The following is a 118,668-nucleotide window of genomic DNA, read 5'->3' as shown; positions in this document are numbered from 1 at the left end:
TAAGGAAGCTTTACAGTGTCTTCCCAGCTGTGGTGTTCTCTGTGTTCATCAGCCCCTGTCTGTTCCACGAGGTGAAGCTCAGCCCTCTCAGGGAGGCACAGCGCAATTATGCTGCCTCCAGCACCAGCAGGACAGCTGCTCCGTGCAGGGCTTGGTCTGATATTCATCACCGGTGGCTTTTGAATGAACACCTACAGGTTCCTTTTAGTAAGTGTAATAAATGAATGTTATAAATAAAATCGACCAAATTTAAAGTATCAAAATTTAGAATTTTATTGTGAGACAAAATATCAGTCTCGGAAAGCCACAATTTAAAAGGACAGCACTGAGCCCGGGATCGGTGCTGGGTGAACACGGATATCAAGCTCTGCCAGCCTGGTATCCCCCCCCAGTTCACAATTTTTGGTCTCCAGCCACCCTTTTTTATACACAAGATCGTGGAGTGAAGTCCGAAATTCTGACGTTATCCTCTCCGAGGCGTCTTCATTAATTATTCAAGTCCCGGTATCGGGAGTCTGAATAGACCGGTAGGGTGGAGCAATGCAGCTGATGGCCGAGCCCGGGTGTGTCGTGGATATGTTAATTTCGGCGGAGACGAGTAGAGATATCCATCTGAAGTGATTATCTTGGTCTCCGGACTTGTATCTTCTTTTTCCGTTGTCTTTTGTATCCTTTCAGGGATTCCCGGCAGCGATAGTTTCTAGGCCCCCTCTCTGGTAATTCAAACAAGCTCTTTCTGTGTCCCTCCCACACCTTTTCAGGCTAGGGATATTTTGTATTTTGTTGAATCCCCCGTCTTCCCAAATTAACCCACAAAATGCTAAAACAAAACCTAACTTCTAACATGCTACTTTATACAGGACTTATAATCATACATTCAGTATTACAATTTATATTCTATTAACATGAAGTAACTTCAGAGCAGATGTTACATTCCTTTTTGACGACCTGTAGCCAAAGCATGTTTGTGTCTCTCTCCTGGTAGTTAATGCATGTTTGTGTCTCCCTCCTGGTAATTCTTAATCATGTTATGTCTCGTGCTTCCCCCTCCCTTGTCCTTTCAAGCGAGAGGAATTCCTGCACTCTCTTCTGAGTTGCTTAACTCTGAGTTAACTCAGAGTTTGTTGGATTAAAATAAAACCTTACATTTATTTAGATGATATTAAATTTTATCTATCAACACGAATTAACTTTAGGACATATATCACAATGAACAAGCCAAAGTCCATAAATTAAAATTTAGCATTTTATTTCGAGACTTAAATTCAGTCTCTAACAGCCACAATTAAAAGGAACAGCGTCGAATCCCGCGGTCGGGGCGCTGGGTGAACGCAGAAATGGACTCTATCGCTCCGTAACCCCCTCTGTTCACCCCGTGTGCCCAGAGCCGCTGGTTTTTATGCAGCCTTTCACTGAGAGTGGACAGCGACTGTAGTGCTCTTGCTTCGTGGTAGCTTCATTAGGTATTCATGTTCAGGTCCCGGGTCGGTTGAATAGGTTCTCGGAGTAGAACAATGCCGTGATTGCCGTGTCCAGAGAAGGTTTGGAAATGTTAAATCGGGCCAGAACAGATAAGATATCAATCTTCTCTAAATCGTTAGCACACCCATCTCTGGGGAAGGCAGGGCCAATCTCCCTATTTTCCCATTCTTTTAGTTATGTTGGTTGTCCTGAGGCTTTTCCCGGCAGAGATTCTTTCCTTCCCCCAACCCCCGTGTCCCCCTCTTGCAGTTTTTAGCCTTTGTTAACCCTAAACACACTTTAGGTTCTACAGATCTTAAATCTGACCGAACGCAGATCAACTTTATATTACATACCACCACATTTCAACTCGAATTAATTACATATCACATTACCTAACATGAATTAACTTTAGGTCACAGATCACAGTAAGGAAAAAAAAAATGGAAAGCATGGAAAAAAATGAAACATCAAAAGAATTTGTATTACAGAATCTGCTTTGCTAGGAGGAAAAAAAAAATTTTTTTCTATGCATTATTCTGTTTTTACTAAAATATGGCCATTCAGCTATTTTTATTCTTATTTTAGTGGTGATGCTTTTTAATCTACGTATATGTATTTTTTAAAGAGAAACACTGGGCTTTTTTGGTTGGGTTTTTTTGTGCCTAGAAATAGTACAGACTGTCAAAACTATCAGAGCTATTTGTTATTGCGATTTGCTAATAAAATACTGGAAAGCGGGACGGGTGCGTGTCTGTGTTTCCCCAGGCCGGGAGCGGGGCCTGAAGCGAGGCCCCTCAGCCGCAGCTGTGCAGGCCCCAGGATGGGAAGCGGCAGCGCCTCAGGGCGGCGGGAGGAAGCGGCGGGGCCGGCGGCGTCGAGCCGGGTTTGTGCTGGCCCTGCCCCGCAGTGCCGGCCTCTGGGGCTCAGCGGGGCGCAGGAGGGCCGCTCCGGGGCTGCGCAGGAGCCGCCGCCGTGGTCCGAGAGGGCTTGATGGGCCCGATGGACCGTGCTTCCTCCTCAGGACTGTTAGGAAAATTAATCCATGAACACCGGAGGTTTATGTCCAAAAAGGAGACAGAGGAGTCCTTTTACTTTATTTGAATAAAGGGAGAGGCCATGGGGCATTTCCCCTGGGGTCCCTCAGATTTTCGGAGGACTCAGCCTCCTTTTTATCCTAATTTCCAGGCCACATTTCCCTCTCTCTTTCCCCATTGGCTGAGGTACTTGAGAGGTACAGACTTCCCGAAATGCGTAAGACCTAAGATTCCACTTTTAATGTATAATCCCCCTAATTTTTAATTCTTATGGGATTTATGGGTTTTCCCCATTGTTACTTTCATCTTTCAATATTCAGTTTCATTTACAAACAAATCTATGATTTGTTTGTAAAGGCAATTATCTTTTTTTCCATTCATCAATCAATATAATTCTTCCCATTGTTTCTCTTATCTCTCAGTGCTAGTTTTATCTACCAGCAGACCCAGGGCTTGTTTGTAAAGACAAATCTTGTCATAAATGAACATAAACCTCCCTCGTTTGTGGATTAATATTCCTAACACCCAAAAGTGTTCATGAACCTGATGAAGTGATACTACAGCAAACCTCATCCAGCTGGGGGACAAAGGGTAGGAGGCCTGTGGGGGATGGCCAGGCCTGTACCCCAGTTGGAGTGACCAGGAGTGTTGCTGAGGCTCGGGGGCAGAAGTCTGGCCCTGAGACTGAGCTCCTGATGGATGGAGAATGTGAAGGTTTCAAACGGACATGAAGTGATGGTGCTTGTCATGGTGAGTAACTTTGCTGAGGGAAGGAGAGATTGAGGAGAAGTCTTGGGGAGCCCTGATGGAGTGGAGAATGGGCTTTGGTTGTGTGAGAAGATGGGAAGGAATGGCTGACCTGGCTGTGGGTCTGGGGCTGATGTGTGTACAGGGGTGCATGACCATGCCCTGTGCACACTGTACCCCAGATCAGAATCATGGGTGATCCAGGAGCCTAAGCATGGACATAGGGCTCAACCTGGAACTCCTTGTGCCAGAGCCTGCTCAAGTGTCTCCTCACAGTGTCATTGCTGGTGTAGTTTGCTGTTATTTTTGAGGGGTAAGTGCAGAGACTGTCACTGAACTTTTTATAGCAGTTTGCTACAACTTTTGTCTATCCATCTCAGAGGTGTAACATTTTCCTGTTCTACTACTCGGAACTGTGCTCAGTCACGGCCTTTTTAGGGTGGGATGTATCTGCGTAACAGCAAACCTAAGAAAAATAGTGTCACATCAGTATTTCCTAAAACATATTTCTCCCAAGGATGAACCTTGTGAGCTGAATAAAATGCTTTGTTAAAAATAATTGTTTGAAGTGTCTTGTGTGCATGTGAATTGCCTTAATATAACAATAATTTGGTAAAAAGAAAACCCAACAAATTTCTTAGGTAATTCAGTTATCTTTTAAATCTTTTTACTCTATATACATAAAATATGCTGTAATGTATTTGTATGAAATTTGAATTTAATTAGACTTGCTGTTTTGAAGTGTGGAAAAGCCTTTCTAATTTTTAGCTTAAAGCCTCTCATTCAGTTAGCAAAGGGTGGGAAATGCTAAATTTGGTTTAGTCCTAGTAATGCAATTCAAGAGAAAACAACATAAGGATGGAGTTTTGATCTTGGTGCTGCATCTTTAATCTTGTTTAGTTCATGCTGGGCATTTAAAAGCTGCAGCATATAAAGTTAACTGCTCAGAAGTCTGCAATGAGTGAAGTCTGATTTTGAAATGTGGATTACTCAAAGCCCATCATGAAAAGTTTGGGAATATGTAATGCTACTCTGTCGTCTGGAGTGCTCCATTTCCCTGGATCTGCACCTGGATCAAAGCAGGAAGAAAGGCTTTTCTGAGTCTGGCACAGAAACACTTTGCAAGCCAGTGGTAGTGGAAGTCAGTACTTAAAATTGCAGTGTGCCCTGCACAGTGTGTGTTGGTGCCTGGGTTTGTACTCCTATGAGCAAATCAACTGGCTCATGATTTTAAAGAGTTAAGATTTTAGCTAAGAGTGACAAGCAATTTATATTGATCAAGATGTAAGTTAGATTAGTAAATGGTAGGTTAATGATTATTAGATGCCTAAGCTAGAGCTAACTATTATATTATGAGCTTGTTTATAGAAAAAGTGGAGTAAGTGAACTGTCATAAGAACAGATTGAAACCAGCACCTGGACTTTGTATCAATCAATCACGAAGCAGGGGACCTTGGATTGTGCCAGAGGGTCACAGAGACCTGATGAAGACTTGCCTGACTTCATGCTTTGAGACCACCAGCCCAATTTGAGAGAAGAACTGTGCACGTGTGAAGGACTAATAGCCTCATTTTAGTACAGGGATGGGAGGTGCTGGGGTTATGCATATGTATTGTATGTAAGATCTTGGAAAATAAATAGAGAGCAAAGAGCCTTGTTTGGGGCGGCCACGCCTTTCAGAGATGACTCCCGTGAATAAACATACCACTCTCTAACTTTAATTAGTTAGAGGGTCTTTGTCCGTGACTATATCGGTTTTCAATGACTCAGTTATCGAGCCAGGCAGAAGAAGGTTCTGCTGGGCTGTGAGACCAGCTCAGGGGAAGGACCCCTTCAGGGTGCCCCGAGATATTCCTGGAGGAGTGGTCTCCACTGCCTGACCTGTTCATCCAGCAGCAGACAAGAACTTCTGACTATTAAAACTCCGGACAAAAGGGTATGTTTAGAAAAAATTGGAGCAGTTGGAACAGTGACCTGTAAGGTGTAGACATGGCCAGGAAAGGCTGTTGGTAAGTTGTGGGAGATGTCCCATGCACAACTTGTGCCTCTGTAGTGTGCTTGCAAGCTTGATTGGTATCTAGTTAGTTGTACTTGGTTGCCAGCAGAGAAAGCTGTTAAGCTGTTGGACTGGGCCATGGAGGGCTGGGGCTGTGGTTGCTAGCAGAAGGGGATTTTGCCATTTATTTTGCCACAGAGGGCTCAGCTGCTAGCAATCCAGGGCTAGCAATTGTAAGGGAAATCCTGGTTTGTGTTTGTTAATGGGGATTTTGCCATTTTTTGTGCTGCAGAGGGCTCAGTTTGCTAGCAATCAGGGGCTAACAATATTAAGGGTTTGCAGTTGTTACACTGTGTGAATGTGTCCTGACTGTGAGAACGATTGAGAGAGAGTTTGTTGAGACGTGCTACCAGCATGAAGTGACTGAGGAGTTTGGACCCGTGGTTCCGTTTTCAGGCGACTGAAACAGCTGGGGAAAAATGAAGTGAGTGGGGTGTATGAAAACCCTTAAAGCCCCCTCCCCACTGTGACTGTGGTGTGTGTGTTTTGGTTATTCACTGTAACTGTATTTTTGAGGCAACATCCACCTTGTGTTAAAAGTTTTAAGTGCAGCATATGCTGAGTGAAAGAGTTGATTAGCCTCTGAGATCTGAAGCATGAATGATTTTAAAGTAGATTGAGGACAGCAAAGGACGGGACCAGTTTGGCAAGGAGGAATAGAAGCCCTTGACAAGAGTTTAGTTGTGATTTTAGGTACGGAGGTTGTGCTTGTAGATTGTTGGAATTAAAATAAGGGTAACTTCAGTCTGAGAACTCGATCTGACCAGATGAATAAAAGGATTCCTTTACCCTAGTGGTTTGGGCTTGACTCGTGGGAGTTTGTGAATTCAGCCAGCTGGTGGATAGACAGAGAAAATAAGAGAATGTATTTAGAAGGTTTATATCAGATATCTGTTGGGAGACTAGTGGCTCTGGATTGGGAGCAATGGGCTGTAGAGATTTTAGAAAGTCAAGAAGGAGTGAATGGATTAGCTTGTATTTTGGGGAATTTTCCTGCAGCTTTTGGTGCACCTAGAGGTTGTCACTGTGCCTGGGTGCTTTTGCAGTGTAAAATTTGTGCAGGACGTTACTACCGTTCTTCTGCTAACCGGTACAGAGAATCTGCCCAGTGTAAACAACAGCTCCTTGATCGAGCTGATTTAGAGCCAAGGATTTTAACACATTTAGTAAAGCAATTTCTATTTCAACTTCAGCTCCACCTTTAACTCCAACTCCAGCTTTAACCAAAGCAATTTCTATTTCAACTCCATCTCCAGCTCTAAGCACAGCTGAAGTTCAGCTTCACCTTCTATTTTATCCCCTACTCTGACTACTCCACTTACTCCTAAATCTCTCCCACTGCCCAGCAGTGATAGTGGGGAAGAGGAGCCCTCTCCAAAGGTTCCTGCAGCATCCTGGACTCAGAAACAAACCACAGAAGAGGACATCAAAAAGGGGAGGCAGTGGTTGCTCATGTTAAGAAAAACTGAGATAGACCAGAGGATCTTACCCTAGGAGACCCTCTGGTTATAGTGAAACTAGGGAACAAAGAAAAAGAAATTAAGTTTTTGATAAACACAGGGGCAACATATTCGGTGTTAAATAAAGCTTTAATACCAATAACAGATGATTATGTTATGGTAAAAGGGGTAACTAGCTGTCCTGGTTTAGGGACAAATTTGGGAGAAAACCCCTGAATGGGATCCCTCTGGGAAGCAAACCCAAGTGGCCCCTCCCTCCAACCGGTCCGGTAAAAAACTTCTTTGGAGAAAAGTGGAAAAACACTATTTTACTTAACAAACAAAGTGCATACAAGTATAAAGAATGAATGATATGAAATAATAAAACCGCTCGTTCTGGAGTGAGATGGCAAATTGAGAAAGTCCTTGCCGTGGATGTAGCTCGGCTCTCTCTCAGTGCCTCTCTTCAGTCCCAGTCCCTCTGGCGCTGCTGGAAAATGCCGAGGTCCAGGCCCCGGTGGGCCACAGGTGCAGCCCCCAGTGCTCCCCTGGGTTTTTTCAGTCCAGAGCAGGTTTAAAGAGTTTCAAGAAAAAGGAAAAAAAACAGTCCAGGGAACTTCTCTGCCCTAACTAGCCGAAACTAACTAAAAGCAAAAGAAATCTCTGTCCTGCAGTCTCTCCAAGCCTCCACCGAACACCCCGTCCGCAGAAGAATGTGGAGGAGTCGGGCAGTTCTCTCAAAACAAACTCTGTGCATCTCCTTGCTCTTAGATCCACCCCTCGGTCTCGTGCCCACTTATAGGTGGCATCTCTGCCCGGATGGCCTGAGGCATCATGGGCCTATCGAGCTAGGAACAACTCTCCCTTGTTTTGCCAATCTAAGTCTATCTTTGACACCTCTATCTTTGCAGCCTGATCTACCTGCTCGTTGTTTCAGTGCTCCTCGTTAGCCCAACTCTTGGGGACATGGGCATCTACATGACGGACTTTGACAGGTAGCTTCTCTACCCGAGTGGCAATGTCCTTCCACTCATCTGCAGCCCAGATTGGCTTTCCCCTATGCTGCCAGCTGGCCTTTTTCCACTTCTCCAGCCATCCCCACAGAGCATTGGCTACCATCCATGAATCAGTGTAGAGGTAGAGCTTTGGCCACTTCTCTCTTTCAGCAATGTCCAGGGCCAGTTGGACAGCTTTGAGCTCAGCGAGTTGGCTTGACCCACCTTCTCCTTCAGTGGCTTGTGCAACCTGTCCTGTGGGGCTCCATACAGCTGCTTTCCACTTTCGTTTCATCCCAATGATGCGGCAGGAACCATCAGTGAAAAGCGCATAGCGTGTTTCTTCTGCTGGCAATTGGTTGTATGGTGGAGCTTCTTCAGCACGTGTCACTTGTTCCTGCTCCTCTTCATCTGTGAGACCAAAGTTTTCACCTTCAGGCCAGTTTGTAATTATTTCCAAAATCCTGAGGCGATTTGGGTTTCCAATGTGGGCACGCTGTGTAATGAGGGCAATCCATTTGCTCCATGTGGCATTGGTGGCGTGGTGGGTGGAGGGAACTTCTGCTTTGAACATCCATCCCAGCACTGGTAGTCGAGGTGCCAGCAGGAATTGTATGTTCAGTGCCTACTACTTCTGAGGCAGCTTGAAGTCCTTCATAGGCGGCCAAGATTTCCTTCTCTGTTGGAGTGTAGTTGGCTTCAGACCCTCTGTAACTTCAGCTCCAGAATCCCAGTGGTCGGCCCCGAGTCTCCCCAGGCACTTTCTGCCAAAGGCTCCAGGACAGGCCATTGTTCCCGGCTGCTGAGTAGAGCACGTTCTTCACCTCTTGTCCTGTCCTGACTGGGCCAAGGGCTACTGCATGAGCGATCTCCTGCTTGATCTGGGCAAAGGCTTGTTGCTGTTCAGGGCCCCAATGAAAATCATTCTTCTTGCGGGTGACCAGGTAGAGAGGGCTCACAATCTGGCTGTACTCAGGAATGTGCATCCTCCAGAAACCTATGGTGCCTAGGAAAGCTTGTGTTTCCTTTTTGTTAGTTGGTGGGCACATTGCTGTAATCTTGTTGATGACTTCAGTGGGAATCTGACACCTTCCATCTTGCCACTTTACTCCCAGAAACTGGATCTCTCGAGCAGGTCTCTTAACTTTGCTCTTCTTGATAGTGAAGCCAGCCTTCATGAGAATCTGGATGATCTTCTCTCCTTTCTCAAACACTTCCATTGCCGTGTTCCCCCACATAATGATGTCATCGATGTACTGTAGATGTTCCAGAGCCTCACCCTTTTCCAGTGCAGCCTGGATCAGTCCATGGCAGATGGTGGGGCTGTGTTTCCACCCCTGGGGCAGTCGGTTCCAGGTGTACTGCACTCCTCTCCATGTGAAGGCGAACTGAGGCCTGCATTCTGCTGACAGAGGAATGGAGAAAAATGCGTTAGCGATGTCAATTGTGGCGTACCACTTTGCTGCCTTGGACTCCAGCTCGTACTGGAGTTCCAGCATGTCCGGCACAGCAGCGCTCAATGGTGGAGTCACTTCGTTCAAGGCACGGTAGTCCACAGTCAATCTCCATTCTCCGTCAGGCTTGCGCACAGGCCAGATGGGGCTGTTGAAGGGTGAGTGGGCTTTGCTGACCACCCCTTGGGTCTCCTGCTCACAGATAATCTTGTGGATGGGAATCAGAGCATCTCGAGTTGTTCTGTACTGTCGGCGATGCACTATTGAAGTGGCAATTGGCACTTGTTGCTCTTCCACCTTCAGAAGACCTACAGCAGATGGGTTCTCTGATAGTCCAGGCAAAGTATTCAACTGCTTAACACCCCCTGTCTCTACAGCTGCTATCCCGAATGCCCACCTAAATCCCTTTGGGTCTTTGAAATACCCATTTCGGACGAAGTCTATGCCCAAAATGCATGGAGCTTCTGGGCCAGTCACAATAGGGTGTCTCTTCCACTCATTTCCAGTCAGGCTCACATCAGCCTCCACCAAAGTAAAATCTTGTGAACCCCCTGTAACCCCAGCAATGGAAACAGATTCTTCCCCCACATGTCTTGATGGCATTAATGTGCACTGTGCACCAGTGTCAACTAAGGCCTCATATTTTTGTGGTTCTGATGTGCCAGGCCAACGAATCCACACAGTCCAAAAAACACGGTTTTCCCTAGCCTCTACCTGGCTAGAGGCAGGGCCCCTCTAAGCCTGATTATCCTTATTTCCCTGGGTAACCGGAGCTGCTTCCTTCTTGCTAGAATTTCCTCTCACAGTCTTGCCGTCCAACAATTCATGCAGCCGTTGCGTCATAGCATCAGTAGATTCTCCATCCCATCTTTTCATGTTTTCTCCACATTCACGCAGGAGGACCCACAGCTTAGCCCGTGGGATGCCTTTTCCCTCTCTATCTGGGGAACGTTTGCGTGTGGTGCCAGAGCCTCTAACCTGTACTGCAGAGATTTGGAGAATGTCCTCCCTGAGTTTTTTGTGATTCTCCTCTATCTTGTCTGCTAATTTCCTCATATGCGTTTCCAGAACTGCAATTCTCGCATGTGTTGGACCATGCACGACATCTGCATATGCTCGGAGCTTCTTTGCCCTATCAAGCACAGTCTCCTCTCTGTCATCCCGCTTCACTATTGCTAAAGCAGAAGAGTATTCTTGTGGCCCAAGTTGTACAAGTTTTCACCTCATCACAGGTGTACATGGTACCAAGTCGGGGTTCCTAGTGTTTAGGTCATCTGAGGAGACAATCTCCGCCACTGCCATTTCTCTCAAGTGCTGAATCCCTTGTTCAATGGTTTTCCACTGGGTTTGCGGCATATAGAGATCGTCGGCACAGAGATATCTTTGTGCCACACTTCCCAGGACCCGTTCCCAGAGACTGCAAGAGTGAGCCTCCCTCATAATTTCTTGGTCGATGACTGGATCATGTGACAGGGATCCCAGATGTCTCGCTTCAGTGCCATCCAAGATTGTAGCCTCGCCTGCAGCATCCCAAAGACAGACTAACCAACTAATTATAGATTCATCAGGTCGTCGAGTATAATCCTTTCTTAGGCCCCGAAGGTCCTTCAGGGAAAAGGACTCAATAGTTTCTCCTGATCTTGTAGCAGTTGGTTGGGCTCCTGATCTTGTAGCAGTTGGTTGGGCTTCTGATCGTGTGCTAGTTGGTTGGACTCCCGATCTTGTGCCAGTTGATTTGGCTTCTGATTTTGTATCAGTTGGTTCGGCTTCTGACTTTGTATCATCAGTTGCTTCAGCTTCTGATTGTGTGTCAGGTGGTTTGACTCCTGACTGGGTGTCAGGAGGCATTGAGGATCCTTCACCTGAGTCATCGTCTACTGGTCGATCGGTTTTGTCCGTGTGCTTCTTTCCCTTCTTTACTGCAGCAGCTGCTGGTGTCTTAGCCTCACTGTCTGGTTTAGCTGCAGCCTGAATAGCTGTGGGGTTGGCTGCAGCCTGAGTGACTGATTTATCTCCCTGCTCCCTTGCCTCTATCTGCTGTCCTACAGTGTTCAGCAGTGTGTGACTCATTCTAGAAAAGCTGCAAACTATATAGAGGAAGGTCACCAGGTGAAATACCAGGGAGGTGGGGTCTTTATCATTCAGGAGACTCTGAATGTTCTCCAAAAGTGATGTAACTGACTCAAAAGAGAAGAAGAAAAGGAGAGGTTGAAGAGCCTCATCCCCTACTCCTCCTCTAACAGACTGGGTGCAATTATTGATAAATCCCCAAAACATGCTGCTGGAACTAGGACGCAGGGTAGGACAAAAAACCATAAACCGAACATACCTGGAACAAACTCCAGTATCTTTATAAGCTTCCTGTAAACCATAATCACCAAGCCCAGCAAAATAGCTATTCTAATTTGTGCATCCCTAGTGTAAAAGCTGTATGTTAGGGACAATATTGGAGCTATTTCGGGGTAAGAAAACAAACCTAGGGACCAGAAAGGTATTAGAACTTCAAAAAAGCCTAGGGAACAGAAATGCAGAAAAGACTCCATTCTAAGAGACATTAGGACTTCAAGAAGCAACATGGCCACTGACTGTTTAATCCCCACACAAAGGACAACCAAAAATGCAGTTAATAATCAACAGAAGTTTTTTCCACTCTCTCGGGCCCTGCAGTGGGTGCCAATAAAAAGTAGGTCCTGGTTTAGGGACAAATTTGGGAGAAAACCCCTGAATGGGATCCCTCTGGGAAGCAAACCCAAGTGGCCCCTCCCTCCAACCGGTCCGGTAAAAAACTTCTTTGGAGAAAAGTGGAAAAACACTATTTTACTTAACAAACAAAGTGCATACAAGTATAAAGAATGAATGATATGAAACAATAAAACCTCTCGTTCTGGAGTGAGATGGCAAATTGAGGAAGTTCTTGCCATGGGTGGAGCTCAGCTCTCTCTCTCAGTCTCTCATCAGTCCCAGTCCCTCTGGCGCTGCTGGAAAATGCCGAGGTCCAGGCCCCGGTGGGCCGCAGGTGCAGCCCCCAGTGCTCCCGTGGGTTTTTTCAGTCCAGAGCAGGTTTAAACAGCTCCAAGAAAAAGGGAAAAAACAGTCCAGGGAACTTCTCTGCCCTAGCTAGCTGAAACTAACTAAAAGCAAAAAAAAGATCTCTGTCCTGCAGTCTCTCCAAGCCTCCGCCGAACACCCCGTCCAGAGAAGAATGTGGAGGAGTCAGACATTTTTCTCAAAACAAACTCCGCGCTTCTCCTTGCTCTTAGAACCATTCTTCAAGGCACAGAACTCAATATAAAGCACAAACAGAACAGACGATTGGGTATACAAGCATTATAAAGTCACCCTAGGACACTGGCCAATCTGAAAAAGCCTATTTTTGTAGGCCATTGAAATATAAACATGGGAAACAATAGGGAATTCACAGGTTTTTATATATGCCCAATGCTCCATCAGCACTTTTGGGTAGGGATCTACTGGAACTATTAGAGGCAAAAAAAAAAAAAATTTAAAAATGGAGAGATTACTTTGGAGGTTAAGGACCCACAATACGTGGAATTATTAAGCTTGATGTAGATAACTAGTGAAGCTAATGTTGAAGATCAAGGTGAGATTTACGGGAAAATAATGGATCAGGTATTTCCTGGGGTTTGGACTTCTAACATACCAGATGTCCTGGGGTGACTGTGTATCCCCCAATCGTCTGTTGGGTGCAGGGAGGAGGGAAGCGCTGTTTGTTTTCCCCAGGAAAACTCTGCTCATCGGAGTGACCTTGAAGTGGGGGAGTTGGAACACGGCAAGACGAAAGAAGCTCTGTTGTTTTTTTTTTTTTCCCCGGAAGTTAGTTAGTTTAGTGCTAGCGTAGTTAGACGCTGTAGAATAGCTGAAGCTTTTTGCCTTTTTTTTTCTTTTTTTTCCTTTTTTTTCTTTATCTTTTTTTTTTCCTTCCTTTTTTCTTTTTTGCCCTCTCCTCGGAACTGTTCCATCCTCTCCGGACTAAGGACCTGGGGAAGCACCGGGGGCCTCCACAGGGGACCCACCCCACCAAGACCAGCCCTACACATCTCCTTTTCTCCCAGCGCCAGCGGAGACGGAGCTGTGGAGCACAGTGACGACCCTCAAGAGGAGACTTTCTTTAAGTTTGTTATCCCTCCGTAAGCGGCACAAAGCTCTTGTCATTGGGTATTGTGCTGGGAGTGCTTTGCCTGTTTAATAAACAGGTTTTTTCCACTTCTCTCTGAGGAAGTCTTTTCTCGAACCGGTTGGAGCAGGGGAGGGGGAGCCCCGTGGGAGGGTTTCTCCCAAAATCTGCCTGAAACCACCACACCAGGAGAGCAAAGAATGCACCCCAGTGCAAGTTAAGTTTAAAGAAAGAAAACAATTAGTTAGAGTTAAGCAATACCCCCTGAAAAAAGAAAAGTTAAGGGATTAGCCCAGTGATTGAAAATGTTTTACCTGTTAAAAAGCCTGATGGATTGTATCAAATAGTATAAGATTTAAGAGCTGTTAATAGGATAACTGAGGATTTATACGCAGTGGTTGCCAATCCTTGCACTTTGTTAACTTGTTTAACACCTGAACTAACATGGTTTATTGTTTTAGATTTAAAGGTTGCTTTCTTTTGCCTTCCTCTCCATGAAGCCAGCCAGAAAATTTTTGCATTTGAATAAAAATCTCAGCTCACATGGACAGTGCTTCTGCAGGAGTTAAAAAAAAAATTTCCCACCTTGTTTGGAGAACAACTAGCAAAAGATCTGGAATCCTGGGAAGCTCCATCAGGAGAAGCACAGCTGTTACAGTATGTGGATGACCTCCTGATAGCTACCAAAACTCAAGAGGCATGTCTGTAGTGGATGGTAAGCCTCCTAAACTTTTTGGGCCTACAGGGGTATTGAGTATCCCAGAAGAAAGCCCAGATGGTGAAGCAGTTATTTATTTAGGCTACAAGGTTAGTACTGGACAAAGAAACCTAGGACAGGATCGCAAGGAAGCAATATGCCAGACCCCAAAACTCCAGACAGTAAAAGAACTGAGAACTTTTCTAGGCATGACAGGCTGGTGCAGACTGTGGATTTCTAACTATGGGTTGCTTGTTAAACCTCTGTATGCCCTGATCACGGGAGGGAGCAGGGATCTCCAAAAGAAGCAACTCGAGCCTTTGACCAGCTAAAGAAGGCCCTCATGTCAGCTCCAGCCCTGGGACTTCCAGACGTGTGTAAACCATTCTTTTTGTTTTCACATGAGAAGCAGGGGATTGCCTTGGGAATACCAGCACAAAACCTGGGCCCGTGTCACAGGGCAGTCGCCTAAGCAGCTGCATGCAACAGCTAAGGAACGGCCAGGGTGCCTCAGAGCCATTGCAGCAGTGGCATTGAACGCCCAAGAAGCACCCAAGTTCACCCTAGGCCAGAAGATGACTGTGCTAGTATTCCACACAGTGTCTACAGTCCTAGAAGTGAAAGGGAGACATTGGCTCTCCCCACAGAGATTCCTGAAGTACCAAGCTGTAATGGTAGAACAAGATGATGTTGAGATTGTGGTAACTAACATTGTGAATCCAGCTTTCTTCCTCAGTGGAAGTATGGGAGAACTAGTGCCATGACTGCCTGGGGGCCATCAAAGCCTCCTACTCCAGTTGCCCAGATCTGAAGGACACCCTGCTTGAGAATACTGAGACCTGGTCCACCGATGGAAGCAGCTGTGTCATCAGTGGAAGGCATGCTGGGTATGTGGTTACCACGAGCAGAGAGGTCATAGAGTCTGGACCATTACCAACCAACACCTCGGCACAGAAGGTTGAAATAACTGCCTTAACTTGGGCTTTAGAGCTGGCAAAAGGAAAGAAAGTTAATATCTACTCGGACTTAAGGTATGCATTTAGGGTAGTTCATGCATATGGAGCCGTCTGGAAAGAAGGAGGACTGTTGAATTGACAAGGAAAAAGTATTAAACATGCACAAGAGATAATAAAACTGTTGGAGGCAGTCCAGCTACCTGAAAATGTAGCCATCATGCATGTGAAGGCACACCAAAAAGTGAGCTCTAAACTGGAGGAAGGAAACGAGCTGGTGGACAGAAAGGCAAAAGAAGCAGCTAAAGGTGAGGTAACTGTTGAAACTGTTGAGGCAGCCTTAATTCCAGATGAGCAAATTTCCACTGAAGGTAAAGCACCGTAAAAAGTACAAGAGGGGTGGGCTATTACAGATAAAAAGAAAGGAAGGCTTATGATCCCTTTTTACATGCTATGGTCATTAGTGAAAGAGGAACATGAGAAAACACACTGGGGAATAGATGACCTGTGTAATTATTTGAAAGATAGAATCATAGCTAGAAATTTGTAAAGTATAGTAATTCAGGTGACTCACGAATGTAGCCTTTGTCTCCAAACTAATCCCAAAAATATTTCTAAACCAAAGCTTGGGCAAACTGGGAAAGGATACGGACCTAGGCAGCAATGACAAATTGATTTTTCAGAATTACCCAAGAAAGGAGGGTACCAATACCTATTGGTGTTAACAGACACCTTTTCAGGGTGGCCAGAAGCTTTCCCTACCAGAACTGCCAAAGTGCAAAAGGTAAAAAAAGCATTGTTACAAGAAATAATACCATGCTTTGGAGTCCCAGACACAATGTTTTTAGATAGGGGTCCATATTTTATTTCAAAAATTGTGCAGCAAATTAAGCAGCAAATGATAAGATTGGGACAAGAAGCAGAGTTACCTTGACCTCTGGGTTTTCCATTAGCATTATTATGAATTTGGACTAAACTAAGTGTAAAAGAAAAACTAAGCCCCTTTGAAATATTGTGTAGAAGGCCATATGGAATTTAGGAAGGGACAACACCCACTCAAGTAGAGGAAGAAATTTTATACAGATATATGAAGGCCCTAAATAAACAACTTAGAGAAATAAAGTAACGTGTGGCTGGGGCTCAAGCCAGAGAACTAGATGAACCAGTACTTGATGTACAGCCTGGGGGTTATGTATACATTAAGTCTTTTGCAGAAAAACATTGGAACGGTGGGAGGGACCATTCCAAGTGCTCCTCATTACCTTTAATGCAATCAAGATCAAGGAACAAAACACCTGGATCCATCACTCACAAGTGAAGAAAGCTCCTGAGAAACTCTGGAAAGTTATACTGGGTGATAACGAACTAAAATTAAAACTTTCTCAGGAAAATAAATAATAAGTATAGTATAACAACTTTCTGAAAAATAGGAAAGCTTGTAATTGTAATGGATAATCAAGTAGGTATAGCCTGGAAAGTTGTGGCATTTATGACCATCGCTATAGCCACAGCTAATGCAGCACCACTGCATTATAATGTGACTGGTAAATATAAGTGCCAAGGGAAAGCTTATGATTTTGTCTCCCGTAAGTCCCTGATCCAGATGTTAAAGGTTACAAATGCAACTGTGTAAGAAGGCTGGGGAAACTTAACTTGTGCATTTGTAACTTTGTCAAAATTGAAGAATGTGATTTTTCCTATCAGGCACATGTTGTATCCCACCAACATATAAAGGCAATCTTGACTACTGTTCAAGAAATATTGCCTGTGCCTATGGAGATGAACTTAACTCTGGTTGCACAATTATTGAAACCCCATGGATTAAAGAAAAGAAGAAAAAAAATTAGAAAGAGAGAGAACTTTGATTACAATGCCTCATGACACAGAGACTACACAGAGTATTTAAGAGTTAGTAGAAGGCCCATCCCATCATTGGTGGGATGTGCTTTCTGGGTAGTCACCAGCTGCAACTTGTTTGCTCAATACCTTGGTTTATTTGATTATTGTTTTTTTTTTATTTTAATTGGTATAAGTTTGATTTGGTCTGTTATAATACTTTTTTGGAACTGGAGAATGCTAAAGCAACCAGCAGATTTCACTTTAATATTAAGAGCATATAGTACAGCTTTAAAGGACCCCTACCACACCATTTCGCTGGATGAAGAAGAATTTACATATTAGTAAAAGAATTTCCTAACTTTGAAGAAGGAGTGGGGAATGAATCATGATTTTAAAGAGTTAAGATTTTAGCTAAGGGTTAGAAGCAATTTATATTGATCAAGATGTAAGTTAGATTAGTAAATGGTAGGTTAATGATTATTAGAAGCCTAAGGCAGAGCTAACTGTTATATTATGAGCTTGTTTATAGAAAAAGTGGAGTAAATGAACTGTCATAAGAACAGATTGAAACCAGTAAGAACAATGGCCAGCACCTGGACTTGGTATCAATCAATCACGAAGCAGGGGACCTTGGATTGTGCCAGAGGGTCGCAGAGACCTGATGAAGACTCTCCTGACTTCATCCTTTGAGACCACTGACCCAATTCGAGACCACCGACCCAATTCAAGAGAAGAACTGCGCACGCGTGAAGGACTAATAGCCTCATTTTTATACAGAGTGGGGATGGGAGGTGCTGGGGTTATGCATATGTATTGTATGTAAGATCTTGGAAAATAAAGAGAGCAAAGAGCCTTGTTCGGGGCGGCCATGCCTTTCAGAGATGACTCCCGTGATGCCCACCAGTGAATAAACATACCACTGTCTAACTTTAATTAGTTAGAGGGTCTTTGTCCGTGATTATATTGCTTTTCAATGACTCACAACAAATTAGAGATTCCAAATCCTTTCCTGGAGTTTGTTTATTCTGCCAGGAGGAAATTCTACACGAGCGTGTAGACATCTGGAGCGACATAAAGCAGGCAGCTGTGTAACTGAAGTAGATCCAAAGCCAGTTGGTGGGGGCAGATCTGTTGGCAAACGTAGTGTGTCATTGCCAGGAGTCAGGAGTTGAGCCTGCTGGTTAAGAGACTTGTGACCTGTGGCCCAAGGTTGTGTTGTTATGCAAATACTATATATATATATATATATTTTATTTATTTTAATCCTAAAGACTGAATTCATAGAGCTATTCCATTTGACATGTACAATGTTGGAAAAAATATAATGTACAGAAGAATATACAATCTCCCAAAGTTATTAATGCAGAGTCACTATAATGTCTTTGTAAATGGAACCACAGTAAATTAAATGACTGATCGGTTAGCAGAGCAAACTCTATAAAATTAATTAGATCTCTAGTTCTGGGCTTTCTAGAGCATGTAAGGCAATTTATGATTTTCTTGAGGAGTGTATCCTGGTGTTTCTGATGGAGAGGTAAAAATAGTCATGTATGTGAAGCTGCAAAGACCTCAGCTTTTGCTGTCGTTGGTAAATACAGATTTTTTCAGACTGCAGTTAGAGGAACCTGAGTAGTGCTGCTTACAGGAAGGACAGCTGTGTTTTTTGCACACAGATATGCCTCAGAGTTGCACACAGTGAGGTTGAACCAGTTCTGTCCTTCAGAAGCCTCCACTCTGGTGCAAAAGCTGCTTGTTTTCTTCCTGTAGTTTCTTTATGTAGTTAGCTGTAGCAGCTCCATTCTGGAAGTGATTTCCTGGGTCTCAGTGTCTCCATGTCAATGGGTGTCATCTTGTTTTGCTTTGAAAGTTGAGGCCGTTTAGTCTGCAATCGTGTGTGCTTAAGGCATTTGAGCTAAATTACAGAAATGGTCCTTGTGGCTACTAGAGGTCTCACCATAGTGGGCTCTCTCAGCTGAGAGCCCTCAATACCAGGGTAGTGACAAATGCTCATTCCTTGTGCTCTGAGCAACCTCCAAGTGCTGAGAGCGAGCGAGAGAGAAGCTGCAGCACCTCTAGTAGCTGTGTTTAATGAAGGGCTTGGCTATCTCCACAGGAGGAGCTTGGTGCCCGGTTCCAGGTGACAGTTCAGGGCTGCCTCCAGAGGTAGATGCTCTCCCATGGTCCAGTACGGCACAGAAGGGAAGAAACCTTGAAGAGGAATTAGGCTTCAGGTATGCATTTTTTATTCTGTGAGTTATCTAGGGCCCATTAGTAATTATGGAAATGATTTTCTATCATGTGTAGAATGATTTGAGGGCTATGATGAGCTGCTGAAAAGCACTTGACAAGCTTTTAAAATTCTTTTTTAATGGGGAAAAAGCACCTGCAGCTGTTTAGTTTAACCTGGTGTAGTAGGGCCCTGCTCTTCAGTGTCTTTTTTGTAGGGATTGAATGCACTTCAGAGGGCAGTCAGTTTGTTGGATATGCTAATTACTAATTGTAGAGTCGCACCAAGAGTTTTGAACATTAGCACATATCAAAGTTGCTGTTTTTAGTGGAAAAGTTCTTAGAGCCTGTCAAACATGGGTAGGATGCACTTGAGGTGGCACAGACTGTGTACCAGAGCACAGACCAAGTGCTTGAGATAGCCTTATCAGCGAGATCCATATGTTCATAAGGAAAGTGCCAGCTTTCGCTTTTCATCAAATATGTGGGAAAAAAAAATGATGCAGTTTTCAGGAAAATGAAAAGTTTGCTTTTCGCTTTCTAAGTGCCAAGGAGGCAGAAAATGTAAGTTCAATGCATATATTCTACCTAGGAAAGTATGGTTTGGGGCAGATAGGATGGGGAGGTGGGGTTTCAATCACTTCAGAAACAGCAGTGATCTTCTGTAAGAATACCTGGAAGGGAAAGACCTCTGAACAAAATCTCTAGGAAGCAGAATGAAGATAAATGTGCTAGTACACCTCTCCAGACTGTCAAACTAGGGGGGTATGTTTGCAAGAGTCTGTGGGTTCCTTTCTTACTGTCTTCTGATGCAGATTTCTTGCTTTGTTCTCTTCACCTCAAACTGTACTTCCACTCAGATTTTTCATTTCAAGGAGCACTGACTGTTTATTTCTTTAAAAGTCACTGTAAGAATTCCAGATGTTCGTTCTGTTTATTCTGAAAATCAACAGGCTACAGACTGTTGGACTGAGAATTTTTTTTTTTTCCCCATTGATAATGATGAACATTTATTCCATTTAATGGCTTTCACTCCACTGAATAAAGTAAAACTTAATGGATGGGTTTCATTTTTGGTAAGTTCAGGTAACGGTTACATGGGCCAAAAAGTCCTGTGGGGATATAGAGGCTGGAATGTCTTGCCAAGCCCGTGTGTCTTTAGAACTATCTGTGCAAGTAATTTATGTCTAGTGTTAAAGGTAGACCAAGCAGGATCTCACACCACTGAACCTACCTGCTGCTAGAAAATTCTTATTAACAGAAGAGGGCAATAAAAACCTCTTCTGTCAATTTAAACCAAAATAAAAGCACAGCATTACTTGAACGTGACAAAAATGGCAATACTGCCTGGAAGTTTGGGACATGACTTTCAGTGCCTTTTGGGACAGGCTCTTCATGACAAAACCTGCACTAGTAGTCTGCATGCCTCAGCTTCAAGCAATTTTTGTAATTGAAATTAATGAAAATATTTACGACCTGCTGTGATCTGAAGTGTCTGTCTCTGCCTTTGTTGCTGTTGTTAGTGTTCATATAAAAGAGGATGCCTGATCTCTAATAAGCTTCATGATCTGCAGGAAATTTGAAAGATTCTGGCAAAGCAATGTTAATTTGGGAGAAACAGATCAGCAGTCCAGCAGGTGAATTTTAGCAAGGAAAAGGAACTGACCTGTCCTTGTCTATGTTTTTGTGAACATTGGAGCTTCTTCAAAAACATGCTGTGAAAAATTACAGGGCTGAATTTTGGGGGTTGCTGCTAGCTGTTCAGAAGCTGCTCTGTGTAATCTTAAGTGATCCATTGCACATAGCTGAAGCAGCCTGGTGGGGTTTTTTGAGTGGTGATTATTGGGGAGACATCTTCTTTGCCCCCTTAACAGATATCCAGTGTAGAGTATGCTTAAGGGGAGGCTGCTGACAGGGTACTACTTATCTGCAAGATGCTATTTATCTGCAAGTGGCAGATAAATACTCTTCTGAGACTGTGATGGATGTAATATTTCCTTCTCCTTCTGTCGGCAGTTCTGCAGACCATAGCCTGGAAGCAACACCCTGAGTGATAAAACTCTTATCACTCCATACAGCACTGACAGGAATGCAGGATTCCCAGTGCCACCAGGTAACAGGGCTGACGGAGGGAATCCTTTGGGCTCCAGAAGGGTGACTAAAGGCCTGAAGGAGACTTGTTGAGCAGTCCCCACATGGTTTGGCCTAAGTTCCTGACTCTGCACCCAGAGTACATCTGCGAAAAGAATTAGATTATTTTCCAATCCCTAGTGGAGAATCAGTGAAAATCCCCCTTCTGAGACTGCAGCAAACAAATTTTTCCCCCGAAAGTCATGTTTTGGGGGACCTTTCAAAAGGCACCTTTCAACACAGGTATTCTAGTATCTGTTCATGTCTCCTACTTGAGCATCAAATGAGCCTCAGTGGGGCTTTCCTGGCAAACTGATAGAACACATTCTCCTAAATAACTAAATCAGTCTGATTCCATTTCTCGCCACTGCTTGTGAGCAACACAGATGGTTCTGATTCAAGTAAACACACCTCACCTGGCAGTGCTTACTGTGCTATGTGTTACACCTGTGCTGGGACTTAAGCATGGGTCCTGAAAGGTGTTTTCCCTATTAAATCTCTGCACCTGAATTTAAGGCTGAGAAAGCAGTTGACAAAATAAAAAAGAAAACCAAATTTGTTAGGGAGCTCAAATAAACCATTGTATACTAAGTATTATTAAGAGGTTGCAGAAATGTTATTTCTCTTGGCTTTGGTTAGTACCAGTGTCTATCTCAGTCTGCTTTGAAACTAATTAAGCTTAAATCTGCAAGGTAACATGCAGTAATTAGGAAAAATAAGAATTAGTTAATAAATTAACTAATAAAATCAAGGAAAATCTGCTTGAAAGCCAAAATGTGTGACTTGCTTAGTTTAAGGCTGTGACAACTCCAGCAAGTCTGAAGCTGCACAGATAAAATTTGGCTGCAACCAAACCCGATTTGACTAGCCCAGCTCGTTAAAGAGTAGAGGTAAACAAGTCCCGGGGTGTGATAATGATAGACTGGATTCCAACCCAAACAGGGGACCCCAGCCAATCCCATTCAAGCCTGAATGCAGACATTTCATTGGCCAGGGAACTGGGCGGGGCTGAGACCCTGACCAATCAGGTGTGAAAGCACGGGAATTTCGAACTCCCTATAAAAGGGGGCACCTGTCAATGAATCTTGGCTGTTGTCACATGACCTTCAGTGTGTTCTGTTGTGTACCTGTCCCCAAAACTGCGACCTTAACATAACATAAGGCAAAAAAGCTACAGCTAGCTGTAGTTCTTCAGAATATATTTCCTCTTCTCAGAAGAAATGGAAACTCTGTATGGAAATTGAGCAAAATGAACTTCCAACATTGTCACAGGAATCTAAGAATCAGTTGAAAAGCCAGTCTTCTGTATTGTATCAACACTAGTGTTGATTCGTTAGCAAGTTAAGATATTTTATTTGGTAACAAAGGAAAGCTAAGCATGTTTAAATGCTCCTTCACACAGGTTTCCTCTTACCCCATCCAGCCTGTTATGCTTTTTTTGTACTTGTAGCAGCTTTGTTTAACAATTCCCCAGAGAAGTAGAGAACAAAAGATTACACAGAAGTTTTGTAAAAAAGAGAAAAATATCTAAGACCACCAAATAAAAAAAATTGAAAAATATAAAATGCTATGTACTGTTCAAATAAATTTTTTATGCAGTTGCTTTTAATCAAGCTTTCATAATGTTCATGTACAGTAAACTTTTCCTGTAATTAATAGCTATGTACAGCAATTGCCATCCAAAAGAAAGGCCATGTTAATGTCCTAGTATCACTCTAATTGCATGAAGTAAAGATTTTCTCTCCTTACCAATTTTTCTTTCTAATGACTACTGCAGCTTTCTTATGCTCTGTTGAAATAGCATATTACTGAAATTGTTCTCAGGCAGTACAGTTCATGCCAGACATGTGGTTCGCACCCAAGCACATGTTAAGTCTTAAGTACTTTGGAAGTGACACACTGTTTACTTTTGAATTTTATTCAGTAAAAATGTAAATAGGATGGTGATTTTGAGGGCAGTGACCTCAGAGAAAGTTATGTGTAGAGGTATAAAATGTTAGTCAAGATCTCTTCTGATCCAAATGGTAAAGATCAGCAGAATTGAGACATAGCATAATAAAATTGTATCTGGTCTTCAAATGGCTTAGCTAATTAACACATAATAGAAACTAGCAAATTTGTTACAGTATTCTATTTAAAATCCCTTATCATGTTTGTACCTGGTGTCTGAGCACCATCTAGTCGTAGGCAGCTTTCAGAACGGTGTGAAATATCCTCTAAGGCTTAGAAAGACATTGATCAACTTGACTTATTTTGTACGGTGGGTTTTTGCGCACAAAAATCGAGCATGTTCATGAAAAGACTAGGTTCATGCTTATTTTTAAATATAGGCTTAAAACTTTCTTAACTTCTCACTGAACTGTGACTTAAGGGGTGTTAAGCATCTGATCACTTCATAAGCAAGAAATTACGACTCAATACTGTGAGAAGTTGCTGGGCATTTGCTAGGTGGTATTTTTTTGTTGTCTGAACTAGTATCCCAAAATATGAAGTGACATTGTGTGTTTGGAGGTGCCCCATGGTTGGCACCATGTCAAGCTGCAGTGCAGATGCCCTGTAGCTGTTGTGCAGGGACGGCTGCTGGCCGGGGCAGGCTGGCCCGTTTCCCATGGCATTAATTGCTTTCAGCATGCCTGGGCTGTGCCCTGCTGCTCCACTGGGATCCAATAGCTATCCTTTGTTTCCTGTCCTATATTGTCCTGCAGTCCTTCTCCCATGTCACATTCGTATATCAAACTATTGTGCAGCACAGCCTGATTTCTCATGCTGTAAAAACCATTATTTTCAGATAGAGGAGAACATCTAGAATTGAATTAAAAGTCTGACCCTGAGCTCTATGAAGGACAGGGTTGTGCATCTCTACCAGATGTTCTTCTGAAGGGGCTTTGACTTATGCTGTGCTGTCTCTCTCTTTAGATCTAAGCATTCCTGTCTTTGCAAAACCTGAAAATCCTTCTCAGTGGCCTGCTTCAAAGGAAGAGGCCGTGTCTGTGCTCTCTTAATTGCTGTAGATTTTCTGTTTGTCCTGCCTCAGCTTAGGCATCGCTGTGGATCCTGGGGCATGTTAGAGCAGCCAGGAATGGAATGAACTTTGGTTTGAAAATTCAAATGTCCCACATCAGTGCCTGGAAAGACTGACAGGCAGATACCTGCCCTCCCTGTTATTTCACTATTGTTTTGTCTAATTGTCTTCCCTGCTCCATATACTTGACAGCCTAATCTCTTCTCCAGTGCCCAGCTCTGGCAGTTTCATCCCCATTAATCCCTGGCAGGGCATGGGATCATAAGATAAACCCTAAGGGCTGGCTGTGTGGAGGGATCATGGCAGAGGGGTGCTGGAGAGCATCACTACAGGTCTTCATAGGGTTTCTGCCCAAGAGTTACCAGCCATGGATAACCAGCAGGCAGAGTACTCTGGTGTGATGGGTATTGTGTCAGGGAGCTTCCTTTTTGCCCAGGCCACTAGAACTACAGTTCTGCTTTTGGAAAGGCCTGGTGTAAGCGACCCCTCTCTCTTTCACTAATCGTACCAGTGTATTTATAAAAATTTTCAGCTTTATACCTTATTCTTTGAAATCTGGAGGCAAGACCCAGCAAGGTTTCTTCACGCTACCTTCTCTTTCAAACCCTGAGCAGGGCTTTCCTCTCAACATTCTCAATCCATATGTCCCAAATTATTTTTCTGCAAAACTGCTACTGTTGCAAACAATACATCTGCATTACCTTCCTGTAGTGTTGATTCCTTGTTTTCACAGTAGCTTGTTTTCACATTTCAGCTTTTGATTCCAGGACACCCTTACATGAAGCGTGTGACTATAATAGAAAGTGTTATCCATGTTGCTTTAACTGCTTTGCTGCTTTTGGTTTAGCAGGGCCATGACGGTTGCAGCGCTTCTAAACTGTGGCCAAAGTAAAGGACTGGGTTTTTTTGTTTTGTCTTCAGTCATGAACTTTAAAAATCGTTCTTCCAGCAGCACATGAACAATAATATTAATTTGTATTGTTTTATTCAGCTGCTACATGAAAGGATGACATCACTTTTGGCTTTAATTCCTTTGGCGTATTTTTCTTAGGACACCTGTTACATGGAAGAAGAGCTAAAGACATTTCTTAGAGTGGCATCTCCAAGAATTAAAAGAGTTTGTTTTCTGTTGTGTGTGGCCATACATCCTACAGAAAGCTTGTGAATGATGGTGGGCCAGTCAGAATCCAGGCATTGAAAATATTGCAGACAAAATAAAATATTAAACTGTCTCACTCCTGTGCTTCCTCTGCTTCCCCCAACTTCTATTGTACCTAGCCAATGTTGGAGCCTCTCCTCTGCCTGATGCTCATGTGAACAAGCACTGAAGTGGGACATGTTGCCTTTCCAAGCACCAGGTTAGTGTTCCACTGAAGCTCCTCTGCACCAGGCTAAAGGACACAGGCCCCTGGCAGCGTGAGGGAGTGGCTGCTGCGCCAGTCATGTTGTGTGCACTGAGCAGAGGCCAGCTAGAATAAAGTGTATTTGCAGGCTGGCTGCCCTTGCAGTGCAGGGGGCTGGGTCACATGTTCACATGTTCAGGAGAGAGATAAACTGGAAAATGACCTTAAAAAGGGGAGAAAGGTTAGTGGATGAGGGCAGCAGGGGAATGACACGGAGGAGAAGCTGGGAGAGGTGGGAAAGGGTCACTGTATTGGAGAGTGCAGGCAGCAAACATTAAGGGGAGGTGTAGGAGATGGCAGTGGGTGTAGGGCCATCGACTGTCCTTAGGCATTGTCCATGTACCGTGTCCTGGTACCTGCCAATGTAATAGGAGTTTTTATTTCTGTGACACCCCACAGCAACAGAAGAGAGATGCCTATTGTCATTCCCACGTCACCATGCTGAAATGAGCCATTCTGGCACCCGTCTTATCAGTATGTTTAATTCCATAGCTTGGACTTTGTTCTTAGCACCAATATTCAGCACTGGATAACCTCACTGAAATACAAAGGTGAGAGCAGGACCGAAAAGGATCCCAAAGCCTCTCCTTGCTCAAAGGCTGGCATAGCAGGTATCTAATTGAACGTTTATATGGTAAACTCTATGTGTGATAGCAGAGAGTAGGAACTTAGTGAGTGCTTCAGCTGAAAGCAGAAAACTGACATACTGAATTTCTAAGCTAATTCAAAAAATGATCCATAAAGTTCAAATAGGGGTAACTTACATCCCATCCTAAATGTGCAAATTACTCAGAGGATGTATTGATAAGCTGTTCTTTAGGACACCAGCTTGGTTAAACAGGATGCTCTTTGCAGCCCTTTTCATGCAAAAGGCAGAGCTTTCTATTCATCTAGCCAAACATTTCTATATAATGGAACTGCTTTCCATTTCAAAGCAAAACTCAGGGTTATTTTATATTCTTTTTTTTCTGTTAGGAGAATTCCAGGTTTTTTTTAAACAAACAAACAAACAAACAAACAAACAACCTATGGTGTATTGGGTGGTAGCTTGATTTCACTCTTGGGAAGAGGAATGAAAGGTTTTTCATGTTATTTTTCCATGTGATTCTGTAAGTAAATTGATTTAACACTATCTATGTGGAGCTTGATATAGTCCATTTGGAGAAAATTCAAAAGTAGGTGTAGGATGGGGTTTTAAATGAATTGTCTGTTGTGTATTTGCCTTGCCTTTTTTTTTTTTTTTCCCCCTTTTCTTTTAATCAGTTTTATCAGCTCCTGCTTGTTTTCATAATTCTCATTGTAGAATTGGGTGAAATGTTTATTAGTGTTTCATGACATAAATGGTTTAACTTGTTCCTTTTCTGGGTGATTTAGGGCTGAATTAGCTATGTCAAAGAGGAAATGTCTGTTAGTTGCTCTGTGATTCTGTCTGTCGAGTCCAGGACTTCACGGCACATACAGATCCAGACACGCGTGGAAGGAACTCTGGGCTTTTGGGTTAACCCCTGGTATTGGAAAAGTTGCTCCATCTGTTTAGGCTTAGTTTTTACCTCTCTGAAATGAAGATGATGATAACACTCCAAGTGAAAGATTTCTTTCCAGTATTCATTTGGAAAGTGACCTTTACACTTCTGAGTCTCCCCTGTGAATGGGTGCATTCCTTGTCCAGCAGCAGCCAGGTATTGTGGTGGAAGCAGCCCAAGGAGCTGTGTGGGACAGACGAACAGTTTGGAACTTTACCAGTCCCTTCTACACAGAACACTATGAACAGGGGTTTTCTTGAAAAAGGAGAATATTAGGTAACATGCTGAACAGAAATACAGCCTGTGCTAGACATATTGGGATGAGATAACTGTATCCTATTTGTACCTTTCCCTGTCCCCCATTTAAGGGAAGGAGGATTCTTTTTAAAACACTTTTAAAACGTATTGTGAGATCTCAAAATGAAAGGTGTGGGAGGACATTATTTGTCTTGTGGTGTTTGCTGGAAAAAAAAATTGAATGCAAGAACAAACGGAATGAAAGGAAACGTGAAAACAGTGGGAAGAGAAAAACTGCTTTTAGCCTTACAGAGTAGTCATTGATTCATTGAAAACACAAGGATAATTCCTCATTGTGCAGCTTTCAGACAACAGCTAGAATATTCACTTTGAGTTAAAGACTAGAAAAATGTTAATGAACTGGCAGAAGCCAAAGAAAAGCCGGTATAAAAAAAAGAGGTTAGAGGACTAGACAAATAGCTGTTAGGAAAAGAGAGGGAAAAGTAGTGAAAAGGTGCATGAGCAAGGAAGAAACATAGCTGTCAGAATTGAAAAGGAAGATAGACTCAGAGAAAAATCAAAATTGCTTTTGTACCTCAAGTTCAGAAAGAGGAATTCTGGGACAAAAATAGAGTTGCACGTTTGGGTTTTTTCCAAAAAGATTTTTCTCAAAATCTGTTTTTTTAAATTTTGTCTGGTTTATTCTGAGGAATGATCTAGATAACGTGGAAAAAGAAATTCTTTCTAAAAATGCATTTGAATATGCTGTACAGACAAAAGGTTTTACAGTATTTCTCAGGCCTTCAGGCTTCAATTACCTGAGTACTCTGTGTAATCATGGTCTTGGAATGTTGCTAATTTTGAGGAGAGCTCTTATCTTTTTTATGCATTTGTATTCCGCAAAGAAAACTAAATCACAATTATTAAAAAAAAAAATTAGAAAATTCTTTTCCTAGGTTTAATATTTGTTAATGCCTTTTATAAAATTATTGTATATTCTGACTTACAAAATAAAATTCTTGATGAAAGAAAAGATGCATAGGATCTTGCATGAAACAGTTGTGGTAAAGGATGATAATATTTTGCATTTGTGCAAAAAGATTAGAGTAATTTGAAAGCAGTAGTTAGATGTATAACTCTGCCAGTAGTTAGATGTATAACTCATTTCAGGGAGAAATAACAAGGAAAGGGACTTACTCAAGGTCAGATGGTCTCAATAAAAAAACCAGAAGCTTTTTGCTTAACTGAAGCCCTCTAAATAAAGGCTTTTTTTTCTTGTGATGAAGATGGGAACTGGATCAGTGCTGTGCTTATGAATGACATAAACTTTAGTCTTCCTTTCCTAAATTTTTCACCTGTCCTGGATTCCATTGAAGAAACCAGAAAAGTGCTTGCTTGAAACAGCTCGAGCGTTCCTTTGCTGCTGAGCCCAGTTTGATATTATGCAACTCTCTGTGAATATTAACTGGTGTGACCCTGCTGGCTGCTCCCTTTTGGGAGGGCTCTGAGCGTGCTGGGGATGGGCACACAGCTCTTGAGTGCTATATTTGGCAGAGTTTGGGTCCATCCCCCTGTGTCCTGCCAAGACCAACTGCTCTATTTGCTCCTGTTGCTCCAAGGCCATGGAAGCTGGATAACCTCTCCACGCAAAATGCAAAGGGACAGGAAGTCTCCAGTAGTAAGCACAAAGGGATTGTTAGAGCTCTGTGCTGCCTTTTTTCCATGTTTCCACTCAAAGGAAGTCTTACTCACCGAGTAGGAAAGACGGCAGGGCATGGCAGGGGAAAGCAATTGTGACAGGCACTTTTCCTGACAGTACTGCTAAAAGCATGGGAAGTGGGGACACACTACAAGGTAGCACAAGAGGGGTTTTTAAAGGACAGCATAGCACCAACATTTACTCATGAAACCCTGAAGGAATGGTGAACAACCCATAAGAATGCAGCTGGGAATGGCAATCCTATGAATGGTACTTTGACCACTGGTCATTCTCTTTTGTTGTTTAGTTCTCTCCAGTATCTCTATGCATATAGGTATTATTGTGACACAATATTTAAGCTGCACTGTGGCTGTGTACTGGGTGTTACCATATTGAGGTAATGAGAATTACTAATCCTCCTGAAGTCCTAGTAACGTGCTTGCCACTTATTCTCAAAATGTTTCATGGATTAGTTTGGAATTAGTTTTGTGTATGAATTCAGTTGTTACTTAGTTGTTCACATATATTCCTTTTAATTTTGCCAGCATATTGTCATTCATTGTCTTCCAGTGCAAACCCCTCATTTCTCATGTGTTTTTCCCCGTTGTTCTCTGTAATGTTTTTTGTCTTGGCTTGGCCAAGGGCATTTTTGAGGTGTGGAACCTTGATACAAAGCTAGGCTGAGCAAAACAGTTTGAAAAAGTTACCAGCTAGCTAAAGAAAGGGAGAGAAGGCCATGGATTGAACTAGATCTTAAATTTGAGGTTACTTCGGACTGGTTCCTACTCTGCATTTCACAGCTGAGTCTAACAGTAGAAGAAGTGACATGACTACCTGCAATCCTGAGCTCTGAAACTGCTGATTTTGTGGCACTGATGATTTGTACTGGGGTACACGTGGATGTGGCTTTAGATTGCTTTCTAATAAAACTTAGTATGGATCAGCTTGGTATGAACAGGAAGTGCCAGGCAGAGGAACTATCACTCCAGAACATGAGTCAAAAGATGAAATTAAGGACTGACACAGATGCATATATTTTAGTGCCTTCACATTTGGCATCCCTGCACAGGCAAATGATCTAATAACAGCTTCCCTCATGTACCTTGGATCCACAGGAAAAGAGCCAGTGTTGTCATGAGTAACATACAGAAGACTTAGGTGATTGGTATTTTAAGCCTAGCTATAAATATTTTTTCCATGCACTTCATAGATTGATGTGGGTTAGCTTTAATGCTTACAACTGCTCTGTCCACACCTCTTCAGTGACTGCCACAAGCTCCTTTCCTCATCTTTTAATTGGCAAACTCGCCTCTCTTTTGCCTAATATAAGTTGTGAGCCGTTGTGAGAAGAGTCTTGCCTTTGAAGGAGCCCTCACAGAGATGATGGCCTTGAGACTGTTTTTATTGGGATAATTCCACAATACAAGACTCGTCATATTTCTAAACACAAGGAACATAGCTTCTTTGGGCAAATCTGACTTCTAGTCTGGTTAAGTAATTGCCCAGGCAGATCACTGTGATTTTAATTACTCTTGGGGGTGATAAAGCTGTACCCACACAGAGACCTAAATGCAAGAGAGGGTCTAGAAGATAGAAGATTAAATTACTTCTTGATAGATTAAATGACTTCTAGATAGAAGCCATTTAATGTCTTCTATCCAGTCAAGTTTTATTCACTATCATTTGTTCTGATTTGAGATCTTTTTTTTCCATTGACCATTTATTAACTGGTGGCACAGAAACATTCAATGTCCTTTGTTCTAATTGTTGGCCCATTTCTGTATAAAATTTTTTCTGAGTCACATCCCAAACCATACAGACTCCTTTCATTGCCATGACAACAGCAAGGCATGCCAATGTTAGCAAAGTCTGCTGGAAAAAGAGAACTCAGTAAAATCAAAACACAGTTAATTGAGGTATTTCATATATAAATTCCCATTTTCTGAAATGATCCAAAATTATCCTGAATTGTGGAAAAGTAGTTAAGAATAAGCCCTAGATAAATAGCCTAGCCTCATGTTGGATGTTGGGTCTTGTTGTAGGCACTGCATTATAAAAATAGATCTTAGAAAAATAATGAGAGCGAAATTGGTCATAGCCCTGGTGAAATGTTTGGATCAGAAGAGGATGAAGAGTTAAATGTGGTTACTAAAAAAGAAAAGGATTATTACTAAGAGTTTCAGAAAAACATTTGATGTTAAATTGTGCATTGTTCTGTCATTATCATGCCTTTCTCTTCATTGCTTAAGATTAAAAGTACATTTGATGGGATTATATAACAGTACATTTTAAACTAATAAATAATGCAGTAACTCATGCAAAGTAATAGGGAAACATTGATGTAAAACAGGTCTTGTAGAGCAAAATGCTAGAAGAAACCTGCCTTAGTCCAGGTGAAGCTGGGAAGGAGGAAAGGGACTTGAGAGGTCTGCAGTCATCATGAAGGATTATTTCTGTTTTAAAGGAGAGGTGAGAGCACAGAGATAACAGAAGTACTATCTACAGCCTCCTTTCCCTTGAAAGCTCCGTGATCATATGGGCTTTCTCTTGGCCTCCCTCATGCTTTGAAGCTAAGATGGAAGCTATTTTGTAAATAGAAATGGAGGATGAATGTCCTGCAGTCAGGGACATTATGGGCTGAACTCTTGAGATTTGTAGTTTTGAATACTTCTGCTTATGCTTGCTGTGGAGGAGGGTGAGAGGCTGAATGATGTTGCCCACTGAAAGGCTGAGATTCAGGTATTCCTGGCCTATGTCTACGGTTGTCCCATAAAACTCTTCTCAACTCTTTTTTGGTTATTTTCGCTCTGTTAATATGTAGATGCAGGTGGCTGGAGGGCTCATCTTTCCTCTGGTTTGTCCTCAGGATACCCAAATGAATTTCAGGAGCCTCTGCAATTTCCAAACTACGCAAGTCCTATGTTTTCATTTGATGATAGCTGACTCTCAGATGAGGTGGCTGAATTGTGGTGACAGCCATTGGTAGTGTCAGAGCAAATATAGACTTGTTCCCCTTATTTATATCCTTATTTTCAGACCTACTAGAGGTACTAGTAGGCTAGAATGCTGTTTGCATTGTCTGGGTTCTCAGTAATTCTGATGATGCTTGCTTGCTTAGTACAGGGTGATGGAATAGACCTTCTCATCCTGCATCACTTGCCACACTGGGTTTTATTCCAGTTCAGAAGCTCCTGAGTCCAGCTGGCTGTAGATGCAGACAGTAGTTCAGGCATTGGGGGTCCAGCTCTGAAGGAGAAACTGTGGAAGTCACTTAACTTATCAAGGATTATAGTTAATATCAAATATTAACAGTTGCTATCTAATAAACAAGCTTCATATGAGAATTCTCAACGATGAATAGCAATGGTCCTTCACGCTAACTTACATTCTGACATCAGTGAGCCTCTGGAAACAGCCCCTGCACTGCCTCCAGCCCTGCACCTGCATCCAGGCAAATGGCAAGGGGAGAGCCCCTGAATCTCAGTACTGCAGAGTGATCGATGGGCTGGGTCAAGAAATGACAAACAAAACAGAAAACCTTGCAGTTTTGTGAACTTAATATGTAAGTGTGCAGAACTTAACAACATCAGACATTTGCAAACCTAAGAAATTCCTTCAGACTTGTAGAATGCTTGGCTGCAGGTGGAGCCTGCAAACCATAAAAGCTGCAGTTAATGATAAGGTTTTGTCTTCATGTGACTAATATGTGTGGGCATGGGTCATGTGAGCATGGAGAAGAGCACACACTGCTGAGCGTGTCTATTTATTCTTTCTCTTCTATGGAATGGCAGATCTGCTGGACATGTCTGCACTGAATGTGTTTTCATGTATCTGTTGATTTCTTAAAGTTTATTTTTTACACAGCATCCTTTACCTGACATTTGAAATACTTCAGGAACGCTTTAAAATGTTTTTATAATTTACCCCATTTTTGGTGGTATTTGTTAGCACAGGTGGTCTCATCAACAAAGAAGCTGCTCATTCACAGCAGAGTTTCACTATGACTTTAGGCAAAAGATTAGCTGGTGTAGTTAGAGGTACAAAACTAAAATCTTACAACTTATTGAACAAAAATGGGTTATCTTGACCATCATCCTATGGGTTGATATTACATTAATAAATTGCCAACAGAGACCTTTTTCTTAGTCTGTGACTTTTAGCTTAACGGTTGGCTCAGACTTTTTGAAGCAAGGCATTTGGGTTTTATTCTGATGCAAAACACTGTGCATCCCCGAGTTGCCTTTTAGGAGGCAGAATGAGAAGCCAACAATACCTGGGATGTGTCTCCAAAGTGACATTTAGTCCAAATTTGGTTGAACTCATGTCATGAAACACAACAGTCTCTTCAGGGAGCTGAGCTCTACCCTTAGGGTCCTCCCCTAATACTCAGCTTCTGAGGAGAGATCCAGGAGGCAGGGGCCATAGGACAAAGACATGAGGATGGGATCTCTGGTCCACTGGTACTGTGCCTGAGCCAGCCATCAGCCCATGCCTGGGGAAGGAAAGGCAGGAGAAAGCACAGAATAAATGTCCCCAAATATTGTAGGGCCTTCTGTGGGCTGGGGCGTTTTTCAACCACAGGAGATGTCTTTGGTAAACTGATTTTTTTTTTTTTTCTTCCTTCTTTCTTGTATTTTTCCAGTCTCTTTTTGAGTCCAGGTAAACTTCTACTATATTTTGTCCTACATCAAGGTGTTCTACAGCTTAATTATATGTGAATAAAGAAATATTAATTCTTTTCCTTGTTCTGAATTTTTCATCTACTAGTTCCTCTTGTTACATTCTAGCTCTTCCACTGGAAGAATGTAAACAATCATTTCCTGTTCACCTATTTCACATCATCAATCTTTGTAAGCTTCCATTGTATCCTTACCTTAGGCTGATGTACTGAAACAAACGCAGTCCCTGCTTGCACAGTTTTCCCTCTTGCTTCTTGTCAGTTTTCCCACTTACTTAGTCTATGAACGTCTACTGATTCAGTCATGACGCCCCTAATATTGTGTAGACTTTCCCAATTTGTGTGGGTTGTTTCTGTGTTGTTTCTTGCCAGTGTGGCCTCGCTGATCTTGATGAGCCATTGTTGCTGCGACCATCTAAGCCCATGACATCTAAGCCTTTATTCTTTAGACTTGGAATTTCATTCCTCAGTGACAATTTTACTATTCGTTGTTATGTTGTTCATTTTGCTTAAGCAAACGCTTTAATATACTCCTGCTTGTCTACTGATGTGATTCGTTCTGCCTTTTCTGCACTTTTTGTCCCTGCAAACAGCATCCATTTCTCTTCTTTTCACTGACTGTCCAATACATCGATTCCATCAGGATCCCCACCTAAATCAGGTGCTTCGTTTCCCTGACCTGTTTTTCCCGCCGTTTTTCTGCAAAAGCATTCGTCTGCTGTTCCTCGCGCTTGCAGCAGACCAATGAACGCGGCCGTGTGGGCACCGTCTCCATTCCCAGCGCTTCCATTTTGCCGGCACGGGCCGCGCCCGCCGCAGGTCTCGGCGGCGAGCCGCGCGTGCCCGCGCGCGGGAGGCGGGGAGCAGCCGGCGCTCTCGCGAGAGCCGCGCGGTAGCCCCGCGAGATCGGCGGCTCCCCTCCCGCGTCATGTTTTCCTTGTGACAATCCGGGCCGGGAGGACGCGGCTCCCGGCGGGATCTCCGCGCTCCGCTCCCCGCGCCCCGCCGGCCCCGCGGGGCTCCTGGGCCGAGCACCGCCGCCTCCCCCCGCCGCTGCCTGGTGAGCGCGCGGCCGCGTGGGGTCTGCGGAGCGCGGGCAGGGGTGGGAGGCCTGGGCGAGCCCAGGGCCGGGGGGCTCTCCCCGCGCTCTCCCCGCGCTCTCCCCACCCTCTCCCCGCGCCCTTCCCACCCGACAGCACCGCGGGGCAGCAGCTGCAGCCGCGGGCGTCCGGGAGCGGGAGAAGGTGCAGGCGGCCGTGAGGTAAAGGAGAGGCAGGTGGGGCCGGTCATGTGTCGCTGCCCTGTTGCTGAGGGTGGAGAGGGACGGGAGTCCTCCGACAGCTCTTCTCCCTTCGTGAGGGCTTTTTGTGCCTCTTCAAAGCGGTATAAGCTGTATGAATTCTGCATTGTGCTTCGGCTGAGGTCGTCGGAGCCCGTTCTTTTTCGCCGTGAGCCCCATGAATGCGGTTGTATTGTGGCCGGGCATTTTCCTCTAAATGTTCAATGCATCTCTGGCTACGTGCATCCCAGGTAGACCCGCAGGTGTCACAGAATTTAGTCTGAAATTTGTCATGTTTGCCTGCGTCAACTGCGTGCATGACTGTAGGTAGGTCTTCCTTCTGTCTCCAGACCTGTCATCTGAATTGCACCATCTTCCCATGGCATATTTGCTGGCTCTTGCATGCAACATGGAAACACTATATGTATACTTTTTCTTAGAAATGATTGACTTTGTATTTCAGAGTGAAGTCCTAGCAGGTGTTTTGTTGCTGTTTTTTTGTTTGTTTGTTTTAAACTGCATATGGCTAATTTAATGCAGATGTTGCTGTACACAAACTGCTTTTCATATTTTTTTTAAAGGGCAGAATTTATTTGTTATGCCCTCTCTCTTTCACAGTGTATATAGGAAAGGTTTAGTGTAATTGAAACATTTATGTTGTCACATATCTAAGCTGATTGTTTCCTCATGAATGGTGTAATTTCCTGTAGTTGGAACCACATGTTCTACATACATGTATGCATATCATATCTGTATATGTACACATGTATATTGTGTCATGAGGTCGATCAGATTTGTAGTTTAGCCGGGTGTTCTATGCTGGTATTTCATAATAAAGCCTCAGAGCTCTAAGTTTACGTGCACTGAATTTAATGCTCCTTGTTAGAGACCCCATATATACCACATCTGCTCCATTAGGATGTGGGACTGGATCTCAGAGTAAAGTCTCACGTAGTTTTGGGGAAGAATATAAGAGGTATTTAATCTGGACAGGTAGACTGTATATCTGGTCAGTCTGCTACTGCTTCCCCATTCTGAGAGGAATCTGTTTTTTGCATGACAGATTAGAAGCTGTGAAATGTTGTTCTACAGAACAGAAGGGCATTGCCAGTCTTCTGTATCCTTGCACCTATGAGGAAGTTGTTACGTGTCTTTATCACAGTGGTTGTGTTTTAAAATGAAACATCTTAAAGCTTTTTGTCTCTGAGTGCAAACCTCTACTGAGGTTTCCCTCTCCACTCCTGTGTTCATAATTAAATATGTCATGTATGTTTTGTTCTTTGAACATTAAGACTAAATGTGTTTTTGTGGTTGGAGGGGAAGTGGGAGAGTTGAAATTTTTTTGGAAACTGTGTAAAGGAGATGTTTATCTAATTGTTAATTAAGTGTAGGAATGTAAAGTCTTTGACTTACTTTTGCTGGGAGACTGCTTGGCATAGTAAGACTATAACACAGCATTTTTTTATTAATCTAATCTGTGAATTGAAAAATAATTTACCAGTGAAAACTTGTTCTGCTGTTTCAGAACTGAATTAAGCAGAGAGTTGTTGATTAGGAAACAGTGTAAGTGACTTGACTAAAGATCTGTGTTGGTTTTGCCTTTTGTCAATCTGAGGTAGCCATAATCTTTATTTTTCAAAGAAAACAGTACAAGGCTGTTCTGCATATTTTAAATTATGAGTAATGACTGGAGTAGGACCATTTGAAATATGGGGAAAGTTACATGTGAAATTAGTAATACTATTTGTGTTTGAGTAGTAAAATTATGTATCTTTAAGTACTTTTGTTTAAGGTGTTAAGACACACATAGTATTCCTGTCCTTTCTGTTTTTAGTGTAACTATTCTTGTAATACTCATGGGGTAGAGATGCACTTATTCCCATTTTAAAAATAAGTAATGGAGACAGAAATTACATGTGTTTCAGGTAGGCTTGGTGGAGCAGGCTTTTGATTTCTGGTCATATGTTGTTAGGAAGTCATTAGCCTTTCAATACAACAGTCTTAGATCCTGTACAGATACTTAATCTTCCTCTGTTCCTGTAACTCGAGAGATTTTTATCTTGCACTGATGTGTTCTAGTTAAAATTAGGATGCAATTCTCTATGGTTGCTTTGACTTCCTCCTGGCAAAGTCGTGATAGTGAATGGTGAGTACTGTGCTGGTTGTGTTTTCCATGATTGGCTCTCAGAAGTACTCAAAAACTGAAATTGCTGCCAGGTTTTCTTTTTGTCTGTCTCCCTTGTAGTGACTGACAGTCAAGTGGAACATTCAAATCTAGTAGGTGTTATCTTTAAAAACATCTGAAGTAGCCCTCAGAAATCGAAGCTCTGCTTTCACAGGGCTGCTTGAAATAACTGCCAGTGTGCTTCAGCTGCTTGTTGTGCATTAAAGTAATTCAGAATAATCCTTGTAAATTCTTAATTTTTAAAAAAGAAAACAAAGCCCACATGGAGCCCAGTGGCTACAGGATTTGCCCATCAACAGCAAGTATAACTGTGACCTTGGAAATGGCCAGGCAGATTCCCTGGCATGGACTGTCTGTTATGATTGACCTGATGTCACCAAGCTAGTTGGGAGGATGTTCAGGTGGCTCAAGCAATCATCTTCTCTGCTGGGAGCTGGAATTAATTTGCTGCTTAAAGAAGAGCCTGCAGTTTGATTCCTCCTTACTAGTAATAATTTGGGTTTTTTGCTGTCAGGACTAGATAATACTGAAATATCATCCTCAAAACATTTCCTTACAAATGCATGAATGTACACAACAGAAGTTTCTTTTTCAATTAGTTATAAATTGAGCTCTCAGAGTCAAGAAAAGCAAATATTAACAGAAAGTGTTAACACAAAGGGGCATCCACAACTTAGCTGGGTAACCTGCTTCAGTGTCTCACCACCCTCATTGAGACATTTTTTCTTTATATCCAATCTAAACCTACCCATATTCAGTTTAAAACCATTTCCAGTTGTCCTGTCACCACAGTCCCTGATAACAGCAATCTCTCCCTTGCTCTTATACATCCCCCTTTATAAATATCTGTCTGTATCTTGTCTGTTTGTCTGTAGGCTGCAGTCCACCTTTCTGCTTACATACAGCTAACTTGAAAGTTGAATGTGTTTGAATTTTCACTGTCTGTACATGTTGCACTCTCCTGTCTGTTGCTAAGTTTCTCAATTTCAAGTCATGATTTCTAGTAAATACATCTTCAAGATTTTTGTAGTTTTTGCAAAAAAAAAAAAAAAGTCTCTTTCTACGTGTTGCGGTGGTTGAAAATACTCTAACTACACAGTAGAAGTACAAGCGATCGTACCTTTTGGGGAGAGTGGTAGTGCTGAAACCACATCAGAGTTTTCATCCCTTTTCCTGTGCAAGATCAGGCAACTTTCTTTGATCGAACTGTTGGGATGTTTTTGATGCATGGGGATTTCTGCTTCTCAGCTCCTCTTCACAAACCACTTTTGGTGATTGTGTATATGGAGCATCTTGCTTTCTCAGATTTTGTTCCAGTAACCTTAAAGCATCTGAAGAAGTAATGGATTCAATTGACTTTTCTAATTTTATCTTCCGAACAATAATGATGATTTTTATTTCTTATCTGCTTGGGTAGATTTTGTACAGCCCCCAGGGGTTTACATTGACAAACTGTGATTAGGTTTTTGTATCACTTTATTTTTAAACCCTAATGGCAAAAGGGCAAATAGCTTTAATTTCATATTAACTTAAAAATAACTTTGTCTTCCTTTAGTCTGTCTGCAAAAAGGTTTTTGGAAAGACCAGTTGTGACCAGCTGAAAGTATAGGGTTATATTGGTTCCAGTACTATACCCGATAACAAATAAATAAATAATCCCTCAGGAACTTAAAATCGTGTAGGAAGACTAAAACTGGAAAAATATCAAGTAGAACCTTACCATGGCTTACTTAACAAATACAAGGTTAGGTGGAATTCAGTATTTGGAAAGAAAAGTTGATGGTTGTTTGCATAATTAATCTTATTCTGAATGATGATGTCATTCATTTGGTTTCCATATGCTGAGCAGGAGGTTAATACAATGAGGAAAGATAGTAGCCATTGTGCTCAATGGAGACAGATGTTCACATGAATTAATGCTGGTGTGTATTTCACTGTAATGTTTCAGGATTGAAGAACAATCTGTTGTAGCTGCTGTTCTTGCTTGCTTTTTCTGAGTTAGCTCCTTTTGTTCCTTGCTTCCCATTCCAGATTTGTAGGAGACCACAACTCATTTTTTCTGCACTGTTTTACAGCCCATCTCCTGTTACTAGCACTGCTGCCTTTTTATCTTTTTTTTTTTTTTTTGCTGCTTCTAGTGACACTTTTTGTCTCTTTGCTTTCAATTCTTTTTGACTTTGTAGTAATTTCTCTGCAGTGTCAGTGTTTTCTAATTTATTGTTTTCTCTTTTACTTTCCCTGTTTTGAATGGATGACATTCACCTTGCATCTGTCATGGCAGTGTGTCTTGACTGCATGACGGGCCAAAAAGAACATTTGAAGATTCTTTTCTTGCATAGTGACCTACAGTGCTTTTTGGCACTAGTGAAATGGTGAACAGATAACTTTTCTAGGCAACATCATGTCCTGCTGGTTTCAACTGTCATAGTGTCCTCTGGCCATGAGCAATATGAAATGTCTTGTGGGTTTTACATTTCTGTACATTTCACATTTTTGGCATGTGGCAAGGCAGGATTTTAATTACTTTTAGATATTCTTGGTTTCTAAATCACCTTTCAAGTAAAAGGCTGTAAACACTGTTTGGAGCTCTTGATACCTGCTGCTAAATTCTGTATATACAATCCCTTATTTATGAAAAAAGGGAAACAAATCAGTTTGGTTTAGTTGTACTTTCAGATTATAAAATTCTAGTAGGTATTGCAAAAATTGCTGCACTTTATCAGCTGGCAGCATGTGAAGCAAGATTGTTACTGGGACTTTGTGGCTTTTTTGTAAAAAGTAAGAAGGACTGGAATGATAAAACCTTAAGATAATCTGTCATTTTATGGAACGTCAGGAACTGTTAGGAGTGGAACTTGGCAAAACCAGAGAACAGGCCTTCTGTTGCACAAAATAGAGGTACAGCCGTATCTTGAATTCCACATTCAGCTCTGGTGTCCTACAGGTTAGGAAATTGACAGTATATTGAGATAATAATTTAGTGGGCTTGGATACACACTTTGGTTTACTGGTAAGAACGTTACATGTATTTGAATTAAATAATTTAGAAGAGTTCTAAGTGCATATGCTAAGAAAGTAAAATGTTGCAACTTTGAAGAGATTCCACTTGTATAATGCAGCTGTAATACTGTCGTCAGTGAGGCAGTAAATAGAAACAGGTTGCATTTTGTTTTCTGTCATAGTTTTAGTAAATTACCTTTTCCAGAGCTGTGATTGGCAATGAACTCAGAATGTATATTATATCAAAAATTATCTAAAATAACAGCCCAGAATAAAATTGTTCAGTAGTCAGTGAATTAATTGAATTATATTCTTAATGAGCTCGTAAAATTATCTGATTATTCTGATTATGAAATCCTTCCTGAGTTTTGCGTGAGGCACAAAATGCTTGATTTTTCTGCCCATCACAGAAGTTAATTTCTCACCGTTGCAAACAAAGCTTTAACTACTTGTAGCAGCATCAAGAGCTGTAGTGTGATTTGGCTGCCATCTGTTTAAATATTAAATTTTCTAATCCTTTTTAGAAACCATCCAGGTGACATCATGCTGAAAGGACCTTGAGCACAGGAGGTAACCTAGGAGTCCCTCATGTTGAAAATAATAAATGGAACTGCTGCAGACTCCAGGGAGTTCATTGTCAATGAACACACAGTGAAGAGCTCTATATATGTGTTTGGCACAACATTGCAGGCAGGCAGTGAATAGAATTCAGTTTCACAACCAGATCTTCATATTTCATTTTGCTGTTTCCTGCCTGTGATTTGACTGTACAGATGGACTTCTTGTGTCACAAGCTTTTGTAATTAGGTTCCCATAAAATAAATGTCGTCAGCGTCTTACAAAGGTTGCTGAAATTGCTGATTGCAGAGAGGGAGAGAGTAAGTGCTTGTGAGGTTTATTTTTCCTCTGAGAAAACTTGATTTTTAGGAGATAAAATATTTATGGCTTTGTAAGTACAGTTTTTCAAGAGCTTTGCAGAAAACAAAGCTTTCAGCTACTTTTGTAGGAGTTCTAAGAGCCTGAGCACTTGGCTTCTGTCAGAATAATTATTTTTGTGTGTGCTTGATTTCTGCTGTAGTGAAGCTAAGTTAAATAAAAACATGGTTGTAGCTTTGTTAGTAGTATGTAGCTTTGATAAATTCCATCCTTGTTATATCTTCAGTGTGTGTGCTAGTGTCACTGATTGAAGAAAAAGATTTTCTTCATGCTGATTTAAGATACTGTATATAATTTTATATGTTTGAAAATCTCCATGGACAGTGAGAAGTTACGCCTAGATTAAAGACTAGGTTAAAATACATTCCCCTTGTTCGCTACGTTCATTTGACAACACTTTATGTAAGATCAATTTTGCTTTTTATTCCTGTATTACAATGTTTACTTCTTTGGGCCTTGTACAAGGACGAAAGCACAAAGCTGTAAAATAACAAGCAGGAAGATTCAGGTTTGTACAAGCAGTGGGAAATCAGTGTGTTTCCAGATTTATCTACATTTCTGAGCTGATTGTTCAGATTGAACAGCAGTTGCACCTTCTTCCTCTTTATCTATGAACTTCTATTTCTCTTGCTGGAATAGCAGTGATTACCTGCATTTGGCAGTGAGGTAGAGCCACTGTGTTGGAGATGATGATTTGGGGAAGAGAGAAAAAAAGGGCTGTAAAATCAGCTCCTCCCTTCCACGTGTTTTGATGGTTTCTGTCTGTTGATAAGTTGAGTGTGTGTGCTAAGGACTGAAAAAATACATCTGGTTTTGTGGGGAAATTGTGCTGTTACACTCTCTATTTAAAAGAGCAAGATAATAATCCTGTCTTCTACTTTTTAAGGATCTTTTCTACAACTTTCTTCAGAACAAAACATAAAACCCTCAATTTTTTCTTGTTGTGACTTTCATACCATATCCCTTCCTGCAGGAATTCTATGTTACCTCTCTGGAACTGCCTAGAGCTGTTCGTGATCTTCCTGATCTCCTCTAAAGGAGCTAGAGGGTGTGATGCAGCCGCACTGTACGGCTTCTGCCTAATCTCTACCTTTCTTTAAATTGTCCCAGCAATCATTCTCTTAGATGTACACACAGCAACTTCTAAGGAGCTTTTTTAAATTCTACGCATTTTTTAAGTCTAAACCTTAGAAGGGAACTTCCTGTTTACTTATATTAGGATAAATTTGTTGGCTGGATAGAGGTGGTTCTGGGGTGATGAATTCAGGTATCTCCCATAATCTCCAAACTGACGTGGAAAGGGAAGACTATGGAAATTCCTTTGGAAAGTGTGTGTATTCTGTCCAAGACCTGTCTTTCATTCTGGACTCAGAAACAGAATCTTCATAACTTCACAGACTTTAACCTTCAACCCCATGCCAAAGTACTTTGTAAATTATTCTAATTTCTCTGTTCACATTTCCCCCTGTGCCCTTGGAATATAGGAGTATTTGGGGCGGTTTCCAAAGTCCTCACTCGTTTGACTTTGTTGAAGTTGAGAACTTCTCTTACTAACTTCTTTAGTAATGATTTTTTCCCCTTTGTGAGTTCCTGTTCTTCCATTTGAAGGTGATCAAAGCTGTCCCACTTAATCTCAAAGTGAGAAGACCTAAAAACTTTCTGGTTTCCTGAAGCTGTAGTAAAAATCTGAAAAAAATACTTGTTCTTAGAGGTTTGACAGTGCTCATGTCTGAGCCAACCAGGTGGTTTTATGAGAAATCTTTGGTGTTTGTTCCCTTTCTAGAAAAATCTCTTTCCATAGCTAATTTAGGACATGGTGTTAAGTGCCTGTAAAATTTACTGTTACTTCTCAGTCCCATTTTACCTTATGCATGCCAATTTTTATATAAACACACAAGAAGTTCTACTTTTCTGATTTTCTTGATAATATCACTTTGATGCTAACTGAAATACTTTGCAAGAATTATTCCCTTTTGAAAATAAATAATTACAGAAACATTACTTGTGCTTCAGACACATTTCACATATGTGAAACAGATATTTTTAGTATCTAATATAAATACCAATATATATATATATATGTGTGTGTGTATATATATAAATATTGAAACATTTGTAACGGAATACCTATTTTGTTGTATCTCCTGGTCAGTTGTACATTAAGGTGTTAAGTCATCCGTGCAATCAGTGACTTGGTATTGTATATATGAAATAAGCAAGCTGGGATTAATAACAAGATCAAATTCCTGTTTCTCTGATTAAATTGCTGTGGTGGCAGAGATAAGGAAGGAACAGCATTCATAGTTTATCTCCTTATAATTTATTTTTGTTTCATGGAAATAACTTGTAAATATAGTTAGATGCATCTCCAGTCTCTTACTTCATTCTTGTTTGAGATAGAGGAATAGTTCTTTTTTCCTTAAAAAAGATGCAGTTTTTCTCAGTGAAAGAATTGTCTGTTTGGCCTATTTCATTAGTGATATGAACTTATTTTTAATATGCCCAATAGTCTGTTGTATTTAATAATGACTTGCAACAGGCCATTCACACTTTTAATAGAAGTCATGTATTAGTTATTGTAGGCAAGCTTCCACCACAAAATTAATGTTTTAAGTGACCTATAAAAATTAGCGGGTGGTTTCAGGCTGAATTGATTCCTAATTAAGGAAAAACCAAACTCTTTAATAACACAGCAAATTTTAAATTCTTTAAAAATATTTGCTAGGCCACTTAAGACTGCATGCTTTCCCTGAAATATGTCAACTTCTCTCTTTTTTCCCTATTTTTACTCAAAAGGGAAGATCTTAAGTGTATCAGTTATTATTAGTGTTTACTCTGTCTTTCTGACAAACATTTGCAGGCTCTTGATTTTGTGTTTATTTTTTCCTTAAGTGCAGCAAACACATCTAAGCCAAAACTTCTTAAGAATCATCATCTAACTAAATAGCTGAAGAGAAATAAGTGGGGAGAGGGGTACTGAAATTTGTCATCAGCTTTCTTTCTGAGTTCTTGGCTGTGTGGAAATACATGCCAATCATTTAATTATTATGGTTTCACAATCATTAGTGCTGCTTATAAGTTGCTTTCTTTAAATTTGAAATGCATCGTCTTATATCCTGTCTATGCTTACTGGTTATTGCAAGATGTGGAGAGTCGATTCTGAGCTTATAATTCGAGTGGTGGTTTAGCTATGTTGTGTGTTTGTTTACATAATGGGAAAACCATGAACAGACCAGAAGTAGTACCTGGCTTTGACTTTTGAGCTTGAAGAGATGGAATCTGAAACCTAGGGGATGCACATTCAGTCTGCAGTGGGTTTTAGCTTTGGAATTTGTAGGTTCACCTTTGGTGCATTTAAAGCAATGAACTGATAAAAGGAAAAAGAACCTTTGTCTCTGCTGCAGGAAATGTCCATGTTTCTTATGACATTAAAAGAGAGCTCTCTTAAAATTTTTTTCTTCCATAATTAAATTGTTCTGCAGTTCTTTTAGCTCAGGCAAAAGCCTTCCCTGATTATGTTCCTTGTGTTTTCACTTTCATTTTAAAATTATTTTCTTCACATTGCATTTCATCTGATGTAAGAGAAACAAACAGCAGGTGTTAAATTTGGTAATACTGTTGGAATCCTTGTTCAGCTATGAGTTTTAAGTCCCATTTTAATTGACTTACCAGTAGGCATATATATATATATGCGAACATTTACTTCCCCAAAATGGTGATTTCCTCAACAGGAACTATGGTTCTAAAAGATATGACAAATGAGTTGTGTTGCATGTTCTTGCAGTTTACTTTTTTTTTTTTTCCCTGGGAGCAGGAGGAGATAGGGAAGAATAAGGGCAAGTGAGCTGGGCTTTTTTTATTATTATTTTTTTTAATACAAATCCCAGAAAGTTGTGGACACTTTAGTTTGAAGTGCTTTAAGTGTTCCAGTGTTGAAATAGTTCTACTGTTGCTATATATTTCGACTATTATACGTTTATAGTGATGAAAGAAAAGTACTTCTCTCCACTTGTCACATGTTTGTGGCTTCTCCTTTTGTGCTTGGACGTGTGATCAGCATGTTCAGAAAGTGTGTTGGACTGCACACTTTGGGGCTGGCCCCCCTGCACACTTAGTACCTCCACATGTTCACCTGACCATGCGGTGGTCAGATATAGTGAAACAGCAGTGAGTGTTCACTTGAGTTTTCAAAGCCAAATGTATTTTCTCTTTGCCTGCCCTAAAAAGAACTGAGATGTCCAGGCTCTGGAGCAATTATAAAGCTTGGATTTGTGGCAGTGAGCTGGAAGAAATAAACCCTACCTTTGCACTGTGCAACCACCTCGTTTCTGCTTAACTTCAGTGATCTGTAATAGTTACATGCAGAGACAGCGATCTTTTACATTTGTATTCAGAGAGCATTTCCAGGCATATCAGCAGTGTCTGGTTAAAGCCTTCTGCCTGTCACACGAAACTGAATGTTATTTTCAAGGTGGAACAACAGATTTCTTCTGAAAGTTGCAGGAGAGTAGGGCACTGCTAAGATCTCAGCTTCAAGCTTCAGTCTCTGTTTTTAGAGATACATACAAGAGCAGGAGGGAAAAAACCTCTTTAATTTTTCAGGAAAAGCAGCAGTATTTGCACCTTTGAGGTGCATGAGCACATTCTAAAATTTCTGAAAGAAGAGTAGCTGGTAAAAGCATAAAGCCCATGAATGAGTCTGTTCAGGGAACTTCTTAATGGAGCTATATCCCCATGTTTTACCTCTTGAGAAGGCACAAACTTCACATAAGACCCGAGCTGGGATGTTTTCATTAATTGCCTTTCAGTTTCTATTAGGAGCAAATGGTAGTTGTCAAATCCTTTCTGATAAATGAGACAGTGTTGCTCTTTTTTAGTAAACAGGGTCCTGGGTGTAATAGTATCTCTCTGTGTCACTTGGAGGCTGAGCTGCTGAGGAGTTTTGTGGTGTGAGTAGATAGAAGGTGTGCCTTCTATGAAATGCAAGGAATGCTCCCTGCTCTGTGTGGTACTTGACAGCTATGGCTCCAGTTTCTGTGGGACAGACCTGGGTAAGGGGCTGCTGTAGTGCCACAGGAGTTACTTGGGTATGGATCATGGGGGCTCGCATAAAGCTTTTTATGAAGGTATTAATCTATTAATGGAAAATTTGGCTGAAATAAAAGCGGGTGCTTAATAGCACACAGAATGCTTTTTTGGCAGATATTTTGCCAAAATAACTGTACTAGTTTATACTTTTAATTTATGTTTTCTAAATGTGAGATGTCAAGACAAAATGGGGACCAAGTTGCACTGCCTGTTACCCGTTGCCCTACAAGCATGGCGTGGCAGCAGCACCGACTTTCACTGCATGGCAGAGACTCCCTCCACACCCAGGAGTTTAGTCTGAAATTAGATCAAATAAGGCTCACACTACCAAAGGACGCAGAACTCTCCTCTCGGAAATTATAGTACTTTTTTGTGAAATTGTGATACATTAGGACTTAAAGGGTCAAAGAACAGAAAGTGATCGTTCAGAACCTATGTAACCCGTGGTTAATGATTATAAAGCAGGAGTTAAACAAAGCTGTTTTGTACAATAGGAGGTAAAGCATTACTTTAAAGAAAATTCTTTTAAAATGAGCAGTTTGAAAACTCTCACTTTGAGGAAGCCTCTGCATATTAAGCTATGAACTACCTTGGCAAAACCTAGAGTTGACATCAAGACTTGTCTTGAAGAAACTGAAGTTCTAAATGCCATCGGCATTAAAATTAGTAACTGTAGTGTCTCTTTGGGATCAGAATGTTCTTTTAATTTATTAATTTTTAAAAATTTTCTCTGACATCGAGTTAGGAGAACCCTGGACTCAACTATTTGTGATAAGTCTGTATTCTTGTATGTGAGAAATTTTTCAAACTCAGTGTATGTTTTTGGAATTGTGATTGTTTATTCATATAAAATGGCAAAATATCATACCATTACATGGATGATCTTGCAGATATAAATCATCATAGTGCTGAGGTATGCTTATCAGCCCTGCTCCTTTGTGGTTGTTGACATCCAAACCTTAAATTGCCTTATCTTTTAAATGCTGTTCATGTCACTTAGCAGAATTAAATTTGCTTTGTGTGAATTTTTGTGCATAGGGATTTAGAAAATTCAGACTGACTTTACACTAGAATTCTTACATCATGTTAAGTAAGTTGCACATACCTGTAGGTCAAATGGTGAAACTGGTAATTCTTGGTGGGTAATCTTTTGCTGCTTGCCTTCTGAAAGGGTTATTTGGGTTTGTCATGCTATATAAGTAATAAGATCTGTAGATAGTATTGCATACCTATTGACATTTTTTTTTCATCTTCAGGACTAATGGCAAAGAAGTAAACCAGCATGGCAGCTATGGTCCCACCTGTGAAGCTGAAATGGCTTGAGCACCTAAACAGCTCCTGGATCACAGAAGACAGTGAATCTATTGCAACAAGGGAGGGGGTTTCTGTCTTGTATGCTAAGTTAGTTAGCAATAAAGAAGTAGTGCCATTGCCCCAGCAGGTTTTGTGCCTCAAAGGACCTCAGTTACCAGATTTTGAGAGGGAATCTTTATCTAGTGATGAACAGGACCACTATTTGGATGCCCTTCTTAGCAGCCAGCTGGCACTGGCAAAGATGGTGTGCTCAGACTCTCCGTTTGCTGGAGCTCTTCGAAAGCGTCTCCTTGTGCTGCAGCGTGTCTTCTATGCACTTTCTAATAAATATCATGATAAGGGTAAGGTGAAACAGCAACAGCATTCACCAGAAAACAGTTCTGGATCCACAGATGTGCACTCTGTCAGTGAGCGCCCGAGGTCAAGCACAGATGCGCTCATAGAAATGGGAGTTCGGACTGGATTGAGCCTGTTATTTGCACTGCTGAGACAAAGCTGGATGATGCCTGCGGCAGGATCTGGCCTCAGTCTCTGCAATGATGTTATCCATACTGCAATAGAGGTTGTGAGCTCTTTACCACCTTTATCTCTAGCAAATGAAAGCAAGATTCCACCAATGGGTTTGGACTGTTTATCGCAAGTAACAACTTTTCTTAAAGGAGTAACGATTCCAAACTCTGGGGCAGATACTCTAGGTCGTAGATTAGCTTCTGAGTTGCTTCTTGGTTTGGCTGCCCAACGAGGTGCCTTGAGATACCTTCTTGAATGGATAGAAATGGCTTTAGGTGCTTCAGCTGTAGTAAACACCATGGAGAAAACCAAGTTGCTGCAAAGTCCAGAAGGGATGATCAGCTTTGATTGCTTTATGAGTATATTGACCCAGATGCGACGATCTCTGGTAGGTATAACCAGCTTTGGTTTTTCTGCATTGCAATGTAGTTGCATTCTTAAGTGAATATTTTCTCCACATCAAATGCCAATTTGCTGAATATGTTAGTAAGAGGGCTTTTTTTTTTTTTTTGGTGAATTTTTCCCCCTGTATTTCCTTTGTTACCCACCATCTCTCTCTCTCTTCCTGCCCACCTGTTACTTCATAGGTAAAGTTGAAACAGCAAAACAATCTCTGTGTTGTCATTTTTAGTGCATTTTATGCTCTAACTTCAGGGAAAGAATTGGGGACATACTTGATCCACTTGGACTTGTACATTTAAGTTCATAGCAGAAAAAGTTAGAAAATTCAAATTTCTGCAATATGCCTTGTTTCCTGTTACTTTTACTGCACATGCCTGTTCCCCCATTCACCTAGCCGCTGCTTATACATCTTCAGGATGTTCAGCAGTTTTGCCGATACTCAGAAATTAATGTGATAAAAAATGAGCTAAATTGGAATTGTGGTACTCTGCTTTGTATATTGAGCACTTACTGCGGATCCTAGGTGAATATTGCTTTTAAAGGTAAGAAATTATTGCACAGTACGCAGTTGAAAGCTGTGACAAGCTTCTGCCTCATGGTGCTCAGACTGAAACAGGGAATGACTTTTTCCCTGAAGTGGTCATTCTTTTCTTTCAGGCTTATATTGCTTGTTAATGAACATAGACTTTAATATCTAAAAAAGATCTAAAAAGGTATTTTGAAGAATGGGGTCCATGAGAAGGGCATGGCAGTAGCAGTGTCTGAATTGGATTAAATGTTGTGATGAGCAACTTTCTTTGTTGTTGGTTTTGGGCTATATATGCAGTTAGAGACCATTATATGAAAGATACGTAAACAGAATATTACTTATGATTAGTAATTTTAAAATAATTATCACTTTAAACACAAATAACATGCGTATCATTACAAAATAGTATCTGGGTTCAAAGTTAATTTCACACAATACTTTCACAAAGCTGAATCAGTAAGAATGTTGGACTAGCACTTGTCACAGTTTTGTTTTTGTGAAGTGTATGCAGGTATCACAGCTCAGGAGAGAGATGATGTACTTACGCTTACAGAAAGAGCCATTAGTTTTTGCTTAGCTATAAGAGCAAATCCCTAATGAATTTTGTTCCGGTGGACTGTTGCTGTATTGGAAGTGTGTTTCTCTTAATAACAACATTTAAACATTGTAGGGATCATCTGCTGATCGAAGTCAATGGAGGGAGCCAACCAGAACATCTGATGGCTTATGTTCTCTGTATGAGGCAGCTCTGTGTTTATTTGAGGAGGTATGTCTTGAAAAAAATTTCTAAGTTACTGTCATTTCCTTCCTCCTTGCACATGACTGGTGTGCAGATGTGGGTGTAATCCAGTCTTGGCTGAAGTCTTCAGGGTTAGAAGAGGTGCAAAAAACATTAGAAGACTAAGATGTAGTGAGACAAAGTCATTTGGGCAAGCTAACGATAGGGTTGTGATGATTTGTATTTTAGGCAGTTACCGTGTTGAAGGTCAGTTAAAGCTGCATTAAACACTGTGACTGTATAGGAAGAAATATAAAATTCTACTTTGTAATAAATCTCTGGTTTGAACAGGTTTGTCGAATGGCTTCAGACTATTCAAGGACATGTGCCAGCCCTGACAGCATTCAAACGGGCGATGCTCCCATCGTGTCAGAGACCTGTGAGGTGTATGTGTGGGGCAGTAACAGCAGTCACCAGCTGGTAGAAGGAACTCAAGAGAAAATACTTCAACCCAAGCTTGCTCCGAGCTTTTCTGATGCACAGACGGTAAGTGACGTTTGTCACTGGTATGTTACGAAACATTCAGTAGCTTCACAGTCACAGTATGAAATTGAAAATAGTACTTTATTCCTGAGTGTCAAGTTGTAATGAAGGGATGATGCCCAGAACTGGTCACGCAGGTTATTTTCCTGAGAATGTCTTGCTGCTTATTGATACCTGGGAAAAACATTCTGGTTTGTTTTTAGTGACGCACACATATAAATATCCATGTAACAAGAATGACTGAATTACCTGACTTGCTCTGTGGAAACAAGTGTAGTTGACTGTAGTTTTTTTGGTGGGTTTGTTTGGTTTATTTTTATTGTTGGTTGAAAGGTGTCTTAATGACTCCATGTTCTTTTCCATTGGTGGTTTTCACACCCACGATTGCCAAGTTTAAAGCTCCAAACTGGGCTAGCTGCTGACACGGCAACCTTAATTAGCTTTCTGAGCATCAGTGTACATGCTCTTTCTGCTCCTAGTCACAGCTTCTGTAGTTGCAACTGAGCGCTTCTATTGATGCATGACCCAGAATATAGTAGTCTGCTCTTATGGTACTATATTGGCTTTACAGTGTTGACTTAAGTAAAAGCACTTTTTGGTCACTAGACAGTTAAGGTGTGTTTCCTGGCATTGTTTCTGTGGACATCACTGATGTATTTTATATTCCAATGGACTGCAGGACTGGACACCATAAAGCAAGTTTATGCATTCAGAAAACTTTAAAAACATTCCAAAGACTAATACACAAGAATGGAATGCACAATCTGACCGAATGGATTACTCTTTTAATAGTACTGTATACAACTATACAATAAATTTATGTGATTTTTCCTCTTAGCCTTCATTGATTATTGTTGTAGGATTTGTCTGCATGAAGACATGAATTCCCATTAAAAGGTGCTGTGGCCACCTGTTTGGGGCTGTTTTCTGATGTACCTTTATGCCTCAGATGGAACCTGCTCTGCGCTTCTGCTGTGTTAAGATTCCTGTAGGGAATGATTTCTGTGTTAGTCTGCTGTTGGGTCATTCCTCAGCTGAGTGCTGACTTCCCAGTAGGGGCAAGTTCTTATTTTTTTAAAAGTTTTTTATCTTATTTCTTTGATGCTCACGTAATTAAAGTTTATAGTAACAAGTGAGTGGATTTTTAGCATTTGGTGTATTTCTGCAATGTTACCGCATGGTACTGGTTAGAATTAAGCAAAACCTACGGTCTTTTATCAAGCTGTTACTTTGCCTTTTTTGCTTTTAAAAAATTAAGATTTCCATCCATGAGTTTTGGAGACCTGAATGCAGCACAAGTTCTGTAGTATGCAGAAGAAGTGCAAATAAATAAAATAATCACTGTTTACATACTTTGGTCTAGTATGAAAATAGATTTAATCATATTTCCCAAGAATTTTAGTTTTACTGCTTACTGCAATCCAACATATTTCTAATTTTTACATCATATTACTTGAAGAAACCTGAAATTCTGTTAAAAAAAAATAACAGACTTCCAGACCTATATGTAAATTCTGTATTTATCTAATCTCTGCATTTCTCTGTTACATCCTTTTTTCTCTTTGTAGATTGAAGCTGGACAATATTGTACATTTGTCATTTCTACGGATGGTTCTGTTAGAGCCTGTGGGAAGGGCAGCTATGGGAGACTGGGACTAGGAGACTCCAACAATCAGTCCACATTGAAAAAATTGACTTTTGAGCCTCACAGGTCTATTAAAAAGGTGTCATCTTCAAAAGGATCTGATGGTCACACTTTAGCATTTACAACAGAAGGGGAAGTCTTCAGCTGGGGTGATGGTGACTACGGAAAACTGGGACACGGAAATAGTTCAACTCAGAAATATCCCAAACTTATTCAGGGTCCCCTTCAAGGGAAGGTATGTTTTGTATAGAACAACACCTGTTTTCCTTCTGTTCAGCTGGGGTGTTGCGTAAAGTTTGAAATAGATAAAATCCGAAGAAAAAGTTCTGTGTTTTTTCTAGACTTCTCTTTGAGGCTTTCAGTAAAACACCAGAATGTCTGGTTTCCTGCAGGCCTGTGACTTGGGCATTGTCAGGAAAGTTTCTCATGGTCTTGAGTCAAACTTGTTCATGGGCTTTCACTGAATTGCAGTTTCAGTTTTGCTAGCTGCAACATCAAGGCTTTCACGTACAGCTTGTTTAGTGTCTTAAACATGCACTGGTGCTGCTTCTCTCTCCTGTAAGACTAGGATATCCTGATGCTAAAGCTGCTTGATAAATCACTAGTTAGTTGTTTTACGTATAAGCTTTTTATATACTATTTTCCCCTTATCAAATAAATAGAAAAAGATTGCAAATATTATGTTTGTACTTAATCCAAGTGAATGAACAAGTTAGTTTATGTAGGCTCCTTCTGAAATTTGACTCTCCCAAGCTTTCAAACTTCCCACTTGATTTGTGTAAAATCTTCATCTTTCTCTTTGCATGTAATGTAGGTGGTTGTGTGTGTATCGGCGGGCTACAGGCACAGTGCTGCTGTTACGGAAGATGGAGAGCTGTACACGTGGGGAGAAGGAGACTTTGGAAGATTAGGTAATTTGAAAATTTCATTAGATGCTTTTGGAAAGATTCCTGTAGCTAGTAATGATTTTATACATGTTTGCCATGTTCTCTAATTGTCACCTCTATGTACATATACACATGTACTCAGGTGTGTGCATACAGCTGACAAGTGCAGAAGCTCTTAAAAGTTTTTAATACAGTTAATTTTACAAAGACTTTTTGAAAGATTTTTCATTTCAAGGCAAGTTGCTTTTATTCATTCATAAGACTATATAGTTGCTAATGTCACTGGAATGTAAACAGTAGACATTTTAAATAAACTGGAATTCTAGATAAACCTCATCTGGTGTGATGGTAGAATGATTCTTTGAAGTGTCAGGAAAAACTGGCTAATAATATGAAGGTTCTCATTCTAATAAGGATACTTGATGTTACGTTTGCCAGAATGGCTCCAGGTCCTTTTACCTTAATGCATCTAAAAAGTTAAATTTAACTGAAACAAGAGACCCTGTATTACTATTTACTTCAGTTCACTTATCTGTTTCATCATCTTTGCTGTACAGCTGCTATGCCTGGTGTAAAACTACCCTCCTCAAGCGGGTTCAGAATAAGTTTTGCCTAGGAAATTGTTTAAAGTTGGGCTTTAGTTCCCTTCTGTTTTCTTTTTCTTTGAATGTCATAATTGTCAAGTGTAGAGGGGCAGAGCAAGCAAGTGGCAGGGGTGGAAGATGAGGACACTGTTTGACAGTCACACCTTTCAAGGGAAGCAGTAGAAGTTCTGAGTGTATCGCTGTTGTTAAGAAAAGAACACTGTGTTAGTGGTTTAACGGGAATTTTGGTGGGAATTGTGGAAACGTTCTCCTTGAGTTTTAGATTATCGTGGAGTTTTGGTGTCTTTTGCGGGTCTTGGAGTGTACAATGGTGAGTTCCAGAACATAGCTAGAACATAACATTTCACTGGGTTATAGGAAGTTGTTCATATTCAATCACTTACGGATACCAGTGATAGTAATTTTCCTCTCTTCTCTATTTTTCTTCCACAGAATTTCTGGAGTTTCGTAGAAATAAGACTTTTTGTAAAGTAGGGTGATGGCTTTAATGTACTTGGTTTCTGCAGAAAGCTGTATAGAACTGTGGCTGTCTGAAGCCAGCTGAGGGGCTGATCTGGTCAGTCTGTGCAGTATGGACAGGAGTGACAGAGGGCCCTTACTGCAGCTTCCTCATGCTCTACAGGGTACCTGCTGCCCAGTATTGGGAAGCCTAGCTACCTAATTGACTGGTACTGAAGGCACTTGTGCCTTTAAAATTCTTTTTATTTCTTTTCGGCTAGGTAGAAAATTATCTTAAGTTTCAGAGGTAGTGAGATATGAACAGGTGTTCTGGAGTATGTCGTAAAGAATAATTGTTTAACTTTATAACAGATGTCTTCCAAACCTTACTATTAATCTTTCCAAAAGGTTGGCAGAAGCCATCATTTGTGATGACTGCAGTACATGTGGAATTTGCAAAATCTTATGATTGCAAAACAGAAATGGGACTTTAATCTTCACATAAAGAAAATACTTTTTTCTTTTCTCCTTAGGTCATGGTGACAGCAACAGCCGCAACATTCCAACTTTAGTAAAAGATATTAGCAATGTAGGAGAGGTTTCCTGTGGCAGTTCACACACGATAGCTCTGTCCAAAGATGGGAGAACAGTGTGGTCATTTGGAGGAGGAGACAATGGTGGGTAAAATGAATGTTTTGGTAGTAATTTTTGTCTGATTCCACCTGCCTCAGAGTTTCAGTACTCCTTGCAGTTTGGTTCTGGTCTTTATTCATTTGGTAGCTGTTCAAGGAAGGGATTCTTAAAAAATCTAAATACAATATCTGAAGTTCACCTGCAAGATTATAGGGTTGAAAAAAAGATTTTCAGTGGGGGGGGTTGGGGTTTCACAGTGCATCAAAGTTAGTGAATGGGTGAGCAATTCTGAAAAAAATGCTGTGCTGATGACTTTCAAATAAGCTCACTCATGATCCGACAGTTGTTATTTAGGTCCTACAAAAGAGTACCTATAAACTGCCTGGGATTAGTATTTCAGTTTTAAAATAGACTATAATAAATATATGTTTCTTCAAGTCTGTAGTTACTGTAATTGAAAGAGAATAGATTTTATAAAAATTGTAATATGTTTTAATTTTAAAAATCCAATCTAACATTTAGGAAATCCAAAAAAAAAGCAAAAAAGTTCCTCTTTTGGGGTACATATAATTGTTGTCTATCCACTGAAAATACCTTCCAGTTATGTTTCCTCCTTTTGCAGGCAAGCTTGGTCACGGTGATACAAATAGAGTATATAAACCTAAAGTTATAGAAGCCTTGCAAGGAATGTTTATTCGAAAAGTTTGTGCTGGAAGTCAGTCTTCGCTTGCCTTAACATCAACAGGGCAGGTAGGCAAAACCAAACTTTCACTCAAATTACAGGAGTTGGTGAAAAAGGTCTGGGTTCACATTATCAGCATTTATTATTTTGACTGTTGAGAAAGCGTTCAACTAGTACTTAAGTAGAGTTGAAGTTCTTGATTAGAAATTTAAGTACCTAATGCACAAGAGTATTTCAAAGTGTGCTAAGAGTCATCTAAAACACACTTTTCAAGAACCTTTCTTAGTCATTATTTTAGGTTAATAAATGTAACCAGTGTAAAATCAAATTGGATTCAAGGAACAAGCAGCAGTGAAATGCTTGTAATTTTTAATATAGTAACCAACTCGGGTGATTAAGTGATTTAATAGTTTTTTAAAACATATGTGTATATTAGAATATAGGTGTTAACTGCAAGTTTTATTTCTAATCTGAAAAATCTCAGGAGAGCTTGGAGATAAATGGTGAGATGGTAAATGAGCGCCCTTCCTGGCACAATGGATACATGTCACCCAATAAGCATTTCCACCTGTGTAATCCAGTTTGCCTTCCCACCCTCAGCTCTATGGGTTTTCGAAGTGGGGCTTAGGAATGTTGACATTCACTCTAGTGGTTTGCTTTCCTGCAGCAGCCTCTGTGGTGCGGTGCTCTGTGGCCCCTCAGTGGCTGGGGGAAGGATTGCCCACTGTTTGAGATGTGTGTTCAGTCAGGAAAGTGCTGTGCACTTCTCAGTTGTGCTGGCGGTGTAATTGCGATCATTGTGCGGATGGTTTGCAGGGATGTTGTTTGCTGTGCTCAGCAGCAGCACAAGTGTGACCTGCAGCTGTTCTGTGGTTGCTTTGCTCCAGGTTTACGCGTGGGGCTGCGGCGCCTGCCTTGGCTGTGGCTCTTCGGAGGCGACTGCTCTCAGACCCAAGCTCATTGAGGAGCTGGCTGCTACTAGAATAGTTGACATTTCCATTGGTGACAGTCACTGTTTGGCACTTTCTCACGGTAAAGAGAATAAGCTGTAAAAACGCTTAATCCTCCTCTTGATCAAAAGCAGTTGTATCTCAGCTTTTGTTTTCGATTTTATTTATGTTTGTAGATAATGAAGTTTATGCTTGGGGTAACAATTCCATGGGACAGTGTGGTCAGGGAAACTCTACTGGCCCCATTACTAAACCGAAGAAAGTAAGCGGTTTAGATGGAGTTGCAATTCAACAGATTTCAGCAGGAACATCGCATAGCCTTGCCTGGACTGCTCTTCCAAGGGACAGGTAACAATGACATTTGGGACAGGTATAATTTTAGTCTTTAATGCAAGTCCACTTTGGGATACATTTAACTATTTCCTGAAGGTGTTCCCGCATCAAGTGTGTCGAGCATTCTGGTTGTAATGTTTTGGTCTGGAAAGATTTCTTCCTCTCCTCATTCCGCCCTCCTTTAACTGTTGCATGTTACAAGTGTAAATGCATCAGCGCCATATATTTGGATATTTCTTCTTTATATGTGAATGTTTTTTACATGTAGTTAGACAAAACCTACCTTTGTTTACTAAATATTGACAAGGTAGTCAATGGGAGGTGAAAGAACTCAGTATTTTTTATTTGTTGTTTATGAGGGTATTTTTTATGGCTTGGGAAGTTTCTTTTAGTGTAATAAGTAGAACACTAATCAGGAGATTTTGGGAAAGGGGAAGTTCAGATAAATTGCTGAGGTGCATTTAAAGATCTGAAAAAAATTCTGTTTGGTTACTAATACACAATAACTCAAGTAACCAAAGATGTTTGCAAGTGATTAAAGTGAACTGGTAAACTTTTATGTATGGACTAACACAAAGAAAGAGAAAAACTTAATATATGGAAGATAATTCAAGAAGAACTTCAAATGCCCTGTTTTCAAGGGAGCTATCAACTAAGGAAGTAGTGAGACTCAAATAGGACTAAGTGCTACTTCCCCTTTTGAGTTCTCCCTTTATCAAAGTCTCTAACCTGACATTTGTACTAAAACCAGCTTTTTGAGTACTGGTCAGCCTTTGCGTGAATCAGATTAAATGCATATGGCTTCAGATTTATGGTACGGAGGTGTTTTTGTCCATAAATATGGAGTGTTTTACTGTAAAGCGTTTCACAGAAAAGAGAGCAAAAAATACCTTAATGGGTCAGGAAGTTGGTCTGCCATAGTTATATTAGTTTGCTCTAAGAAAGAAACTGATTTAGTTACGTGTATTCAGTATTGAACCTGTTTAAACGATTAATTTATTAAAGCAGTTAAAGATTTCCAGAGGGTAATTTTCTTTGATATTTGATTCCAGGCAAGTTGTGGCATGGCACAGACCCTATTGTGTTGACCTTGAAGAAAGTACCTTTTCACATCTTCGTTCTTTTCTCGAGCACTACTGTGACAAAATTAACAGTGAAATTCCCCCTCTTCCTTTTCCTTCATCAAGGTACGTACAGCATATACCTGTTACAGATTCTTTTATTTGTTTTTTCTTTACAGCAGTGGAGCATGGCTTAGTCCTCGGTTAGTCTATTCTTTAACAAGCATAAGTCTGGTTTACTTGCTCATTCAGGTGTCATTTGTGTAGAATTATTCTGATGCATATGTATAACAAAGGAGCTTTACAGTGTCTCAAATGTAGCAGAATCTTTAGTCTGAAATTCATTCTCATTATGCAATGAATTAAGTGTTTTACTTCTGAGGTTTCCTTTGAAACACATTTTTCTATGTAGTTGAAATGCATTTACTGTTTCTGTGTTGTCAGTTCTTACTCCTGTAACCAGTGTTTCAAATTTTTTTTAAAGGGGAATAAAAATGAATACCCTGACTTTTTGTTTTTAAGCTGATTGTTGTACTTCTAAATCTTCTAAGAGAAGATTGCATTTATTACTTCTTCAAAGTTTTTTATTTTCTTCTGTGTATCATGTTATTGTTTATTTCTGTTTTTTGGGACAGTTTTGCCTCATAATTCATGAGGCTACTAATCTAAAGTAAATGCCTCTTACAACCATTGTCCACAAAGACATTTCTCTATTCTGGTTTAATTTATTGTTCTTTTAAGCAGGTTGGTAGTAAGTTTCTCAGAGGAATTTCCTTAAACTCCCAGTTGGAATTTACTTGCCTTTTTGGTATGAAAAATCGAACGAGAGTTAAAAGCTTAGTGCACAAATAAGTGGAAAGGAAGTAATGCTAATAGTAGAAGAGGTTAACAGGTATATATTCTTGTTACAGGGAGCATCACAACTTTCTGAAATTGTGTTTGAAGCTGCTTTCTAATCACCTTGCACTTGCACTGGCTGGAGGTGTAGCCACCAGCATTCTTGGCCGGCAGGCTGGTCCTCTTCGAAATCTCTTGTTCAGACTGATGGACTCGTCTGTCCCTGATGAAATTCAAGAAGTAAGTAATGCCTTGTTGTTTACATGTGAAAATTGTACCACTTTCTTCTGTTTTTCTTTTCTGTGTCGTTAGGTACTTATCAGACTTCCTGAACAATTCTGACTCGTCAGTTTTACTCACTGAAGTTAAAAAATGTGGTCACCATCATTGTTTTATGATCTGAAAGCAGAGGAGAATGTTTGCAGAAGAATTTCAAAAAGCTGCTTTATTTTGTAACTTCTAAATTATTCTTCTGTGTAATAATGAGCCTAAAATGTTACTGTTGTGGACTGAGTAACTGACTTGGTTGAGTAAGTCTTCTAAGACGCACTCTTACAGGAAATAGCAACTTTTGTTGGTTTTGTTTCACTTCTTCAGTGTACTGCACATGTTTGCATCACAGCATAAAAGATTAGTGTGCTATTGTGTGGTGGCACTCTGAGATTAAATGAAATTAGGCAGATACTTGGCTTGTATCATGTGTGATATGTGGTATTTTTTTAAGGATACAGGTGCGTTGATTATTTCCCTTCTCCACTGAAGAGGTATTTTCGGCTGCTCTAATTTTAGGTTGTAATTGAGACACTGTCAGTTGGAGCAACTATGCTACTTCCTCCCTTGCGAGAGAGAATGGAATTGCTACATTCTCTTCTGCCCCAAGGTCCTGATAGATGGGAAAGCTTATCAAAAGGACAGGTAAGGTCAAGGGAAAATATGCCTGAGAGCAGTTGTGGTTTGCTTTGGAGTTTTGTGTGAGAACATTGAGCTATGAGGTAAGCCTCATTTGCAGAGTGCAAGCACATTTCTGGGGAGATGCAGTGCAAACCCCAGCGTAACAAAATCTGTAGGGCGGCCTGGCAGGGAAGGGGAGGGAGGCAGGGAGCGCTGCTTGTTTCTCGAGTGAAGGTTAATTACAGAGAGCTTAGGAATTGCTGTGGCAGTGTATCCAGACAAGTTTAGAGATAAGATAATTTTGAATACTAGATTATTGAACAAGCCTTGGTAAGAGAAAAATAAATGATTTCTGGGATGAATACTTGTATAATGCTTTTCCTACATGAATTTCACCCTACTTTGCAAAGATGAGTGCAAGGTTCTTTTTTGTACCCTTTTTCCTATGTACAGTGTAGAGAAATTGTGTGTCTCCCATCTGTCTTCCCAAATAATCAGATAGCCAGGACATACTGGAGAAAGTGTTTGGTTCAGTGTCTTACCCTCATTGCCCACCATGTGGACAATCTGGTTTCTGTCTCTCTTAATCTCAGATTTTTACTAGCTGTGGTAAATCTAATTCAGTATATTTATCCATTCTGTAATAGTTACAAATCTTCAGGAAAACCTGGAATATTTTGGTAAAGCCCTCCATCTTATTTCTGTGTCCCATTAGAATATTTTCTTTGGGTAACTATGCTTAATGTTTTTTATTCTTCTTAGCTCAGTATTTTATCTTTATTAACAAAGGGTGATTTTTGTGTCTAAACATTCTTCTTTAGAGAATGCAGTTGGACATCATTCTGACAAGCTTGCAGGATCACACCCATGTAGCTTCCCTGCTTGGTTACAGCTCCCCATCTGATACCACAGAAACTTCCTCACTGTGTATCAGCTATGGAAACCCTTCTGATCAAGCATATGCTGTCCAGAGCAGTCATCCAGATACTCATCTAGCTGAAATCTTAATGAAGACTCTTCTAAGAAACTTGGGATTTTACACAGTATGTACAGGTTTCATATTAATTTATTTTCTAAAATTATAATGAATTTTTGATACTTTGAAGAGTTACTATTTTTCCCCCCCATGTTAAGGAGATGGTGCTCATTTTGTTTATCCAAAGTAGCAGTGCCACATGTATTTGTGCTTAAGTGGACTAAAGTCAGTTAAATCACCTCTATCAATAGGGTTCTAATATTGATATAGTGATATTTATTGTTTAAGGCTTATGTAAATGCAGCTGGTTTCATATTAGACTATTTTATTGCTCTTGCTTTGGCTTCAGATTTTTTGGGAAGAGAAAATATAACACAAAAAGTAAATTGATTGTGTGCAGTGTTCTACAGTATAATCTCAGCCACCAGGGAACAATGAGCAGACACCAGGAGCATGGGTTTGTTTAATTAACTTCACTAGGGTGGTAACTACCTTGTAATAGAGCAGCAAGTCTTATTAAACACGGTGTGTCAGCCAGATTGTTTTTCTTAGAAAGTGTAGGGGAGCATGAGAGCAAATCACTGACTCAGCTTTTTATTCAACCAGCCAGTTGAATTCAACAGCGAGAAGAAATCAGAGGTTTGGACTTCCCTGGCATGGTGTGGAGCTCCTCAGCGCAGGGGGGCAGTGTTTTGTTCTTCTTTCTAGACCTCCTTCAGTCAGCAAGGTGGAACTGTCTGCTTTGAATTGGCCGCTTGAAACTAATTCACTTTTTCCAATGGATTCCAAAGGAAGTCAAGCAGCCATCTATGTTCTCCTTCTATTACCATCCTAGATAGTGCGAACAGGGATTCTAATGTGAGATATCTTACGCTTCAGCCCACAACAGATGCTAAGGAATTATTCCTTAGCACATTGTGCTTTGGGGGCTAGGTTAGGAAGTGAGTTTTTTAATCTAGTTAGCCTAGTGAGGAATAAAAGCATTGCTGCCTGTGAAAGAAATAGTGTAAGAAATGTTTGCCTGATGCTACCACAGTCACTCCTGTGGAACTGGAATTCCTTGAAATCGAATTTCAAGTTTGATTATCCCATGATCCACTTGATATTATCCAATTTCTCCAGTGCACATAGTAAAGATAAAAATGCTTCTTTTTAGGTCATAGTAAACTATTACAGTGCTTGAAGCAGAGTTAATTGTTATCTTTTACCCCTTTTCTATTAATAGGACCAAGCCTTCGGAGAACTGGAAAAAAACAGTGATAAATTTTTACTTGGTACATCATCATCAGAAAACAGCCAACCTGCTCATTTGCATGAGCTTTTATGTTCCCTACAGAAACAATTGTTGGCTTATTGCCACATCAACAGTGTTACTGAGGTGTGTGTCCTTATTTTTACCATTTAGGAGCGAAAAAAAAATTCAGTATTCATAAGCACCAGAATGTTGTAAGGATCCTTTTGAAAACCTTCTGAGTATTTGAAAGATGAAGTGATTTAAATAGCAAACCCTTTATATGTATTTACAGAACTTCTCTTACGTTTGTTTCCTTCTAGAATTCCAGCAGTGTGGCACTGCTTCACAAACACCTTCAGCTTTTATTGCCTCATGCTACAGATATCTATTCCCGTTCTGCAACACTGCTTAAGGAAAGCTCTTGGAATGGTAGCGTTGGGGAAAAACTGAGAGGTAACTGTCCTTGGAAAAGTCAGTAATGATGTCTCTGTAACCTTAGGACACTTTTGTTTTGCTCGGGTTTGGATTTAAAAAATCCCTTATTTTTCCTATATCTGCTTAAATTAGACATCCCAAGTCTCCCCCCAAAGGAGGAGATGAGGTGTCTACCCAGGAATGGCATCTGGTTCATGTTTTTGATGGGACATTTTGTGTGCAGGAAAAGCACAGGTTGGAGAGCGTGAATTCTCCATTCTGTTCACCTTCACGCCAGAATGTGAATGTGAACAGCATACAGAATGTGCATTATTGTTTCAGTTTCATTGGTTCTAGATTTCTCTTTTTGAAATACAATTATTGTGATTACTAAAAAATGTGTAACTAAAATAAGAGATTAATAATTATTAAACAAACCCATCAATTCAGCCTTTATTAAGACATTCTGAAATAGTTGAGGTGCAATTCTTTGTCTTGTTAAATTGTGCTTACTTAATTCCATAACTGTAACTAATTCAGGTTTGCTTTTTCTCTGCAGATGTGATTTATGTGTCAGCTGCTGGCAGTATGCTGTCTCAAATTGTCAACTCACTGTTGCTGCTGCCAGTGTCAGTAGCCCGGCCTTTGCTGAGTTACCTGCTGGATCTGCTGCCACCTTTAGATCGTCTCAACAGACTCTTGCCTGCTGCAGCCCTTTTGGAAGATCAGGAATTACAGTGGCCTCTTCATGGTAAGTGTAATAACAAACATGCTTTTAATCTGAAAAATAAGAAATGGCACATTTTGTAGCAGAATTTAGCTCTGCCTTTTAAGACGGCTATTTTTTTAAAACTATGTGTCTTGCTACGTCTCCTTTTTAGTTTCCTTAATGTTTTCCTTGCTGTGAAATATTTTTTTTCTGCTTTGAGCAGTGTTTCCAGTTGTGTCCTTAATCTATACGTGTTTATCAGAACACAGGGAAGTGTGTATTAGATAAAGCAAGTTCTTGGGCAGAGTTTAAGAGCCTTTACTTCATGAGCTGCTGCCGTGAATGGTGGTGGCCTGTGCTGTGCTGTAGTTCCAATGTTCAGCGATCTGTTTGTCCTAGCTGCTGTTTCTTCAGCTGAAAGGTTGCTGATTGAGGGCGCAAATCTGCCATTGACTGGGAAGCGTTAACAAGATCTACCATTAGCTTTGGAGTTTTGCAATTGTTTGTGACACCTGAGCAGGGTGACTAACGTGGCAGTGAATACTTGCAGGTGGCCCTGAGCTGATCGACCCCACAGGTGTGCCCCTGCCGCAGCCTGCGCAGTCCTGGGTGTGGCTGGTGGACCTGGAGAGGACGGTGGCCCTGCTCATTGGGCGCTGCCTGGGGGGGATGCTGCAGGGCCCTCCAGTGTCCCCCGAGGAGCAGGACACGGCCTACTGGCTCAAAACCCCGCTGTTCAGCGATGGAGTGGAGATGGATATTCCTCATTTAGGTGAGCTGTCCAGTGCCAGTGCCTAATGGTCCGTGTTAACGTGTGTTCAGGTGGGAAATTTCTGATGATGTTTGAATAAGTCTCTGTACTTAAGGTTTGTCTTTCGGTGTTCTTGTCTATTTGTGTAGTAATACAAAAAGTTCCAAAGTGGTTTTTTAACGTTACGATGTAGTCTATAGAGGGTCTTGGAAATGCATACAGGAGAAAAACAAAAAAAATCACAATTTCTCAGTAAAACTACAGACTTCACACAGTTAAATTTGGAAATGTTTTACTTTTAGATGCTCAGTATTTAACAGACACTCCAGGAACTCAGTTTTTCATATTAATTATTGAAAAATCTCTTCTATTTTAATCTACTTGCAAAATGATTTTTTTTAATTAATCAAAAATAATACTATTAATAGCAAACTTCATTCTTTATGATCTACAGAATTATCAACAACTCAGCAGTGGTGTTCCAGTCATCCCTTCCTATCTGAATGGGACACTTGCTTCTTTGTGCCCTGTTCCTCTTTGTTTACATCTCCTTCTCCCTCTGTTCTGAGTAGGCTACTTCAGGACTTACAAGACTGTTTTGAAATGGGTCCGGGCAGTAGTTGCAGGTGTATAGCTGTGCAGTTCAGGTGGAATTAATGATACAGGTTTATGCTCTTGAAGAAGAGTTGGATAATACTTCTAAATCTCCATAGGTTTATGTAGATTGTATTTTAAGTCACTTCCCGATGTAAGGTGGAAGGACGATGACATGTCTTGGGTTTTTTTTTTTGAACTAAGGGGAAGGTGAAAAGTGGTTTAAATGCTTTTAGGTAGATATGTGTAATCCTCAGAATTTGCAGAGTTCAATTTCTTTGGTATTTTCCTTCTGTTAGACAAGTGCATGAGCTCCTTGTTAGAAGTGGCCCTGTCTGGAAATGAGGAGCAGAAGCCCTTTGATTATAAGCTGAGACCAGAGATCACAGTCTTTGTTGATTTGGCCTTGGGTTGTACAAAAGAGCCAGCAAGGAGCCTGTGGATCAGTATGCAGGACTATGCTGTCAGTAAAGGTAAGGTGTTGAAAATACCCCAGCTGTGCTCCTAGCATAATTCTGTATTTTCTTTGGCAATGATCTTTACTTCTGCAACACGGTAAACTTAATTTATTATTATGTTCCATGATCTTTCTTTTGCTTTTTCCGTTACTTACTTTTGACGCTGATTTCAGTACTTGGCAAACATGGTAGCTCAATGTTGTTTTTCCCTCTGAACTGGTAAGAAGAAACTTACTCAGTTGGTCTTTCTATTTTCTGAGTAGAGCAGGGTGAAACTTGCAATTAAAAAGAAAAGTTAAAGGGGAGGAGATGAGGGAAGGCAAAGTAACTTGCAAAATATGTTAGGAATGGAATGAAGGGGTAAGTCATCTTTTGTTTTTCAAGTCTCTGGGAGGCTGGTCTTAATAGTAATAGTAATAGTTTTTCATGCTTTTTGCCTAAAATCTGGGTTTCCTGCTGCAGATTTCCAGATTCCTTTTAATGAGATCCACTAAGCATTGTAGTTGTACTGTAACTGCTGTATCCAGAGATAATTTTCTGTCGTTCTGGCCAGAGCTGGATGAAGGAAAGAACAAATGGTATTGTGTGCCTGTTGAGAGCAACACAGGGAATTCTATTACAGGATTCCTCAGAAGTGGGAATTCCAGTTAAAACAGTGCTGGTTATCTGTTTGCACAGCTGGGGTTAATAGGTTCTGTGGAACTGTGGAACTGGGTTCTTTAGAAGTTCATGTGGATCTACTCTGTTCAGCTGGCTCAAAGTTGTATGGTCTCATTAGCATAGCATCACAGGCAAAGTCATGGAACTTGCTGAGGAGCAGGTGGGTTAGACTGGACTTACCTGTGGCTAGGTATGTTTTGTCATTTCTACAGCAGTTCATAAGGATTTATAGATAACATTTAACAGAAAAATATCTTGTAAACATATTTGTAAAGAACAGGGACAGAAAATTTTTATTTCCCCGTGAAAATTTATGGTGCTTTGTGAAGGCTTGCTTGGCAGTTCAGTTATTTCGTAGTGGAGCAATATTGTTTTCATAATGGTTCTTTTTAAAGTGGGGAAAAGTTTTATTGGAATTAAAAAGTTCCTTAAAAAAAAAAAAAGGGACTTAAATGGCTTAAGATATTGAAAAGAGAAATATTTTCATGTTTTGGGAACAGTAGTGAATTTTGATGAATCATTTCTATTTTCAGATTGGGATACTGCAACTTTAAGTAATGAATCGCTCCTAGACACTGTGTCCAGATTTGTCCTTGCAGCTCTTCTGAAACATACGAGTTTACTTAGTCAAGCTTGTGGTGAGAGCAGGCAAGTAGCTTAAAGCTGCCTTTAAAAGTTCAGTTTGACTTTTTGAAAGGAAGTTATGTGATTTTTTTTTTTTTTTTTTTCTGGCTTATGTGCAATTTTCTGTAGGTATCAGCCTGGCAAGGCCTTGGCAGAAGTTTACCGCTGTGTGTATAAAGTTCGGAGTCGCTTGCTTGCCTGCAAGAACATGGAGCTTATTCAGACCAGGTCATCCTCCAGAGACAGATGGGTAAGGCTGTGTGTCTCTTTGCAGTTCTTCTGGCTTTGCTGGCTATTAAGAAAATACTACATAATTGCCAGTATTTTTTTCTATCCTGTTGAAAAATCTTCATGAGTTTCCAAATGAAAATGGGCAGGGTATAACTGGGAGCTCTTTAGTCTGGACTATGGGATATTAAAACAATAAAAGCAGATGGTTGGTTGGCATCATTTGACCCAAGCCCAGCCTCATGCCTGGTTTTCCCCTCTTCCCATCTCTAGACTGCTGGGCCATAGAAAGCCTGCAGCTTAGCTGGAGATTGCTCAGCTGTGTAGAGCAGGTCACAGCTTTGTTGGCCGCCATTCCCGAATCCAGCTGCGTTATCTGGGCCTCTGATCTCTGAACCTCTCTTCCCCTTCCTTGCCTACCCTTTCTTCCTTCCTGCATGGCCACATGATCTTATTAGTCTCCTACCATTACTTTAGGACAATCTGTCAGCCCTATGTGAATGTCTGAGATGAAAGTGCTGGGCCTGAAACTGGCAGCTTCTGAAAAACTTTGTTAAGGCAGATCAGCATTAATGATGGAAGCGTTCAGTGAATTACAGGGTTGGGGACTGTTTGGCAATACAAAGTAGTCTTTTAAGCAAATTTCTTTGATAGGATTTTTAATTGTGGTTTACAATCTACAAGCAAGATATTTTTAATTAACAAAATTCTCATGTAACATCAAGATTAAGAGGCATTTTAGATGTATTGTAAAGCGCTAGTGATGCTCTTTAAAATAGTGTGGGTGTGTCTCTGCTTTTGATTTATATGTGTGTCTTTCCCAATTCCTTTCTCAGAGTAAGGGTCTAACGTAGCTGCAAGAGACTCAACACTTCTGAAACCATTGGGTGTGCTATAAATCCTGTTATTCTCAAAGATCCTCAAACTTGCAGATGCAATACAGCAAATCTGATCTCTGCAGTAGATTTGTTGGTTCAGACTTAATGCCATTTGGAAAAAGTACCAGGTTTGCTTTTGCACAGTATACCCAGGCTTATGCTTTATGAAGGCTTTGGTGCTGAGGTGTCGAAGTTTGACTGTGGTGTCTAAGTTAGCATTACAAGGAGCTTTTTTTCTGCAGATAATCTGAGTTGTGGTTATAAAAGGAAAATTAAATTTTCCAACTTAAGTATTTAAAACCTTGAATGTAAATAACTGTCTTTGTTGTTTATTTCACACAGTACTAAAAGTATTTTTTGATAGGAAGAAGCCTCTTATTCAATACCTTTGTCCTGGTACATATATCTTTCATTTTGGTGAGCATTAATTTCACTTCCTGTGTGTATTTTTTGTAATGAAGATGCTAGATAACCAAGAATCTGCTGATGTTGATACTCAAGAACATTCTTTTACTCGTACAATTGATGAAGAAGCAGAAATGGAGGAGCAGGCAGAACGTGACAGGGAGGAAGGACACCCAGAACAAGAAGATGAAGAGGAGGAAAGAGAACATGAAGTTATGACAGCTGGGAGTAAGTACTGGTTATGTGTGTCAATAATGTCCTTTGGAAGGACAGTGTCTTTTTCTCTCTGAGGTAAAATTGAAAAATTATTTAAATGATCATGAAAGATCTGTCTGCATAAACATTTTGGGAGGATTATTTTTATACGATGATTTAGGGGTTTTTTATGGTTCAGGAAAGTTTTTAGATACAAAGGAATGTGAATACTAAGATAGTTCACTGCAATTCAGGGCATCTGACATACACCAGCTCTTCTCTGTGCACTCTCTACATGACTACTTGGTTTCATCTTGTTTTCTCTGAGGTTCTTGTCATTAGATCTCTGAGTTTTCGTCAGTATTTAGGTACAGAATTTTGGCTGTGTTTGCATGTGTTATTGTATGTAGTGAGTTATGAAGGGTAACGTTATTCTGGAGTTTGGAAACAAAACTGTTGGTAGTAGTGTACTGTTGGAATTCGCTTCTGTCTTTGAATATCTCTGCTGTTAAAAACATGGAGGTTTTAGCCAGAGTTTGGTATTTTTAGCACTATTTGCCGTATTTTTTTTCCTGGGCTTTCTAAACATCTTGTTTAATTCTTCAGAAGATAGCTTGAAAAAGGCAAATTTCACAAACTATTGTTAATGCTGACTGGGGCTTGTACTACTGCTTGATGGGGTAGTTAATCCTTAATTTTTGCAGTTTCAGTAAAGCAACAGTCAGTCACACAAGGTTGTTATTTCTCTGTTGTGAGCTGAGTGTTCTCCAAGAGAGCATTTGTGTTAGCCGTGGAATATTTCTGTGGAATGCATGTACCTTAAAAAATGAAATTGGCTGACTTGAAATATTTTCCGTAGCTGCACAATTTTCTTTTTCTTTTCCAAATATTTTTCCTCTGGATACTGGTAGAATGTTCATCTTTTTCCAGTCTCTGCTGTCATCTCTTGTTTGGCTGACAGTTTCCTATTAGGACTCCCACATTTCTCTTTGGGACCTTAATTGACCAAAATGTATGTTACCCCTTTAGTTTTATAGGATGTGTCATTCCATGGACAGTGCAGTGGAGCTGAAGTGCACATTCATGAGCTGATTTGTGTTCTAGAAGATTTACATGTGCATGCAGTATGTTTGGCTGCTTTATTTGTAATTATTTTAGGCAGATGCTCAGGGCTCTCAGATTCCACCTGGACAGGGCTTCTTGGTGCAATAAAGGAAATGGATCCAGAAACATCCAGACAGACAATAGTGTTACGTGCACAGAGAAGTAGGAAGATGACTCTGTCACTTGTGTTCCTAAGGGATGCTGAACCTGACTGGTGAAGTTCTAGTCATATCAGTGAAGGAAGTATTTAGTTTTACCTTTGCTTTTCCAAAGAGGACCTGAACCTTTAAAATTAAAATTATTATATGAAGAGAACTTTAGTTCTTTGGACATAGATGAGGAGGTCTCTCACACATGCTCTCTAGAAGAATCTGACCCTTTAGACTGCAGCCAAATTAAGTGAAGTGCAGGCTAATAATTTTGTCAGGATCTTCATTGTACTGCCCAAAGCTAATAAAAGCCTGAAACTATTCCAGTATCAAATTGGAGATATTCTGGTGTCTGCAATACAGATTTGCAGAAGCATTATTTTATATACATCTGCTAAAAGGCAAACATGAAATAATCTCTTTGATGCTATTTCCAACAGGAATTGGGTTGCAGTAAGACACAGAAAGTTTTGGTGTTCTGTCAAAGTGCATTGTCCTTCATTTTCAAATTAATGTTGTGTAAATGTTTCATTTAACTCGTTTGCATGACTTCTTTTATGGCGCTGTATCATTACTGTATTCTTTTACCGTTAGAAAAATATTAGTTGTTCTTTACGGTGGGGCAATTTCTGACCCAAGATGTAGATGAATATTTTATTTCTCTGTAGCTTTGTCTAGAAGTTAAGACTTTCTTTTTGTGTTGCATGTTACAGAAATATTTCAATGTTTCCTATCAGCCCGTGAAGTAGCTCGCAGTCGGGATCGAGATAGGATGAGCACGGGGACAGGGACTAGACTTGATGATCCACCTGCTCAGTCCCAGCAGGAACGAAGGATCAGCACTGATCTGACAGAAGGGCAGGATGTGTACACTGCTGCCTGCAACTCGGTGATCCACAGATGTGCCTTGCTGATCTTGGGCGTGAGCCCTGTCATCGAGGAGCTGCAGAAGCAAAGGGAGGATGGGCAGCTCCAGCAGCCTCCCTCTGCTGCTCCGGAGGGCATCGGGCTCATGACCAGGTGGGCTTTGCTGATTCTACACCATGGTTAACTTTTCTCTGCTCCCTTTAGAACTGATTTAAACAACCCCAGTTTTCCTTTGAGGATTATTGCAGTTTTTTTAGAATAAAATTTCTGCTGAGGGCAGTGTTAATGCTTCTGTTGAAAATAATGATTTTTCTCAATTTTCCCTGGCTATGCTAACTAAACCTGAAGAGTTTTATTCTGTGTGGAACCTATTTAAGTTTCAAAGTTGGGCTTAGTGGTAAATAGTTCAGATCATCAGGTGTACAAATAGCATGAGGCGCTTTGAAAAATAGTTTATTTTTCCTGTAATTTGTTTGTGTTGGATTTTTTTTTTACTGTATTTGTGGTTTTTGAACTGTACCAATGTCCTGTATTAGAGGTTTAAAAACATTGTATGTATTTAAAACAAAAGATTCAAAGCCTATCATGACAGAAGTGTTGTTCATTATTGATTTTTATAAATACTCCTGTCATAGGCATGGGTAAGTCTTGTTGTTAGGTGTCCTGTTTTGATATTTTAAATTAAGATATTGATGGGAAAGATATTAAGATATTGGAGAGGAAAAATTTATGTATTCAGTACCCTTGTATTCTTTTTGCCTCTTGGAAATCTAGTCCCTAAAGCTTGGGTGTTGCCTCTGTCATTGCCAAAGTAGCTTTCATCTTCCCCGTATCAACTTTAGGATGCATTTTATTGGTGGGTTTTTAATAAGTTCAGTGCTTTTTCACCCACTTACTCTGTTTCTTGTCCTCTCAGCTCAGTTTCTGTGTACTCTATTTACACAGTAAACAGTTTCTGTTTACTCTCTGTAATGCTTACCAGGGTTCTAGAGCAATCACTCATTTGAGGTTGACATTTGTTCAGTTGACCAGTAACACTGTTAAGATTTAACAAAGTTTAATATAAACATAATTAAGCCATCATACCACTCTTTTCCTCTTTAATGTGGTCTTGTGATGTTCTGTGATAACGTCCTTCCAAGTAAAACTGTGGCACCTGCTAAATTTGTCTAACAACTCTTACCTTTATGTAATATTAGCATTTTTTTCTCTCTGTGTGTGTGCACCTGAGGCAGGAGTGAAAGTCTTACAGCAGAAAGTCGCTCAATCCATGCAAACTCAAGCTACAGACTGATGAAGTCAAGAAGTGAATCTGATTTGTCTCAGCCAGAGTCAGATGAGGAAGGTTATTCACTGGTAAGTAAAACCAGCACGATGTATTTAGGGATTGTTAGAATGCTTAGATGGGAGGTACATCTGAAACATTTGTTTAGCACTGTGTTTGGTACATTAATTCATCATTGTTAAGAGAAAGCACTAACGGTAAAAAAAAAAAAAATCTGAAATAATTATAACTTTGTTAACTGTCTCACTTTTATGGGTGAGGTAAATACTGTAATATTTTGTACCACATATGATCACCTGAGGAAATGAGGCTTTTATTAATCTTTTAATCTAGAGTGGAAGACGAAATGTTGATTTGGATTTGGCAGCATCACACAGGAAGAGGGGTAAGTTCTGTTGTTCACCCAGTGAATACTAACTTGATAAATGTTAGAATTTCTTAAGTTAAACTATGTTTGCAGTTGCATACAGTTTACAGTTACATAACAGGTGTTAAAATTGAGCATTTAAAAATAGCATTTAAAATAATTGTTACCTACTCCGTGTTGTGTGAAGTTCTGTTGCTTTGTGGCTTGGTTATAGTAGTGCCTTGGTTATAATTCTTCGTTCTGGTTCCTAGAATTGTAATACTCCTTTGAAACAAGTGAGGTTTTCTGTTAAGTGAATTAGAAACATGCGTTCTGTTTTCACTCATGTGACTTCAGGAATAAAGAATTGTGAGAGAACTTTATGTGGAACGTTCTATTCTTGTGCTAACAACGAACATTTACCATAAAATGTGCTTGAACCTGGAGAACTTGTGTTCAGAAGACGCTGCTTTACCTTGCATCCTTTGAACACCAGCATACCTACAGAACTATGCAACCATGTTTTCTATTGCTCTTTGTTACTGCTTCATACTGGGGTATTTCAGTGGGCCCCTTGATAGAAGGTGATGGAGGGACTAAAAAGCCCCACTTCCATCTGGATGATGCAGAATCTGTCTGAGAATCACGACTCAGGTCTGCTGTATCGTTAAAAAACATGGGACTGTGCAAACAGGAATTAGGTTGAGTTATGATATGCCTCAGTAACAGAAGCCTTGGTACTGTTAGGTAAAGTAAGAGTTCTGGTTTAAAAGGCTTCATCATACTCAGAGGTTTCATACCTTTTATTATAGTCTTTTGGAATTGCAAAGGGTGCTGTCAGTGGCAGCACCCATTAGCTTTCAATATTTAAGTAATGTGGAAAGAGATGCCTTGTCCATGCATCATCAGTTGAAACAGTTGAACAAATAAAGAAATGCTCTAGAACTGCTTTTACTGTGTCAGCAGATGTATCATGGCATTCTCAGGGTTAGAAGATCTATCAGAAGGCCTCTGTCAACCCTTGATTTGCAGAACATTCTTTGAAGTCAGCATTTTTAGCTTTGCCGTTACTCTGACTCAGAATTCTATACTCGATATCCTCTGTGTCCTAAAAGTAACCTGGGAAATGTTCTTGGATTAGGTCTCTGGTACAGTTTGTCTCACGGATTATGGTTCCTGGGCTGTTGCTTAGGCCAATGTTGCTTTGGTCATGAGCCTCAGGAAGTGAGGAATAGTGCCAGAGTAGACTTCATCAAAACTTTTAATACCACAAGAAGATTATCTGCCAGGTCTGAACACTGCAGAGAAGCAGGAGAGACAGTGAATCTGTCCAGAACCTAAAAAGAAGCTCAGATAGCTCATTTGCAAACTGAACACTGTCGCAACATGTGCAGATGCCTCTGTTTTGGTATTGGAAGACTTCCTTGGGTGTTAGCACACAGTAGTGCAAGCTTGTCTGCTTGTGCTGGATGATATATATGCCAGTTTTGGTTGATCACCAATGCCAAAGTCAGAGAGTGCAAGGAAACATTCTTCATACATCTGGCAAGGTCAGGAAAAGAGCTACGAATATTTGTGTGATTAATGCACGGGCTATTCAGCTCAGTGCTTTTTATGGTCTTTTGTCTCTTGTGACCTGTCTGTTTTGTGAATCCTAGTCATCTTGTAGAACTGAAGCATGTCCCAGTATTTGATAAGGGTGGAACTTGCAGCTTTTTTGGGTTGTCCATCCCTTGTCGCATGGCCAGCACAGTGCAGTGTCAGCTATGGATTTTTGGTGAATCCCCTTCAGTTTTATCTTTATTCTTGTGGTGTGCTGTGACTAATAAAGGAGATAATACTATGAGTTCCTGTGGTCTTGCAAATTAGTATGGAAGGGAAAACATTCTCTTGTAACTTAACTAACATCTTAGCCACTTGGTCCAATCTTTATTTTAATTGCCTTCTTAATTTATTCTGTCTATTCAGAAAGAGAACTGGGCTATTCCTACTTTAGCCTGAGGATCCTTGGAGTATCTTGTTCCTTGCTATTACTCAGTTATTTCTGTATTAATAAACTTTTCCTTCCATTCCTACAGAAAGTCTTTTTGAGTAATGTTGCAGTAAGGGATGACGAGCAGCACATTGTTGTTTTCCCCTTTTATCTAAGCCTGTTGTTTTTTCTGTTGCTTAGATTAATTTTTTCAGTTTTGCAGATCCAGAGAGGGTGCCTGCAGATGTTGTACATCTTGTGGACAGTGCCTGTGGGGTGCTGTACACCACGTTAGGTACACAGCAGTAAGGGCAGTCACAAACAGCTACAGATCAGTGAGCATCCTCCACTCTCAGCTTTTCATCACCTACAGCTTTACTCAGTGAATTTCAGGGTACTTGTGTGTACTGCTGTGCCTTGCTGACACAACTGGGCTACTAAAAAAGAAACAGCAACTTAACTGAAACCCAAATGGAATTGTAATATTTTAGTGTATGTGCAATAATGAATTCTGCCTTTGAAAAGTGACAAATCCTGCTTAAGGAAGGGACTTGAACATAAAAGAGTACATACATGAATGCATACAGCTGTGCTACAGGGGATTATTTCTTTTTTCCTTAAGGTGGAGAATTTAGAAAGACTGTTATCTAGGCTGTATTCATGCCAAACAAGAGTAGGTATTTTTTCCACATACCTTGCTGCTTGGTATATTGTATTGATTGAGATGAGACATTGTTTATCTGTTTCAAATGTCTGCTTTTGTCTTCTGATTCTTGTGTGGTGTAGTGTATTTACTCCTTTTTGGCCAGTTGAGCCCCAGAAAAAAGAAGAGCTTCAAGCAAGTAACTGATGGCATGTTTATTTTTTGTCTCTATAGCTTCCCTACATATTTTTTGTTTTATAAAGTGTGCATTGCAGCTGTGCCACATTCATTTAGAAAACTCATTATTACAAGCTGGCTTATAAGGACAAGTAAACTTCTTTTTTTACTGTAAGCTTCAGGTTTATTCACCCATGCAGCTCTGTTCACGTGATTGTAGAGGCTTCTGGAAGCGCTGTACTGCAATCAATTCTGTGTGATTGATGTTACACAGAATCAAGCTGAGCGCCAATGTAGTTACACATTTGATTCTTCTGCTGATATGTAATATCTTCAGTAGGGAAAAAAACTACTTTTAGATCTCTGTACCCTAATGCTTGAACATTTTTAGTTCTGAAGTATGCTCCTTTGATTTCTGACGTGTATATGTGTTTAAACGCTCTCCTTTCGGTTATAACTTCTATTGTTTTACCTTTAACCTGTAACTCAGAATCATTGCACTTTTCTCCAAATTAGAAACAATTTTACATTGGTCTTACATTTAAACATTCCTGCATTTTGTACTAAAACAATTAGCTGAGACCTTATCCTTTCTTCAAGTATGAAACAATAGAGAGGCTTTTAATACGTGGCCGGATTTCTTACAAGGTTTGTTGCCTGTCAAAACTAAATTTTCTCCTGTTAAAGGTATCCTTTAGCTTATGATTTAAGTCACTGGAATTGTTTTTTGTTTCTTTACAAATGCTTTGATTCTGTAATGTGGCATCATCCACTGTGGGGCAGGTGGAGGGAAGAAGGCTGTAGTCACTGTGGGCTGCTTGGAGCTCTCATGCTGCACAAAGGCTGGAGGGCTTGTGGGGCTTTTGGAAAGAGCAGATGCTGTGTAGGCAACGTTTGTGGACTTTGAAATGGTTTAGCTGTGCTTCCTGGGGGTAATCTGAGGCTTCATTTATCCTTTCCCCTGGGCTCTGTTCACCATGCATTTGCCAGGAAACCACTTCCTACATGAATTGGAGTATTTTTAGCGCCTGTTTGTTCTGTTCTGTCTTATTTATCTTATGTTTCTCAACGGCCACTTCCCCATGTAACTTAGATTTTAAAGGAAAGCATTAAAGCAACTATTCTGTCTTTTGTTTTAAATATTGCCAGGTATAAACTATAAAATTGAGTGACAGAATTTCTTTAAATTTTTTGATAGTCAACATGACAAAATGGGTTGTTTTCTGTAAACCGTGTAGTCTTACTGTGTTATGTAAAGCAGCAGAGATTAGCAAGTCAGATTGCACTTCCAAAGTAAGTGTGTGAATATGATCTTTGCATTATCCAAGGTAAACTTGAGTCTGTATGACTTCAGTACTATGATGGTTCTTTCTGAAGCCAGAGCAGTCTGCCTAGTAGCAAGTGTAAGGAATACTATGGAAATGCACCTTTAACACTATTTACTGAAAACAAAATGGGATGTGAACAGGTTTTTAGCCTGTTTTATAATTTATAGCCCTGATAATTAAATTTTTGGCAACTAAGTGAAGGTTACCTGGTTGACAAAAGAGAAGCAAAATTTCACAGTATTTTGAATTTGTGAATTGCGTGAAGGTGCAAATTGTTTCCTGCAGGTGCCGACTCATTGGCAGAATAGCAGCATTTTGCTTTTACTTCAGGAAAAGAGTTGGGTAGGTTGTTAGGAAAGTTAGCCCAAGTTCAAAACCTCTGTGTCTGTCTTTGCTTGTTCCCATGAGCAGCTGCTGTAGGTAGGCAGCATTTAAAGGAGGCCCTGAAATTTTTACCATTGGAACTCAGTCTTACTGATGAAAACAAGCTTTGGACAGATGAACTCCTTTGAATGTGTCTGACTTTTCCCTGAAAATAGCTATATTTAATAATGCTTGAAGCTGATACCCTGCAGAAAGATGTTTAAAACTGGAGTAATACAGATTTGTATGAGTAGTGCGAGCAGGTTGCGATTCTCCAAATTATAACTTACTGTACACAAGGTAAATATTTAAACATTTTTTGTACATTAAGTAAATATTCCAAACCAACATTTCAAAGCAGGTTTAAATACAGTTTAGGTTCCTACTGAGGTCTCCAGACACTGTCTCTCTGTACAGATGGGAAGTTCTTCTGAGCAGGGTGTGCCTTCTTGTAGTGCTTTGCATGGTTCTAAGTGGGCAAACAGCACTTAGAAAAGGAGGAAAATACCGATGCCTAGCAATTACCTGCTAATGAAGTTATGACTTGAGTGGCATGGCACTCATTTGTGCCAGGGAGAGAGTTCTAGCAAAACTCTTGGAAATGAGATCAAACCTATGGTGATAAATTCCAGTGCTGCAGACCGATGACTGATGCTTATTTGAAGAAATCCATTTATTAATGGCAGTAAAGTTTCGGGTAATGTCACGTGGATGATAGGAAATACTTGAAAATAGACTTGTGAAACTGCCAGATGAAAGCGGTCAAACACTTACTCTAGATAGTGTTTATTATACATTTATCTGTCCTGAGTTGAAGTGAGTGTTCTCTTTTAGTCTAAAAAAAATTTCTGTTCTCTTCTGCAGTCATGAATTCTGTAAATATTTCATTCAAAAAAACATTGTGCATTTTCAAAACCATGAAATGCAGTGATTAAACCCAAAACCACTCTTGATGTTTAAACGTCAGAGTAAATATCCAAGTACCTAAGTTGTGCTGGTAGAAAAGTCTTTTCACTGTTTTGTCATTTAGCTGCAAAGCGTTTTTATTTGGTGTTCTAGCTTTTAGCTGAGCAGTTTGAGTGGCTTCTTTTTGTTTTTTTCATGTGGCAGCTTATTGCAATAGTGCTTAACATTTAAAAGAAATACAGCCTTTTCTTTAAGGAAATTGCTGTAAATTTAAATCAAGTGTTTTGCTCTAAGTTGCTTAATGCATGGTATAATTAACATGAATATTCATTTTCCACCTGTGTCAGTAGCAGCAGCTCAGTCTTTACCTCCTCCCGAAATGTGTTGCCTGAATTGGAGTTCATGAGACTCTCTTTTGTGTATCTTTAGGGGCAGTACAGAGTCAAATGGAATCTCTGAGTGACTCGTGGGTTCGGCTGAAACATGGCAGAGATTGGTTATACACATCCTCCTACTCATTTGTTGAGTCTGACTTTGATCTCTCAAGATCCCTTGGAGTTCATACTTTGATTGAAAACGCTGTCAGTTTTGTAAGTGGAGATGTGGGAAACTCCCCAGGATTTAAGGAACCAGAGGAAAGTATGTCCACCAGTCCACAAGCATCAATAATTGCAATGGAGCAGCAGCAGTTGAGGGCTGAGGTAAATTTCAGTTTAACAGCTTTTCTTGTTCTTCATACACTATGCGCATTCTAGGAATTGTTTTTGAAACAGTGCCCAAATTTTATCTGTTAAAGTAATTTTTCCTTCTTTTCTGTTAAATATTTCAACTAGAATTGGGACTGTTATGTAAACAAACAAAAACAAAACTGAAAGTGTTCCCTTTTTAAAAGAATCACATGAAGGAGGAAACAGTGACCTCATTCATCCTTGCTTACAGTTGCAATTTCCATTTCTAGGGGTACTGGCTGCTTACTTAATATTGTCTTTTGCCCGCCTTTATTTTTAGCTTCGTCTGGAAGCTCTTCATCAGATTTTGGTGCTTCTATCAGGAATGGAGGAAAAAGGCTGTGTGCCATTGATGGGAAGCCGCCAAGTACCAGGATTTCAGTCTTCTTCACTTCTTACTTCTGTTAGACTCCAGTTTCTTGCTGGCTGCTTTGGTCTGGGCACTGTAGGACATGCAGGGGCCAAAGGGGAGAGTGTAAAACTCCATCACTACCAGGTGTGTACTTGCACAGTTTCTGCTGTTTCAGTAACCCAGTGATAGAAATGTCTGTTTTTATAATATTTTTTTGTTTGTTTGGCCCAGGATGGTATCAGAGCAGCCAAGAGGAGTATTCAAATTGAAATCCAGGTGGCTGTGCACAAAATTTACCAGCAATTATCTGCTACGTTAGAAAGAGCTCTGCAAGCTAATAAGCATCACATAGGTAAGTGAAAAGCAGATTTTCAAACCAGATGTTCTCTAATGTACAGTAGAACAGCTGGTATGTTTTCCAAGGCAGACTTTGATATTAGTGACCAGAATTCACTGAATTGCCTGTCTGACTTCTTCTCCTAAAGGAGAGAAATCTGCATTTGTTGGTGAAACCCAGTGGCTATTCTTACCTGGGTCGTTTAGGTGTTTCACTTTCAGAAACAATGTGGAACAAATACAAAATGAAGTATTTCGCCCAGTTATCCTTATTTTAGAGAGAAGATTCTGGTTTTAGATTTAGCCTCAGAACATATGTATCACAAACGAGATCTGCATGCTGCTCTTTCTTAGACAATTTTGACACAGAGTTACATTGAGTGAAAGAAGAATGCAGTGATTCATCAGAAAGACTACCTCAAAGTATCTGATAAGACTCACTTTTTCTTTGATAATTTAATCAACGAAATTATATTTAAAAATAATCTGCTGATCTTCTGTCATAGTACTCTTACTCTGAACATCTTATTAATTAAAAACAACTTTGTTTTAATCTTAGAAGCACAACAGCGTCTTCTGTTGGTGACAGTATTTTCTCTCAGCGTGCACTATCAGCCTGTTGATGTCTCCTTGGCCATTTCCACGGGGCTGCTGAATGTGCTGTCCCAGCTGTGTGGCACAGACACCATGTTAGGACAGCCCCTGCAGCTGCTGCCCAAAACTGGGATTTCTCAGCTTAGCACAGCTTTGAAAGTAGCCAGCACGAGACTGTTGCAGATCTTGGCTATCACCACAGGGTGAGTGTCCCTTGCTTTTGGGAAACTTCATCACTGAACTTAGCAGCACTCTTGAAAAATGTGTGGGGACTATAAATGTTGCTCAGAAATACGTAAGTGAAGGGGGCGGGGGGAAGAGCAGCCACATTATTCATAGGAAAGATGCATGTAAGGCTAACAAAGATTTTTCGGTTGTGAGTGTTTAAACCTGAAAAGTTCAAGTTCAGTCACAACTTTGTGATCTGTAAACACTGTATTTTAGTAATGCCCACTTTGCTACTTCAGCTTTGTGTGGAGGTGTGTTCAGTTGATGTGATAAGACTTTCTGTTGCTGTGGAAAAATCATTTGTGTAAAAGCAATTCTGATAATGTCGGAGTTCCTCAGAGCAGGACATTGTCCTTCTTTCCAGAATATTAAATAATTTTCTGACAAATAGTGGTCTCTGCTAGACCATGGGATAGTATGCAAAGTCCTAGCAATACTTAAATATTTAGTCTTACTCAGCAAAGAAAACACCAGCGGGGAAAGTATTTTCTGCTTGAAGCGAGACTATTGTTTGATGTTCAGTACATGCATCTTTCTTTCAGTTTTTGTACAATACATTGCATTTACCTGCCAAATCTGTTATGTAAAAAAGCCCAATAATCCTACACCAAAAAAATCCCCCAAACCCATGGAAACAGCACCCCATCTTTAGAAATTGCAGTGGAATCATGATTAATTAACGGAATTGTTCCTTTTTTCCCTTCAAAGGACTGAAGACTTTGACTCCATAGATTAAACTATTTTAATTTGTTTTAAAAATAGGGTTAAAATAATAAAAATAATCTAAGCCTGTAGTGGGGGGATGGGGAAAAGTAACTGCTGCAATTATTGTTGCTTGGGTCAGCTCTCAAGTGCTCTTACTTTTTCTGTGTGTGTACAGAACCTATGCAGATAAACTGAGCCCAAAAGTGGTACAGTCCTTGCTGGATTTATTATGCAGCCAGCTGAAGAACTTGCTATCACAAGCTGGTGTTATGCTGATGGCTTCCTTTGGAGAAGGGGAAGGTGAGGAAGGTGAAGTGGAATCAAAAAAGGTGGATTTGAATGGGGACAATGAGAAGAGAGACTTCAGAGGTAATTATCTTACATAATTTCTGTTACAATTGTAAAATACCAGGAAACAATAGAAGAAACCACTGAATGCTGAGGTCCTCATCCACTCTATTATGTATTGGTTTTTGTTGGGTCATTTTTAATTCTGTAAATTAGATTAAAGTGTTCAAATGATTTGTCCTCAGTTCAGATTTATATAGAATTGATCCACAAAACTGCAAGGATGGGAGCAAGCTGAGAATAAGGCTTACTTCATTGGGTTTGGAATCGGGAAGAGAGTACAGTTTTCCTTGAAAAATGCATAGGTGGTTGTGCGTTTTTCATAAACGTGGTTTAATTATCTAAATTTCAAACTATAAATAAATGCAGCTTTATTCAGGAAATTATTGTATTTGCTTTGTATTACGCAGTTTTGCAGTCTGAGCGGATGGCAAGAAGGTCACTCTACTGTGTCATATGGAATAATCTACAACAAAAGATTTTCTGAAAAACTGGTGTCTTCGTGGAGCTTACAGTCCCTTAATGAGCGTTTTGTGCTTGAAAAGTTTTTAATTGTAGCTTGGTTTTAAGTGTACATATGTTTTTGTTCATGCTTTTAACTGTCTTTACTTACAAATAATGCAATGTCTGATGAATTAGTAAGGTAATTAATCAGGAATTAGCATATGCGGTCTGGCCCCTAAAGGTCTCCCTCCCTTACCTTGACCCACAAAAGTTTAATGTTATTTTCTCTCCGTGTCTTGCTGAGGAGCAGGAGTGAGAGCACTGCTTGGTGGGCACCTGCCAGCCAGCCACCATGTAATAACTGATCATTGTACTTTTACCTGCAGAGCAGGTTGTACCTAGTAACCGGGACTGCCATTCAAGTTGAAATACTAAGACTGTAAATGAAAACTTTCCTTTAACTTCCTAGCTGCCCTCCGAAAGCAACATGCAGCAGAATTGCACCTGGGAGATTTTCTGGTTTTCCTGCGTAGAGTTGTGTCTTCAAAAGCAATTCAGTCCAAGATGGCATCTCCAAAGTGGACAGAAGTCCTTCTTAACATTGCTTCCCAGAAGTGTTGCTCAGGTATGATCGTGTCAAAATGAGCTCCACGGTTACTTTGCATTTCTGTAGTGCAGTTCTGAAAACTAAGACCTTTTAGAGCGTGCATTACATAGTGAGTGTTCCTAGTTAACAGTTCAAGCCAACTGCTGTACAGGTGTACAGGGTTTACACTCTGGGGAACTGGGGGTGGGCCTGAAACAGAAGTAATATTAAGATTATTGACACGTTGTTCCATCTTCAGGAGTTCCCTTGGTTGGCAATCTGAGGACTAGACTGCTTGCACTTCATGTACTAGAAGCTGTGTTACCTGCTTGTGAATCTGGTGTTGAAGATGATCAAATGGCTCAGGTCTTTATATTTTGTTATAAACTTTCACATTTCCTCAAAAAGTCTCTTGAACTTCTAAATGTTTCATGGGTTTCAAAATCTAAATCAAGCAAGGCTCAGTGTAGTTATTTGTTAATCTAAGAACACGAAATATTTTGATGTTTATACCTACGAAGCAAAGTAAAACTAGTAGTATTGCTGTTGTCCTCATGTTGGAGTTAATGTTATCTGAATTCTGTCCCAATGCCCCAGGTTGTTGAACGATTGTTCTTGCTTCTGTCTGACTGCATGTGGGAGACTCCAATAGCCCAGGCCAAACATGCAATTCAAATAAAGGAGAAAGAACAGGAAATGAAGCTCCAGGTAACAGTGCTTGTACTTTGTCTCGTGACTGAATGCAGCTGAATTACATTTACCACAATTGTTTTGTCTTATTTCTGGTAGAAGCAAGGAGAGTCTGAGGATGAAGATGAAAATCTTCCCATCCAGGAAGTGTCCTTTGATCCTGAGAAAGCTCAGTGCTGCATAGTGGAGAATGGGCAGATTCTAACTCACGGAAGTGGAGGCAAAGGATATGGCTTAGCGTCCACTGGAGTTACTTCAGGGTGTTACCAGTGGAAGGTAGGTTGCATAAATGTGTATTTCTTACCTTCTCTCTCATTGTTTTGTAAATGTGCTGTGATTTATTGACAGCAGCTGCCTGTGCATTTCACTTATGACATGATTCTTGAGTAAATGGTAGTGTTAACATTTATGGTTGGACTCAATGGTTGTAAGGATCTCCTCCAGCCTAAATCATTCCATGACTTTCAGTCCCAAGGGAAGAGTTTGTGGCTGCTTTTGAGTGGTGGGATTTGAGTATTTCAGCATGCAGGTTGGAGACTGTGAAATGTGTATGATGTGTTATTAGAGGTAACGGTACTTGTCCCTAAGGTCCGTAGTCAGCATGCATGCACAGTTCTGTAAAACATACCTACTGAATGATGTAAATTTAGGATTTTTTTTGCATAAAAAGACTTCACAAAGCATGTTGTTTTCCTGCAAAAAGAGACATCAGCCTGACTGACAAGAACAGTGTTTAATACATCATTTGGGGGGATTTTTTTTAATGGTTTTACCATATGAACTAACTGTTTTTCTCATTAAAAGCTTCCATGATAAACAGTTAAAAGCAGACATGCATACGTGTAAGGAAGATTTTCATTGCTTTGTTGTGCTAAGGTGTCTATTCCTGACATTTTTCCCTGTGTGTTTGTTTTGCCTGCTAGTTCTACATTGTGAAGGAGAACCGAGGCAATGAAGGCACTTGTGTGGGAGTGTCTCGCTGGCCCGTGCACGACTTCAACCATCGCACTACCTCAGATATGTGGCTCTACAGAGCCTACAGTGGCAACCTCTATCACAACGGAGAGCAGACTTTGACTCTGTCAAGCTTTACCCAAGGAGATTTCATCACATGTGTGTTAGATATGGAAGCAAGAACTATTTCCTTTGGAAAAAATGGAGAGGTATTTAACATCAATTAGTTTTTTGGTGGGTTTTTTTTGCAATGGTAATGTGTCATGGATAAGCATGAGAGTTAAAACATGTGGCAGTTTCAGTACTTAGAAGATTTATAATGCATAACTTTTTCATGTTAAATATTTTTTCTTGTTGAGGTGTTCTAAGATTGAGGGGTTTTTGTTTTGTTTCTTCCCTAGGAGCCAAAACTAGCTTTTGAAGATGTGGATGCAGCTGAATTATACCCTTGTGTTATGTTCTATAGCAGTAACCCAGGAGAGAAGGTAACTTAAATGTTCATCTGTGGAGGTGTACTGGTTTAAGCTTGTATAAAGTCAGTATTCATCAGAGCAGCTTGCATGGCGCTGCTTTGAATTACCAACCATTACAGTGTTGATAATACACGGCGTTTTAACTATTATAATCTAGTGTAAATTTAAAATGTATTTTACTATTTAGAATAGATTTACAAGCTTCATGTTCTACACAAAAAAATCTATTCCCCAGAAACCAAGGAGAGCAGAGTATTAAGAGCATAGGATTTCTAGATAGTCTTGTGTGAGAAACCACGAAATACGTAGTTTCAGCATCCTTGGGTCTGAAGGATGGAGGTTTTGCTCGGTGTTAAGGTGGATTTCCTAGGGATCCCAGGGGGAAAAAAGACAGTGCTAATAATTATTTCTATTCAGCAGGCGACTCCAGTATTTATAAGAAGAGCTTATTGAGGTATGTCGGGAAGATAACTTGCAAACCGTTCTCTTCAAACAGGTGAAGATCTGTGATATGCAGATGCGTGGGACACCGAGAGATTTGCTGCCTGGTGACCCCATCTGCAGTCCTGTTGCTGCAGTGCTGGCAGAAGCCACGATCCAGCTCATTCGAATCCTGCATCGCACAGACCGCTGGACACACTGCATCAATAAAAAAATGATGGAGAGACTGAATAAAATCAAAACATGTCTCAAAGAAGCAGGTCAAAAACTGAAGAAAAGTCGCTCTGTTCAAAGCCGAGAAGAGAATGAGGTGAGAGAGGAGAAAGAAAACAAAGAGGAGGAGAAGAGCAAGCACAGCCGGCATGGCCTAGCGGAGCTCTCGGAGCTGCAGCTGAAGATGCTCTGTGTAGAGGTGTGGCCTGTCCTAGCAGTGATTGGTGGAGTGGATGCTGGGCTCAGAGTTGGAGGTCGATGTGTCCACAAGCAAACGGGCCGTCATGCCACCCTGCTGGGAGTGGTGAAGGAGGGCAGTACCTCTGCCAAGGTTCAGTGGGATGAAGCAGAGATTACTATCAGGTATGCCCATTTCCTACACTTTTCGCTCTCTAGCGGTGGTGGTTTGTGGTTGAAAATCCTCAGAATTAACCTATCCTTTATATTAGAGTCATGCTGACCAATTGCTTTATGTGTAGACTTCAGCAGTATTGAAATGAATGCTGCCTTGAAGTAGTGGTCGTTTGTTCTCCCAGCTGCCTTTGAATGCTCAAGGCTGGAAGAAGGATGCTCCTTTTCCCATCTGTCTTGCAGACAAGCCTTTAAAGGGAAAGCACCTGGAAGGAAGCTGAAATGAAGCTTCTCTGAGCTTCTTGGTGCTCGCACAGGAATTGCTTGTGTTTTTGTGTGGAAAAGATTTGTTTAACTTAGTTTCTTGAACTCCTGCCTATAGCTGAAGAAGTCATTTGAAGAAGAAACTGAGCAGTGAATTTTTTTTTCCCCCTGCCAGTTACAGTTACATTCTGAAATAGCCAAGGTCACTTTACTTTTCCAGCTGCTGCAGCATTACGTCTGGTTTGTCTTTGCAAAGGCTATTGTCACTTTGACTAAATATACTGAAGTGCAATTGATTTAGTTCCAGATATAAATTCTTTCAAGTATGCCCATGTAACAGTATAGCCTTAAAGTAAGAGTGCCCTTAAAATAATTCAAAGCTTTTTTTGAGTGATGTGGAACTGCACTTGAACATAAGCAAGCTCATGGTAAAGCATTTAATTAGGTTCATTTTATACCTTTTAAGTAAAAACCAGGCTAAAGCTTGCTTTCGTTTTTAGGTAGAAGTTTACAATGTAAGACAGGAAAACTTCTTGGGATAATAAAAAAGAAGATTTAAAAGTCATTTATCTGCTGGATGTATGGAAAATAAAAGATGTATGGAAGTACAGGCTGGTGAATTTTTGTCCTGTTTCAAGTGAAAATTAGTCAAGTGTAACAGTCCTAAATAGTACCAGAAAATATCACTGAATACAGATGGACAGATAGATAAATGTGTGTGTTAGGTTTTTGGAGCTGTGTTTTCAAAGGTCACTGTCCTGACACACCAGAGACAGAATTGTCCTGAGTAGTGTGCTTGTGGTGATGAAGAGCTGAGGTCAATCAAAACTTTTCCTTAATGTTTAAAAGTTTTCTTTATAAGCTTTTATACCTGTTAGGATTCAGGTATGAATATTTACCTTCAGATATTTTTTCTTAATAAAAGTCTGTTACATATTGCTGATAAGCAATATATCCAGAGCCTGTGTCAGCACAGAATTGATAGCTTCTGTGGGGCTTCTGGGTTTCAGTGCTTGTTGTTGAGAACCTGTGTGTGCTTTTTTGCTTTGAAATCATATCTCCCTGTTTTCTGGTCATAACCTCATTTTCCCCTGTTTGCATTTCATTTATAGAATTAGTTTGTTTTATTAAATATATTTTACATCTTATTTGCCTACATTATTTCCTGTACGTTCCTCCTGTCTCTCCCTCACTTGCTTTTTCCTGTGTCATTCTGATCTTTATTAAAGCTTCCCAACTTTTTGGTCGCCTAGTGATACTCCATTGTATAATCTGGAGCCCTGTGAACCACTGCCTTTTGATGTTGCAAGATTTCGTGGGCTGACAGCTACTGTGTTGCTGGACCTTACCTATCTGACTGGCATTCATGAAGATACAGGAAAGCAAAGCACCAAGAGACATGAGAAGAAGCACAGACATGAGTCTGAAGACAAAGGGGAAATGGACCAGAAGATGGAGGGTGACGTTGGATCGGATACACGATTAGGCCAAAGCGCTGATGATAACAAAGGACACGGTGCTACAACCTCTAAGTCGGAAAATGAAATTGTTTCCTTTTCTTTAGAGCCATCAACGCTAGGTATGGAATCCCAGCACCAACCTGCTGAAGCGAGAAAAAAGAATCACGAGCACACCCCACGAAGTCATGATATAGTGCAGTCAGAAATCCGAGCTGTACAGCTGTCTTACCTTTACCTTGGTGCTATGAAGTCACTTAGCGTTCTTCTCAGTTGTAGTAAGTATGCTGAGCTGCTGTTAATCCCCAAAGTGCTGGCAGAGAACGGCCACAACTCTGACTGTGCGGGGTCCCCGGTGGTGCACGAGGACGTGGAGCTGCGCGCGGCGCTGCAGTTCCTGATGCGGCACATGGTGAAACGTGCGGTCATGCGCTCGCCCATCAAGAGAGCGCTGGGGCTGGCAGACCTGGAGCGGGCACAGGCCATGATCTACAAATTAGTGGTTCATGGGCTGCTGGAGGACCAGTTTGGTGGCAGACTTAAACAAGGTGTGTTTCCAAAATGAGATTAAAATGAATAGTAACAATGATGATACAGTTAACATAGTCTTGTCTATTTGTAGTGGTTATACTTTGAGGGATTCTTAATCAGACAAAGAAATTTTGCAAAGCTCTGTTTACTGTTTTGTAGATGTAACACTGATTGATTTTTGCCTTTTTCCTAATTCCTTCTCTTAATAAAAAGTGAATGCGTATCAATCAGAAATAAGAGTTTTTAATGTCTTTGATAATTTTAAAAATGTGCGATACTGCATATACTTGTCAGAAAGATTTGCACTTCTTCAACAATAAAAAACCCTTTAAAATGCTACTTGCACAGGTGAATTAAAAATAGCTTTATAGTTAGTCAGCTGTATTTTTATATCTAAGACCTCTTCCCCTTTTGTCTGTTTTGAGAATAATCCAAGCTGTTGCAACCATAAATCTGATTATCACAAACTTTGGTGCAAGTTGAGTAAGTAGGTAAGTTTGTTTGCTATTTACCTGGTATCGCTGTGAGAACAGCAAGAGCTCCTGGACTGATTTCTTTACTCAAGTCCATGAGTTAGTGGCGGAAGCTGCACTCCCCTTTCTTTATCTGGGGTGAATTTTAGATAATAATAGTTTTTTTGAAAGTTGAAAGTTTAGCCATAGCTACTGTTCCGATCTACACAATTATATTAACGTTGCTGTAACATCCTTATTTTTCTGTTGCAGAAGTGGAACAACAAGTAGAAGAAGGTGATCAGTCTCAGCAAGCCCAAACACCAGTTACAACCAGCCCTTCTGCTTCTAGCACAACGTCTTTCATGAGCAGCTCTCTGGAGGATACCACTACTGCTACTACTCCAGTAACTGATACAGAAACAGTTCCAGCTTCAGAATCACCTGGTGTTATGCCTCTCAGTCTCCTGAGGTAAAATACCCTATCAGCATGTGTGAGTCTGTGGGTGTAGGGAACCAGTTGTGTGGTTTATATAGAATATATGTCTTTAGCTGCCTAAGCCTTTGAAAATGCTGCAAAGAACTGCCTCTGCAGGGGGACACAGTTTAAATGTTACTTTGCCTTTCAGGGTTTGTGGTTTTTATTAGAAAGCTGTTAATAGCTGTATTGCTAATACACTTCATATAAATCTGAATTCTTTAAGAAGGATAAAAAGTTCTCCTTAAGTTGTCCTTCAGTTCTCATGTTTATTTGCTATAGTTCAAATTACAAATCTCTGAAATTCATATTTTTAATGAAATAGATCGTGGTAGGTAACATTCTGTAAAGCTAAGATGTTGTTTCAGCTTACCCCGACATGCTGAAATGGAAGATAAACTCCTGAATTTGCAGAGGTAATTTGTGCTGTCGAAGGAAAACTGCTTTACCTTACGTAGAATACTTTTCTAATTTTATTAATTCATAGAAGTTTTGCAGACATCTTTCAATAAAAGCCAGAACAATGTCTTCATACTAGGACAGTAAAAATCAAATACTTACTTGATTTATTAGTCAGCCTGAGTTCTGAACAAACCATGGAAATGGGAAAAGGGTTTATTTATCTTTTATCTCCTTGGACAGCTTCTGGTCTCTGAGGGTTTTTTTTTAATGTCATGCTTAGAACTTAACTGTACAGATAAAGTTGGTAGGAATGAGCTGTTGCCTCAAAGTTTGTGTCGTGTCTTACCCTTTCCAATTGCATCAAGTAGGATTTGCCAAGTGCATTCCAGTTGGATGTTCTTCTTGTGTTAGACCTTTTTCATCATGGTTCCGTTCAACGTAAATGTATATTTTTCTTTTTTCAAGGCAAATGTTCTCCAGTTATCCTACTACAACTGTGCTTCCAGCACGACGTGCTCAGACTCCTCCGATATCTTCTTTACCAACATCTCCTTCAGATGAAGTTGGAAGGAGACAAAGTTTGACCTCTCCAGATTCCCAGTCTGCAAGGCCTGCCAATCGCACAGGTAAACTTGTCAGTGGAATAGGGATGGGGACAAGTTAGGAAGGTCACAGGAGCTCAGGGACCATGTTTTAAGAGGTGGACATCCAACAGAGTTTCATCTTAAAGCAAACTAACATGCAAAGCATTGTTGAAAACCTTTTAGTCACTGTCTTAGGGAAAGAAAAGATACAGATTATATAGCTGTAGGCATTATCAAGCAAATGAAATGAGTATTTAAAAGCTGTGGATTGGATGCAAAAACAACAATGAGGTATAATTGGAAACTGCTTCAAAACATTCATCTGATTTGGGCTTGTTTCTTTGGTTGTGTGCTGTGGGTAATTTTCTAGCTTTTGTTAGATCTCATACCATACAGAATACAGGAATAGCTGTATTTTACGGTACATGCGGCAGTGTTGTGATAAGTCAGCCGAGACTCCGTTGTCTTCATGCAGGAAAAGCCAATTCTTCAGTCACACAACTCATTTTACACAGTTTTTACAGACCTCGTGTGCAGCTTTAATTGGTTGATAGCTTTCTTGTTAATTACTCTATTGGTTAGGAAAAGGTATTCTACTTGTCCATCAAATCTCTGTATTCTTGGACTGTTTACATATTTTCTTTACTGGTTCTCATGGGACGAATCCCTTGTTATTACAGGTGCATTTGTTTTTCAACCCAAGAATAGGCTGTTGTGCTAACGAGTTCTCATACCAAAACTGTTTTCACATGGGAACTTGCAAATTACTTTGAAGAAGTGACAGGCTAACTTCTGCAATTTAGCAGAGCAGGCCTGATTTTATGAGGCCTTTCTTTTCTAATTCTTCTACCTGTCTACGACACACCAGTACCTTTTATTCTTGCCCTTATATCTGTGCTATTAGTTGTGAAATTTAGTGGTTCATGTGTTGCATAGCAACAGGTGTGCTCAGTTTCACATCTCCTTTTGTTTTACTTTTGATTCAGTTATGAGATGACTTGCTTCTAGTCATGATAGTGTCTTTACAACAGTGCTTGTTTGTTAGTGCGTTTTTGTCTTCACTGGTTAGACATCACTTTTATGGCCAGTCAGAAAGGAACTCCGGATTGGGGGTAGTAACTGACCTCTCTAGGGTCCCTTGAATGATTCTCTGCACAGAAATACAGCCATCATCCGCAAAGAGGTTTTTCAGATACATTCCCAGTTCAGCTGCTCTCTTTCTGTACCTGAAGAGGAATGTATAATGATCTCACCATTTGGGAATCTCAATGATTTGGACAAGGATAACTTTTTTTAGGCTACCTAAATATTGATCAAATAGATATTTTGATACAGTTCAAAATGAAAACAGTAGAAATTGCTTGAACAGTTCTTTGCATATCATCAGTATCCTACTTGATCAGTCAGTCAACATAATCTATGTTACAGAAAGTTTCTTACTTTGTGGAAAGTTATTGAGTGAAAGGTTGAGAGTAATAATTTCCTTAGTTGAAGCTGATATATCAAAGTAAGGTGTCATAAAGTAACACTAGAGGAAGATTTATGTGCTTTACCTTTATCATTTTCTGTCTTTTAAGCTTTGTCTGATCCAAGCAGCCGACTTTCAACATCCCCTCCTCCTCCTGCCATTGCTGTGCCCTTGCTAGAAATGGGGTTCTCCCTCAGGCAAATTGCAAAAGCTATGGAAGCTACAGGTAATCTATAGTTATAATATCAGTTTAACTGGAAAACTGGATACACGTGAAACACTCGTTTTCCAATAGAATACTTAAAATTTAAGTTCTATAACTGTTTCTGTGGAAAAACAGATTGCTTTTTTTATGACCATCAGTGCTAGAATACAGTTCCAAAGTGTGGTTTTCCTGCTTTCAGGTGCCAGAGGAGAAGCAGATGCACAGAACATCACAGTGCTGGCCATGTGGATGATCGAGCACCCTGGAAATGAAGATGATGAAGAGCCCCAGTCAGAGGGAACTGCAGAGTCACGGCACGGGACAGTTGTCTCTGGCAGTGGTGGGAAATCTGGGGATCATTGTTATTTGCAGTCTCCAGGTGATATCCCTTCTGCTGATGCCACTGAAATGGAGGAAGGCTTTAGTGAGAGGTAAAATAATTATCTTGTAATTGCTTGTAATCTGTTCCTGAAACTGGAAATCTCACAAATTCATTGCTGACAGAGATACTTGATAATGCGGCTTTTAAATTTTGTTACAGCATGAGCAGAAGCAAAGATGCAGTTAAATTAGGTGTACGTGGTGCATTTATTTTCCAGCACTGTTTGTGTGCAGAACTGAGGAAGAATGTAACTGAGCATGTTTTCTTTGCAACAAAAAAAGAAAAGAATGAAAAAAATGAGCTCTTATTTGTTGCATTTTAACTAAAAGACCAAGTAATAAGCAAAATTCCATTAAATTCACATTTTTCCAAATTCCTGTGTAAGGCCAAAAGCAAATTGACTCAGCCAGCAGCAACAGAGATGATTTTATTTCTTTGAAAGAGGAGAAAAAATTAATTTAAGCTGATCAATAAACTATTCAAGCTACTAATTAACCTAGTATAAAATGAGTGCTCTCTCAAAATTTCTGCCGTACTTAGGCGCTCTGGAATATCAAGTAGGTGTTGACTTTGTTGCATCTAATTTGTTTGACGTAACTCTCGCAGTCAAAACAGTATATATGTGCTCCTGGAAATGAAACATTCTTGAATTCCAAATTCCCTTTTTTTTTTTTTTTTTTTCCTTCCATTAAAGAAAGGAAAAAATGCTAATAAATATTACTTAGTTACTGTATGTGGTTTTGTAAAACTTGGTTTGATTGCCCTGTAAATTCCAAATTCCTGTAGCCCTGATAATCTGGATCATGTGGATAATGCAGCTGCAGCGAGTGGCCCTCCCTCTCGAAGTCGGTCGTCTGTCACACGGAGGCACAAGTTTGATTTAGCTGCCCGAACGTTGCTGGCGCGTGCTGGTAAGGAACCAAAAGAACTCCAAGGGCCTTGTTTATCCAGGAGATGCATAGGAGGGGGGAGTGGCACTTCACTGTAGATAAAATGATCTTTAGAAAACTCCTTCCCATATGTGTGCCAGTGTATAAGGGGTTTATATGGTGATAAGTAGATTGTTTAGCAGAAGAGTTAAAACAAAAAGGAAATAGGAAGTGCAGCCACCTCTCTGACATGGAAAATAAAAGTCCTGCTTTCCTGTTTCTCTCTTTTCCCACCTTGAGCGGGATTGTACCGCTCAGTGCAGGCCCACAGGAACCAGAGCCGCAGGGAAGGGATCTCCTTGCAACAAGATCCAGGGGCACTGTATGACTTCAACTTGGATGAGGAGTTGGAGATTGACCTTGATGATGAAGCAATGGAAGCTATGTTTGGGCAAGACTTGGCTAGTGATAATGATATTCTGGGAATGTGGATCCCAGAGGTACTGGATTGGCCTACCTGGGTGTGTGTGACTGCAGCAGGGGCTGCTTTGACTTACTGCTTTTTGCATGCTTGTATTTTTAAATTTAAAGTAACATGTGTATGCTTAGAGCCTGTTTGAAAATATCTTACTAAGTGCTGGCAGTGCTTAAAATCATCTTGAATTCTGTAGCATCACTTCTAGATTAAGAATAGTGATTTCTTGTGTTTCTTGTCCTGCACTTCCACATGTAGTTGTCTTCTCCCTCCCCTGAAAGCTGAGAACAGAACTCATGTAGTTGTTCTGATGATACCAATTAAAAGTCAAGTAGGTGTTCCGGATGGCTTTGCTGTGTTTACAACACAGTTTAAAATCTTTCTTCTCCAGCTACTGCTAGTAGTATCCAATCTGTAGCAACATAATTTGCACTTAAATATTTTTTTTTAAAATTTGTGTCATGTATCCCATTCTCTGGGAAGGATGTGGTGACAGTTGTATAGAGCACTAAGAAAAACTATTGAGGTGGAAAACTAAATACATGCTGCTGTTATTAGCAGCTCTTTGTTAATCTTTGGATTATCCATGTCAAATTAGACTATCAAGCCACGAGATTCAGCTTTTCATCTCTTAATTATGATGCTTTGATATGGGAGCAAGTTGTGTATTGAATTTTTCAGAGCACTTGCTTCACTGAAATATCTCAGTGAAATTACTGACTTAGGACACTAATGTAATTATGAAAAATGGACTTCATATTGAGATAAATCCTTGATGTTTTCGACACAAGTGGTCATTTTTGTTACTCAAATCAAAAATCTGATTGTCTGAAAGCAGAAAAGGATTCTTCTCCTTCATTAGATCTAGTTTCAGTCGAGTTCTGAGGAGAACCAGATAGAGACAGTGTTGAATGTGACACGGTTACAAATGAAAGGTTACACTGTCAAGAATTTTTGAGTCAATCTAACATGAGATAGGAAGTTGTCTCCTCTTAAACTTTACTTCCAAATGTTTTTCCTGTTCTGAGATGCTCTTCATTAAGTCATAAATGGTATGTTTCTGCTTTGCTTTTGTACAAGTCAACCGTATAAATATCACTCAGTGACAGAAATGTGCAGGGACACCCGCCTAAGGATATTGGCATGTTTCACATCTAAGGTGCAGACGCTTACTCTGTGCAAATAACACGTGAAAATCTTGCTGTGCAGCACGTCTGTGAACCTGAAGACAGAGAAGAAGTGGTGGTTTGTGAGCTGTGTGAATCCAGCGTGGTGAGCTTCAACCAGCACATGAAGAGGAACCACCCCGGCTGCGGGCGCAGCGCCAACCGCCAGGGCTACCGCAGCAACGGCTCCTATGTGGACGGCTGGTTCGGGGGGGAGTGCGGCAGTGGGAACCCCTACTACCTCCTGTGTGGCATCTGCAGAGAGAAATACCTGGCCCTCAAGAGCAAATCTAAAACATCAGCCTCAGAAAGGTACAGAGATAGAAGACAATAGATAAAGAAAGGAAACGAAACGTGGTTATGAGCCCATCAGCATTTTAAGGAATTCATTTAGGAGATAATAATTCCTAGCAGGATTTCCTGATACTTAAAATCATTCTCTGTATTTGACAAAGGCATAGAAAAAAAATGTTGATTTGATATTTCTGGTTTTTAAATTAAGAACAAGGAATCATTTCTTAGTGACTTTTGAAATCTCTTTCTCAATTTTGTCTGACAACTCCAGTATTTTTACTATGGACACGTTAGTACTGCAAAGTGCTTCCCCCCCTCCACACACACTTTCAGAAGCCATTTTATCTGTTTCTCTGTTACCAGTCTTTTCTGGAATCGGTCATAAATACATGTAGACCTGACAGTAAAGTTAGATTTAATAGGGAACCGAATTTAAAATTGTTATGTGTAGTTATAAAATATTAGAGCACGTCAGTAATTATCTCGGTTATTTTTTCATACAGGTACAAAGGCCAGGCTCCTGATCTAATAGGTAAACAAGACAGTGTCTATGAAGGTATGTTTTTAAGTTGAAGGGGTGTTTGTTTTTTCTAAGAGGTACTTCCGTGCAAATAAACCTGAAGGTGTATTTTAAAATCTCTTCCGGTTAGATACAGTATTTTAGCTTTGGGGATTTATTTAGTTCAAATCAGAGAAAAGAAAAATCTGTGACACCTTTCCCCTGTCTTTCATGTAAGCAGCTGAAAGGGCAAACACCTAACTTGGGGTTGATAAGGTCTTGTGAGATGTTACATCGAGACCCGCACATACAAAATCTTATGTTCAAATATATTTCTTAAGCTGCCTTTGTGGAAGAAATTGATTAGTGTAAGTTAGTGTCCCCGAAGTCTTGTTCTTAATTTTTCTCCCTTTGTCCAAGCTGAGAGCATGCTGAAGGTGGCTTTCACTTCAAACAGATTATTTCTGATGTGGCAGAAAAGCTTTGCCCGGGTAGTTCTATAATTCTGGTCCTTTCTGTGGCTCCTGTGATCACAGTTGTGTAATTTAACACATTTGTCTATATGAGAATACATGAGTGCTCCAGTACTTAGGGGAAGTCTGTCTGCTGTAGATCAGAGTTATTCTACTGTGCGTCGGGTGAGACAGAGCAGAGAGGTCAGTAAATATAAGCTGACTTGTGTGTAACTGGTTGGCACGTGAAGGAAGTGCCTCACTGAATTGCAGTTAAAGTGGTTTTTCTTTGTTGTTTGGGGATTTTTTTAATTCCCTGGGAATGAAAAGCAAAAGCCTGGGTGTTCAGAACTAATGCATACTTTCTTGATAAATATGAAGGCCAGGAATTTCTAACATGTGTCTTTACCGTTCAGGCCTTTGGAATACGCACTTGTTTCCATGATTTAAAGCATGATTTTATGCCTGCACTTTTCACAGTACTCCAGGTACTTGGAGCTGTCTTGTGCTGTATGTGATGACCCCCATTGTCTATGTTGGTAAAGAGCAGCTAGTTTGATATACTTCAGAGAATCTTCCATAAAACTTTTGTGCAGTATAAAGATCAACTTGAATAGAGAGGGGCAAGAGCAGGACTTTGTTTTTCTGATTTACTTTGTTGTGTCTATGCCAACATCAGAAGATGAATGCTGCTGTGCTGTACGTTACAGTACACATTTCGTACCTTCTACTGTTTTTGGGTTTTTTTAATTAATTGAAATTATTTCATATTTGAGCTTTTTTAACCAAGTCTAATTGTATTTCTCCAATTTTAGAAGACTGGGACATGTTAGATGTGGATGAAGATGAAAAGCTGACAGGAGAAGAGGAGTTTGAACTACTAGCTGGACCTCTTGGGTTAAATGATCGACGCATTGTACCCGAACCTGTTCAGTTCCCTGACAGTGACCCTCTGGGTGCTTCAGTTGCAATGGTGACAGCCACCAATAGTATGGAAGAAACACTGATGCAAATAGGTACATTTGAAATCCATTTCATTTAAAGAAAGAATGATAATAGTAACAGCAGCAGCAACAGCAATAATGAGAACAACTGTCACCGCCTCCTCCTCCTCTTAGTAAGGTTTTTCTAGAGGCAAGACAGGGACATCCTGACAGTATTTCCTGCCTGCCACCATGAGGAAGTGGAGACCAGCCCCAGATTGTCCTTTTATTATAGGAGAATTAGAGAGAGGGGTGTGAGGCATTATGAATTGACAGAAGGATTGAATTTTGCCTATAAAACTTACGACTGTAGTCAAACAGTAGATGCCAGTAACATATTTTGTAGAATCCAGTGAATGAATTTAAGTTGGGACTTAAAAATAGTCCCTTCTGATGGAAAAGGGAATCAGAGTATGTCAGATTGTGTTCATGTCTCATTGAAAATAAGGAATAATTAAATAATGGAGTGTATTTCAGGAGTGTTATTTTCTTCTCAGTCATTATTATTTTAGTTCTGTATGAACAAAATACTGAAAAATGAATCAGTAATTTAGGCTGACTTTGCTTCTGTGCTTATTATTATATGATAATGTTTTGTTTTTCTCTAAACACTAATGCAAATCATCATTATTTCCAAGGCTGTCACGGCTCAATAGAAAAAAGTTCTTCTGGCAGGATAACCTTAGGAGAACAAGCAGCTGCCCTGGTAAATCCACATGACCGTGTCATGGCTCTCAGAAGAGTGACAGCTGCTGCCCAAGTGCTCCTGGCAAGAACAATGGTTATGAGAGCACTCTCACTTCTGTCTGTCAGGTTTGTGGCATCTTTGACAACACTCCTACCTCTCATTTTGCAACCAGTTACCCAGTTCTGTTTGATAAAGGTTCAATTTAAAACTAACTGGGGAGGCAATTCTCATGTCTGTACTTACGTAATAGGGCTAAGAGAAAAAATTGTGTTCATTTTGTCCTATTGAACCAAACGCTTTTATATCCATTTCCACAGCGGTTCCAGCTGTAGCCTGGCAGCTGGCCTTGAATCCCTGGGGTTGACAGACATCCGCACTTTGGTTCGTTTGATGTGCCTGGCGGCCGCGGGGAGAGCAGGCCTGTCCACGAGCCCATCCATGGTGGCCAGCTCCACGGAGAGATCCAGGGGCATCCACAGCAAAACCAACAAGCCCATCTCTTGCCTTGCCTACCTGAGCACTGCAGTTGGCTGCTTGGCATCAAACACTCCTAGTGCTGCAAAGCTGCTGGTGCAGTTGTGTACACAGGTAGGACTTCAGTATTTACTTGAGACTACTTTGATTATTTGTGCTTTTACCTTCTCAGCTAGGAGGATCTCATTAGAGTCCCTTTTTGTGACTTTGCACAGGGCTGTGTTTGATTGTTGGCAAAAATCAACTGTACGTGTCTTTGCTGAGTACTCTTTTCAAGTGGGGAAAATGGATGTGCTTTTTCTGTCCATAGGATTTTTCCGTTAAGGTTTTGGTATTTTAATTGAGTCAATTCTGTGTAGAGAACAGAAAAAAAAAAAAAAAAAGAAAACCTGTAAAACTGTGCACAATTTGTGCAACTGAAAATGTTTCTAAATCTGATAGTTCTGTTTGTTCTGATTCTTTTCACCAATTATTTCTTTTCAGAATTTGATTTCTGCAGCAACTGGTGTGAACTTGACAACAGTTGATGATCCAATTCAGAGAAAATTTTTGCCAAGTTTTTTAAGAGGAATTGCAGAAGAAAACAAACTTGTCACATCTCCAAATTTTGTGGTTACTCAAGCACTTGTAGCATTGTTGGCCGACAAAGGGGCTAAACTGAGGCCAAACTATGATAAAGCTGAAATTGAAAAGAAAGGTATGATACAGCTTTGTTTTTAAATATCATTAGATCTTTAGTTCCTTCTTTGTATGTAAGGGAGAGACTTGCTGGAATAATGATGCGTATGAATAGATACGCTTTTAAAAATGTACAAAACTTGCTTTGATCAAAGGAATGTTACAGTTTATGACACACATTTTACTTAGAAATATGGTCTTATTCGATAATTGCATCTTTCACTACTTCAAAATATAGTCTGAAAATGTGTGTATTCAAAGCCATAGAGCTGGGACATTGAGCCTGGTTGTGCCTCTTGATGAAATTAAGGAGGGTAACAGCTGATTGCCACTACCCAAGTGCTCTCCTATGTCTAAGGCAGAAATTTGTGCTACCTCTGCTCTGAGAGGTCAGGGAGCCACAAAGCAACAGCTGTGCCTCCCCCCAGGCTGCTGCTGGGATAGAGAGGGGACAGGGCAGTGACAGATCTCTGTCAGAGGAGGCTTTTCCTGTTTAGAAAGCATTCACTCTTTGACCAGCTGTTTTCATATGGTGGGAATAAGGCTATTTGGATTGCTATTCTTAAGTTCTTTTTGTGAAAATCGAGCTGGGGTTATTTTGCTCTTAGTATCAGAAGGGTGTTTTTACTATAGTTCGCATGATTGCAATGTTCTGCGAAGATGCTCATTAATCTCTTTGTGGAAATGCTGGCTGTCGCTGTGTTCACATGTGTACTCATGTAGGCATCATCTCACTGTTTTGTCTAAGCAGGTTTAATTGCCCATTTGTATGCCCATCCTTGCTATGATCCCTCTGCTGTAGGCCCTCTGGAGCTGGCGAACGCCCTGGCCGCGTGCTGCCTGTCGTCACGCCTGTCGTCGCAGCACCGGCAGTGGGCGGCGCAGCAGCTGGTGCGCACGCTGGCCGCGCATGACCGCGACAACCAGAGCGTGCCGCAGACCCTCGCCGACATGGGCGGAGACCTGCGCAAGTGCTCCTTCATCAAGCTCGAGGCTCACCAGAACAGGGTAAGCGCAGCTCCCCTGCTGCACCCGCTGCCCTGCTCTCTTTGGCAAGGAAGAAGGAAAACGGGATCGTTTTACAATTACACCGTCTGAAATGATTTCCTGTAGGAAGTCGTTTTTTGGAGAAAAAGTTATTGCTTGAAAAATTACTGCACCTCTGATGCACGGGAGTGTTCAGCTTCTTGGAGGCTTCAGTTAAAGGGGTCATGAAAATGTTCTCATAGTATATTAAGTCAGCAGAATCTCTCTTAAAGAGTAATAAATAAAGACTATTTCCTTAGATCTTAATTTGTGTGAATTTTTGTGTCATGGTAGTTAACGTATTTGTGCAGTAGCAGCCTGCGGAGCATGGGGCTGTATGAAGTGTGGCATCTCTATCAAGCCTGCGTAATTGTAGTAAATAAGGCTGTAAAAGTAGAAAAATGGATCTCATTTGGTTGTTACAGGGTATTTCAATCACTGTCTCATTGGTTACTGTTTGCTTAATATTAGTGAACAAACATAACCCAAGTTTTAAATTCCATTTTGCCATGATTATTTTGGTATTTGTAGGTCATGACGTGTGTTTGGTGCAATAAAAAGGGACTTTTGGCAACAAGTGGGAATGATGGCACTATCAGAGTGTGGAATGTGACAAAGAAGCAGTATTCATTGCAACAGACCTGTGTGCTCAATAAACTGTAAGTAGATTCTTTAAAACAGCCAGATATTTCATTTAAGTGTGCAAGATACTGCAGGGTTGGCTGTTCTCATTATTTCCTGCACTTAAAATCTCTCATTTGTTTTCTGTTACTGTATTTACGGCATGCAAAATAAACTAAATAGCTTATAAACTGAAAACAGAACTTAAATGTCAACCTGGTATGAGTCTCCATAAAGAGATCATGTCAGTGCTGTTTAAAAACATCCTTAATTATTTGATATTAGGAGACATGGGGAAAAGAGAAATGGTATGGGACTGTCATATAGCAGAAACGTGAATATCCCTTCAGTGGGTTCCAGTGGACAGCTCCAGCATATAACATGATGATTGCAAATCTGGTCATTTGATTCAAGTGTGAAAAAGAATTTTGACTTCTGAGATACAGGAACTAAATGTATTTCTACATGAGTGTCTTGGAAGTAATTTTTTTTTTTTTTGGTCATTTGGGTGTGTCCAGAAAAGAAGAAAGCAAAAGGAAAGATTAAAATCTAATTCTTTAGTGAAGCATAGGTAAGTTGAACTTGGAAGAATGAAGAAGCAGTAGTGAACTGCTAGGTTGTTTTGTGACAATTTTTTAGTGGTCAGCGTAGTTCTTGTTTGCTTGCTGCTGTTAGATGTGGCCTTAAAAAGATCAACCGGAATGATATAACAATATTATAGCCTTTGTTGTTCCGGTACTTCAAGCAGTAAAAAATGTGGCTGTTGTGTATGACCTTACACATTAAAGATATCTGTGGCCCTCTTACAGTTAGGCAAAGCAGACTTTAAAATGGAGTTTGAGAACAGTGTGAATTGATAGCAAGACATGCCTCTTTTATTTGTTGTCCAAGCTATTGTTTCATTTCATGACTTCCCAGAAAATTTTGCTGTTGCTGAAGATGTTAAATTAGAGAAGTAAGTAGGTAAAGAGGTGAAACCGAACTTGAAATTTCTTGGAAATAAGTAGTATCTCATTCTATAGTTTGAAGTGGTTTTAAAGGGAGTGTAGTACTGTGAGCAGAAAAATTTATTATATAAATCTGCTGTGATGGTAGGACTCTGGGTTCTAGCTCAGATATTTTATGAGTTCTAGGTTTTCCTGTCAGCTTAAAGGAAATGCCCTCTTAATTTCGTTCTTTTATTCTATTACAGAGAAGGTGACTCTGAAGAAGGTCTGGGATCACCCAGTGACCTTAGTTTATCTCTTGTCTGTTGGAGCATCAGTGGCAAGTACCTGGCTGGAGCTACAGAAAAGGTGGTGAACATCTGGCAAGTCAATGGTACGTTCTGAGTCATCTGTGGGTACTTCCTGGCCCAGCGTATTTCTAGGGGAGCTGCCAAGTCACTGCAGTTTAAATGCTTACCATCTCCCACAGTGTCTTGTGAACCTGTTTAGTTTGAGAAAGGCACTAACCCCAAGTGGATGTGTGATATACATCTTCAAGAGGAAGACTTTTAATCCCTGTAATTTGTAATATTGGAAGGTTCATTCTGTTGCTTTGCACTTAAGAAAGCCACCGGTTACTGTGCCTATGGTAAAAGTCCCCAGGAAAAGTATAAATTTCCTGGGTACTGAAGAATTCAGCTTCCTTCCTTAACAAAACTACCTAATTTGGGTGATAATTGACATCTAGATTTTGTGTCTGCCATTGCTTTGTATTCGTGTGGCTTAGGTGAATTTGTAGTATGTCCTAGCTCTCAATGAGATTTCTTGATCCCCGCCCCACCATGGAAGGTATTAATGTTTTCTTTTCTTTATGAAGATGAAGTAGTTTTAATAGGCATTTTGCTCTCCTAGGAGGAAAAGGCTTATTAGATCTTCAGCCTCACTGGGTATCTGCTCTAGCCTGGCCAGAAGAAGGGCCAGCTGCAGCATGGACAGGAGATGCTCCAGAATTGTTGCTAATTGGGCGCATGGATGGATCTCTGGCTCTTATTGAAGTTGTGGATATTTCAGCCATGCATCGGCTGGAACTGGAACACTGCTACAGAAAGGATGGTAAGAGACTGCATCAGTATTTGAAATTAAAATTGTGAACATGCTTCCACTTTTTATTAAGAAAGTATATAATCATTTTTAGTTATTGTTCATGGGATATGATTTCTGGTTCGTGGGAGCAGAAAAGTCTGTGCGGTATCTGTCTGTACCCTGATTCCCCCACAGCAGAGTCAAGCAGTTTGTAGTAACTTGGTAAAATCCTGCCATTCCTTGCCATTGGGGACAATCAGTAGAGATCCCCTGCAGTGTCTACTGTGTCTGCAGAGAGCATGCACAGTGTCATTTGAATTCCTCAATGATTGCCATTTTTCCTTTATGGTTCCAGTCCCAGAGGACATCAAGTAGTACATCTTCGATGGTATTGTGTGGTTTTGCATACTGCTTCTTCAGGAAGCCTACAGATTTTATTTTTTTTGGCACAATCAAGTAAAGCAGTATCTTCTTGATAAGGAAAGCAAGTTGTTTTCAGAGCATTTTTAAGAAGCGTGTCTCGGATATATGAATAATATTCAGTCTGCCCTTTTTCTTTAACCTGGTATAGTTCTTTTGACTATGCCAGGAATATAAATTCAATTATTTTCATATGAAGAAGAATGAGAAAACTAGTACAAAATAATCTCAACAGTTGTCATTACGGTGACACTCAGTTTTATCTTTACCATATGAATTCAAGAAAATTTTCAGACCAGAACATGTTAAGTGGCCTTGATGGTGGTGGGCATTGCTATTGACGGTCTAGACAACTGCACTGCAAAAACCTCTTTGTGGTAGGAGTGAAGTTCAGTTGAGTTTAATGAATGCTTGTGTTGTCTGTTCACGCAGTGTCTGTCACATGCCTGGCCTGGTTCAGTGAAGACAGACCATTTGCTGTTGGCTATTCGGATGGAAAACTGCTCCTAGGAACAAAAGAACCAACTGAGAAAGGAGGAGCCATTCTCATTGATGCACATAAGGTAGAGCTGGCCTTTCTTAAACTAATGTAGAATTTTTGTAGGTAAAATCTGTTGAAATTGTTGTCTCTATTAGAAAGCTATTTATAAAGAAAAGTGCAAATTGTTTTAAAAACTCACTCCTATTTCTGATACACAGATTAACATAATGTACTGTAAAGGAACAGTCAACCAAATAAATGTAAAGAAAAAAGGAGTGGTAAACTTGATACCCTCTTTGCTACCAGAGACTGTGAAGTGTATGTACATACAGTGGCAGAAGTGAATTAAGCCCACAGCTGTGCATTGACTGGATTTCAAAGACTAATTGGTTGACTTAGTTAAAAGCACTCATCATAAATTTCAATTTTGATCATGTCACATGTTTTTGTTTAGCTTCCTGTACCAAGCAATAGGTATTTTTCTAAATGCGCACTCACAAAGGCCTTTTGCTTGGCCAGCATGCACTAATGAGTCATTAATAGTCCATGAATTATTTGTTAGGCCAAGAGTAGAATTCCCCAAATGAAATGTAGGTGTAGTAAGAGCATCTTGAGTGCTTCCAAGAGCTGCTCTGGGTGTGTGAAGCCAGGCAGTTGCAGAAGGGAGCTCATTGTGGCAGTAAATCTGTACTTGCCTTCTTACTGTGGGCTGTCTTCCTTTCCTGCCTCAGACTTCAAGCTGCATCTGAGCAAAAATAATCAAGAAGGGTTTACAATGAATAGAAAATATCTTTTTCTATGTTTCCCATTTAGTTTCTTTCAGCAAACTTTTCAAAGTCTTTCTAATTTGATAGTTCTGAAATGTGTCACTATGATTTTATAATTTCAGCTTGCTATCTGTGATTTATATGAGAATAAATTTTTTTTGTTATTAGTAATTAAAAGTTGCATTAGCTCTGAGAGTTGAGTTCCCTCCTCAATACTGCGTTACTTCATACCAACTTTTCATTTTTTTTTGTAAATCCAATAGGATATGGTTGTTAGTATGAAATGGGATCCAACTGGTAAGATTCTCCTGACCTGTGCCAAAGAGGAAACAGTGAAGCTCTGGGGGTGTCTGGGGGGCTGCTGGAGGCGCCTGCACTCCCTGTCCCACCCAGCCCTGGTGAATGGAATTGCCTGGTGTGCTCTGCCAGGGAAAGCACCCAAGGCCCAGCTTCTGTTAGCTACGTAAGTCGTTGTTTCGTTGTTTCGGTAGTTCTTTTGCAGGACCTTTCGACCAGTCTGTAGGGTTTATAGCAAAGAAAAGGGTGGTTTTGTTGTTGTTGTTGTTGTTGTTGTTGTTGTTTTTTAAATAATATTCCTTCAGTGAGTCAGTTGCCATGAGATTCATGAAGTTCCAGAATTCAAATAAAGAGTGACCCTGGTTGTGTTACCAGCTGTTTTCTCCGTGACCTTTTGGATGCTGGTCCTGCTTGGAAATTCTTTTGCTTCATCCAAATATTTTTTCCTGACAATAAGTTGTTAGTAGAAATGGAAAAGCTGCAGGGTGTGAGGAATAGGAAAAAATGCGTTTACCATTGGGAACAGGCCTTTCTACTTTAGATCAATTGATGCAATGTAGTTTTATAGGAAGGTACTGGTTTTATAGGAAGACTACTGCTAATACTAGACCACTGATACTTTGTTAATATCTTTATTTTGTTTTTCTAATGTCACCTGATATACTTTAGGGGATGCCACAGTGGTTTGGTGTGTGTCTGGACTGTTCCCCAGGATATAGTTATCACATTGCAGTCCAGCTCAGCTTGCTCAGAAGGATGGTGGGAGCACGAAACAAGTGCCAAGGTAAAAGAAGAAAACATGGGGTGTAAGAAATTCTCTTTGCTTATTGTGAAGTTGAGGAGGAGAATGTGAGTGGGTTACTTGAATCTCAACGTTTTCTGAGAGAAGATACTTGCTAAAAGAAGTTTACATTGCTTGTCTGTACATGTAGGCATTTTCAGAACAGGAAATTGAAAATTTTATTTAAGATTAAGGCTAAAGATTATATTTTGATCTGTTTTCTTTCCTTTAAAAGTTGATCAGTTTATCCTAAAATTTAGTGAGGGTTCAAAGTTTTTTGTAGATAAAGAGCGAAGATTATTTTCACCTGCATAAATTATATGTAGTCTTTGATGTTGATGGCATTTTGTAAGGGGAGGAAAGGAAAGAGATCTATAAAATATTGTCATGGTCTTGGGGTTTTTTGAATTATTTAATGAAACTTTGCCATCTGTGTGGATGATGAGTTTTTATTGCAGAACACAGACTCTGTCATGCTGCTCTGTTTCCTAGAAGCAGTGCAGTGTTCCATAAGTGTGCAATTGCTTGCAGGATGGATACAGGAAGGCGCTGGAAGTGAAGTGTGTATTCCAGCTGAGAGGACACATCACTCCTGTCCGCACTGTTGCTTTCAGTCCTGATGGGCTGGCATTGGTGTCTGGGGGCCTTGGTGGCCTCATGAATATCTGGTCTTTACGGGTAAGATCATCTTTGGTGTGGCTTGATTCTCATTCTTAGTAAGAGTATCCGAAACTGTCAGGGTGTCAGATCTGCTTCCACCCCACCGTGTGTTAGATACTTTAGCTAAAGTGTGGTGTAAAACAATGTTACAGCATCATAAATAATAAAATACAAATTGACATTGTACTTAACATTGAAGTACTTTATAGTTCAGTATTGACTGATTCTGTAGGTTTGGTCATGTTAGTTAGGCTTGGCAGAACTAGCCACTTTCTTTGTAGTTAAGAGCAATATTCTCTTATGTTGAGAGCTCTTAAAGAGCCGGATAATGTGGATTATTGAACACTTCTAAATCCTTAGTTATATTATCTCCTTAATATGATGAAAATGAGGGGTTTCTGCCTTTAGGTTACACAGTTCACTTTTTAAATAGTTATTGAAAGATTATGAGAATATCATCCCTTAGGAATATGTATGCACTTGAACAGAACTGTAGCTTTGTCTTCACCTGACTCCAACCCCTTCTCACCCTAGGATGGTTCAGTATTGCAGAGTGTTGTGATAGGGTCTGGAGCTATCCAGACTGCAGTGTGGATCCCTGAGGTTGGAGTAGCTGCCTGCTCTAACAGATCAAAGGTGAGACAGAAATTTTTGAACCTGTGTGTTTTCTGGCCCCTGTAGAAACCAAGATGGTTGGTGATAAATCAGTGGAGCTGAATGATCCTGCTTTGTAAATTTTTAATTTGTCATGTGACTGCTGTTGAACAGGACGTGTTGGTGGTGAACTGCACCTCAGAGTGGATCTCTTCCAATCACGTGCTGGCGACGTGCAGGACTGCACTGAAGCAGCAGGGAGTTCTGGGCTTGAACATGGCTCCGTGCATGCGCGCGTTCCTGGAGCGCCTGCCTGTGATGCTGCAGGAGCAGTATGCCTATGAAAAGGTAGGAATAATGCAAACGTTTAGCATTTGGGGCTGACGGGAGTTCACTGTTTAGATATCAGCTGCTTTCAGTCTTTCACCAGAGAACCCAGAAGACTTTCCTATATTCTACTTGAAATATCTTTCGCTATTCTCAAAGCTAGTAGTCTTTTAATTTGAAAGTATTTAAAATATTAGAAAAACGTTGATTAAGCATGGAGGAAGGTACTGTTCTACAGGACTAGCTTTTAAGGACTTGTATTTTGAAGTGATTAATGTGTGTTTCTAACTGGGGGTTCCCTTTCTCTCCCTGCTGCCCTGCAGCCCCACGTGGTGTGTGGGGACCAGCTGGTTCACAGTCCCTACATGCAGTGCTTGGCATCGCTGGCCGTGGGGCTGCACCTGGACCAGCTGCTCTGCAACCCCCCCGTGCCCCCTCACCACCAGAGCTGCCTCCCTGACCCCTCTGCCTGGAACCCCACGGAATGGGCCTGGCTCGAGTGCTTCTCCACTACCATAAAAGCTGCTGAAGCCCTGGCCAAGGGAGCTCAGTTTCCAGAGTCCTTCACTGTCCCAGATCTGGAGCCTGTTCCAGAGGATGAGCTTACTCTCCTGATGGTAAAAGTTGATGTATTGTCTCAACAGCCAAGTGTGCTGTTAATGAGCATGTGGTATGATGCTGTGAACATCTCTGAACTGTAAACGTTTATATTTAGTAACGTAAGCACCAGCAATAAGTGTAAGTTTATTTTTTGATGAACTGGTTAGAATGTACTGTTAAGATAGTGTTAAAATAGTGTTCTTAGGAAAATATGTATTGTTTAACAGAAAAACAATGTGTGTCTCTTGAACTAAATGTGGTAAATGTGGCTTTTGCTGTGCAGGATAACAGTAAGTGGATCAATGGCATGGATGAACAGATCATGTCCTGGGCAACATCAAGGCCAGAGGTCAGTAAAATTGGAGGGTTTGAGGTGTTTTGGAGGGGTTTTTCTTCTTTTGAAATGTGGCAAGCTGTTGAAAGTGCTCTTGTTCTAAAGCATCCTTTCATGCTCGTCCCTAGGATTGGCACTTGGGAGGCAAATGTGACGTGTACCTGTGGGGAGCAGGACGGCACGGGCAGCTGGCAGAGGCTGGCAGAAATGTCATGATCCCAGTGACAGCACCTTCGTTCTCCCAGGCCCAGCAGGTGAACACTTAGAGCCAGTCATGATTTCATCATTTGCCATCTATTGTTTGTATACGTTGTCAAAATCCCTCTCCAAATGTCTTTTCAACTTGTTGTTTGAATTAACTCTATCTCAAAACATGGGTTTCACTAGAAAGGAAATCTTGAATTATTTGACAAATTCAAACCAAGAGGGCACTGAAATCTGACAACACAGAATTATTTTATATGATCATGATTTGAAAATACCTGCACAACCTTCACATAATACATGTGGCAGTTTTGACTTCTGACATAGTATTGACGGATAGAATATTGTCTTGATGTAATTGCAAAGAAAACATATTAAAAGGAAATGGTGCACTGTAATGCAAGTATTGCAGCATTGCTGCATTTAGTATATAATTTATTAACATTCCTTCATGTCTTTCTAACCTAGGTGGTTTGTGGTCAGAATTGTACTTTTGTCATCCAAGCTAATGGCACAGTTTTAGCTTGTGGTGAAGGGAGCTATGGGCGACTGGGACAAGGAAATTCTGATGATCTTCACGTTTTAACTGTCATTTCAGCACTACAAGGTAAAACTGTTGGGTTTGAGAGGAATCCAGTGAAGCACAAATAAGCATTTTGGTAGTTAGTATAACTGTTTCTGCTGATGCTCTTCTGCAGATTTACTCATTAAAATATTGTCGGTTTTAGTTAAAAATTTGAACAAATGAACAAGATCTTCATATTTCCTTAAGATTTAAATGGCGTTATGTTAAAATACCTTTATTTTAAGAAAGCTTCAGGGAAAACTGTCTGCTCAAATTAGGAATATTTCATTTCAAAACTAATGGCAGGACAGAAGCCCAGGTTCTCCATAAGAAAACAAAGGATTTTTTCAAAATAAAAATATATTAATTGCTATTAAAAAAAAGCCTTATGGTGGTTTGTTCCTTCCTCTATACCTAACTGGCTGCCACGAGGCACCCATGGATAAATGTAGGTGAGAGTCTGCTGTAAGTGGTGCTAAGCTTTGTTTTCTCACTCGTCTTTTCCAGGCTTTGTTGTGACACAGCTGGTGACCTCCTGTGGGTCCGATGGACATTCCATGGCTTTAACAGAAAGTGGGGAAGTCTTCAGCTGGGGAGATGGGGACTATGGCAAGCTGGGCCACGGGAACAGTGACAGGCAGCGCAGGCCCCGGCAGATTGAGGCTCTGCAGGGAGAAGAAGTCGTGCAGGTTTCAATATTTCTATATCCTTCGAGCTGCATGAAAACAGGCAACTTCTGGGCTTTGTGAACCAAGGTGGTCGTTTCCAGTTAAAGGACATCAATACCACATAGATATTTAATTGGTAGTTGGTACTGGAGAGGACTAAAAATAGAGCATGGAAGAAAGGGGTGATTTAAACATGATCAAAATGCTGACATGATTTATAAGCTTCCCTTCCTCCTTGTCAGGTGACTTTGTCCTACAAAACAGGTCACCAAGACCTTCTCCTGAGTATTAGCAATGCACAAAACCGTGTTTTCTTTTGACTGGAGGTTTCTTTTTATAAAGATTAGATAGTCACACAGCAAATTCTTCATGCAAATATCCTCCAGTCCCCCTTTGTAACATTGCCATTGAAAAGAGTTAAGAGATGAGACTAAAATGTCTGTAATTTAGCTCTTTAAAAAGGAATATAGTTTAGGGTCAAGAAAGGTATTACATATTTACATGCAATAGTCAATATAAACTTCCACCCAAATCTAGGATGTGTGTAAAAATCATGCTTCTTTTACTTCCAGATGTCATGTGGCTTCAAACACTCAGCTGTGGTAACAGCAGATGGCAAACTTTTTACATTTGGAAATGGTGATTATGGTCGATTGGGGCTTGGAAATACTTCCAATAAGAAACTTCCAGAAAGAGTGACGGCGCTGGAAGGTTACCAGATTGGCCAGGCATGGTTTATCTAAAATTAGCAATGTATCTTAGTTTAAAGCTCGTGTTTTTAACATACCTAAGTGTTCGCTTGTGCTTTTTAACCCTGGCTTTTATTTTGATTATGACCACAGAATTTGACTATGCATGATTTTTAAAAATAATTACTTTCCTGACTCTTTTGATCCTCTTTGTGCCAAACTGCCCATGTTTTTAACATTATAGCATTTCAGGATTTAGGCATTTTTAAGGATGAGTTCATGAGATTTTCTGTATTTTTAAGGAGGGAACATGCGTGCCATAATACTATCCTTTGGTTCTGGGAGCTGAGAGAAAGCAACTGTTGAAAAAATACTGCTGTATTTTTTCAGTCTTAATGTCTTGAAGACACTCTAATAAGCAATGGAAGTTTTAGTGTTTTTACAGGGGTAGTTCTCTTTTAAAGCACAATTTTTCTTCTTAAAGGTAGTTGTTTGAGTATGTTTGAGTTAGTAAGTCAGCAAAAGCAGTGGTAATAACATTGTTTCTCTCACCCAGGTGGCCTGTGGCCTCAATCACACTGTGGCTGTGTCAACAGATGGCTCAATGGTTTGGGCATTTGGAGATGGAGATTACGGTAAACTTGGTTTGGGAAATTCCACTGCAAAGTCCTCACCACAGGTTAGATTCCCGGGAAATGATTCTTTGCATAAACGTTCAGTGCTCTTAAAGGTGTTGCACAACGCTGAGAGTGTGATTTCCAGTCAATATAAATTCCATGCTGTTGTTACACAACCTGGCACAAATAATTCTGATAACACCTTATGCTGAGTCTGGTACTCTCAAGAATTTTGTGTACATCAGAGTGGCTGTGTCCCAGTAGCAGTACAAATAGTGAAAATCTGAGGCTTATCTTAAGAGAGACTTCCTCTTCTGAAAACTGGGGAGAAGGTTGTTTACACAGCCATCTACTTCTTCCCATGCCCCTCCCCCTCACTACCAGGAAAAAAAAAGGTATTTTGAATCATCGTACATAGAATAAGGTGTTCATCCCATTGAAAAAAAAAAAGTGTTTCCTGTATTAATTTCCAAGTGTTAATTAAAATAAGCCTACAATACGTGTGCTGCGCAGTGGGAATAAAAAAAAATCTTTTTTGGAAGCAGGAGTTACAGATTAAATTTGCATTTGCATTCTCTTTATATCCTTGTAATACTATAGTTGGTTTTCCTTTCACTTTACCCCATAGAAAGTGGACATTCTTTGTGGAATTGGAATAAAAAAAGTTGCCTGTGGAACTCAGTTCTCTGTTGCACTGACAAAAGATGGTCATGTGTATACTTTTGGCCAAGGTAAGACAAACTGCTCTTTGAACATTTCCATGAATAGGCTTGCGTATATTGCAGGTGAAAAGGAAGAATATTAAGACATATTTCTAAGACTGACCTAATGCTACTTTTTAGAAACATGCTGCCCTGATCTAAATTTTGAAACTTGAACAATGCATACACCTGAAATCCAGATTTGTAGCTCTATCTAGTTTGATCTCAGAACAACCTTTCATTTTACTAACTTACTTTTTGAAGAGCATTTTCCTAAGACTTCATTGAATTTCGCACGTCCAGAAACATTGGATTACCTCAGAGTTTGCGTTGTCTAAGCGCTCATACTTACACACGTCTGGGCAGGAGCATTTCCGTGTGCCGTGAATGAAACGTGCAGAAACTTCTGAAGTCAGTTAATTCATGTTTGTTATCAATCCATGCATTTAGATCTACAGGCCTTGGTTTAGTAGAATTCGGTCTTGTTTCAGACTGACTGTGGACACGAGAGCTTTAGCAGTGTAAACGAGCACCGTAGGCAGCAATGGTTTGCAGGGAATGCCTGTGCCCTTTGTCCCTCAAGGGTTCCCTTTGCATGTGTACAGAACTGCTGTTTGTCCCTCCCCTGCTTGTGCCTGTAATGAAGCCCCCGAGTGCTGCTTGCCCTTGCAGATCGCCTGATTGGGCTGCCCGAGGGCCGCGCGCGCAACCACAACCGGCCGCAGCAGGTGCCGCTGCTGGCCGGGGTCTTCATCGAGGACATCGCCGTGGGCGCTGAGCACACGCTGGCCCTGTCCTCCACGGGGGATGTCTACGCCTGGGGCAGCAACTCTGAAGGCCAGGTACGCCCTGTTCTCTGCCCCTGATCCTCCAGGAGCCTCTCGCTGCCCTTTGCAGCTGTGCTGGGCACAGCTTCCCTTTGGTGGAAAAGAAAGCTTTGATCCCTCCTTCACCGCTCGGCATGATCGTATTTTAGACAGTTTCCATTATTTTCTTGTTTATTCTCTGTGCTGTTCCATGGTACAAGGTTGGGAAAGCACTCAAAACATACTATGCAAATTACTCTAATCCATACTTTTTTAAAAAATTGCAGATTTTCTCCGAATTCATAAGCTGCCATCAGTCTTTTCAATATAATAAAATTTATGGTTGGTGTCAATCAGATTTTTGAACTCTTTAGATACTTTTCATAATGAAAATATAAATGAACCTTTAAAAAGGAATGATTTTAAGTCAGACAAAAAAAAAGAGTAAATGAAAAGTTCTTCACCACATATTTAAAATCTCAAATTTTTCAACTGCAGGCTATATATGTGAGAAAGAGCCTCTTGATGTATTAGCTACTGGTATTTCAGGAAGTTTGGGCAAATTTCATCCTGTGGTGTTCTAGGACAGAGTTTTTGAGAAGACTGGTTGAGCAAGGTTTTTGGAATAATTTTTCAGGAACTTGGAGGTGGTTTTTTTTAAATTACTTTTATTTGTTTTTTGGTTTTTTTTTAATATGGTACTTTGTAGTTTTGGAAGAGAAAAAATAGTGTAAAAATGTAGAGAAATTCATTCTGAAAGCTGTTCATATGATTTTCCTTGTGGCTCAAAATACCGGTTTTATATGAAGTGGGGAAAAATACACTTTTGTGATACAAAATTTTTAACTCGCAGAATATGAAATTAGGATATGATACGAAACTCAGTGAAAAGGCACAACAGCTTCAGTAAATCTTCTCTTTACACAAACTGTGTTTTCATAAAGCGGGATTTACATTCTAGAACAAAAATGCTGTTTAAATAGCTGAGGAGAGATGTAGAAGCTTTGTTGTCTATGTATGAGAGACTGCAATACAGGACTTAGCGGCATGGATGAGTTCTTCAGTCTGGGAAAGACTTTTCAAGAAGTCTCCAGCTGTTTTCAGGTCTCTTTGACACCTGGATCTGTTACTCTTGTTGGGTGGAGGTACAGTATTTTGTCAAAAATAAAAGGTGGAAAAAAAATAAAAAAAAAAATATATATATATATATATGGCAGATATATTTAATCACAATATACGCTGTAAACAAATACAATATTTTTACCATCTGCTCTGAATTCTTGCTTGGAGAGTTGCAGAAATGTAAATCAGTTGTTGATTGTTGCCTTTTGGCAGCTGGGGCTGGGCCACACCAACCACGTGCGGGAGCCCACGCTGGTGACAGTGCTGCAGGGGAAGAACGTGCGGCAGATCTCGGCCGGCCGCTGCCACAGCGCGGCCTGGACAGCTCCAGCCGTCCCCCCTCGAGCTCCAGGTGAGCAGCTGAGCTTTTGTCAGGTCTTTTCTTTAGTCTTGATGTCTCCTGGGGTGTGAGTGTGACAAGAATTTCTGAATATTTAAGACAAATTTAGTTTTGTTTTATAGCCGTACCTTGTCTTGTTTGGTATCTAAATTATGTTACTCTCTGGCTTCTGTCGTGATTTAACCCCAGGAGACAGCTGAGCACCGTGGAAAGCTACTGCGAGGAAAATCAGCTTCATCCCAGCCAAAGCAATATGGCTCCCCTTTCTCAAACAGTGCTTGGTTTCTCTTCTCATGGCAGGTGTTTCAGTGCCTTTGCAGCTTGGTTTACCTGATGCCATTCCACCCCAGTATGGGGCACTGAAAGAAGTGAGCATTCATACAGTGAGAGCAAGGCTGAGACTGCTGTACCATTTTTCTGACCTCATGTATTCTTCATGGCGATTACTTAACCTCAGTCCCAATAACCAGGTAAAATTCCGTTTTAAAAAACTGTCTTGGCTGTGTTACTCTGCTAGAGAGTTTTCTGACCAGATCTAGAGGGACCTTAGTAATAGGCTCTGTAATTTTCAGGTAAAAAAAAATTAAATAATTCTGGAACAATGCAAACTTCGTGAAGGTATTGCTTTACATTTTCGCTTATGCTATCACTGCCAAGTCAACGTTCTGGTTTCCAAAAGCTTACTAGCCTCAAAACTAAAACCAAAATATGCTGACTTGTTTTCTGAAACACTGAAGTGCCAATCAGGGTTTTATTCTGTAAAGAATGGAATTATATCCTTTGTTGATACATTTATTCTCATTTTTGCTTTATTGCAGAACAGTACATCTCATTATAATGCTGGAACGTGGGGGATAGTGCAGGGGCAGCTGAGGCCCTTGCTGGCACCGCGGGTGTACACCCTGCCCATGGTGCGCTCCATAGGCAAAACCATGGTGCAGGGCAAGAACTATGGGCCCCAGATCACTGTGAAAAGGATCTCCACCAGGTCAGTGCTGCTCTCACAGGCCCTGGGTTGCACTCATGTGCATACTGAGATTCATAAATTGCCTTCTGTTTTGGCATTCTGAGCTCTGTCTGGACAGCTTTGTTGATTGAGTGACTCAGAGCCTTTACATGATTGTGAGTTACATTTGTGGCTCTCTCTTTCCCCCAAAGGGGTCGGAAGTGCAAGCCCATTTTTGTCCAGATAGCAAGGCAAGTGGTAAAGCTGAATGCATCAGACCTTCGCTTACCCTCCCGTGCCTGGAAAGTGAAATTGGTTGGTGAAGGAGCTGATGATGCAGGTGGAGTGTTTGATGACACCATTACAGAAATGTGTCAGGTACTTCTGGGAATATTTTGGAAACATGTAACAGGAATGTATCACAGTGTAGTCGCAGGAAAAAAAAATACTGTAGCCTGACATAAAGACAGGTCTTGAAATAAACATGTCTTTACTACTTAAAATCATCCTACCACATTTATTTTCTCTCAGTGTTTCATATTAATTTGTAAGGAGTAATCATCACTGAAGTGAAATATTCTGTCTTGTAATGCTGTAATGTCTTAATATTTCTGTCACAAGTTTTCTTTCCCTCTTTCTAAAAAGGCTTTTTTGTTGTTGGTTTTTAAGGAACTGGAAACTGGAATAGTAGACCTGCTTATTCCTTCCCCAAATGCGACAGCTGAAGTAGGCTACAATAGGGATAGGTAAGTTGTCCAGGACTTGCTTTTATTGCAGATGGTAGTGGGTGAAAATCCGAATCTTCTACTGACTGTTCTATACCAAATGATGGGACTTCATGATTGTCTCTAGTATTTTTTCCTTCAGGGCGTGTTGTCACTTCATTGTGGAGCCAGAGCATGGCTTTAATATGGGCTTGCTGGATTTCTGATGGCAGAATTCAGAGTAACCTCAAGATGCCAGGCTTTGTGCTCAGGAGTTCTGCCTCCCTCAGCCTCCAGTGTTTCAACAGCTAAAGATAACAATAATGTTATTTGGACAGCCTGTGCTGCTAATTGTGCTGGTAGTTACTGTGCTGTGCTTAGGAGTGTTTTCCCTTTTACTTCTAATGAAGTAGCATGGAAATAATACTCTTTTCACTGTTTTTTTGTCCTTTCAGGTTTCTCTTTAACCCTTCAGCATGTTTAGATGAACATCTGATGCAGTTCAAGTTCTTGGGCATTCTCATGGGCGTAGCTATTCGTACAAAAAAGCCATTAGATCTTCATTTGGCTCCAATGGTCTGGAAGCAACTTTGTTGTATCCCACTCATCTTGGAGGATTTGGAGGAGGTAGATCTGCTCTATGTGCAGACCCTCAACAGCATTCTTCACATTGAAGACAGTGGGATTACTGAAGAAAATTTCCATGAGGTAAGATAGGAAAGCTGGCGCTTTTAGATTTATTCTGAAAGCAATTATTTTATCAGAGCAACCTTCACATCAGTATTCCTATAATTTCAATCTCCATTTTTGGGATAACAAGCACTTTGGTTGTATTTAGAATAGTCTGTGATCTTACCATATGTAGTTCTAGATGACTTGTAGTAAAATGCTGTACTTGGATCACTGGAGTGACTTATGCTTTTTCTGTTTTGCGTAACAGATGATTCCTTTAGATTCTTTTGTTGGCCAAAGTGCTGATGGTAAAATGGTTCCCATAATCCCTGGAGGGAACAGTATCCCACTTACCTTTTCAAACAGGAAAGAGTATGTGGAGAGGGCAATTGAGTACAGGCTCCATGAAATGGACCGGCAGGTAAGAACCTTGTTGTGGTTGTGACCTGGCCCCATTATTAGTGGGAACAGGGAATTTGTGCCTACTTCCATTACAGTTTATTCAGTGATAAGAAAAGCTTGACTTTCTGCACCTTTCTGGGTCTCTATGTTTTTTTTTTTTCCCCCACAAACTGTTTTGGCCCTTTTTTAAAATTTAGTCTTGTTTTTTTCTCAGTAATTGCTCAGTTGGCAAAAGAGTTAGAAATCAGAGTTAGTCTTCCATTTGAATAGCCCCATTTGAGAAAAAACCTGCAGCTTAGCATGCTGGATACTCTAACTGGACATGTGAACAACACAGAGTCTGGCTAAAGTAAATATTTTTTTGGCAAACATTTATTTAACTTGGAACTGTTTCCCTTTCATTATAGCACAAATCCTGCAAATATTTAATGGTATGTTTTGGGAAGTGCTCATTACCTATTTGCATTGTTCTGTGTATTTTGTCATTTGTATAGAGACCCTTGTGAAAGCAGTATTCTAATTATAAGGTAAAGATGCCTGTGTGATATTATCTGCATTAGAAAACAGCTTCCTCATCAGAGGTAGCAAATCCCAATTCTTGTAGAACAAGTACAGCATTCTCACTATACATCTGAACTGGAACAAAGTCTTTTTTATATTAACATAGTTGCTTGGTGTAGCCATCATTATTTGTGCTGCCAACTTGTAATTTTTTAAATAGTTCTGTTTTGGATCAGAACGTGTTCTTTAATGTGCAATTACAATTAAAAATATCTGTAATATTCTCCAGGATTTTGAGAAACAATGCAGCCCTTGCAGGGGCTGCCTGTGTGCGAGGCTGTATTTGGCAGACATTGGTAATTTTGCCTCTCGGTGCCATTTCTCAGCTGAGAAGTTACTTTTGTGTTTGGATGGTCCAGGAAGTGGCAGAGATCAAACAGCTGCATTTCAAACATCTCTCCCGTTTTTGGCCAATAGGTGGCTGCTGTCAGGGAAGGAATGTCTTGGATTGTTCCCGTTCCTTTGCTGTCCCTTCTGACTGCCAAGCAGTTGGAGCAGATGGTCTGTGGAATGCCAGAAATATCAGTTGAGGTTCTGAAGAAGGTTGTGCGATACAGAGAAGTTGATGAGCAGCATCAGCTGGTGCAGTGGTTCTGGCATACCCTGGAAGAATTTTCAAATGAGGAGAGAGTCCTTTTCATGAGGTTTGTGTCAGGAAGATCTCGATTGCCAGCCAACACAGCTGATATCTCTCAGCGATTTCAAATAATGAAGGTTGATAGGGTAAGACACTGGTATTATTATTATTATTATTACTACTACTACTACTACTTTTAATTTATTTATTTATTTATTTATTTCCTCTCTAGTATAGTCTGTGCTTTGGCACTAGGAGACAATTTTCATAATTGTAAATTTACAGAAAAAGTATGGGATGGGGTATGCTCTGAGTTAATGAACTCAAGACATTTTGGTTGTGGAGAAGGACATATGCTGCATGAATTGCATCTTAATTTAATTGGTGCAATTGGTTATTGGAGATCAAGACACGAAACAAACCTTTGTCTACTGTAACTGCTCCCAATCTCTGTTCATTTAGTAATCTTCTTTCTGTTTTAAAGTTTTAATTTTGTGTAAGTGGCAACGTATGACTACTAGTGAACTCCTAAAGTTTTAAAACCACTGCAATGAGTTTACAGTGTCCTGTTTTACATACTCAGTGCATTAATTTGGAATTACTTTGGGATTTTGTGCCGTGAAATCACAATCTCTGTGAACAACACAAACCAAAAAATATCTTGACAAAATCTCAGCTAACAGGGGCTTATCTGTCATCTTTGGTTAGGTGTCTCAGATTGCCTTGCACTAAGGCACACTAATGGTATGTAATTTGAACGTTGTTTGGTATCTTGTAGTGGGCTGCTGAACAGCAGTGTGGTCAACTTTTCAAAAGGCTGAATTCAGTAGTGGGTTGAGTTACTTGCAGGGTAGCTGCTACAGTGGTTTTGGACATACTTAAGGATCGAACCAATGCTGTACACAAGGGACGTCAGTCTGCTTCATAAAAGGAATTTGAGATAGAATGTGAAAATGATAGAGGCAATTTGAAATGTGGATATGTTGCATTTTTAACTTCATTCACAACTTACAGTGTCTCACCTTTTATCCGTTTCCACAGCCTTACGACAGCTTGCCTACCTCACAGACTTGTTTCTTTCAACTGAGGCTCCCACCTTACTCCAGTCAACTAATCATGGCAGAGCGTTTGCGCTATGCAATCAATAATTGCAGGTCTATAGACATGGACAATTACATGCTCTCCCGGAATGTGGACAATGCAGAGGGCTCAGACACAGACTATTAACATTCTGTGAACAAAATCATCTTCCTTTTACTACAAATATTGCCCTAAGTCCAGTTCATCGTTGACATAATTTTACAGTAACCATAGATGTTTTAGGAGTATAAAACCAGATCTTAATAGATGGTGGCCACATTTTAGTTACTCTAAATGTAACAAAAAATTAGATGTTTTTATTTTTTTGTGATTGTAAAAAAGAAAAAAGGAAAAACAAAACAAAAAAGAATGATTGGTAAGTTTTTTCTCCTTTTTTGGTCACTTTTGATAAGTTTGCATGGAGACATTTTGGTGCATTTTTGTTGAGAATAGTACAATTTGTAAGCCCTCCCAGTGAACATGAAGAGTTGTACATTGTGTATAATTGTTCATTAGCCAGGACAGTTTTACATGGCTATTCACATATTTATTTTGTTTTAATTTGAATTGCCTGTGCAGGGTTCCTTCTACAGAGAAAAATAAAGCAAATTCAAGACTCAGTTGCTTGTATGTATTTGTGACCTGTGGTTGGTTTACTTAGGCTTCATAATTTAATATTTTGTCTCAGGAAGACAGGGTATGACATGTGAAGCATCTTACAGTGTTTACCCTGCCAGACTATGCTGTGTAGCCCCATACTCTGCCTTCTCCTGCCATGAGCCCATGGCTGGTCGGGTGTACTGCTCTTCATTCCTCGTGCTGCAATACAAGTTTATGCTGTGCTTGGTTCCTTCTTGCTTTTTGTTTAAACATTTTGCTCCCCCATAGTAGTTGTTGACAGTTACGGAATGCTGCCACCTTGGTTCAGAAAACTTCAAATATTTTGAACAAAATAATAATATTTTTTAATGGATGCACTGATGTAGTTGATTCCTGCTCAGAGTACACAAAAACTAAAATTGAAGAGTCAAGTGTCACAGTCAAGGCTGTGGATTTTATTCACATTTTTAGTCCTGCCTTCAGTCTCATTTTGTTGCAGCTCTAACTATTGTAATCATCATGGTTTGGCTTACATGGTGATTGATGTTTCTCTTTGGTTAGGACAGCAGTGTACTGCTCAAGGAGATCTCTGCTCTGTGCCTTAGGAAAGTGCTGGACAATAGATAATTGCCCATTGTCCCTATGAAAGACATCGTGGATGTCAAGCTGCAAACACTGCTTGGTGTTCAGAGCAGGATATACCTGGGGGGGGAGAAGGGGAGAGGCTGGCCCCAGGTGAGTCAGAGCTGCTCTGCTCCCGTTTCCCCCAGCCTCTTCCTCCCTCACCTCCTTGGGAAGATGCTGTGGGGACTGAGGGCTGGTGAAAACGTTTATTAGTGTCATCTCACCTGGGACACGACTGGTTCAAATCTGGAGTGTAGAATAGAAATTCCTGTTGTTTTCTCATGTGTCTGTTGTACTTTAGCAAGGATTGATCAGGAAATTTCCTGAGCTGCGGTATTGCTGCCAGTACCAGGAGGGTGGCCTTGGTAAGCTGTAAATTTGCAAATCCAGTTTTTATCTGGTGAACTTCCCTCAGTTAGGACTATTTGTTGGCTGTTGAAAAAGGCAAAAGCCTAGCTATGACCAAAGACCACACTGCAGTGAAACATCTCAGGGGCATCAGGAGTTTGGGGAAGGAGAGTCTCAGGGCTCTGAAATCATGCAGACATGGCGTCCTGCCTCATTGTATATTGGGTTGCAAGTTGGACTGAGCTGTTGATGTCCCATCACTGTGTTGTGAGGATGTGTAGTCACATCTTGGCCTAAATGTGTAGTTTTAATAGGTAAAAAATACAGTATTTAAATAAATAAGGAAACTATTCTATTAAGTATTATTATATTATTAAGTATCCTGTATTATTGCCTTCTACACATCATGAATGTGTCTGACTTAGTGGCACTGATTTGTCAACCTGTTTCAGTCAGCACAGAACGTAATAGCACTGTGCCTAAAAATGACAGTTCTATATGGGCTGTGCAGTTGGCTTTCTGGATAATGAAGATCTTTTTGGAGGCAGTTTACAGTAAAATCAGAGGGGATGTTGATTAAAGGTTTGTGCTTGATGGAACTTTAATGGCTTGGAACTAAAGAAAACGCTAGACACGTTTCTGTCCTTCCACAATACCCTAAGTAAAATGTCATCGTTTTCTATACTCAATTTTTAAATTGGATTGTGAAGTAAGACAGTTCATTATCAATGCTGAAAAAATGTATCAATGCAATTGTGTTCAGATTTTACCACGTGTAGTTGGTTTCATGTTTGCCAGATTCTGGGTGCCAAATTTAG

The 118,668-nt window shown here is 40.3% G+C and overlaps 1 protein-coding gene and 1 long non-coding RNA gene across 9 annotated transcripts; one reads left to right on the top strand and one right to left on the bottom strand.

Annotated features, from left to right (window-relative positions):
• Positions 1-28,396: 28,396 nt before the first annotated feature.
• Positions 28,397-34,545, bottom strand: LOC120758613 (uncharacterized). Its single transcript, XR_005702952.1, has 3 exons — positions 33,927-34,545; positions 33,327-33,545; positions 28,397-32,299 (listed from the first exon to the last, which is right to left on the bottom strand). It is a non-coding gene; the product is annotated as an uncharacterized LOC120758613 (long non-coding RNA).
• Positions 34,546-34,730: 185 nt separating this feature from the next.
• Positions 34,731-116,898, top strand: HERC1 (HECT and RLD domain containing E3 ubiquitin protein ligase family member 1). Of its 8 annotated transcripts, none has more exons than XM_040077055.1 (78): positions 34,731-34,791; positions 47,476-48,431; positions 49,645-49,740; positions 50,044-50,238; positions 51,804-52,115; positions 52,695-52,791; positions 54,344-54,487; positions 55,066-55,193; positions 56,013-56,157; positions 56,252-56,423; positions 57,461-57,595; positions 58,381-58,546; positions 59,096-59,221; positions 60,019-60,240; positions 61,399-61,551; positions 61,728-61,860; positions 62,381-62,572; positions 63,081-63,302; positions 64,175-64,348; positions 65,527-65,641; positions 65,747-65,867; positions 67,185-67,356; positions 69,290-69,596; positions 70,679-70,799; positions 71,062-71,113; positions 76,893-77,164; positions 77,472-77,687; positions 77,775-77,895; positions 78,439-78,676; positions 79,582-79,775; positions 80,668-80,823; positions 81,044-81,150; positions 81,382-81,492; positions 81,574-81,750; positions 82,398-82,637; positions 82,830-82,913; positions 83,398-83,918; positions 85,400-86,175; positions 86,884-87,082; positions 87,956-88,116; positions 89,652-89,768; positions 89,947-90,178; positions 90,916-91,040; positions 91,299-91,519; positions 92,683-92,951; positions 93,437-93,489; positions 94,700-94,900; positions 95,506-95,680; positions 95,873-96,143; positions 96,513-96,726; positions 97,459-97,715; positions 98,265-98,392; positions 99,547-99,674; positions 100,193-100,393; positions 101,216-101,346; positions 102,295-102,494; positions 102,998-103,112; positions 103,641-103,787; positions 104,304-104,405; positions 104,538-104,711; positions 105,014-105,307; positions 105,574-105,639; positions 105,753-105,878; positions 106,297-106,435; positions 106,901-107,082; positions 107,634-107,789; positions 108,307-108,429; positions 108,996-109,098; positions 109,741-109,910; positions 111,210-111,348; positions 111,637-111,806; positions 112,155-112,324; positions 112,495-112,660; positions 112,952-113,028; positions 113,442-113,694; positions 113,927-114,079; positions 115,039-115,344; positions 116,240-116,898. In XM_040077055.1, the coding sequence occupies exons 2-78, from the start codon at positions 47,502-47,504 to the stop codon at positions 116,423-116,425; spliced, it is 14,643 nt and encodes a 4,880-aa protein (XP_039932989.1). In that variant the 5' UTR covers positions 34,731-34,791; positions 47,476-47,501; the 3' UTR covers positions 116,426-116,898. The 8 variants fall into 8 exon arrangements, with proteins under 8 accessions (XP_039932989.1, XP_058278335.1, XP_058278331.1 ...); XM_058422352.1 differs by lacking the exon at positions 34,731-34,791 and adding an exon at positions 35,231-35,337 and having other exon boundaries at positions 69,314-69,596; XM_058422348.1 differs by lacking the exon at positions 34,731-34,791 and adding an exon at positions 35,231-35,337 and having other exon boundaries at positions 81,577-81,750.
• The last annotated feature ends 1,770 nt before the right edge of the window (positions 116,899-118,668 follow it).

This window comes from Hirundo rustica, chromosome 13 (genome assembly GCF_015227805.2).
Source record: "Hirundo rustica isolate bHirRus1 chromosome 13, bHirRus1.pri.v3, whole genome shotgun sequence".
Classification (NCBI taxonomy): domain Eukaryota; kingdom Metazoa; phylum Chordata; class Aves; order Passeriformes; family Hirundinidae; genus Hirundo; species Hirundo rustica.
This window is presented reverse-complemented; position numbering and strand designations above follow the sequence as displayed.

Coding starts and splice junctions, on each gene's coding strand:
- HERC1 (XM_040077055.1), top strand. CDS start 47,502: ATGGCAGCTATGGTCCCACCTGTGAAGCTGAAATGGCTTGAGCACCTA. Junction 55,194..56,012: donor CCTTAACATCAACAGGGCAG/GTAGGCAAAACC, acceptor GCTTTGCTCCAG/GTTTACGCGTGGGGCTGCGG. Junction 56,158..56,251: donor CTGTTTGGCACTTTCTCACG/GTAAAGAGAATA, acceptor TTATGTTTGTAG/ATAATGAAGTTTATGCTTGG.